Source organism: Drosophila suzukii, chromosome 3 (assembly GCF_043229965.1).
Source record: "Drosophila suzukii chromosome 3, CBGP_Dsuzu_IsoJpt1.0, whole genome shotgun sequence".
In the NCBI taxonomy this organism is placed as follows: domain Eukaryota; kingdom Metazoa; phylum Arthropoda; class Insecta; order Diptera; family Drosophilidae; genus Drosophila; species Drosophila suzukii.
In genome coordinates, this window is record NC_092082.1 from 26,863,969 (window position 1) to 27,008,147 (window position 144,179).

Sequence of the window (144,179 nt, forward strand, 5' to 3'; positions counted from 1 at the left end):
GATCTCAGCGTTCATCCGGACAGACAGACAGACGGGCAGACGGACATGGTTAGATCGACTCGGCTAGTGATCCTGATCAAGAATATATATACTTCCTTCTGCCTGTTACATAATTTCCGACGAATCTAGTATACCCTTTTACTCTACGAGTAACGGGTATAAAAATATGAAAAAGCTAGCGTCACTTTTGATTATTTTCTTTTATACTCTGTTATATAGGATTATTTTGGATTTCATAGTTATACCCGTTACTCGTAGAGTAAAAGGGTATACTAGATTCGTCGGAAAGTATGTAACAGGCAGAAGGAAGCGTTTCCGACCCCATAAAGTATATATATTCTTGATCAGGATCACTAGCCGAGTCGATCTAGCCATGTCCGTCTGTCCGTCTGTCCGTCTGTCCGTCTGTCCGTCTGTCCGTCTGTCTGTCCGGATGAACGCTGAGATCTCGGAAACTATGAGAGCTAGGCTATTGAGATTTGGCGTACAGATTCCTGAGCTTCTTACGCAGCGCAAGTTTGTTTCAGTAGACTGCCACGCCCACTCTAACGCCCACAAACCGCCCAAAACTGTAACTCCTACAGTTTTGATGCTAGATAGAAAATTTTAACTGAAATGTATTGTTCTTAACAATACCTATCGATTGACCTAAAAAAAAGTTTGCCACGCCCACTAAAACGCCCACAAACCGCGAAAACCTGTGACGCCCACAATTTGCATGCTAGATAAGAAATTTTAACTGAAATGTATTGGTGTCGTCAATACCTATCGATTGATCCAAAAATAAATTTTCCACGCCCACTCTAACGCCCATAACGCTTAAATCTGTCTACCGCCGGTAGGTGGCGCATTTTAATCTCGCTTTGCTGCTTGCATATCTCCATTTCCCTTTGAGTAACGGGTATCTGATAGTCGAGGTACTCGACTATAGCGTTCTTCCTTGTTTTGAATTATTATGTAAGAGGCGGACGACTATATCATATAGCTGTTATAGGAACATTCGGCTTACAATACAAATACAAATCTTCCAAGTATGCAGTTTCAGTAACCTACGTATAATTGCATTTGCATGATATGGTTTAAGCTACAAGAATATATAAATTTAGGATTTAGGATATTGGGAGACAAGTTTGCGTAGAAACGGACAGATCAATGGGAATAGGGACGGTCATGGCTAGATGTACTCATCAAAGTTCGGAAACTTCTTTATCATTGCGATGGCAACTTCTGCTTGAAATCATAATACCATCTAGATGGTATCTAAAAAATGACGAATTAGAGTTATAATTTTTCGGTCAATCGATAGGTATTGACGAGACTAATACATTTCAGTTAAAATTGTTTTCTAGCATGGAAATTGTGGGCGCCACTGGATTAGACGCCTTGTGGGCGTTAGAGTGGGAGTGGCATATTCGTGTAACAAACTTGCGCTGCGTACAAGGCTACGGAATCTAAATTTAAAATGCCAATTCTCTATTTTCGATAGTTTCTGAGATTTACGTTTTTTTTTAAGTTTGTGGGCGTTACAGAGGGCGTGGCAAATTAGTGTTTGGGTCAATCGGTAGGTATGGATGAGAACAATACATTTCAGTTTCAGTTTCAACTTTTATTCTAGCATCAAAACTGTAGGAACCACAGTTTTGGGCGGTTTCTTGGCGTTAGAGTGCGCGTGGCACACTGCTAAAACAAACTTGCGCTGCGCAATAAGCTCAGGAATCTGCATGCCAAATCCCAATAGCCTAGCTTTTATGGTTTCCGAGAACTCAGCGTTAATACGGACAGACGGACATGGCTAGATCGAATCGGCTTGTGATCCTGATCGAGAATATATATACTTTATGGGGTCGGATGCGTTTCCATCTGCCTGTTACATACTTTCCGACAAATCTAGTATACCGTTTTACTCTACGAGTAACGGGTATAATAACATATTCGTGAACCTGAGAGATAAATATTGAAGGAATTTGCCACCGACTTAAAAGTATTTTATTGATTTTATTTTGGTAGCCAATTAATTAGTTTAACTATTTAACACCTTTTAAATTGAAAAACGTTATTAAAATTGTGGCTGGTTAAGCCACGACGCTATTGACTTTTGGCCAATACAGAGAAACATTATTTATCGTAATATTTGTTTCCGTCTGTGTTTCATTTGTGTGTATACGTAAAGAATACAAGCAACCACATTGATTGGCTGTTGTCTGGTTAGTGCTGATGGTGATTCTCATTAGTACATTTTATAAAACTGAAATAACGATGTGTGAAATCTGGGCGGAGCTCAAGTATTTAACATCTTAATCCATTAAAGGGCCATATGACACTTGCTTAAATTTCGACTGACTAATTGGATTTATTTGAAAATGACATGGTAACCTAGAGAAAAGGGGTTAAAATAAAAAAATGTATACTATATATTAAATCAAAACCTAAACGCTTAGGTTTCAATAACTTTTAAAATGAGTCAAATTACTAAATCGCAATATAAACACGTGTCATATGGCCATAAGGCATATGTATTTTTAGAGACAACATTTAAACTCCAGTTGTAGTCTTACGTAAAAGAGAGATGAATCGGGAGCTCGAAGAAAACTTTAATACACGTTTTTTTAACATTAAATCTAGTCCTATAAATGCAAGTGATAGAAATGACAATAATAACAAAATTACCAAAACGGGTAAATTTGGATTATTTAGTATCGACAATATTCTAAGCACTTTAGAACCTCATCCTAAACTTAATTACCAAACTAAACAAAATATAACTACTGCAATAAAGCCGTCAAGTAAGAAAATTTTTAAATTAAAAACGTATTTGGGACAAATTTTTTGATCCATAATAGATCAGTAATCAGTGACCAAATTTGTTCTGGCGGAAGCCCATGACACATAACGCCGGTGTAAAAAAAAACTAAATTTTACTTCAGCAATCCGATGTTTTAACACCCTTGTGACTGAAATATTATACAGAAAAATACAAATACCAAAAGAAAAATGATAAAAACTTAGGATATTTCATCCTCTAGTCACCCGACTAACAATAAGGGTGACGAATAGTACCGGAAAAATGCGCGAAAAATTAATTAGTAAAATACGCGTCGAACAGTACCATCCAATTCGGGCCATCCATTGAACAGTTAAGCAGTTTTTTAAAGTGTAAGAAAAGTGTTTGCACTTTTTTATTTTCGAACTCGAGTTCTGATAAACCGAATCAAAGACTCATTTTACAGGTAAAAGAATACCCTTTAACTTTCTTATACACAGCATTGAAGTCCATTTATTAGTTTAGAAGCTACACTTCGTCAAAGTTGAAAAAGTTGGAAAAAATTCAATAACTGTGGCATAAATGACTTCTTTAAAAATACACGCCGAAAAACCGAAATTACTTTTATGCTTTTATCTTGAAGGCTGAACCTTAACGAAGAATATGAGCCATAGATCACGACAATACGTCGCTAAATAGTTTTTTTACAGGTATCCAAGTTCAGTATTCGGGAGCAGCGGGTGTTAAACATTATTTTAAATTTTCAGTGATGGTTTATCAGAACTCGAGTTAGAAAATAAAAAAGTGCCAAAAACGTTTATTACACTTTAAAAAATAATTGGTACCATACAAAAAAATTTAAGCGCCTTTTTCTAAATCATGGAGATGTACCTTACCGAAAAACCAAGGTCGCCTTCGTGGCGTATTTCGTCGATTTTTTTGTAAGCTGGTGTAATTTTTTTGTTTGAGCAGTTTGAGCTAAAAAACTTTCACTTTTTGAAAAGCCCTCTAGTTTACGGAGGAATAGCTAGAAAATACTAAATGTAAATGGCTGAAAGTACTTCCGTCTTTGAGGAAGCGCTATAATTTTTGTCAGCTCCCACCTGCATTCCTCTGTCCGTCCGTCTGTTTGTATGAATTCTAAGATCTCGGAAAATATAAGAGCTTGAATGTTGGGATTTGGTATGAAGATTCTTGGGCTTCCTGCTTCCATAACAATTAAACCCGAATAGCGCCCACATTCAATTTTTTGTAAAACTTTAAATGAGATTTTGTTTTTGCTATCAATATCTAATTACAGGCCAAAAACTGTTGAAATCGGAACATTCATTATAGATTTATAGCCAAATAATAACCAAAAATTAACAAATTCAATCAAGATTATCTCCATTCCTCTCCCATTTTTTGCTGTGTTTTTTCAAGACATTAGGAATGTTGCCATGCTATATTTTATTATAAAGGATATCAAAAGTTGTTTGATTCGGTGTGGAATTAATGCTCTGATTATATTCTTGAGCTGCTCTTATTATACCCTTGCAGAGTGTATAATGATTTCCATCAGAAGTTTGCAACGCAGTTCAGGAGAAGTTTCCGACCGGATTAAATTATATATTCTTGATCAGCATCACTAGACGAGTCGATCTAGCTATGTCCGTCTATCTGTCCGTCTGTTCCTTTCTACGCAAACTAGTCTCTCAGTTTAAATGCCATCGGGTTGAAACCTTTTAAAAGTCTTATTAGTATGACAGGAACAAGCCGGATCGGACAACTTTATTATATAGCTGCTACAGGACAATGACAAAATAATAAAAAGACAGTTATATATCTTTTATTTACGGTAGTTAATTAAAATGGAACAATATCTTTATTAGTTTTTAGTTTTCCTAAAACCGGAAAACTTTGTACATACAATGCTCCCACGGTAACGACCTACAAGGGTATAGAAACTTCGGCTTTCCGAAGTCAGATTTCTTTCTTGTTACGATTTCGAAATAGTCAGTTAGATAAAATGGTTCTCTTATGCAGCGAGCTGGTTCTGTTAATGTCGAGTGTGTTCTTTCAACATGTCCATTTGATGTACTGTGTATCGGATCTACGCAGTGTAAGGGTAAGCCTCACCTTTGTGCAAAAGATTTGGGCCGAGGTAATGCTCGGTTCGATATCGGTCATAAATACGTTGGCTTGGGAAAATTTTTGAATATTATATATTCTTTTATCTTTTAAATAAGTTTGTCCAAATTTACATTCTACTGATTTTTTTTATCATTTTCGTAGAAAAGCAAAATAATTAAGTAAACATTTTATTATTTCTCTGTCTTTTGAGTTTTCTACGGCTTTTAAAAATATTTTATTAATATGAAATTGTTAGAAAAATTTTTTTTAATGGTGTATGACAAAAGTCTTTTAAAATATAAGGAACTCCTACCGTTATGTAAGGGGAAAGATATTCTCTTAATATAGGTTCAAAATTTTACGCAGTGTCATTGTCCTGTCAAAACTTGGAGTGACTTAATAACAGTTGTTCCTTAAACTGATTTAACGGTTTTCGGGACTTTTGTATTGAGAGCTCGTAAGTAACTGTCGACACTTTCAATCTGTTTGACAAACACCATATATTTCCAGACAAATTGGGAAAATTATCAGAGCGAAACAGGTTTATTTTTGTTCTCAGCTGTTCTTCTCAGTTGTTCTTCGCTGAACAGAAATCAGTTTGTTTTGTTTCAAAAAATTGGAGCCAATTGCCGGAAAGAACGGACGTGTTTTGCACGAGTTCCGGAAAAAACACCCACAAAAAGGTAAATACAAATAACTTTAAATAGTCTAGGTTAGGTAGGTTAGCTAGGTGTGGTTGGAGATTAGATTACTAATTCCCCACTTAGGCCATACTGGGCGTCTTGTGATACCACATAATCTCATTGCAGATCCTTTTCCCTACGTCATGGGTTATTGGTTTTCACGAAACAGTTTGTCCTTTTTAGGAAACATAGGAGTTTGGGAATGCTTACGCCCTGAATGGCCGCAAAGCTCGAAAGTGAGTAGCTCCCTAGGGTTTGAAAGCGCTTGAGGTTATGTGCTGGGCAGAAGCATAGGAGGTGTTTAATGCTCTCCTCTTCGTCTATCTGCTTGCAGCTTGCGCGCGTGAGTCCCTAGAAGACAATGGGCCGTGAGGGCGTTTATGAGAGTTTTGGTTCTTTTCGGGTTGTAATTTGGCCAAGTAAGTCTGGAATTGTGGCAGGTTGTTGTCGGTTATTGGAGAGGGTGTACAGTACTGAGGTGGAGCTTGGAGGTAGCCATGGGCATACCCAGAGTGTCCTCATCGCGAAGGATGTCGGCGGTTGTCCTTTGTCTTGCTAGCTCGTCTGTTATCAGATGTCCTCAATTTTACGGTGTCCAGGCACCCAGATAAGGTTGATTTTCAGATGAGTGGCCATCTCGTTCAGAGATTTGCGGCATTCAGGGATAGTTGTTGAGTTTGTTGTGTAGGAGTCGATGGCCCAGCCCTCAGGCTGTCCGAAAAGATGAAAATGTCTGTGTCGTGATGTTCTGATGTATCCAGGTGAAACATGGCTTCCTGGATTGCCATGACTTCCGCTTGGAAAACACTACAGAGGTCTTGTAGACGGAATGAGACTTTTATGTCCAGTTCGGAAGAAAAAACTCCCTGACCTGTTTGGGAGTTAAGCTTGGAGCCGTCTATGTATATGTTTAAGGCGTTTTCGAATTGGTGTACGGGTAGGTATGGAATCTTGTATCTTTTTTCGAAGATGACTATGGGTGGAATGTAGTCTGCAATATGTGGTATGGATATCTGATTTGATAGGATACTGGAGTGACTTGTTGAGCCTGTTGTCCATGCCGCTCCTTCGCGGAGCTAAAGCGCTGTTGCAGACGCCCAGCTTTTGGGAAGTAGGTCCAGGGGATGAAGGTCGAGCATTGCACAGTGGTTCGGCTTGTATGGAGCTGCGGCCATAATTACTTTTAGTTGTTATATTGTTACAAAATTTTCTCCAAAATTAAAAAAAAACATTATAAATATATGTATGTTATAAGAAATGGCCATATCGTACGTCTATATAATATAGCTGCTATAGGAACGATCGCCGCCGTGACGACACCTTTTTTTTCCACCACCAACTTTGAAGTCTCATTACTTTTTGAACAGCCCTCGTATCGAGGCAATTTTTTTTTTATTTACTTTGAACCTTTTGTAATACAATAAATAAAAAAGTTTTCAATTATTTTTTGCGTTTTCAAATAAGAATTTTTTTAAAAAGGGTCCAAAAAACGGGTTTTGAATGAGAAGACCCCCTTAAATAGAAAATTAGTATTTATTAGCAAATTTTTTCTTATTTTTAGAGGTATGTTGTCTAAACTTCCAGACTATAAGGTTGGTGTAGTTTTTCATTTGCTGCCATAGGAAAAATCAACTATTTTGTTTATATTTCATAAATTTAAATATCTTCCCCCGTCTAATTCTCAAGCTATACACCTACTAAAATAATATCATATCAAAAAATTATAAATTAAACAATCATATTGTAAGCCAATTTATTATACTGATATTTTCAAAGCTATTAACGAATTAATATAATTATAACAAAGATTTATAATGTTCCTTCAAGTAAGTTGAAGTTCAAGTAAGTTCAAGTAACGTTGATTTGTCCTTCTTTCCATGTTTTCTTTGCCCAGTTATAAATGGGTCCGACCGTAAAATGAGTGTGTTCAATATGTCTGTGTTTGTTTCAATCCGTGACATTTTTCGGCTGTGATACAATCTACATTTTTTTAATTCCTTATTATTAGACTCGGCAGCTTCTTCCGAAAGCTCTCCGATTGACACGAGTGCATGCTCAATTACAGAAAATCCATGAACTAACACCTTGTGGACTGTAGCTGGCAAATAGTACCATGGATACTCTTTTATCAATTCCTTAGCAGTATCGATGGCATATTCATTAAATTTGTCCAAATTTATTTTGTACCCCGAGGCGATAGCTTGGAATATAGTGGCACAACGATGGATTAAGTTTTCATTAAGCCCTGTAATTTCAGAAGCCAATTTTGGATTTGAAAAAAATTTTCTATGCAATGCATTGTGTTTAGTGTTTCAGTGGCGGCGGTGCGGAGCGAAAATTACAAGGTAACAATTCTTTTCTAGGGAAGGGCAGCACACGATGTTTTCATAGAGAAGAATGGACCTGACTATTGCAGTGTATAGCCAGTTAACTATTACGGGGGAAAAACCTCTATAGCTTTCTTACAAGCGAAGAGTGCTATGGTCGCTTTACGAGTGCGGTCTAAGATGTTGTCTGTCCAGTGGAGCTTTTTGACAAGGATAACACCTAAGTACTTTGCTTGGTTGCTGAGGGTTAGGCGCGTTTGGTGTAGTTTTGGGAGAGTTAGATTTGGTATCCTATACTTCCTTGTGAATAGAACTATTGTAGTTCGGCCTTTTCTGGGTGAACTCCCAGTCCACAACCCGCTGTCCACCTAGAGAGGGTGGATAGAGCTATCTCCATCAGATTGCATAGATCTTGAGGAAATTTACCCTGTAGTATGCTTCCAGAGAGTATTCCTTATTGCGGAAACCTCTCTCTATACAAGATACTAGAGAGTGGAGAGCGGTATCTGTTGATCTGCCTTTACGGTACGCATGTTGTGCGTCGGAGAGATGGCTTGGGTTGGTAGTTAGCCTGATATGTATGTCAATTAGCCTTTCCAAGGTCTTCAACAAGAAGGAAGAGAGACTTTTCGGGCGGTGTTGGGTCGGTGAGGGAGAGTTGGCCGGTATACAAATTACTTTAGCGTCCAGCCACCTTGATGGAATGTGGTTTAGTGCTATGCATTCGTTGAAGATGGCTGTCAGCCAGGGGAGGGATGTATCTAGTGTCCGTTGTATTTGGGCCGGGAAGAGCCCGTCCGGGCCGGGGGACTTGAATGGCTTAAAAGAGATAATGACCCACTTCATGCGGTCATGGTTTGAGATTTTGGCTATGCTCTGGTCGTCAAGGGTTTCCTTTATGTAGAGGTCCTCCACTGCTTGGGGAATGAAATGGGTGTCTAACAGGAGTTCAAGGGATTCCTGACTGTTTTTCGTCCAGCTGTCAGCATTGGTTTTTATGAAGCCAGTGGTTGCTGGAGATTTTGCTAAAATTCTTTTGAGTCTGGATCCCTTCGCAGTAGATTCTGTGCAACTGCAGAAATTCGGCCACTCGCTTTGAAGGTTCGCCAGGGTTGTGTGCCACCATGGCGGCTTGTGCTTTCTTTTGACTTTTCTGCTTGGGCAAGCCCTTTTTATGGACTCACCGCAGATGTCAGTGAAAATATAAACTAGGTTTTCTAATTCTTGACCGTTGACTACGTGCGTCGGTGGAGCGTGATCGACTCGGCTAGTGATCCGGATTAAGAATATATATACTTTATGGGGTCGGAAACGCTTCCTTCTCCTTGTTACATACTTTCCGACGAATCTGGTATACCCTTTTACTCTACTAGTAACGGGTATAAAATGTCTCCAGGAGGGGACTTAATAACTAATAACAATTTGTGCAGTAGATTTTATTAATAAAACACATCAGATATTCCTACAAACAAATGGCATTTACTGACGACAAAGTAGTCCTGAGCCGCTCGAGATGCCCAAATAGAGCAACAGCTCAACTAGCGGATTATCTGGTGGTAGTTGAGAAGTGGCTATCAGACTGGCGTATTAAAATAAATGAACAAAAGTGTAAACATATAACGTTTATTCTTAACAGGCAATCGTGCCCCCCGCTAACTTTGAACAGTACGCAGATCCCCCAAGCCAACAATGTAACATATCTCGGCGTCCACCTTGACAGACGTCCAACTTGGAGGAAACACATTGAATGCAAGAAAGTACATCTCAAACTTAGAGCGAGCAGTCTACACTGTATTATAAATTCTCGATCACCCCTGTGTCTAGAGCTCAAGATTCTACTCTACAATTCCACTAAAGTCCATTTGGAATTACGGCTCAAAAACATTGCGAACAATCAGTGAAGCACCACGGTATGTTCGGATACGCAGGTTAAAAATGAAATATCTAATCAGAAAGCAGCTTCCTATTAGAAACTTACACTGCTCCGAAATAATCGCTTAAGGAATCTAACACGGGTCTCGAACAGAACCCGTCTACTTCGAAACGATCTACAACCCCCGGCAATAATTATCAGGTCAATTTATTCTAAAGTCAGTCTACATGACTGTTAGTTAGCTTATAAATATTTTTTTTTAATTTGATCCGCTTATTGTTAGTCTCATTTAAGAAAAGATTCAATAAATAAGGCGAAAACAAAAAAAAATTTTTTTGTTTTCTTTTTAACTCTGTTACTGGGGTCGCTTGTTGGACCTACAAATAAAAAAAAATAATAAACCCGACAAATTAAAAAAAAAAGTAAATATAGGAAACATGTTCAAATATTTACCCCGCTGACCCAGTCTTGGTAAGTGTAGCTAATTATATATCGATAGGCTCAGCTGACCCCAACTGACAGCCACAAATGAAAAATCAATTATGCCAAGAATAAAATTAAAGCTGTCTTGGTTCCATTTTTTTGAATACTTTCTGAATTATTATTTTTAAGTATTATAACTGAACTATCACTGTGGACGGCAGTCCACGTAGTGACGAAACGCCCCAGGGGTGTTTGCGAAGTCGACTACTATATATACACGAAGAAATAAAAACCTTCTGTAATCGTCCGATTGTATCGAGTGATACATCAATCGAAAAATATTGCAAAACTAAAAGGATTACATACCAAGACCTTAAAAGAAACAATTTCCTTGGGAAAAAGCGCGGTGAAAGTGTAAAAGTGATTTTTTTAGAAAATTTTATCTGTTGGGGATAAATACCGCTGTTATTCTGCCGAATGTAAAAAAATTAAGAAATTCTATTTCACAAAAGTTGATATCAGGCCTTTGGTTTGCTTAAGGAACGATCGAAAAATTGGTGGGAAAATAATATGAAACAAGTTATATCTTCGGTGTTTTTTAACTTGTAACCTCCTACGCTTGGAAAAACTACTTTATAACTAGTTCTGAATTTTGTATTTAATTTCATCAAAATTGGACGACTATATAATAGAGCTGCCATAGGAAGGATCGGAAAATTGGTGGAAAAATAATATCAAACAAATTATAGCTTAGGTGTTTTTTGACATATTATCTTATACTATTGGGAATATAATTTTTGGTATTTTTAAATTTAATATTAAAACTGCAAGGGTATATAAATTTCGGCTTGCCGATGTTCACTTCCTTTCTATTTTTTGGTACGTTCTTTTTTTTAAAATAAGTTTGCTTAGAATTTGCAAGTTTGGGGTCTGTTCCTCTTCAAAACCATGCGATACACCATTATCATTTTTCATTTCAATATTAATTTATATTCTTTTTGATTGAAAGTTCCTTATTGAATTGAGAGTAAATAATTTTAATTCCTTGGCTAGGAACAATAAAATAATAATAAATAGGCTTACAATAAATGGTGAGAGTTCTGAGGTAGGTCAGATTTAAAAAGTAATAATAGTCAATTATCTATCAACAACACATATACATTCATATATTTTATCAAAAAAAAACATCCATTAGGCAAATTTAAAGGAATAATTATAACATATAGTTCGATGTTCGAGTCAATGAAGAAGCAGAATGGATTAAGACCACATGTAGGCATAAATTTCATTATAGAAACAAACGCCACTTGTCCACTTTGCAGACGAGCATGTAGTAGAAGCGAGTTCGGGAATCCTGAATCGAGTGAGGTTTGACGGTTGGTCGCTATAGTGCCATCAACTGGGGTTAGTCCGCGTACAGGTACTGTTCCGCGAACACGTCCTCAGACTAGACAGGTTGCTCGTAATAATCGAGTTGCCTCAACCATTCCATGGCAAGTTCCTCAGCTGGCAACGGCGTTTCAGAAGAGTGGGTGTACTAAATAATAGCAGGGGCCTTAGAAAATCAAATGTCGAGCTTCGCAGTGTCAACCTCTAATAAAATTAGTGTCACCATGGCAAATTTAAAAGTTGGTCAAAGTCGTGGAGGATCACAAGGTTTTATGTCTAGGGGTAATCCACCTCGCGAAAATTTTCGAGATCATTTTAACGATCACTTAGTAGTTAAAACAAAGAGAGTATTCAATTTTATTTCCAACTGGAACAAAAAATTTAGCGGTTCTAATGTGTACATCCCCATCGAGGATTTTATTTATCGAGTGATTAAGATTATCGGAAATTATGATTTGTTGTTTCAGTTTGCAAACTAATTATCTTCGGTTCCGGCATTGACATTCTACTAGCGTGTATATCAGTCTCGCGATCTCACAACTTGGTTCTGTTTGTGTGATTGACTTAAGGAAAGATATCAAGATCAACGATATGATCGCGATATCAAAGAAGCTTTACGACGTCGAAAGCAGAAACCTTTGATAACTTCCTAGATTCGATGTTAGAAATAGCTGAGGCATTAAGGGGACCATTGTCTGACTTCGAAATAACGGCAGAGGTTTGACATAATCTAAGGTGGGAATTGAAACACTAGTTGTTGCATGATCCAACTCCAACCTTGGCTGCGTTACGAACCGAATGCCACAGACATGAAGAGTTTTGCAAAGGGTAAATACTCGACCTGCGGTCAACGAAAATCAATTCATCAACCAGACAGATGAAGCTTTTGAAGTCGACCAGGACACAAATGAAGTTTGTGCCATTCGCTCGATGGACAATTTAAAATGTTGGAACTGTGACAAAATAGGACATCATTATAAAGATTGTCTAAAGACACTTCGCATTTATTGTTATGGGTGTGGGTTAATTAACACTTACAAACTCAATTGTCCGAAATGTCATTCCAGGTCGAAAGACCAATCTCGGGATATTCTTCAGGTTATTAAACGAATATCCATTGCAAGTCTCGGAACCGATCTTATCAGAACCTAACCAAGACGAACTTATCATAGATCTTATAAAATTTACTCCCTGTCATAAACGTTTAGAGAAGCTGCTATCCGAATGGGAAAGTCGGGACATTGTAGCAGCCTTAAGAGCTAAAAGTCGCACACCAAGCGCATTCAAAATTATTACAGGAATTTTCGGGAGCTAAGGAAAGTTGTTATTTCATCACTCGTGCACAAGCATAACGACATTCGTCCCTTTTCACAAATATAAATGTATGGTCAATCATATTTAGCTCTGTTGACAAGACAAAACAGAGTTTGTAATAGTACCTTCAATTAATAAGGATGTCATTTGCGGTATGGATTTCTTCAATTGTCATACAACTTCAAGGCTGATACTCGCCGCTGAAAGAGTTTATAATAGTTTATAAAACTGTAGGATATTGCACGAATATTTATATATGTAAGGAACCGTGTTCCGACAAACTTACCCTCTCTTTAAATCCTGGGCGATGAGATCTCATCTTACCCTCTCTTTAAGTCCCCCTTTGGGAAAATATTATATTGGATATATATATAAATATACGTGCCCCAAAGTACTGTCCTTAAGTATACCAATTCATTTAAACACAAAATATATGTATATATTATGCCAGAGGCATGCGACTTCTTCAACGGCTGGTGGAGAGATTCGTCCTCTAATTGTTGTTCAAGATTCGCACTTTGTCTATTTATTCGGTTGGTTTAAATATATTTCAATGCATGTTTTAATGCTTCCAATGATTTTTTTTTGTTTTTCATTTGTTATCCAATTGTATTATTTGAGGATAGTGGTCTTTGGTTATGCATGAGTTCACTGTAGCTTTAGTTGGCTCGATTAACACATTTATATTGCATCACTACTTTTTCCGACGTATGCTACGCCTCTGAACGGATGGTTCCTGAACAAATTTTAGGAGCATGGAGATTACGGATAATGCGTCCACAAACATCGCAATATGTCGGATGTAGTCCTTATTGCTGATCCTCTCCACGTTCTTTGACGACAATGGCGGCGCTTATTCGACACATAAGGTTCTTTCGAACTGCAATTGTGTTCTCCTCAAGGACTGTTGGATATGGCAGAAGACTCCGTGGACGACTACCCCCTAGGAAAGTCGTCTTCCCTCTGAGCTGCCGGCTTCCGTCAGCAAGACACCCAAATGGATTCTCTCTCTTTCTCTATTTGTCTAAGGTCTTTTATACCAGACTAGAGATTTTACTTGGCTGCCGTATTGATCGGTATCTGATATCTGCTATCTTGGGAGTCAACGGCCGGCTGTTGCCCTTTGCCAGCTACCGGAGTATGGTTACCAGTAGGTCGACCGTGGCCGTTGTTCTGGCCACGCGACACCCGAGAATTGCCGAATTGCATTTTCTTCTGCCTTTACCAGTATGAGTCTGGTTAGTCACAGCACCCCTCCCCCTGGCCATAGATTCGTCGTTGTTTTTCTATGTGAATCTTTCTATGGCAGCTATATCATATAGTCGTCCGATTTTGATCAAATTTAATTCGAAATTCAAAACTAATTAAAATATGTTATTTCCAAGCGTATGTTAAAAACACCAAAGAATTAATTTTTTTTAATTTTTCGATTATTCCTATGGGAGCTATAAGATATACTCGTAGTTGTCCGATCCGTCTGGTTCCTACTTATATACTACCTGCAAAAGAAATAAGACTTTTGGGGAAGTTTCAGCCCGATAGCTCTGAAACTGGGAGACTAGATTGCGTAGAAACGGACGAACAGACAGACATGGCTAGATCGACTCGTCTAGTGATGCTAATCAAGAATATATATACTTTATGGGGTCGGAAACGTCTCCTTCACTGCGTTGCAAACTTCTGACTGAAATCATAATACCCTCTGCAAAGGTATAAAAAGTACAGCTAAGTTTTGAAAAAATGTGCACCTGCATAAATAATTGTGCTCTAGTTGCCAATTCTTTCTCGTTGTCTCTCCAAGGGTTTTTAGGGTGAGCCTAGACTGAATTTAAACCGAGTTCCAACATCTTCCCGCTATGATGCCTGTTTATTTATTTATTTATTCGCCAACTTTGGTACTTTTACTGGTTACTTGACTATTACTTAGCAAATTCTAAGGGTCGAAGGGAAATTGTAAAGGGATTTTTTTAATTAAGTCTCTGGGGGGCATGGGTCCAGCCGCATGTGAGATGGAAGTTTGTTCCAGTAAAATAAGGCGCACAGAGGCTCTATAAATGCATAACTTTCTTTATAGGCCGGAATGAAAAAAGGTTCAAATGTCCTTAAAGACCTACCAGGCATGGAAAATCTTATGTTGCTCAGCAATGCAGGGCAGTCTTTTTTGGAGGACAGCAGGTCACAAATAAAAGGGAAGAGAAAAATTGGAAAGGGGTAGGTATTTATTTGATCACGCTCAATCCGATTGATGTGTGTAGTCCCAGTCGGACTCCAGACAAACGAAGCATATTCCAATCTGGACCTAATGAACGATGAAATTAGGCTCCGTTTCCTGTAGAAATCTTTAAATTGCGTAGAATTTCGTTTTACAAACCCATAGATAGCGTATGCCTTTGGATTTATGTAATTTATGTGTTTAATGAAAGTAAATTTGGGATAAAACATAACTCATAGGTCCAGGGACTTATTTCTTATGGTAACTAATGGAATACGAGCAAAGGACATTAATAAATCGTTTGCTGTACCGAACGAAAAAATATTTTGACAGGTTCAGAGGCAACTTATTACGAGAACACTAATTTCCCACTATTAGTAGTTCATTTTGAAGAAGTTCACTATCGGAGATTGAGTTCACAGACCTAAAAATTTTTCGATCGTCCGCAAACAACAGGAATTCCGAGTTTTTTATGCAATAGCTTATATCATTAATGAAAATGATGAACAGAAACGGACCCAAGGCACTTTCCTCAGGAAGGCCAGAAGTTGCCTCATACGGGTTTGAGAAGACCGGTCTTCTAAATAAGATTTAAACCAATTTAGTATTAATGGATGAAATCCAAATTTTTGCAGTTTTGCTAATAAAGCATTATGGGAGACTTTGTCAAATGCTTTGTCGAAGTTGGTGTAGACTACATCAACTTGATGATGACTGATAAACGAATGGATGCAAAAAAGATTGAACGTAGCCAAGTTAGTGGTCGTTGACCATCCATTCATAAAACCATGCTGGTTGTAATAAAGATGATTTTAAGGGGCTTAGAAGGAACATCTGTACAGTTTTTCAAAATAAATGGAGAAAGTCTAATTTTCCTAAGTCGTTAAAACTCTCAGCCGCCATATAACAGTCAGAATCAGTGACATCTAAGCACCCAATATTTTGCATCGCGGCAATGGCACTGAGTAAATCATCGTCATTCCACAGCGAGGACCAATGCTCTTGCCTAATTTAACTAGACAAGGTTCGGGTCACTCCGTGGGACGAGGGGGGTGACTACGGGTAGCACGGTGCCGGACCACAGGCGATATAGGACTGTGTGGGGTAAGTTAACGAATGCTCGTGTAACCGGGTATCAACGGTGTGTTGGGGTCACGCCGCGGGACTGCTCGTCTACGCGGCAGTGTCACCAGTATACTGCTTGTTGGGCTGTTCCACTGAGTCTTGGCTGAATGTTCCACACTTGCAGCGTCGGCACTATATTGTGCTGCTACTGTGCGCCTGGTCGCTGTCCCGTATAAGTTGCGTTGATCGTATGTTCCGTCGTGTTGGGGGTTGCGTTTGACCTTGTACTGCCACAATGGCTGTGGCGAGTAATACGTACGTATTCGGCTGTTGTTCGAGGGCCAACGCAGACACCTTGTTGATCATTGGGGCTTGCTGATTTGGACCTGATGCATTCATCGCTTGCAATGGTTGATATCCGGTAGCAATGGCAACAACCGGCGCAGTGGATTCTGAATGTTTGTGCAGCATGGAACGATTCCGTTGACGGCAAAAACAACCGGTCATTGAAGATGGGAAACTGCTTGTCTTATGGTAGTTTGACAGGCAGTTGGCACAGCCTGCAATCTTCGTTATTGCCTGCCGACGGTTGTCCGGATCCATTCTTCAAAACATGTTGCAGGATAACGGCCGGTGTGAGCCCATGTTGCAAATTTTACAATTGTTATTTCGTGATACCAATGTGTTTGTATGTCCCATGGATTGAGCATCCATGCCGGAGCGTCGTCCTAAAAAGGCTAAAACACTTTCCAGCAACGGGACTTCTGTCGGTGAGTTGGCTGAATCTTCGAGAGCGGCGAACGAATACTGAACTAGTTTTCGACGCACTAAAAACCCTCTAATTGGATACCAGCTCTTTGTGCAGATTTCCAGGTTTCTTAAAGTATTCATTGAATTTTTGATCGTGTCATGTAAGGCCCTGAGTTGGCGTGAAGAGCCATGTATAGGCTTATGGTCAATAATTTTTGGTATGGCGGCGAATACTAGTATTTTGCCGTTCTGGTACCTGGCCTTCAATGGCAACCAGGTGTCGTCATAGCCACTATGTGAGAAGGCTGTGTCTGTCAAGACGTTCCTCGCTTCACCACGAAGCGAGCTCTGTAAAATATGTAGTTTTTGACTGGCCGAATATGGTTTATTACGTACCAATTCCACAAAAAGATCATGGAACCGTGGCCAGTCTAGATACTCGCCGTTGAACTCCGGAATGCTAGTTGGCGGAAGTGCCAAGTTTAGACTTGTGTGTGTGGAATTGGGCTAGCTCTGCTTCTGCCAGAGCTGCGGCCCCAGATGTGCTATCCAATTCGTCGTGGGCTTGCCTCAGTAACGCCCAATGGAGATCCAGGTGGCTTTGTAGGGCTGGGGTGACCGTTGGAGCATTAGAAGCTAATGTTAATGATGATTAAAATTCGTTGCTTCTTCTCTGAAACTGTCGGACCACCTTGTCAATTGCGGAGTCTCCTTTGACTTGATCTCCTGTTGTGATCTTGAAGTTGGCCGAAGTTCGTCGGGGGGCCTTCGGGAGTCCGCTTCCAGCCGGCATGCTACTAGTCGTGAAGAGTACTCACTTCCAGTGGGTAGTGCCGCTTGCTGGACTTCTTCATCTAGGTCGCAAAACTGCCGCCAGAGGTCGTTTAACTGATTTAGCTCACCGAAATAAAAGCCGTCTCGGTGGCGTCGGTCGGCAGAATCCCTGCCATAATTCTTAATGAGCTGTTGGATTTTCCCTTGCAGCTCGTTTTGAGTGTCTAGTAATCGATTGTGTAAATCGATTCTTGTGTGACTTGTTTCCTCAATGAATGAAGTAGACATATTGTGTGTCTTGGAAACAAAGAATCTTGTGAAACTGGATGAAGCTGAGTATCCTGTGAAGCTGGATGAAGCTGAATATTCTGTGAAGCTGGATGAAGCTGGGTATCCTGTGAAGCTGGATGAAGCTGAAGTTCCTGTGACGCTGGAAGAAGAAGCGAATCCTGTGAAGCTGGATGAAGCTGAAGTTCCTGTGACGCTGGACGAAGAAGCGTATCCTGTGAAGCTGGATTAAGCTGAGGTTCCTGTGACGCTGGAAGAAGAAGCGTATCCTGTGAAGCTGGATGAAGCTGAAGTTCCTGTGACGCTGGAAGAAGAAGCGTCTCCTGTGAAGCTGGATTAAGCTGAAGTTCCTTTAGTGGGAAGGGGGTTGCTTGAGTGTGATCCTTTGTTGTTAAAGGATCACGTCGGGGTCACCAATGATTGTGCCTAACCGAAGTAGACACTTCCGGGTCACACCGCGTGACAAGGGGGTAATGAGCAATTGTCGCTGGCACGGGGACGCTTTGCTGGCAGGACGATCGCGTCGCGGCAATGGGCCACAAGCGATGCTGGAGCTGCTCTGAGGGTGAGCTAACGTGGTTAGCTGCTAGTTGAGATAGTGTATTACGAGCCCTATTCCCAGATGTAGGAAGTAGAACCGCGGAGTTAAGAGGTGTGTGGATAACTGTTTTATTCTTCATTTGGAACATGTTTATATACTACTTGGAACACGGAAGCTTAGTGTAATTATTAGTGAAGTAAGCTATATTCTAAAGTAGATCAGGGAATTATGATTATGGTAGCAGTTTGCGTAGTTGGCTTTGCGTAGTTGGGTGACACTGCAAAATGTGCTGACTGCATTGGCGGGTCAGTGTGCCGTTGAGTTGGTGAGACGGTGAGTTAGTGAGACATATAATATGCTGATCAGCAATTCTCATATGCAGTGGGTGCTACTGAACGCCTGGTACTGTTCCCAACTTGGCTGCTGCTTGATTTGTTGGGTGTGGCCATGTTGAGCACCTTTGGGTACGAACAACTTTCTTATTAAATTCCCTAATCCCAAACTCGTATGTAAGAAAATATCGGTGTACCCACAATAAGATCCTGGAGTTCGAACATAGAAACGTAGTCGCAGGGTGTCCAACACGAAACGTCCACATCAGCTACTGCACCTGCGCACAACAAACAGTTTCTGGAATCATTGTGCACTGCTCTCCGCCCCCAGTCCACTCATCAACGATGCCAACGTGACCAAAAACGACGACCAAGGGAGAGAACAAAAAGCATCTGGGACCTACCTGGTAACATATTCCGATTACCTGAAGGCCAGGTGTCACGCCAGGACCAAAACGGACAAAGATGCAGAACGTGCGGATCACAGGGACGGCGACCATTTGAAAGAGGGAGAAGGTAACACACACGGTTCGCATGTAGAGAAACTGCCGAATTGCAGGCCGTATCCAGTGGCCAACACGCACAACAGTGAAGACCTCAAGCTACAGCCAGACCAGTAAGATAGTATAAAATCCGTACTCCGCAGCCTTAGCTGTGTCAATATAATTTGTAAGCCCAAGTTAATATCTTTATAATATTATTTGCCTGTGAGGGCTTAGAAGGAATAAGGTTCACTTGAGTGCAGACTTTACCTGGGGATAGGTCGGGCTTTTTACACGATTTTAGCGAGGCTCTAAGATATACAAAAAGGCATAGTCAACATATTGAACTCACATAAAGAATTATGGGCTTGTGTTAGTAAGTAAAGAAATGTGGATCTGCAGGTATCGCGACTTGAGCCGGCACTATCTAATTCATAAAATCTGAGTTTTCTTAAAAAAGTCATAAGCAAATAAAGGCTAGGTTGCAAGCGTGTGCAATTTCGGAAACAGTCGATTTGCTTATTACCTTTCTCCATATTTCTTGCACTTCATTTAGCTGATTAACGGGTAACTGAAAGCATTGTACTAATGCCTTCTCTGTAATTGTATAATAAAAGACAAAATACGGGCAGCCTAATCCACATTATTCAAATAATTTCATACGTATATTACAGAAAAAGTACATTCAAATGATTTACGATATAATCGTTAAAAATTCGAAGCTTTGAAATATCAACGTAATGCTATACCCCAGAGTAGAAGTGAGCATGATGTGGGGACTTAGGTTCCTTAATTTCATAAATTTTCTTTATTTAAAAGTGCAGTACCCGCTCTAACTTTAACAAAGCGCAAACAATTTAGACTCCTAAAATTTTAATGCTAGATCAAAAATTCCAACTGAAATATATGGCTCTCGTCAATACCTATTGATTGACACTTACTCTGATACTCAAAAACCACCCACAAATTTCAAAAAATTATATTATGAGGTGCAGGACTGTGGGCTTTAAATTATGTTAATATAGATGTATGCCAATAAATTGCCAGATGTCCTTCTACAGATTTGCATCAGCATATCCTTAATCGATGAAAACTTATGGACATTTCAGTAATCTGTTCACCTCTATTGACAAAAAATGTATGTCTTGAACAGGCTTAAAGAAATACAAGAAAAATATGAGCCCCAAAATATCTTTCACACATTTAGAGAAGTCTTTTCCCGAATGTTTAAGATACTAACCACCATTGTACGTCGAGAGATGGAATTTATAGATTTTTTTATAACCCTAAAAAGTAAACACATTTTTGACCGAATTAGCGTTAGTTTAAGGTCCTAGATGCCTGTGCTTTTTTAGCCAAGTCATACGCGTGCCGTTTGAGGGGGGCGATGAATGATCAATAAGTAATGTATAAAATAAACCAGCTTTTGATTTTCCATATAAAAAGTTCTCCTGAGGTATTGGTTTCCATATGCACTTTGTATGCTGTTAAGGTCTCTCAAGATAAATATTTACAGAATATCATCTGATTTTTATCTCGGAAAACCCCTTTACTGAGCCACTTTCTTTTTCTACTACCAAGAGTATGGATCAACATAGAGAGCGCCTGAACATGCCTTTTTTGTCATACCGATGTCGGCAATAGAAAACGGGGAAAGACCTTGTTCAATTTATATCCATTACTCGTAGAGTAATATGGTATACTGGACAATAGCAGACTGTCGCAGATCTCTCCACGAGATGGCAAATCAGTTCACTATCAGCCTAATTAGCCAGGCAGGGCACCACCAAGCCTCTCCTACCAGGAGAGGAAAATGTCGGTATGCCCATGGCTACTTGCAAGCTAAACATAAAAAACCACTTCAACACACTAGCCAACACCCATTGGCAAAACGCACCACAGTGTCGCATCTCTCACCAGACATGGCCTGTGATAAACAACAAAAAAACACTGAAACACTTAGGAAGCCCCTTCATCGACGATCTTACCGAAATATCGGAGATTAATCTCAAAAGCATAAGTGCCTTTATTAAATCTTCCGGGTGGAAGACGTGCTGATTAGCTTAGCCCAGGCTGAAACTACTAGAAATGGGATCCTAGAGAAGGAAGAAACGAGATCATGCGGTATCACAACGGACCCATTGAGGTCTAAGTGTGTCGGACTATAGTCCGACAGCCGCCCTAACCTAACTACCTACTGGATTCCTCGGAAAGTATGTAATAGGTAGAAAGAATAGGTCGCGCTTTTTATACGATTTTAGAGTCAATGGGCCACCATAGCGAGGCTCTAAGATATACAAAAACGCATAGTCAAAAAATAGTGTGGCACGCTAACTCTAAAGCCCATACTGCTTAAATCTGTCTCACGCACAGAGGTTTTTCTGCACATTGCTTTCAAGTCGCTCCATTGTCGTGCTGGTTAAAGCGTTAATTAGCGATTTAAGTGCGGGACCGATCCCTGTAAAGGGCAGAACCTTTTTTTTTTAATTTTGTATATATACCCGTGACTAGAAGAGTAAAATGGTATATTGTAAGTAACGAGTAGAAAGAATCGTCTTCGACTCCATAAAGTGTATATATTCTTGATCAGCATCACTAGCTGAGTCGATCTAGCCACGTCCGTCTGTCCATCTATCCGCCTGATTTCAGATTTAGATTCCTCATCTTGTTCCTTATACTGTTCTTTTCAACACCTATCGATTGACCTAAAAATATTTTGCCACGCCCTCTCTAACGCCCACAATCCACACACAAACTTTAATTATTGGAATCGGGGGTAGGTGGCGCTTTACAATCTCTTTGCTGCTTGCATATCTCCGTCTCCCATTTGCTCCCTTTAGTTTAATAACGGGCATCTGATGGTCGAGGCTCTCAGCTATAGCGTTTTTTCTTGTTATACCCGTTACTCGCAGAGTAAAAGGATTTGGCATGTAGATTCTTGGGCTTCCTGCACAGCGCAAGTTTTCTATAGTTTTTATACCCTTGCAGAGGATATTATGATTTCAGTCAGAAGTGTGCAACGCAGTGAATGAGACGTTTCCGACCCAATAAAGTAAAAAATCGTAAATATTCTTCATCAGCATCACTAGACGAGTCGATCTAGCCATGTCCGCCTGTCCGCCTGTTTCTACGCGAACTAGTATCTCACTTTTAAAGCTAGCGGGCTGAAACTTTCCCAAAAGTCTTCTTTCTTTTGCAGGTAGTATATAAGTAAGAACCAGCCGGATCGGACAACTATATCTTATAGCTCCCATAGGAAAAATCGGAAAAAAAACCTTTAAAAAGTATATCTCTGATGTTTTTCTACTCTTGCAGAGGGTATTATGATTTCAGTCAGATGTTTGCAACGCAGTGAAGGAGACGTTTCCGACCCCATAAAGTATATATATTCTTGATCAGCATCACTAGACGAATCGATCTAGCCATGTCCGTCTGTTTCTACGCCATCTAGTCTCTCAGTTTTAAAGCTATCGGGCTGAAACTTTCCCAAAAGTCTTACTTCTCTTGCAGGTAGTATATAAGTCGGAACCAGGTGGATCGGACAACTCTATCTTAAAGCTCCCATAAGAATAATCGGAAAAAATTTTTTTAAAAATTATATCTTTGATTTTTTTTAACATATAACCTGCTAAGCTTGGAAATAACATTTGTTAATTCGTTTTGAATTTCGAATTAAATTTTATCAAAATCGGAAGACTATATCATATAGCTGCTATAGGAACGTTGTTATTTTTCTCCCCATTCTCTATGTTCATAGTGACGTCATGACCACCGCCCCTTGCTGTCTTGATATCTGGCATATGGAAATAGGCATGCCGTTAAGTGAGACCGCATACTAACAAAATAACACATGTCCTATTTAAATGGCATTTTTGTGAACAAATCAACAAAAATTTTGCGAAGAAACCTAATCCAGGTGGAAAACTAATGAAAATAAGAATATGAAAAACAAGATATGCGCTCACTTGTGTGAATATATGTATTCATTTGTGTGTGTATATACATGTATGCCTTTGCAGCTGACAGAGGAAATGGGATTCGTTTAAACACAAATATTTTATAATACCCTCTGATATCCTTTTCCTAAAAATGCCATATTCCATTTGCAAATTTTCAACATTTTTAACACATTTCCTTCAAAGGGCAAAACTAATTTCAAACAAGGGAGAACGCTATAGTCGAGTACCTCGACTATCAGATACCCGTTACTCAGCTAAATGGAGATATGCAAGCAGCAAAGCGAGATTAAAATGCGCCACCTACCGGCGGTATACAGATTTAAGCGTTATGGGCGTTAGAGTGGGCGTGGCAAATTTTTTTTTGGATCATTCGATAAGTTTTGATGAAAACAACACATTTCAGTTCAATTTTTTATTTTAGCATCAAAACCGTAGAAGCCATAGTTTTGAGCGGCTTGTGGGCGTTAGAGTGGGCGTGGCACATTGCTGAAATAAACTTGCGCTGCGTAAGAAGCTTCGGAATCTGCATGCCAATTCTCAATAGCTTAGCTCTTATAGTTTCCGAGATCTCCGCGTTCATCCGGACAGACAGACAGGCGGACAGACGGACATGGCTAGACCGACTCGGCTAGTGATCCTGATCAAGAATATATATACTTTATGGGGCCGAAAACACTTCCTTCTGCCTGTTACATACTTTCCGACGAATCTAGTATACCCTTTTACTCTACGAGTAACTGGTATAATTACAAACAAATTTTGGTATTCCGAAATTGAATTTGCATTCCTATATTTTAGTAAATAAATATAAATGTTTAAGCAAATAGATTCACGGCATTCACCTTACCGCTAAATTATCTATACTAGCTATATATAAGAACCAAGAAAAAAATTGCAAAGTAGCTCCCTTAGCAAAAAAGGATTGACATAAAGATCAAAAGCCAGAATACGCATGCGTGTGTGTATACGTTTTTATACCCGTTACTCGTAGAGTATAAGGGTATACTAGATTCGTCGGAAAGTATGTAACAGGCAGAAGGAAGCGTTTCCGACCCCATAAAGTATATATATTCTTGATCAGGATCACTAGCCGAGTCGATCTAGCCATGTCCGTCTGTCCGTCTGTCCGTCTGTCCGGATGAACGCTGAGATCTCGGAAACTATGGGAGCTAGGCTATTGAGATTTGGCGTGCAGATTCCTGAGCTTCCTACACAGCGCAAGTTTGTTTCAGTAGACTTCCACGCCCACTCTAACGCCCACAAACCGCCCAAAACTGTGGCTCCTACAGTTTTGATGCTAGATAGAAAATTTTATCTGAAATGTAATGTTCTCATCAATACCTATCGATTGACCCAAAAAAAAGTTTGCCACGCCCACTTTAACGCCCACAAACCGCAAAACCCTGTGACGCCCACAATTTTCATGCTAGATACAAAATTTTAACTGAAATGTATTGGTCTCGTCAATACCTATCGATTGATCAAAAAAAAAATTTGCCACGCCCACTCTAACGCCCATAACGCTTAAATCTGTATACCGCCGGTAGGTGGCGCATTTTAATCTCGCTTTGCTGCTTGCATATCTCCATTTAGCTGAGTAACGGGTATCTGATAGTCGAGGTACTCGACTATAGCGTTCTCCCTTGTTTTTTTTATATTCATTTATCACATACGCGTATATACAGAGTAAAAGTAAGTACAACCGTGGTTGCGCGGTATCACCGCAAGGTATTGCTTCGCGCAATAGTAGCCGCCTAGGCTGTAGCTTCTCTCCTCTCGGTCGCGAGGAGTCTACGTCTGTCCTGCTTCGGTCCCTTGGTGTTCAGCAGGATCCTCCAGAACGATCCTGTGGTCTCACTTGCCGTCTTGTTTACGTACTCTAAGTGTTCGCGGTAGGAGTGGCGGGTGTCCAGAATGACTCCCAGTTACCTTATGGCACGCTGAGATGGTATCGTTGTCCCTCGCCCTTTGGACTTACCTCCTGGCTCGAAGGCAGGTCCTGCGCAAGCTAGCGATTTCCTCGCTCCACCAGTAATCTGGCGCGTGGTGCTTCTGAAAGGTCTTACGCTGCTGCATGCTTTGATCTCAGACTTCCTCCAGTCTAGCTGCCAATTTGTTCATCTGCCGAGTCCAACTCAGAGACAGCCAATCCTTCCAGTGCACTGGCAAAGGTCTGTGGCCTAAAGGTGTCCTGACGGTAGGCTTTTATTGGCCCGGTTATCGGCTGACTTTGGCACGGTGGCCCGCAAAGTGTCAGCAGGATGACCTCATGGTCGTTGGCAGTGAACACCTCGCCTATCCTCCAGCGTGTGCTACGGGATAAGGAACTGCTCGCGAACGATAGGTCGATGATCGAACCGGCCCCAGCTCTGTTGAAGGTGTGCTGGGAGCCCTCGTCCAACAAGACGATGTCCAGCGACGCAATAGCTTTAAGGATGCTGCGCCCCCTGGCGTTGGTACATAGGGAGCCCCATTCCTCGGCCCAGGCGTTAAAGTTGCCTTCGATCACCACGTTGCTCCGTCCTCTAAGGTCGCTGCTCAGTTCGTCCAGGATCCTGCTAAAAGACGTCAGTGATAGACTGGGGGCCAGGTAGCAGCTGTAGATCTATGTGCCGCCTACGTTCGCTCGGATAAACCCCTCTGCTGCCCTCATGTCCCGCAAGAGTGGTGCACCCACTTCGCAGAGCCACAGTGCCGCTTTGCTTGTGCGATCCGTGACCCAATCGTTAGTGCTTTCCGCTTTGTAGGGCTCACTGAGTATCGCCACCTCAGAGCCCAGTTCGCGCACCGTCTGCTTCAGGAGGTCCAGCGCGGCCCTGCAGTGGTTAAGGTTCAGCTGGGTCAACTGCATGTCGGTCCCTATCCCGCTGGTTGTGGCTGAGCAGAATCTGCTTCCTGCCTGGTGCCTGGTCTCCTTCTTTCCTGCCGCAGAGCAGATGAAGCATGAAGGCTCCTTGCTGCACTTGGCTGCCTTGTGCCCTTGTTCGCCACATCTTATGCAGCAATCTCTCCTATCCACTAGGCAATATGCCCGGGTTCCAAGCATTTGAAGCATCTTGGGGCGGCCTGTTCTTTCCCGGATCCTGCAGATGGTCCATTCAATCCGCACCTCGCCACGATGAAGTACGGCTTTCCCCAGGGCGTAGGCTAAGCTGATCACTGCCTACTGCGACTCCGCGTAGCCCCGGTGCAGACTCCGGACTCTGATGCGCTCCGCATCGATGCCATACTGGCTCGCAATCGCAGCGCAGATTTCCTGCTCCGTCGCGATGGAGTCGATGTCTCGTATCTCCAAAACGAGCAGTTTTGCCTCGTCCGTCATGGCTCGCACTGGCGCTGTGTCGCCTAGCACCCTCGCGATGCTCTCCATCATGGCTTCTGCGCTTTCTGCGCTGCCCTTGGCCACCTCGAGCAATAGGTTTCCGTTAATGGTGCGGCGTACCTTGGATACACAGCTTTCCAGGTCCGAAAACTGTTTGTCTTCCCTTCGAGTCACCATGACTAACACCTCGCTGTAAGATTTTCCGCTTGCCTGGACAACGACAGCGTCGGGTCTGGCGCGTCGCGTGGTCTTACAATCTTACTGGCGCCAGCGTGCGTCGCCTCTCTTGGAGGGTTCATTCGGGTGCTCCTGGTAGCTTTGGCTCTTTTCCGCTGCGTTGGGCGCGTGGATGGTGGGGCCAGTTGAGCTGGGGATCCTCCAGCCACAGTCGGCTGGCTTTTCCTTCGGCAAGGCTCCGTTTGCGCTGCAGCATCTCTCTTCCAGACAGGCGGTGTCTGCTGTTCCTTGTCGGCGCTCTGCAAGCTTCGAGAGCATTTCAAGCACACGATTGCAGCATCCTGGCCGTTCTCCCTGGTGGTATTAGATACCCGTCACTCAGCTTAAGGGAGTGCGAGAGGGATGGAGATATGCTTAAAGCAACTTAGCTATGTTCACTAACACACCGATTGAATTGCGAAATATTAATAATTATTTGGCTATACATTTTTAATCGTTTGTCCAATTTCAATAATATTTGGCGTGTAGATAGGAATTGACAATAAAACCAAACTGTTTATTAAATTTGTACAAAACATTAAAAAATGTGGGCGCTAGACGGGTTTTAGTGTTATAGTTGTTTGTGGGCGTTACAGTGGACGTGGCACCCTACCGAAACTTGCGCTACGCAAGAAGACCACGAATCTACATGCCAAATCCCAAGTTTCTAGCCTTATTAGTTTTCGAGATCACAGCGTTCATACAGACAGACAGACGGATAGACGGGCATGGCTAGATCGACTCGCCAAGTGATGCTGATCAAGAATATATATACTTTATGGGATCGGAAATGACTACTTCACTGCATTGCAAACTTAAGACTGAAATTATAATACCCCCTGCAAGGGTATAAAAAAGGAGCTCAAATAAATATAAAAATTGGAGTTTTGGAATATATAGGGAAGACAGAAAAGTTAATATACTATGATAATTAAGGAAAAACGAAATAAGTTTAACTGAAATAAATAATACTCTAGTATTAAAAGAATTTATTATAAAAGAAGAGAAAATACTATAGTCGAGTACCTCGACTGTCAGGTACCCGTTACTCAGCTAAAGGGACCAAAGGGATATGAAGATATGCAAGCAGCAACGCGAGATTGTAATGCGCCACCTACCCGCTGTCTCAATATATGGCTATGTGGGCGGCATACAGATTTAAGCGTCATGGGCCTGAGAGTGAGGGTGGCAAACTTTTTTTTAGGTCAATCGATAGGTATTGAAGTGACTAATCATAGCATTACAAATTTTTTTTTCTTGCAAGGAAATTGTGGGCACCACAGGCTTGGGCGGTTTGTCAATCGATAAGTTTTGATGAGACCAATACATTTCAGCTAAACATTTTGTGAACCAGATTCCTTATCAGGTTACGCGCACCAAAGATCTAGTACTTTTGACGAGCAATTACAAAATGTGCAGAACCTCCTGGATGAAGATTTGACGTATGCTCGTGCTCCAAAAGCATTATTGTGATTCGGCTCGACCTCGGGAAGCACAATAGGGTGTTTTACATCAGCTGGTAATTCTGACTTGTCCAGTCATCCACCAACTCGAAAGTAATCTGGCGATAGTTCTCGCATATGACCGACCTTAAGGTGATCACGCCTAAATTGCACGTACTGTAAATGCAGCTTGGGGTCTTCTGTAGGTGGCGTACTACACCCCTGAATCTTGTTAGTTTTATTTTGTTTTTAAATTTGCTTTAATTTTTAAATCATTTTTTGACGAGGCCAACAAAAAGTATTCAAATCTTAAAATAGTATATTGTTTTTTCAGTTAATCTGAACTTAATTTACACGTTCCTAATATTAATTGATGGATGGGAAGGCTCTGAAATCCCAATTCTCTATTTTTGATAGTTTCCGAGATATGCGCGTTCACATTTACGATTTTTTGAAGTTTGTGGGCGGCTTGTGGGCGTTAAAGTAGGCGTGGCACACTGACGAAAAAAAATATTCTCTGCGCAGAAATCTCAGGAGTCTGCCTGCCTATTCCCAGTATTGTAGCTTTTATAGTTTCCGAGATCACAGCGTTCATAGGGACACACGGACATGGCTGGATCGTATGTAAGAAAATATCGGTGTACCCACAATAAGATCCTGGAGTTCGAACATAGAAACGTAGTCGCAGGGTGTCCAACACGAAACGTCAACATCAGCTACTGCACCTGCGCACAACAAACAGTTTCTGGAATCATTGTGCACTGCTCTCCGCCCCCAGTCCACTCATCAACGATGACCAAAAACGACGACCAAGGGAGAGAAGAAAAAGCATCTGGGACCTACCTGGTAACATATTCCGATTACCTGAAGGCCAGGTGTCACGCCAGGACCAAAACGGACAAAGATGCAGAACGTGCGGATCACAGGGACGGCGACCATTTGAAAGAGGGAGAAGGTAACACACACGGTTCGCATGTAGAGAAACTGCCGAATTGCAGGCCGTATCCAGTGGCCAACACGCACAACAGTGAAGACCTCAAGCTACAGCCAGACCAGTAAGATAGTATAAAATCCGTACTCCGCAGCCTTAGCTGTGTCAATATAATTTGTAAGCCCAAGTTAATATCTTTATAATATTATTTGCCTGTGAGGGCTTAGAAGGAATAAGGTTCACTTGAGTGCAGACTTTACCTGGGGATAGGTCGGGCTTTTTACACGATTTTAGCGAGGCTCTAAGATATACAAAAAGGCATAGTCAACATATTGAACTCACATAAAGAATTATGGGCTTGTGTTAGTAAGTAAAGAAATGTGGATCTGCAGGTATCGCGACTTGAGCCGGCACTATCTAATTCATAAAATCTGAGTTTTCTTAAAAAAGTCATAAGCAAATAAAGGCTAGGTTGCAAGCGTGTGCAATTTCGGAAACAGTCGATTTGCTTATTACCTTTCTCCATATTTCTTGCACTTCATTTAGCTGATTAACGGGTAACTGAAAGCATTGTACTAATGCCTTCTCTGTAATTGTATAATAAAAGACAAAATACGGGCAGCCTAATCCACATTATGCAAATAATTTCATACGTATATTACAGAAAAAGTACATTCAAATGATTTACGATATAATCGTTGAAAATTCGAAGCTTTGAAATATCAACGTAATGCTATACCCCAGAGTAGAAGTGAGCATGATGTGGGGACTTAGGTTCCTTAATTTCATAAATTTTCTTTATTTAAAAGTGCAGTACCCGCTCTAACTTTAACAAAGCGCAAACAATTTAGACTCCTAAAATTTTAATGCTAGATCAAAAATTCCAACTGAAATATATGGCTCTCGTCAATACCTATTGATTGACACTTACTCTGATACTCAAAAACCACCCACAAATTTCAAAAAATTATATTATGAGGTGCAGGACTGTGGGCTTTAAATTATGTTAATATAGATGTATGCCAATAAATTGCCAGATGTCCTTCTACAGATTTGCATCAGCATATCCTTAATCGATGAAAACTTATGGACATTTCAGTAATCTGTTCACCTCTATTGACAAAAAATGTATGTCTTGAACAGGCTTAAAGAAATACAAGAAAAATATGAGCCCCAAAATATCTTTCACACATTTAGAGAAGTCTTTTCCCGAATGTTTAAGATACTAACCACCATTGTACGTCGAGAGATGGAATTTATAGATTTTTTTATAACCCTAAAAAGTAAACACATTTTTGACCGAATTAGCGTTAGTTTAAGGTCCTAGATGCCTGTGCTTTTTTAGCCAAGTCATACGCGTGCCGTTTGAGGGGGGCGATGAATGATCAATAAGTAATGTATAAAATAAACCAGCTTTTGATTTTCCATATAAAAAGTACTCCTGAGGTATTGGTTTCCATATGCACTTTGTATGCTGTTAAGGTCTCTCAAGATAAATATTTACAGAATATCATCTGATTTTTATCTCGGAAAACCCCTTTACTGAGCCACTTTCTTTTTCTACTACCAAGAGTATGGATCAACATAGAGAGCGCCTGAACATGCCTTTTTTGTCATACCGATGTCGGCAATAGAAAACGGGGAAAGACCTTGTTCAATTTATATCCATTACTCGTAGAGTAATATGGTATACTGGACAATAGCAGACTGTCGCAGATCTCTCCACGAGATGGCAAATCAGTTCACTATCAGCCTAATTAGCCAGGCAGGGCACCACCAAGCCTCTCCTACCAGGAGAGGAAAATGTCGGTATGCCCATGGCTACTTGCAAGCTAAACATAAAAAACCACTTCAACACACTAGCCAACACCCATTGGCAAAACGCACCACAGTGTCGCATCTCTCACCAGACATGGCCTGTGATAAACAACAAAAAAACACTGAAACACTTAGGAAGCCCCTTCATCGACGATCTTACCGAAATATCGGAGATTAATCTCAAAAGCATAAGTGCCTTTATTAAATCTTCCGGGTGGAAGACATGCTGATCAGCTTAACCCAGGCTGAAACTACTAGAAACGGGATCCTAGAGAAGGAAGAAACGAGATCATGCGGTATCACAACGGACCCATTGAGGTCTAAGTGTGTCGGACTATAGTCCGACAGCCGCCCTAACCTAACTACCTACTGGATTCCTCGGAAAGTATGTAATAGGTAGAAAGAATAGGTCGGGCTTTTTATACGATTTTAGAGTCAATGGGCCACCATAGCGAGGCTCTAAGATATACAAAAACGCATAGTCAAAAAATAGTGTGGCACGCTAACTCTAAAGCCCATACTGCTTAAATCTGTCTCACGCCCACATAACCACAAGGCCAAGAGGTTTTTCTGCACATTGCTTTCAAGTCGCTCCATTGTCGTGCTGGTTAAAGCGTTAATTAGCGATTTAAGTGCGGGACCGATCCCTGTAAAGGGCAGAACCTTTTTTTTTTAATTTTGGATATATACCCGTGACTAGAAGAGTAAAATGGTATATTGTAAGTAACGAGTAGAAAGAATCGTCTTCGACTCCATAAAGTGTATATATTCTTGATCAGCATCACTAGCTGAGTCGATCTAGCCACGTCCGTCTGTCCATCTATCCGCCTGATTTCAGATTTAGATTCCTCATCTTGTTCCTTATACTGTTCTTTTCAACACCTATCGATTGACCTAAAAATATTTTGCCACGCCCTCTCTAACGCCCACAATCCACACACAAACTTTAATTATTGGAATCGGGGGTAGGTGGCGCTTTACAATCTCTTTGCTGCTTGCATATCTCCGTCTCCCATTTGCTCCCTTTAGTTTAATAACGGGCATCTGATGGTCGAGGCTCTCAGCTATAGCGTTTTTTCTTGTTATACCCGTTACTCGCAGAGTAAAAGGATTTGGCATGTAGATTCTTGGGCTTCCTGCACAGCGCAAGTTTTCTATAGTTTTTATACCCTTGCAGAGGATATTATGATTTCAGTCAGAAGTGTGCAACGCAGTGAATGAGACGTTTCCGACCCAATAAAGTAAAAAATCGTAAATATTCTTCATCAGCATCACTAGACGAGTCGATCTAGCCATGTCCGCCTGTCCGCCTGTTTCTACGCGAACTAGTATCTCACTTTTAAAGCTAGCGGGCTGAAACTTTCCCAAAAGTCTTCTTTCTTTTGCAGGTAGTATATAAGTAAGAACCAGCCGGATCGGACAACTATATCTTATAGCTCCCATAGGAAAAATCGGAAAAAAAAACTTTAAAAAGTATATCTCTGATGTTTTTCTACCCTTGCAGAGGGTATTATGATTTCAGTCAGATGTTTGCAACGCAGTGAAGGAGACGTTTCCGACCCCATAAAGTATATATATTCTTGATCAGCATCACTAGACGAATCGATCTAGCCATGTCCGTCTGTTTCTACGCCAACTAGTCTCTCAGTTTTAAAGCTATCGGGCTGAAACTTTCCCAAAAGTCTTACTTCTCTTGCAGGTAGTATATAAGTCGGAACCAGGTGGATCGGACAACTCTATCTTAAAGCTCCCATAAGAATAATCGGAAAAAATTTTTTTAAAAATTATATCTTTGATTTTTTTAAACATATAACCTGCTAAGCTTAGAAATAACATTTGTTAATTCGTTTTGAATTTCGAATTAAATTTTATCAAAATCGGAAGACTATATCATATAGCTGCTATAGGAACGATCGGAAAACTGGTGGGAAAATGGTGTGAAACAAATTATAGCTTCGGTGTTTTCTGACATATATACTATTGGGAATATCTTTTTTTGTATTTTTAGATTTAATAAATATAACTGCAAGGGTATACAAGCTTCGGCTTGCCGAAGTTAACTTTCTTTCTTGTTTAACATATATTATTATAACTGCAAGGGTATACAAAGTTCGGCTTGCCGAAGTAAATTTCCTTTCTCGTTTCTATTGTTATTTTTCTCCCCATTCTCTATGTTCATAGTGACGTCATGACCACCGCCCCTTGCTGTCTTGATATCTGGCATATGGAAATAGGCATGCCGTTAAGTGAGACCGCATACTAACAAAATAACACATGTCCTATTTAAATGGCATTTTTGTGAACAAATCAACAAAAATTTTGCGAAGAAACCTAATCCAGGTGGAAAACTAATGAAAATAAGAATATGAAAAACAAGATATGCGCTCACTTGTGTGAATATATGTATTCATTTGTGTGTGTATATACATGTATGCCTTTGCAGCTGACAGAGGAAATGGGATTCGTTTAAACACAAATATTTTATAATACCCTCTGATATCCTTTTCCTAAAAATGCCATATTCCATTTGCAAATTTTAAACATTTTTAACACATTTCCTTCAAAGGGCAAAACTAATTTCAAACAAGAAAGAGCGCTATAGTCGAGTACCCCGACTATCAGATACCCGTTACTCAGCTAAAGGGACCAAAGTGAAATGGAGATATGCAAGCAGCAAAGCGAGATTAAAATGTGCAACCTTTATGGGCGTTAGAGTGGGCGTGGCAAATTTTTTTTTGGATCATTCGATAAGTTTTGATGAAAACAACACATTTCAGTTCAATTTTTTATTTTAGCATCAAAACCGTAGAAGCCATAGTTTTGAGCGGCTTGTGGGCGTTAGAGTGGGCGTGGCACATTGCTGAAATAAACTTATATACTTTATGGGGCCGGAAACGCTTCCTTCTGCCTGTTACATACTTTCCGACGAATCTAGTATACCCTTTTACTCTACGAGTAACGGGTATAATTACAAACTAATTTTGGTATTCCGAAATTGAATTTGCATTCCTATATTTTAATAAATAAATATAAATGTTTAAGCAAATAGATTCACGGCTTTCCCTCACACCTTACCGCTAAATTATCTATACTAGCTATATATAAGAACCAAGAAAAAAATTGCAAAGTAGCTCCCTTAGCAAAAAAGGATTGACATAAAGATCAAAAGCCAGAATACGCATGCGTGTGTGTATACGTTTTTTTTTTTATATTCATTTATCACATACGCGTATATACAGAGTAAAAGTAAGTACAACCGTGGTTGCGCGGTATCACCGCAAGGTATTGCTTCGCGCAATAGTAGCCGCCTAGGCTGTAGCTTCTCTCCTCTCGGTCGCGAGGAGTCTACGTCTGTCCTGCTTCGGTCCCTTGGTGTTCAGCAGGATCCTCCAGAACGATCCTGTGGTCTCACTTGCCGTCTTGTTTACGTACTCTAAGTGTTCGCGGTAGGAGTGGCGGGTGTCCAGAATGACTCCCAGTTACCTTATGGCACGCTGAGATGGTATCGTTGTCCCTCGCCCTTTGGACTTACCTCCTGGCTCGAAGGCAGGTCCTGCGCAAGCTAGCGATTTCCTCGCTCCACCAGTAATCTGGCGCGTGGTGCTTCTGAAAGGTCTTACGCTGCTGCATGCTTTGATCTCAGACTTCCTCCAGTCTAGCTGCCAATTTGTTCATCTGCCGAGTCCAACTCAGAGACAGCCAATCCTTCCAGTGCACTGGCAAAGGTCTGTGGCCTAAAGGTGTCCTGGCGGTAGGCTTTTATTAGCCCGGTTATCGGCTGACTTTGGCACGGTGGCCCGCAAAGTGTCAGCAGGATGACCTCATGGTCGTTGGCAGTGAACACCTCGCCTATCCTCCAGCGTGTGCTACGGGATAAGGAACTGCTCGCGAACGATAGGTCGATGATCGAACCGGCCCCAGCTCTGTTGAAGGTGTGCTGGGAGCCCTCGTCCAACAAGACGATGTCCAGCGACGCAATAGCTTTAAGGATGCTGCGCCCCCTGGCGTTGGTACATAGGGAGCCCCATTCCTCGGCCCAGGCGTTAAAGTCGCCTTCGATCACCACGTTGCTCCGTCCTCTAAGGTCGCTGCTCAGTTCGTCCAGGATCCTGCTAAAAGACGTCAGTGATAGACTGGGGGCCAGGTAGCAGCTGTAGATCTATGTGCCGCCTACGTTCGCTCGGATAAACCCCTCTGCTGCCCTCATGTCCCGCAAGAGTGGTGCACCCACTTCGCAGAGCCACAGTGCCGCTTTGCTTGTGCGATCCGTGACCCAATCGTTAGTGCTTTCCGCTATGTAGGGCTCACTGAGTATCGCCACCTCAGAGCCCAGTTCGCGCACCGTCTGCTTCAGGAGGTCCAGCGCGGCCCTGCAGTGGTTAAGGTTCAGCTGGGTCAACTGCATGTCGGTCCCTATCCCGCTGGTTGTGGCTGAGCAGAATCTGCTTCCTGCCTGGTGCCTGGTCTCCTTCTTTCCTGCCGCAGAGCAGATGAAGCATGAAGGCTCCTTGCTGCACTTGGCTGCCTTGTGCCCTTGTTCGCCACATCTTATGCAGCAATCTCTCCTATCCACTAGGCAATATGCCCGGGTTCCAAGCATTTGAAGCATCTTGGGGCGGCCTGTTCTTTCCCGGATCCTGCAGATGGTCCATTCAATCCGCACCTCGCCACGATGAAGTACGGCTTTCCCCAGGGCGTAGGCTAAGCTGATCACTGCCTACTGCGACTCCGCGTAGCCCCGGTGCAGACTCCGGACTCTGATGCGCTCCGCATCGATGCCATACTGGCTCGCAATCGCAGCGCAGATTTCCTGCTCCGTCGCGATGGAGTCGATGTCTCGTATCTCCAAAACGAGCAGTTTTGCCTCGTCCGTCATGGCTCGCACTGGCGCTGTGTCGCCTAGCACCCTCGCGATGCTCTCCATCATGGCTTCTGCGCTTTCTGCGCTGCCCTTGGCCACCTCGAGCAATAGGTTTCCGTTAATGGTGCGGCGTACCTTTGATACACAGCTTTCCAGGTCCGAAAACTGTTTGTCTTCCCTTCGAGTCACCATGACTAACACCTCGCTGTAAGATTTTCCGCTTGCCTGGACAACGACAGCGTCGGGTCTGGCGCGTCGCGTGGTCTTACAATCTTACTGGCGCCAGCGTGCGTCGCCTCTCTTGGAGGGTTCATTCGGGTGCTCCTGGTAGCTTTGGCTCTTTTCCGCTGCGTTGGGCGCGTGGATGGTGGGGCCAGTTGAGCTGGGGATCCTCCAGCCACAGTCGGCTGGCTTTTCCTTCGGCAAGGCTCCGTTTGCGCTGCAGCATCTCTCTTCCAGACAGGCGGTGTCTGCTGTTCCTTGTCGGCGCTCTGCAAGCTTCGAGAGCATTTCAAGCACACGATTGCAGCATCCTGGCCGTTCTCCCTGGTGGTATTAGATACCCGTCACTCAGCTTAAGGGAGTGCGAGAGGGATGGAGATATGCTTAAAGCAACTTAGCTATGTTCACTAACACACCGATTGAATTGCGAAATATTAATAATTATTTGGCTATACATTTTTAATCGTTTGTCCAATTTCAATAATATTTGGCGTGTAGATAGGAATTGACAATAAAACCAAACTGTTTATTAAATTTGTACAAAACATTAAAAAATGTGGGCGCTAGACGGGTTTTAGTGTTATAGTTGTTTGTGGGCGTTACAGTGGACGTGGCACCCTACCGAAACTTGCGCTACGCAAGAAGACCACGAATCTACATGCCAAATCCCAAGTTTCTAGCCTTATTAGTTTTCGAGATCACAGCGTTCATACAGACAGACAGACGGATAGACGGGCATGGCTAGATCGACTCGCCAAGTGATGCTGATCAAGAATATATATACTTTATGGGATCGGAAATGACTACTTCACTGCATTGCAAACTTAAGACTGAAATTATAATACCCCCTGCAAGGGTATAAAAAAGGAGCTCAAATAAATATAAAAATTGGAGTTTTGGAATATATAGGGAAGACAGAAAAGTTAATATACTATGATAATTAAGGAAAAACGAAATAAGTTTAACTGAAATAAATAATACTCTAGTATTAAAAGAATTTATTATAAAAGAAGAGAAAACACTATAGTCGAGTACCTCGACTGTCAGGTACCCGTTACTCAGCTAAAGGGACCAAAGGGATATGAAGATATGCAAGCAGCAACGCGAGATTGTAATGCGCCACCTACCCGCTGTCTCAATATATGGCTATGTGGGCGGCATACAGATTTAAGCGTCATGGGCCTGAGAGTGAGGGTGGCAAACTTTTTTTTAGGTCAATCGATAGGTATTGAAGTGACTAATCATAGCATTACAAATTTTTTTTTCTTGCAAGGAAATTGTGGGCACCACAGGCTTGGGCGGTTTGTCAATCGATAAGTTTTGATGAGACCAATACATTTCAGCTAAACATTTTGTGAACCAGATTCCTTATCAGGTTACGCGCACCAAAGATCTAGTACTTTTGACGAGCAATTACAAAATGTGCAGAACCTCCTGGATGAAGATTTGACGTATGCTCGTGCTCCAAAAGCATTATTGTGATTCGGCTCGACCTCGGGAAGCACAATAGGGTGTTTTACATCAGCTGGTAATTCTGACTTGTCCAGTCATCCACCAACTCGAAAGTAATCTGGCGATAGTTCTCGCATATGACCGACCTTAAGGTAATCACGCCTAAATTGCACGTACTGTAAATGCAGCTTGGGGTCTTCTGTAGGTGGCGTACTACACCCCTGAATCTTGTTAGTTTTATTTCGTTTTTAAATTTGCTTTAATTTTTAAATCATTTTTTGACGAGGCCAACAAAAAGTATTCAAATCTTAAAATAGTATATTGTTTTTTCAGTTAATCTGAACTTAATTTACACGTTCCTAATATTAATTGATGGATGGGAAGGCTCTGAAATCCCAATTCTCTATTTTTGATAGTTTCCGAGATATGCGCGTTCACATTTACGATTTTTTGAAGTTTGTGAGCGGCTTGTGGGCGTTAAAGTAGGCGTGGCACACTGACGAAAAAAAATATTCTCTGCGCAGAAATCTCAGGAGTCTGCCTGCCTATTCCCAGTATTGTAGCTTTTATAGTTTCCGAGATCACAGCGTTCATAGGGACACACGGACATGGCTGGATAGACTCGGCTAGTGAAGGGTATATATACTTTATGGGGTCGGAAACGCTTCCTTTTACCTGTTACATACTTTCCGATGAGAACAAATTTTTATGAAAAAAGTTTCGAAAACACAGATTCGATATATGTGGAAACATATTATCACATTTTTTTGGTGTCCGATGCGTTCAGATGTAGTCTTAACACTAAGTCCTAAAACATCTCTAAAGCGTGACGCAGAACCAAAACATATTAAAACAAGGAAGAACGCTGTTCGTACCCAAGGGTGCTCAACATGACCAGCCCCAAACAAGTCAAGCAGAAGCCAAGTTGGAAACAGTACTAGGCGCTCAGTAGCACCCACTCCAGATGGGAATTGTTGATCAGCATATTATATGCCTCACTAACTCACCGTCTTACCGTCTCAACGGTACACTGACCCACCAATGCAGTCAGCACATTTAGCAGTGTCAGCCGAGCCAACTACGCATCTGCTACCATAATTAAAATTCTCTGACCTACTGTAGAATATAGCTTACTTCACTAATCATTACACTAAACTTCCGTGTTCCAAGTAGTATTTAAACATGTACCAAATGAAGAATAAATCAGTTATCAACCAACTCATAGCTCCGCGGTTCTACTTCCTACCTCTGGGAATGGGCTCGTAATACACTATCTCAACTAGCAGCTAACCATGTTAGCTCAACCTCAGCGCAGCTCAGCATCGCCTGTGGTCCGGCATCGCCCTAACCACCGTAACCATTGCCGCGACGCGATCGGCTTGCATGTGTCTACTTCAGTTGGTGACCCCGATGTGATCCTTTAACAACAAAGGATCACACTCAAGCAACCCCCTTCCCACCAAAGGTTGGTAAGAAGACCCGTTGAGTTGACTACATCCACCCGCTCTTGAAACCATAGCTCATCCAGCTTCACAGGATACGCTTCGTCATCCAGCGCCACAGGATCGTCAGCTTAATCCAGCTTCACAGGTTACGCTTCGTCATCCAGCGTCACAGGATAGTCAGCTTAAACCAGCTTCACAGGATACTCAGCTTCATCCAGCTTTACAGGATTGTCAGCTTGATCCAGCTTCACAGGATACTCAGCTTCATCCAGCTTCACAGGATACGATTCATCATCCAGCGTCACAGGATCGTCAGCTTAATCCAGCTTCACAGGATTCACTGCTTCATCCAGCTTCACAGGATACTCAGCTTCATCCAGCTTCACAGGATCGTCAGCTTCATTTGGCTTTGAAACCAATTAATACAGAACCGACTTCTCATCACCTCAAAGCCTACAAGAAAAGGTCCACATACCATAGACGTGCCAAATGATCTAGTTCTACGAGGCCACAATTTCAGTCTCCACGGTAACGTCAATTTTATCGCAAAGGGAGTGTTAAGCAGCATCAAGAAGATATGAAGGACCTTAATCACAAACATGAACCTCCGCAGCTGAAGGAAAGATCCTCGACGGTTAATGATTTGTTAGGTGCTTTAGATACAATTCGGACAAGGGCTGACCGACATCACGCCTTAATTGAGGTTACCCCTCAAGGGGGGGGGGGGGAATGTTCGTACCAAAGGGTGCTCAACATGACCAGCACCCAACAAACAGTACCAGGCGCTCAGTAGCACCCACTGCAGATGAGAATTGCTGATCAGCATATTAATTAATAAGCATAAATCTGAAGTCCTAATTCTCTATCTTTCATAGTTTATATATAAGATTTTTTGAAATTTGTGGGCGTTAAAGTGGGCTTTGGAAACTTTTTTTCGGTCAATCGATAGGTATTGATGAGAACAATATATTTCAGTTAAAATTTTTATTCTAGCATCAAAACCGTAGAAGCCACAGTTTTGGGCGGTTTGTGGGCGTTAGAGTGGGCGTGGCACCCTGTTGAAACAAACTCAGCTCAGGAATCTGCATGCCAAGTCCCAATAGCCTAGCTTTTATAGTTTCCGAGATCTCAGCGTTCTTACGGACAGACGGGCATGGCTATATCGACTCGGCTAGTGATCCTGATCAAGAATATACTCGTATATATTTTATGGGGTCGGAAGCGCTTCCTTCTGCCTCTTACATACTTTCCCACGAATATAGTATACCCTATTAGTCTACGAGTAACGGATAAAACAAGGAAGAACGCTATAGTCGAGATACTCGAGTAACGGTACCCGTTACTCAGTTAAAAGGAAGATGGAGATATGCAAGCAGCAAAGCGAGATTATAATGCGCAACCTATCCGCTATCTTTTTTTATACATTTTTTTTTGTTGTTGTTATTAAAGAAAGTCTAAATATATACATGAGCAGAGAAAGGGAAATAAAAATGGTAGAAGAAGAGATAGAAGGGACGGATGGAGGGGTTGCCGCTCTTCCTTATGGTTCGTTGCGTCGACTCCGTTCTCGACGCCTTAATTCCTTTAGAATGCCAGCGGCCATGTTGACTACCGCATCCCATTTGATTGATTTGCCAGCATGCAGCTAATCACGTTATCCGCTGTCAGGTTACGCTCAGTTCTTGATTCAGCTTCGGCTCGGTTCCTAGCGGATAGGGGCAGATGATTCGATTCTTCGATTCTTCCTGTGCCGCAGTGGTCTCAGCGGGGGTGTGGCTCGTGCTTAAACCTTTTCAGGTATTCTTTGAAGCATCCGTGCCCAGAAATCATCTGCGTGAGGTAGAAGTCTACCTGTCCGTGCCTTCTCTGCAGCTAAGGGATTAGACTGGGGATTAGCCTGTGCGTCCACCGTCCTGTGATCGCATTGTTCTAACTCCTTTGCCATGCCTCAATCGTGCTACTGTGTTGGGTTCTGCTTGCTGTGCTCCCCGTCCTTTGTTCTGCCGCCAGGAGGTCAATCGGAGCGGCGTACAGAATAGTGTAGGTCACCACTGTGGCTATGAACCTTCTGCTGTGCTGCTTTCGTCCTCGAGTATTGGCCATCATCCTTGAGATGGTTTCAGTCGATCTATATGCTTTGGCTGCTGTACACACAAGGTGGGTCTTGAATGATCGGTACCCCAGGGTACTTGATTGCGGCACTTATTTCTATTGGAATTAAGCCGACTTGTATGCCTTCTCCACAGTCTTCCTGCTCCTTATGAGCGCTGCCTCCGTCTTGTGCTCGGCAATAGATAACCCGTCGTACATGGCGTTCCATAGTATCGGTCCTGAGCCTTGAGGTACTCCTCCTGTCACCTTCAATTGGGTTATCAGCCAAATGGGTAACCGCTTGGATAGCGTCGATGGTGCTTATTTATCTCCGGAAGCCATACTGGTGATCCGATTACGCTCTGAGTTCGTCGAGTTCTTTTTCGAGGTGGGTCCAGATTATGCGTTCGAATATTTTCTCCATTGTATTTAGCATACATAGGGGTCTGTATGAGGATGCGTCATCGTTCAACTTTCCCGGTATTGGGGTGAGAACCAATATTTGCCGCTTCCAACCTATGGGGAAGGTTCGTTGGGTAAGACACGTGTTATACATCTCCGTGAATATACCCGGGTAGGTTAGGTTAGGTTAGGTTAGAGCGGCTGCCAAATCATTGACACACTTAGTCCTTAAAAGGTCCATTGTGGTACCGCGTGGATCTGTATCCCCTTTCTTAAAAATCTGCTGCCATTATTGCAGCTGGCTTAGCATAATTCCCATCCGGTTGCTTTAATGAATTTTATTATTCGTTTTAGGCTTATGTTCGCCAGTTCAGATAGACTGCTCATGAAGGCATTCCCTAAGTGGTACAGTCTAGATCTGCTCAGGGCCGGGCAGGAACAGAACAGGTGTTCCACCGTTTCCTCTTCCTCCTCGTCCCTGCAGCTTCTGCAGAAATCGTTTCGGGGCGCGCCCAATCTGATTGCGTGTGTGCCAACCAACCAGTGGCCTGTTAACACTCGTATTACCATTCCGCACTCGGTACGGTTTAGTCTTAATAGTTCCGAAGTTCTCTTCGCGTTGATGATTGGCCATGTCTGGCGAGAGATGCAACAGTGCCTAACATGTATCCATGCTAGGCTCGCAAGTTTCTTATATTGGTTTCTAATGTTAAGCTTGCAGGTGGCCATCGGCATACCAATGTTCTCCTTGTCCGGAAGGAGAGGAACGGTAGTGCCATGCCTGGCCAGCTCATCTGCAATACAATTGCTTGTATTGTTCCGGTGACCCGGGACCCATATCAGGTAAATTTTAAACTGCAGAGCCATCTCATGCAGAGATTTTCGGCAGTTTGATATGGTGTAGGAGTTTGTATTGGTCGAGATAATCGACCTGATAGCCGCCTGACTATCACTATAGATGTTAATCAGTTTATTCTGACAGTTTGCATCGTTCAGAAGCATCAAAGCTTCAATTATGGCAAATACTTCCGCCTGGAAGACGCTACAGTGATCCCGAAGTCTGAAGGATTTCCTGATATTAAGTTGTTCGGAGTATATACCTCCTCCGACTTGATTATTTAATTTTGAGCCGTCAGTGTAGAAATTGACTGCCTCTGTAGGGCCCGGCTGGCCTTGTTCCCAGTCTTCTCTGGTTGGGAGCAATGCTTCAAAGGGGGTGTGGATGTATTCAATAGGTTAACATAGATCTGTACTGGGTGGGATCATTGTGTCTTGCTGGAGTATCCTGGCATGACCGTATATTTGAGGTTTCCACTGCCCTAAGTCTCTCATCCGAACCGCAGCTATCTTAGCTCGTTCCATGCCGGCTAAGTCCAGACTTGGAAGGTTCAGAATAGCATTTACCGCCTCGTTGGGGGTGGTGCGAAGGGCTCCGCTTATGCATAAGGATGCCATTCGTTGTACGTTGTTTAGGTTTGTTGTGGTTGTCTGCTTTATTAGCGCGGGCCACCATATTGACACTCCGTAGAGCAGAATAGGCTTAACTATCGCTGTGTGTATCCAGTTGACGATTTTTGGGGACATGCCCCATTTCGTTCCGATGGCCTTTGTGCAGGAGTAGTGGGCAATTGTTGCCTTCCTCTTTATCTCTTGGCTGTTTAGTCTCCATGTCAGACGCTTATCTAATACTAACCCCAAATACCTGGCGTTGTCACTGAAGGAGAGAGACAGTTATTTAATATTGGTAGGTTTAGTTGAGGAATCTTGTATCTGTTTGTAAACAGCACCAGTTCCGTTTTCGAGGGGTTTACCCCTAGACCTCTTTCTGTTGTCCAGTCAGAGAGTATTTTAAGTTTGGCAGTCATTAGATTGCATAGTGTCTGAGGATATTTTCCTGAGAAAATAATGGCTACATCGTCCGCATATGCCACAACCTTGCATCCACCCCCTTCCATGTAGCACAACAGCTTATTTACTGCGATGTTCCATAGCAGGGGGGAGAGTACACCACCCTGAGGGGTTCCCCTGTTCACGAACCTTGTTTGTGTTGAGATTCCTAGGGTGGAGGTTACCATTCTGCTCATCAGCCATTTATGGATTAACTCCACGATTTGGATCTCAACACCCAGGTCGGTGAGGGACTCGGTTATGGCTGTAGGGAGAACATTGTTGAAAGCGCCCTCTATGTCCAGAAATGCAGCAAGTGCGTATTCCTTGTGATTGAGTGACTTTTCGATTTGGCTGACTTCCGCGTGTAGAGCTGATTCGGTGGACTTGCCTTTTGAATATGCATGCTGCGCTGCTGATAACTGTTTCGAGTCCATGACTGACCTGATGTGCAGTCCAATCAGTCGCTCAAAGCTCTTAAGGAGAAAGGATGTCAGACTTATGGGCCTAAAATCTTTCGTCATCATGTGCGAGGCTTTGCCCGCTTTGGGTATAACTTCCTTTGTTTCCCTCCATGTTGTTGGCAACGTTCCTATCCTAAGAATGGTACGGAAGATTGTCTTAAGCCAGTTGATGGCAAGTTGACCTGCGTGTTGGATGTGCGCAGGTGAGAGATGATCGGGTCCTGGTGATTTGAAGGGTTTGAAGCTTTTTATGGCCCAACTTATGTTGCGTTCGGAAAGAAGCGTTTCCAAGTCAATGCTTAGACCTGCATGATTTTCTGGGAGACGTTCTACCGGGAGACTACCCGGAAAGTGGGTGTCTAGTAGTAGGCTTAGGGACTCCTCACTAGAGTCTGTCCACGAGCCATCTGGTTTTTGAAGGTACCACAAGGAGGGGGTTGTTTTGGAGAGGATCTTCCTAAGCCGAGCTACATCGGCTGTTTCCTCTATGTTTGAGCAGAAGGTCTGCCAAGCTGATCTTTTTTCTTTCCTTATGGCCTTCTTGTAGGAGGCTAGTTCTAACTTGTACTGTTGCCATTTAAGATCCTCATTTCCTGCTTTTGCCCTATTAAAAAGGGTTCTGCAACTGGATCTGAGTTCTGAAAGTTTCTGTGTCCACCAAGGAGGCTTTCTGGTTCCTCTCGGTTTGCGTTTAGGGTGGGCTGCTTCGAAAGCCGAGTTGCAGGCATTCGTGAACATCCCTACTATGTTATCGAGACTGAGTATATCACTGTTGTCATTTGGGGGTTCTATTGGAAGAATGTTTAGTAGGGCTTCCCTATAAGCGCGCCAGTTGGTACGTCTAAGGTTGACGAATTCAGCTGGAGTAGGAGGGTCTAGTAATATAGTGGTTTCTTTAATTCTATGGTCAGATAAGGAGTGTTCGTTTGAGACTTCCCAGTTTCTGACTGCTTCTAGCAGATTACCTGACACCATGGTATGGTCAATGACTGTTTGGCTATTTTTTGTGATAAAGGTGGGGGTATTACCCCTGATGCATAGAAATAGATTTGAGCCAAGGATGAAGTTAAAAAGAGACTCACCCCTGTTGTTGCTTGTTGGGCTTCCCCACTGAGTGTGGTGAGCGTTTGCGTCGCAGCCGATTACCAGTCCTATTTCGAGCGCCTCGTTATTTTTGACCAGTGTCCGGACAAGCTCGTCTGGGGGGTCTTCCTTCTCGAAGGCCATGTAAGCTGAAGCCACCCTGACTGTAGCCGCTGGAAGTTCCAGACTTTCTACGGTGTTGTCTCCGTTGCTGTAATTATGAATCAGAAATATGCTAAGGTGCCTTTTGTCTAAAATGCAGGTTCGAATTTTACCTTCTTTTGGATCAAGCAGCAGCTTGAAATCTTTGGTACCCAGTCCCAGTCCAACCTTGCCTCCTACCACCCAAGGCTCCTGTATGAGTACTAGGTGTGCCCCGCCGTCAGCCAGGCGGAGCAGGAGGGCAGCCGACGCTGCTTTACTGTGATGGAGGTTCACTTGCAGTAGTCTTAGCGACATCTGCCGAGTTCCCCTCCACCACTGTGTCGTCCGCTTCCTCGCTGCCGCTGAGGTCGCCGCCATCTTCCGGTTCATCATCTCCAGGAGCCTCTATCTCCTCGGGAAAGACCTGCTCGGCTGGGTTGCCGGTCGGGTCCTCCTTCGAGTTAGAGTCTCCCTTATAGATTTTGATGCGGATGGCACTGAATCCGAAGTTCAGCTCCCCGTGAGCGGCTGACTCCTTACTCAGTACCACGATAGCCTGGCTGATCGGCCCCTCGTGAGGTTCCACCTTTACGACTTTCCAGTCGTGCGTGGGCAAATTTGGGTTGCATCTTTGCAGCATAAAGAGGATGTCCTCCGGTGCTTTGATAGACGACGGCAGCCATATCCTCGCTCGTGGTCTGCTGGGGACGTCGCACCAATCTAGTGCAACGATTTTCGTCCCAGGATAAACCTCTCCGAGCTTCTCCGTCGCCTTCTTGTAGAGGTCAGCTGATCTCTGACTGTCGCAAGACACCACCTTGACGCTGCCCTGGAACCAGCCTGCGTCCTTGCAACATGGCGTCGGTTGGGGGAAGTCCCGGAGCAAAGCCATGCAGATGACCGCTAGCTGCTCCTCGACCGCCTTCCACTGATTTCTTGGGATCCGGCCTCCGGGGTTTCCCTTGTCAACCAGGCAATTCAGAACCTTGTCCCGCGCTATCTCCGCAAATTACAGGTTCTGTTGGACCCTAGATCTCTTTGCCGCAGGTCCAGGCAACTCTAGAGATCGTTGTCTCTTTGGCTGTGCACTTACAGTATTAGGCTTCTCTTGCCCGTAGTTGGGGAGCACCGTCTTCGCCCATTCCGCCTTCTTCAGCCATTCAGCTGACGGGTTGGCATTCTTGCTTCTGTTATGTGAGCGGAGTGTCTGAGCGGCAGTCCGCTTCTCCGCATAGGTGTATTTATTTTGCTCGGTGGTTGGAGCGACCGCCTTAGTCATACCTCCTGCAGTTTTAGGCGCTGGCGCGCACTTTGCAGAGGTGCTGGCGGCCGACTGTCTTCCACCTATCACCCCCAGTTTGGGGTGGGGCCCTTTTGGGATAGCCCCCGAGCTGGTGCCAGCACAGGCGGAGCCAACGCTCGCAGATCCTGTCGCACCCACCTTCTCCTCCGTCACGGGTTTCTTAGGAGTGCCCGGCTCCATTGTGTTTTTATTTTTATTCTTGTTGGCATTCATAATTGATTCCCACGAGTTGCGGAGAAAGGGAAGGTCCACCCGGGCAGAGATCCGCGATGCCCGGGTAAGGCGATAAATAGAGCAGGGGGCCGCCATCTCCCTGAGCCCACCGTTAGAGACTGAGCTAGTTTTTAACCCGGGCCCTCAGCCAGGCTGACTCTCGGCACGGTCCGATTTACACCTTAGTCCGGCCCGAGGTGAGATGTTGTGTGGGATAGGAAGGAGGTAGGTTGTGCGTTTGGGGAAAAAGGGTTGTGTAGAGCAACTATTTAAATGCGGCTGAACAATTCGCATCGACGGTACTGCCGCTAAACAGCGACAGATACCCGGTGGCTGTCCGGGGCTGTTTATTACTGCTATTCACAGCTGGCCTTATAGGCCGTTCGCTATCCGCAACCTGCGACCCGCTTGGTCGCCTCCAGCTAGGCGTCCTCGGAATCATCTCACAAGTTCCTCGACAAGATACGCGGGTAATCTGCCACCAATGTGTGCAGTGCAGCATTGGGAATGCCATCGGGGCCAGGGACTTTTGCAATCTCGGTTTTCCTTAGTGCAGCCAGTACTTTGGCTTCGCGGGTAAGAACGGTATCGCCTTCCCCGGTAGCTTGCCAAGTAAGGGCCGGCTGCGTGGGGAACAGGGTGGACATTATTTGGCCAAGCTGCAAGTGGCCGGTTGGGGTCGGCTGCCTGTTACTCATGACCATCCTGTATGCTGCCCCGAATGGTTCTGCATCTACCGCTTTGCACAGCTCCTGTAAGCATCTGGCCTTCCTAGCTTTGATCGCGTTCTTCAGCACCTTTCTCTTGGCTCTATAGGTTGATTCGCTAAGCTCCTGGTGTCCGCTTCCTCTGCTTACCTGACACCTGCGCCGCGCCGCTAAGCAGTCTCTCCTCGCACTGTCTATCTCGTCGTTCCACCACGGTACTGGTCTTCGCCCATTAGCACCTTTCGTGGCTTTTCCATAGATGCATCTCACGCCGCCTTTACTCTTTCGGCTATGGTCTTCGCGCAGGTGCTAGCGTCTCCTGTAACGCAGACGCCTTCCATGTGTGCTGGGAGGGCCACTGTGTTAAGGGTATGCGCTTTGTAGGTCGTTTGGCGACTGCTTGGGGCGGCCAGTCTGGGCCAGTTCGGGGTTAGAGAAGGTCAAGTCGATAATTGACTCCAGACCTGACTTGCTGAAGGTTGGTCTGTTACCTTCGTTGAGTAGGCATACGTTTATCGAAGCCACTGCCTCAAGGAGGATGGTTCCCCGCTGTGTCGTACTAGCGCTGTCCCACGTTGTGGACCATGCGTTGAAGTCACCTGCGATAAGGATAGGGGGCCCACCGCGTGCGTCGTCAGCGATCTCCTGCATAATTGCTCTGAACTCACGGATTTGTACGCTTGGGACGATGTAGCAGCTGTAGATTGTAAGTCCCTTGATCTTCGCTCTGGGGTATCCCGTCCTGGAAGCCCTTTGCGAAAGGTGTCCAGGGGGCTGCCCACAGATCCATTTCACTGCTCTACCGTCCGAGCTATGTTGCCATACGCCTTCATGCTTGACCTTGTAGGGCTCGTTGAGTAAACTCACATCAGCCTGATGCTCGATGACCGTCTGGGCTAGCAGGTCCTGCGCCGCTCTGCAGTGTTTTGGGGTAAGCTGTAGGACCTTAACCATTCTGTTTAAAATTCATAGCTTACCGGTATGCAGGGCACATCCTGCTGAGGGTGGAGTGTTCGGCCTCTTCTCCAGATTTCCCGCTTCTGCCCTGGGTACAAGTTCTATACTTATGACCATTCTTGCCACATCTGAAGCAGGATTCCTGTGTGTTTTTGGCATCTGTCTCTGACGCTGGGCATCTGGCAGACATGTGACCTACTCCCATGCATTTTTAGCATCGCCTGGGCTACATTTTCTGTCTTATGCGGCAGACGACCCATCTATGCATGTACTTCAATGTCCTTGTGTTATAGGGCAGCCTTGACTGATAAGAACAGCCGGCTCAGTAGCAAAGCGACACACAGTTCGAAACGCGGTAGAGACTGCTGCTTCAGCGGAGGAACTCTGGTTTTTCCTGCTATGAGTGAAACAGAGTGATCGCACCAATCTGCTATAGATGACTGTGGACTATAGCTTGGTGGAGGCATCTAAAAATCCATGCAGTTCGATGTGATCTTTATTTTTTTGCAAAACCGTGGCAGGCGTAGATCTCGAAGGATGTATAGATCGTTACAACACTTATTTTACCAGTCCGCAGTTTTCGAAGACAGCTCCATGTCCCAGCCGAGATCGAGTAGCCGCAATTCTTGGAACAGAATTTTAAACTGTATTACCACTGCTGACAGAATACGCAGCGGGTCAGAAATGAGTGCCACATTTGACAGCACTAGGCGGTTGGTGTTATCCGGATTTTTTGTAAGGCAAACATTGTAGGATAACATATCCTCTTTTGGATCGCAATGAATGCCAAGAACCTTTGCTGTAGAATTGAACACTTCGCCATGTACTTCGGTTGTAGCGAGAGATCTGTCAGCGACACGTGATGAATTGGAAAACCCATTGGAAACTAACTGGATCAACTCATTTTGAATGCGAATGAGCTCCTCCTCGGTATGTGCTCCCGTCAGTACGTCGTCCATAAAAAACTGCTCCTTCAAGATCATTGCAGCGATAGGTAACTCGTGTTTATAGTTGTAAGCTAACTGATCCCGGACCTTTACTGCCAAAAATTGTGCGTAGGATGTGCTGTAGTTACCATGAAGAGTTCATAGTGCTTGATAGGAGTTGTTTCATCTTCTCTTCAAACAATACGCTGATAGCCAGATCGGTTGGCAGCCACCCAGATTTGTCGATACATTTTGACAATATCTGCTCAGAAGACGAACTTGAACATTCTTAAACGCTTAAAAATCGAAAAAAGGTTTCGTAGAAGGCTGGGTCCAATGTGCAGAGCTTCGTTTAAGGACCGCCCATTCGAGTCCTTGAATGAACCGTCAATTTTGATCCATACTTTTTGGGTAATTACAGGATGATGTGGCAAGTAAAATCTCGTCCGATTGTCAATGTCTTCTTGCGTTAGTTCTCCCATATGACCGAACTGAAAATAATCACGCATAAATTGCATACAGATTGGGGTCTTTCTTTAGGTGGCGTACTACACCCCTGAATCTTGTTATTTTTATACCCGTTACTCGTAGAGTAAAAGGGTATACTAGATTCGTCGGAAAGTATGTAACAGGCAGAAGGAAGCGTTTCCCACCCCATAAAGTATATATAGCCATGTCCGTCTGTCCGTCTGTCTGTCCGTCCGGATGAACGCTGAGATCTCGGAAACTATAAGAGCTAGGCTAGTGAGATTTGGCGTGCAGATTCCTGAGAGCAATGTGCCACGCCCACTCTAACGCCCACAAACCGCCCAAAACTTTGGCTCCAACAGTTTTGATGCTAGAATAAAAATGAAATGTATTGTTCTCATCAAGACCTATCGATTGACCCTAAAATGTTTTCCACGCCCACTTTAATGGAAAGATCTTTACGACGAAGACGAGAGCGGCTGCTCACTCTGGTTTGCGCTCTTGCCAGGTGGTTTGGGTGTGTTGACAGTTTATTGTTGTATCTTTCCATAGCTTGCGCTCTTTTATCTCTGACGGGGAATATACTCAGATCTCTTTGAACGTTATCGTTCCGAACGTACCGCGGTGAACCGGTGATAGTTCTAAGGATCTTCTACTGAGCTCTCTGCATAATTCTTACGCTGCTGTTACTGGAGCTCCCCCTCAAATGAGAGCCATAAGCCCAGATCGGTTCTAGGTACAGACTAAGAGAAGAGCGGGAGTTTATAAGCCAGTACAGGCTACCAGCCTTCAGCTTTAGGTGTGTTCTCTGGGCTTCAATGTGTCTGCGCCAAGTAAATTGTCTGTCAAGATGTACGCCAAGGTACGTTACTTCGTTCGCTTGAGGCAGCACAGTATTGCTTAGTGTGAGCGAAGGGCAATCTCGTCTGCTTAACGTAAATGTAACGTGTTTAATTTTTTGCTCATTGACCTTAGGTGATCTGTTAGTTGCGCTGATAGTTTTTGTGGACAATTTGATCGACTAAGGATTGCAGTATCGTCAGGTAGCGTAGACACAGTCAGTCGCTCGTGGGTATGTCGTAAGTATAGAGAAGGTAAAGTGTTGGGCCAAGAACACTACCTTGAGGAACTCCAGCATTTTGATCAACAGATAAGGTATTGTTGCATATCACCGCGAATTTCCTATTGTAGAGAGTGCTGCTAGAGAGCATTAAAGTAATTTTTTGCATTAGGCCGTTACGCCTAATACGGTTTACCTGCTCGACGGTAGCATGTTTTTCGCGAAAGCAGAATTGATATGCTGGGATTATTTTGTGGTTTCTTAGATACGGTACAATACGGGTCAACAGGCGCTTTTTAAAGAGCTTTGATAGGCATGCTAGCAGACTTATAGGTCTATAAGAGTTGGCGGCTGTGTGGTCTTTTCCAGACTTCGGCCTCATTATGATGATCAACTTCTTCCACTTCTCAGGAAAGTAGCCGACTCTCATCATTGCATTGAAGAGCTGGCATATGGTGAAAATGACACATTGTGACAGCTCAATGATCATCTTCGGAGATATTAGAACGCAGTGTAGAGATTTTTGTGATTGCAGCTGCTTCTTCATGACCTTGGCTATATCACTCGGCGTAAATTCAATGTGATCGTGTACTTCTTGTCGTCTACTCGTGGTTGTATCGGTAGTAAGTCTGTGCCAGTGCGTGTGCTTGGCGTTATAGTCTCTTGCTGCTATGAAGTGTTTACCTAGTGTGTTGAAGTAGTCCATAAACTGTGCTTCGGTTATTGTGAAACGGGGAGGACAGTATACAGCCGCTAGAGTTATATTTTGATCATCCGTTTGTAGATTTATTTGTTGTGAGCTCATTGTGAAAGTGGTGCTTTATGCGGTTTCTGATTAAGATTCCGGTGCCTCCATGTGCTTTTCCGTCAGGATGACTTGTACTGTAAGACAAGTACCAACGGATTTTGAAATTTTATTTGTTTGTAAGTTGTGTTTCAGCAAGAAGCATGACGTCGATTTCGTTATCATTAATGAATTGAGCTACCTCAAGTTTGTCCCGTGAAACGCTGTTAGGATTCCACAGTGCTACATCATGGTCATCTCCATAAATTTCATAAACTCTTGCATACTTTGTTGCCGGTTACGTATCAATATTTCCATTTTGCTACCTTTCTGCTCAATTGGTTGGTTTGATTGGATTGAAGGTAGTGCCGGCCAGGTTGGATTTTAGAACGCTCGCAAAGCTTACGTTCTTGGAAACGTTTGAACTACCCAATGAAGATTTCCCTGCAGTTGAAAAGATATAATCAGGGGTAGGTTTCGAAGATTTCAATCAGACAGACTTAAGCGTTATGGGCGTTAGAGTGGGCGTGGGTCAATCGATAGGTATTGACGTGTCTAATACATTACAGTACAAATTTTTTGGGCGGCTTTTTGGCGTTAGAGTGGGCGTGGCAAACTTATTTTTAAGTCAATCAATATATTTCAGCTAAAAATTTTGTAAGCCAGATTCCTTATCAGGTTACGCGCACCAAAGATCTAGTACTTTTGACGAGCAATTACAAAATGTGCAGAATCTCCTGGATGAAAATTTGACGTATGCTCGTGCTCCAAAAGCATTATTGTGATGCGGCTCGGCTTCGGAAGCAGTATTGGGTGTTTTACATCAGCTGGTAATTATGAGTTGTCCACCAAATCGAAAATCACCAAATGGGAGCGGTTGTGAAGTGGCTTTTTTTCCATCGGTAGCTTGGAGTCCCCCATGAAACACCTATGTGCCTCTTGCAGGCAAAGAATGTGACCAGCCTGAATCTCCTCAAAGAGAAGCATCTTTCCATTAGCCAGCGTTACAGATTTGATGGCCTTTGTCTTTTTGATGAAGCGTAAGACGTAAGCAACAACGCGTACCAGTTTTGTCTAGGACGAGGAGCGTTGAGTCAAAGCTTCGATTGGTGAAAATGAGCACCTTTCCTGTTCGGTTAATTCGGTGGTCTTGCCGTCTTCTTTGTCATGGTTTTTTCTTTGTGTTTACACGAGGCCATGCGTTGCGCGGTAAGTCTTTAACTATTTCTGAGGTTATATTGGCTACAGATATTTTAAGCTTAGATGGTGGATGTGGAAGCCAAGCCAAGACTATGATTGAGTCACACCATGCATGTACATCAATGTCCTTGTGCTATAGGGCAGCCTTGACTGATAAGAACAGTCGGCTCAATAGCAAAGCGACACACAGTTCGAGACGCGGTAGAGACTGCTGCTTCAGCGGAAGAACTCCTGCTATGAGTGAAACAGAGTGCTCGCACCACTCTGCTACAGATGAGTGCGGACTATAGCTTGGTGGAGGCATCTAAAAATCCATGCAGTTCGATGTGATCTTTATTTTTTTTGCAAAACCGTGGCAGGCGTAGATCTCGAAGGATGTATAGATCGTTACGACACTTATTTTACCAGTCCGCAGTTTTCGAAGACAGCTCCATGTCCCAGCCGAGATCGAGTAGCCGCAATTCTTGGAACAGAATTTTAAACTGTATTACCACTGGTGACAGAATACCCAGCAAGTCAGAAATGAGTGCCATATCTGACAGCACTTGGCGGTTGGTGTTATCCGCATTTTTTGTAAGGCAAACATTGTAGGATAACATATCCTCTTTTGGATCGCAATGAATGCCAAGAACCTTTGCTGTAGAATTGAATCCTTTGCCTTGTATTTCGGTTGTAGCGAGAGATCTGTCAGCGACACGTGATGTATTGGAAACCCATTGGAAACCAACTGGATCAACTCATTTTAACTGCGAATGAGCTCCTCCTTGCTATCTGCTCCCGTCAGTACGTCGTCCATAAAAAACTGCTCCTTCAAGATCATTGCAGCGATAGGTAACTCGTGTTTATAGTTGTAAGCTAACTGATCCCGGACCTTTACTGCCAAAAATTGTGCGCAGGATGTGCTGTAGTTACCATGAAGAGTTCATAGTGCTTGATAGGAGTTGTTTCATCTTCTCTTCAAACAATACGCTGATAGCCAGATCGGTTGGCAGCCACCCAGATTTGTCGATACATTTTGACAATATCTGCTCAGAAGACGAACTTGAACATTCTGAAACGCTTACAAATTGAAAAAAGGTTTCGTAGAAGGCTGGGTCCAATGTGCAGAGCTTCGTTTAAGGACCGCCCATTCGTGTCCTTGAATGAACCGTCAATTTCGATCCATACTTTTTGGGTAATTTCAGGATGATGTGGCAAGTAAAATCTCTTCCGTTTGTCAATGTCTTCTTGCGATAGTTCTCCCATATGACCGAACTGAAAATAATCACGCATAAATTGCACGTACTGTGAATACAGATTGGGGTCTTTCTTTAGGTGGCGTACTACACCCCTGAATCTTGTTATTTTTATACCCGTTACTCGTAGAGTAAAAGGGTATACTAGATTCGTGGGAAAGTAGATAACAGGTAGAAGGAAGCGTTTCCGACCCCATGAAGTGTATATATTCTTGATCAGGATCACTAGCCGAGTCGATCTAGCCATGTCCGTCTGTCCGTCTGTCCGTATGAACGCTGAGATCTCGGAAACTATACAATCTACAATACTGGAATTAGGCATGCAGATTCCGGCGCACCGCAAGTTTGATTCAGCAGAGTGCAACGCCCACTCTTGCGCCCACAAACCACCCAAACCGGTGGCGCCCACAATTTTCACGCTAGATAAAAAATGTTAACTGAAATGTATTGGTCTCTTCAATACCTTTCGATTGATCTAAAAAAAATTTGCCACGCCCACTCTTACGGCCATAACGCTTAAATCTACCGCCGGTAGGTGGCGCATTTTAATCTCGCTTTGCTGCTTGCATATATCCATTTCCCTTTGGTCCCATTAGCTGAGTAACGGGTATCTGATAGTCGAGGTACTCGACTATAGCGTTCTTCCTTGTTTTGTTTGTTTTTAACTTTGCTTTAATTTTTTAATTTTTTTGCCGAGACTAACAAAAAGTATTCAAATCCAAAAATAGTATGTTGTTATTTCAGTTAGTCTGAACTTAATTTACACGTTCCTAATATTTATTGCTGGATATAAAGATCATTATGACAAAGACGAGAGCGGCTGCTCACTCTGGTTAGGGCTCTTGCCAGGTGGTTTGGGTGTGCTGACAGTTTATTGTAGTTTCTTTCCATAGCTTCCGCTATTTTATATCTGTCGGGGAATATACTCAGATCTCTCTGAATGTTATCTTTCCGAACGTACCGCGGTGCACCGGTGATAGTTCTGAGGATCTTCTACTGAGCTCTCTGCATAATTTTTACGTTGCTGTTACTGGAGCTCCCCCTCAAATGAGAGCCATATGCCCAGATCGGTTCTAGGTACAGACTAAGAGAAGAGCGGGAGTTTATAAGCCAGTACAGGCTACCAGCCGTCAGCTTTAGGTGTGTTCTCTGGGCTTCAATGTGTCTGCGCCAAGTAAATGGTCTGTCAAGGTGTACGCCAAGGTACGTTACTTCGTTCGCTTGAGGCAGCACAGTATTGCTTAGTGTGAGCGAAGGGCAATCTCGTCTGCTTAACGTAAATGTAACGTGTTTAATTTTTTGCTCATTGACCTTAGGTGATCTGTTAGTTGCGCTGATAGTTTTTGTGGACAATTTGATCGACTAAGGATTGCAGTATCGTCAGGTAGCGTAGACACAGTCAGTCGCTCGTGGGTATGTCGTAAGTATAGAGAAGGTAAAGTGTTGGGCCAAGAACACTACCTTGAGGAACTCCAGCATTTTGATCAACAGATAAGGTATTGTTGCATATCACCGCGAATTTCCTATTGTAGAGAGTGCTGCTAGAGAGCATTAAAGTAATTTTTTGCATTAGGCCGTTACGCCTAATACGGTTTACCTGCTCGACGGTAGCATGTTTTTCGCGAAAGCAGAATTGATATGCTGGGATTATTTTGTGGTTTCTTAGATACGGTACAATACGGGTCAACAGGCGCTTTTTAAAGAGCTTTGATAGGCATGCTAGTAGACTTATAGGTGTATAAGAGTTGGCGGCTGTGTGGTCTTTTCCAGACTTCGGCCTCATTATGATGATCAACTTCTTCCACTTCTCAGGAAAGTAGCCGACTCTCATCATTGCATTGAAGAGCTGGCATATGGTGAAAATGACACATTGTGACAGCTCAATGATCATCTTCGGAGTTATTAGATCGCAGTGTGGAGATTTTTGTGGTTGCAGCTGCTTCTTCATGACCTTGGCTATATCACTCGGCGTAAATTCAATGTGATCGTGTACTTCTTGTCGTCTACTCGTGGTTGTATCGGTAGTAAGTCTGTGCCAGTGCGTGTGCTTGGCGTTATAGTCTCTTGCTGCTATGAAGTGTTTACCTAGTGTTTTGAAGTAGTCCATAAACTGTGCTTCGGTTATTGTGAAACGGGGAGGACAGTATACAGCCGCTAGAGTTATATTTTGATCATCCGTTTGTAGATTTATTTGTTGTGAGCTCATTGTGAAAGTGGTGCTTTATGCGGTGTCTGATTAAGATTCCGGTGCCTCCATGTGCTTTTCCGTCAGGATAACCTGTACTGTAAGACAAGTACCCACGGATTTTTAAATTTTATTTGTTTGTAAGTTGTGTTTCAGCAAGAAGCATGACGTCGATTTCGTTATCATTAATGAATTGAGCTACCTCAAGTTTGTCCCGTGAAACGCTGTTAGGATTCCACAGTGCTACACGCAGGGAAGCCATTGATTATTTTGATAAGGTGTTTTGGAGCAAGTAAATAAAAATATTTTGATTTCTCATAAGACACTTCATGGTCATCTCCATAAATTTCATAAACTCTTGCATACTTTGTTGCCGGTTACGTATCAATATTTCCATTTTGGTACCTGTCTGCTCAATATGTTGGTTTGATTGGATTGAAGGTAGTGCCGGCAAGGTTGGATTTTAGAACGCTCGCAAAGCTTACGCTCTTGGAAACGTTTAAACTACCCAATGAAGATCTCCCTGCAGTTGAAAAGACGAGTCAGGGCTAGGTTTCGAAGATATCAACAGTGCTTTCTGGAACAAATATGGTGACACTTTGTGTTGGATCCGGCTTTTCAGCTCCTTGTAAACCGGACACCTTTATAGTTTGCCGTGCCACAGTTTCCACACTTTTTTTTGCTGGGGTCCTCTTTGTTTAACTTGCATTCAAATAAACACACGGGGCGAAACGTGTTGTAAGACTTCATGTGTCCAAATTCATGGCAATTTGTGCATTGCAACGGGCCATTACTCTTATGCGGCTCCTCAACAGAGACTCTGTGGTGAAGTAAGTACTGGAGCTTGTAGGTGGGATGCACCTCATTCCTTTTCAAAGCTTTAAGCGCTGTTACCAGTTACATCTTGAAATTTTGTCGGTTTTTGTTAACTATGTTGGTAACAGTTTTTACTTCGAGTCCGTTCTTTTTAAGTGCATGTGCTACTTCTGTTGGTTGTACACCTGCTTCAATGCCATTAATTACTACTTGTTGGCCTTTGCTGCTTTTAAGCTGATAAGTGTATTAGTTATTTTTTGTTGTCCTCTAGGTATATAGACAGAACTCTGACTTGGACTTCAGTTTCATGAATATTGCCTTTTTAAGTGGAAGTTATCATTCCCAATAAGTTATAATATAGAATTCAAGAAAGAGTTGGAAGTCTTGTCTCGTATAAAAGTTGGAGTTGGCTTTGGTTTTCTCTTCTCCGATTCAGTGGCTGTATCGGGCAGAACATTGGACTGGTGTCCAGAGTTGCAAATATATTCTCTCTGCTTAGATTCTCCACCGTAAGTTGTTTGGAGGCAACACCCTTAAGCTTTGCAATATTGCCTGACCTAGCACTCTGTGGGCTTAATTTCCGCTTTATTTAAATTTAGCGGTCCATTCCAGTCTGCACGGTCGAACTGATTTTTGCCGGCAGTGCGCTGGTCAGTGTTGCGCTCGTGAAAGTCGTCCATTCGGAAACTTGATCAATCGATGGTATCGTGAGCACGGCTGATACAGTTGCAGTTATTGTTGTTGCTAGTAACCCTAGCCAAGCACGTAGTCAATTGATGTGGGGGAGGGTGTGTCGCGGGGGAAGCGGATTTGTCGCTTATAATGCTTTGATTCGTATAGAGCACCGACGGGGAGAGGGAACGCGATCTGTCGTTGAGTTCAGCAAACGGGGTCGGGTTTATGCTCGCGTTCGATCTTTTTTAAAGGAATTCGATTCATCGTTAGTGTCTTTTGTTAATACATATGAAAAGAAAGCGTTGCTTCGCTCTAAAGGGAGCCGACGCTAGTCTTGCTAGCGTTGGCGCTGGGCCCGATTATCGTTTTGACTCATACTTAATGTAAGTTTGTCTTTAATTCATGTTTTTTACTTATTATTATTACGTGCAATGTCAATTACGCAAAATAAAAGCGCGATTTCACATCGCGCTAAGCGTCTTTTCTCCACCAAAACACAGCACAGTTGGCGTTTTTTACTAGTGTGATTACATTGCACTTACTTACTTTTTTGTCAATTTGTGGTTACTATGCGCGCTCAACTAAAACACGTCTACTCGCGACGACGTCTAAGTTGGAAATATGATGAATCTTGTTAGTGTTCCCTGTAATGTATCCGAAAACTGCTCCTTGGAGTTTTTAAAAGGAAGTTCGACGTTGTGGGTGTGTCTTCACAAAGTGCTGCTTAACTTCGTGGTCCTATGGTTTCCTATGGAATTACTCCAGCTCCCAAAAGCGACCTAGCGATGCGTCAATGTCAATAGCTGTGTGCATTATTGTTGTAGATAAACAACTGTAGGTAACGATAGATGTTATAACCCATCCAAATAAGGTCGAAATGGCGATGATGGTCCAAGCATAGTCGTCGCCCAGGAGTGTACATATCAACTGGCGCCAACGACTGATAGTCACTTGGAGGTAATTTTTCTAAGTACATGGGCATTGTGTGATCTGAGATCCTTGACTCCAAGTCCAGTGCGCTGCTGCCTCTAGTTGTTTCAGCCTTGATTGACGAAATTCCGGTCACCAAGATTCGTGACGGTGAGCGTGCCAGTCCAAGTGCCTATACGCACCTCTCGGAACCACTGTTCAAAAGCATTCGGCAGGTAGTGTGCGATCCTTTTGCGTTTCTAACAAACACCAGAGCTGTTGGCAATGCCCTTGTTGTAGCCACTTGATGATGGTGACCGTAGCATCTTCTGGAGCGCTTGGGATGTGCCTTGCGAACAAAGAATATCTGCTTGTGGCAGAGAGTGGTGACGATTATGTCAAAACTTGCATGTGAATTTGGGTTCACACTTCCGTGACACATGCCCAGGCATAAGGCAGTTAAAAGACAGGGACTTTGCCTTAACAAATGTGCGATTCTGCTCGATTGACAATTCATCAAACTTTGAGCAGGCGTAGATCTTATGCTCCTTGGAGTTACACTTCACACAAGTGTTTGCTTCCACCGATCCTAAGCGTGTGACGATCACTTTGCTTTGCCATGTTGTGGGTCAACCTTGGAGTCTATGTCAGACTCACTTTTGCTGAGCTCGAATTCCTCGCAACGTCGGTCTAAAAACTTGAGTAGATCATCCACAGACCGAGAGTCCAGTTCCCGGCTTCCTTCAATCCATTTGTGACGGCTTTCAGCACCGGTCAATTAAAAAAGTCCAAGCAGACTCTACGTCATTGGACTTATCTTAAATATTGTTGCTGAAACACACTCTCCATACATGACGACATTACAAAAAAATAGTGCCTATCTCGAACCATTGTCCATGTCTTTGGAATTCGACGTCAAGTGAAAACTCCACAAATTTTCACAACTCCTCTGATAGAAAACCGCCTTTAAAAAATAAATCTTATACTAATTTTTTTATTTGTTTAATTACCGGTTTAACCGATTTCATGAGGATATTATAAGGGATTTGTTATAGCAATAAAACCTTTTTTTTCGTTTTATGATCTACTACAAAATGTTGTCAAATTTTAAATATGTCATGGCAACCTACAGATTGCGAACAAACATGTATGTTTTTATACCCTTGCAGAGGGTATTCTGATTTCACTCAGAAGCTTGCAACATGTATGTTTTTATACCCTTGCAGAGGGTATTCTGATTTCACTCAGAAGCTTGCAACGCAGCGAAAGAGATTTTTCAGCATCACTAGACGAGTCGATCTAGCCATGTCCGTCTGTCCATCCGCTTCTACGCAAACTAGTCTCTCAGTTTTAAAGCTATCGGGCTGAAACTTTTCCAAAAGTCTTATTTCTATAACTTTATCTTACAGCTCCCATAGGAATTATCGGAAAAACTTTTTTTTTTAATTTGTCTTTGGTGTCTTTTAACATATTACCTCCTACGCTTCGAAGTACCATTTTTTAATTAGTTCTGATTTTCGAACTTAATTTTATAAAAATCGGAAGACTATATCATATAGCTGCCATAAGAACGATCGGAAAATTGGTTGGAAAATAATATGAAACAAATTATAGCTTCGGTGTTTTTATACCCAATACTCGTAGAGTAAAGGGGTATACTAGATTCGTCCGAAAGTATGTAAAAGACCGAAGGAAACGTTTCCGACCCCATAAAGTACATATATTCTTGATCAGGATCACTAGCCGAGTCGATCTAGCCATGTCCGTCTGTCCGTATGAACGCTGAGATCTCGGAATCTTTAAGAGCTACAAAACTGGGATGCATATGCAGATTGCGCAGTGCAAGTTTGTTTCAGCAATGTGCCACGCCCACTCTCATGCCCACATACCGCCTAAAACCAATTGTTCCGCAAGGAAACAAAAAGGCTTGAATGACCAAAATGAAAGGGTAATCCTGTAATAAGGAAAAAATAAACATGCATATTTGAGTTCTGCATAAAAATTGACTTTTATTTTTCTAAGTCTCGGCTTACGTAACTAACATGAAATTCTTATAATATACTAATCTATACCACATATGTTTTTCTTGAGCGGGACCCTAATTAACGGTCTCCCGCTAAGCAACCCTCTGTGCAGTGTGAGACATATATTTGTGGTCAGGCTTTCTTAAGATTACAATTCTTCGGCACGGCACCCTTGTAGGTTTTAAGTTACAGATCGGGCAGATAGGGCTCTAGATAGATTTACGTATTGACATGCAGAGCTCATAAAACATTAAATTTATGACAACAAGTGTTCTTGAATACACTGAAACGACATACGTAGCTATCTTTAAAAGTTAAAACTTTAAGTGAGATATTTAGATACGATTCTTCTCAGTGCTATAATAAAATAAATAAAATTAGAGTAAAGAGAGATTTTCCTCTCAGCTCAGGGCTTGAGTTTCCGCCACATCAGAATTTAATAATAATAATAAACACAGCTTAGAGCATAGCAATCAAGTGAACGTAATCACTTTTATTAAACCTAAAGAAACATATCTTTATAGGGCATCGCGGAAAAATTTTATTTAATTGTTCATGTATTAATAGACGAACGATTTCGGTTATTTCCTGTTCAATATCCACCCATCACTCTCTCCAGTTCTGGTTCATCTATTCGTTAGCGATCACGGTAAGGTCTGTATTGCCCAGAAACAGATCTTTCAACTCCTGAATCCAGATGAAAGTCAAATAGGCGTAAAACTAAACATTAGAAAAAATCAAATCCGAATCCAAATAATGGGTAAGTTTGTAGATCTTAGCATATGCTTTTTCATCAGCAGTGAGGGAGAATTTTAGAATAAGCCGGAAGTTTTGAATATCTGATACCGCTCGACCTGTAGTGTTTACTTTTAAAATGAGAAATTCCAAAATGATCTCCGGTAGTCCTGTTTTTCCATACCGTCGGATGTCCAAGTTGCTGCTCCGCAAGAGACATATGTCATCCTGGTAGCGACACATTTATACTTCAGAAGTTGTTCAAAACGTCAAGTTATAGACTTCCGTTTAAAGCTTGCTGCGATATTCTTACGCAATTGAGTGGCTGCTACCCAGTGAGCAACTAGTGCGAGATATATCAAGCTCAATTGCTCAATAAATTGTAGGAGCCACAGTTTTGGGCATTCTTCCCAATGGCAAATGCGCAAAGTTTAACGATATTTTTATAGGTGTGGAGCTTTACCTGGTTGAAAAACCGTTTTCTGTCAAATGAATCAGAGTCCTTGCAGAACGCTATGGTCAAGTGTGTAGGTATTGATGAGAACAATAAATTTCAGCTAAAATTTGTATTCCAGCATTAAAACTGTTGGAGCCACAGTTTTGGCGGCTTGGGGCGTTAGAATCGGCGTGCTGAAATAAACTTGCGCTGCGCAAGAAGCTCAGGAATCTACATGGCAAGTCCCAACTTTCTAGCTTTTGTAGTTTCCGAGATCTAAGCGTTTATACGGACGCGCAGACAGAAGGACAGATGGACATTGCTAGTTCGACTCGGCGTGATCCTGATCAAGAATATATGTACGTTATGGGGTCGAAAAGGCTTCCTTCTACCTTTTACATACTTTCCGACGAATCTAGTATACTCTTTTACTCTACGAGTAACGGGTATAAATATATGTAAAGTATGTATTTTATATTTTTTCATTATCTTTTATATTTTGTAATGGCTACGACTTTCAGTACTACAGTTAATTTAAGCCATTAGATAATTGAAACGCTAAGAAAATGCATACAGAAAAAAATTCATTAAAAAAAAAAATAAAGAATCACTTTAAAACGCTAATAATAAACAAATATTAAGAACGCAGCCCTCAAATTAAATTTCAGTTTGTGAAGTTTTTGAATAACACTACACATAGGTACATATTTGCTCACATTATTCACATTCAAAAACTTAAACTTTAGATGAATCGATAGGTATTGACGAGACTAATACATTTCAGCTAAAACTTTTTTTCTAGCATGAAAATTTTGGGCGTCACAGTCTTGGTCGATTTGTGGGCCTTAGAGTGGGCGTGGCATGTTTGCGTAATAAACTTGCGCTGCGTACATGTAAATCTGAAATCCCAATGTTCTATCTTTGATAGTTTCCGAGATATCCTCGTTCATATCTACGATTTTTGTATGTTTGTGGGCGTTAAAGTGGGCGTGGCAAACATCTTTTAGGTCAATCAATAGGTATTGAAAAGCACAATAAATTTCATTTTAAATTTTTATACCAGCATTAAAACTGTAGGAGACACAGTTTTGGGCGTTTTGGGGGCGTAAGAGTGGGCGTGGCATCGTGCTGAAAAAATTATCACTTGTGAATCAGCTTGTGAATCCCGTGGGACACGTCCTCTTGCACAAGTGAAGAGGAAGTGACACTCCATATAGACAATTGTATGGGATGCCCGCAGTTTCACAAGTGAAAATTCAAGTGAACATTTTTCGAAGTCGCAAGGGATTTCACTTGTTCCTTATACTTATTTTTCGTATGGCCTGTCACGTGCCGGTGACACGTCCCAAATGAAATTACTTGTGAAAATCAAATTTTTTCCATGAGTTTTCACTTATGAAATCACTTGCAAGTCACACGTCCCAAGTGAAATCACTTGTGAAAATCAAAATTTTCCCATGAGCTTTTACTTATAGAATTTAAAATACATAAATTTGTATATACTTTTAACAAATATATATATATTTTAATTAAATAATGTTATTTAGGTTTTCTGTTAAAGGACAATTATTGTTAGTAAGCCTAATTTTATGTTACTTTAATTTGCTTTTTACATTGGTCATCGCCTACCTTAAACCTTTGTCCGGGTCCTCCGAATCCTTGGCCAACGCTCCTGATAAAATTTATGGTCATATGTTTAAAAAATGCGTTTTATTTGTTTATTTGCATATTTACCTTTTAGAGCTATGTTTCACCCTTTGCACGATTTTTATTGGCGCAAAACATTTCATCATCCACTTTCGGCTAACGGAACCAATCGAATGCCTTAATACTTTAAACTAAGATCAATGCACAACATCTTCATCTTAATGTAACACTTACCTGACTTTATTATTTTCACTTTAAAAAACGAAAGAAGTAAATCTGCTGCGCACAATTTAAATGGCTTGCTTCCCTTTCAATAACTCAAACAGAATGAACCAAGTATTCCTCTCACCCCTTTACATGATTTCTTTTAATTTCTCTTCGCTGTTGGCGCGAAAGGGTATATACACCTATACCCTTTCTAAAGCGAAAAATATCCGACTACATAATTTTTACTTTTTGAGTTAAATACAAAATGAATTCTTTAAAAATGGTACTATTAAAATGTTTTAAATATTTAAATAAATTTTAACGAACTAAGTTTCTATAACTTAACTTAAAAATTATATTGTAATATTAATGTATAATACGTAAGCATTACATTAAAAGTAAATTCAATTTACTTAATTTTACTATAATCAAATAATTTACCTTTATAAAACAATATTAGTTGTTTTTTCGATATACAATAATGCTCCTAAAATATTAGGGCATTCACATGTCGCTGCGCCACAAAAATTTTTCCGCCGAAACATTAGTTGCTAGCCGAACATAACGGAGAGACTCAAAAGAAATAACGGACCTGCCAAAAATTTGTCTCTGAGAGCGCCGAGTGCAGGCAGATTATAAGACAAAGAAAGAGAGGGAAGCTCCGAGTATCTGCCTCTCTTTGTTGCACGATCATTTTTGTAGGCAGTCTTCTACGCTGCGCCAACTTCTCTGCTGACGTCAACAGCTGCACAGCGTTTTAGGCACAAAAAAAAAGCCAAAAAAGGTTTTTGGTTTGAGTCATGTCACCGCGTCCCTTCTGCAGAACTGAAGGGTCGACTTAAAATGGTGGCTAGTATCTTAAACATTCGGAAAAAGACTTCACTAAATGCATGAAAAATATTTTGTGGCTCATATTTTTTCTTGCATTTTTTAAAGGCTGTTCTCCACATAAAATGTTACCACATAAACTGTGAACAGATTACGTAAGTGCCTGTAATTTGTGATCGACTTAAAAAATAAGATCTTAAATGTAAATCTGTAGAAGGGCATCTAAGCAATTTATTGGCATGCATATCTATTACTGCGTTTATGCGATGGCCATTTCACGCTTTCATGTCATGAAATGGGCTGATTCGTGTGTGCATAAACACCGTTTCATGAATTCGACAACACACGAAAGTTGACTATGAATTCAACCTTAAAGCGTGAAATGGTGACAATTAAACTCCGGTAACTCTATATAATTATCGGAGTTGCCAGATCGATATAAATACACCTTACATTTAACAAATTATTTGTTCATTCAGTGCCAAGGGTTTAAATCTTTTATTTTGACGGTAAAAAAAATGTTATACTGGCTTGCACACACTTTACCTTTAATACTAGCAATATTATTTCATTCGAATCGAAAAAAAATCGGTTTTATAGTCGCTAACACCTTTTCCACCGGTCCGGCATCTCTGTCAGCTGAGATTGATAAAATACTTGAATTCGGCCGTGTCGCATAAACAGTAGCAAATTTTATTTCACGCTTTTAAGAAATCATGAAGCCATTAGCATAAACATACTGAATAGGATATCTTATCTTTAATCAAAACAGCATAAACATACTGAATAGGATATCTTATCTTTAATCAAAACATTGAATTTAGATATATTTCTCAAACCCCAATTCTACATATACATGTTATGACTAAAAACTAAACACTCAAATTTGCTTCTTTAACATGCTGCATCAGAAACACCTTTCGAGCAGTGTAAAATATAAAAAATATATTTATTTTGAAGTTGGTTCGCTGAGTAACGGGTATTTGAAAGTCGAGGCACTCTTCCTTTGTTTTTCATTCTATTTACTCAAAATTTTTCCGATCGGCTTTATGGAAAATATATAATATAAGTCGTCCGATTAAAACGCAATTTTATCTGAAACTCAGAAATTCCAAAAAAAGGTTGCACCCCAGAGCGGAGGTGCAATTGATCGCAATAATTACACCCGTTACTCGTACAGTAAAAGGGCTTATTATATAAGTCGGAAAGTGTTTAACTGGTAGAATGAAGTGTTTCCGACCCTATTAAGTATAACAAAGTCGATCTAGTCATATCTAAAGCTAGAAAGTTTGGACTAAGCATCGAGATTCTAGAGATTCTTGCGCAGCGAAAGTTTATTTCATCAAGGTGCCACGCCCACAATTTACCCAAAGTTGTGGCGCCCGCATACAATAATGTATCGCTTTCGTCAATACCTATCAATACCTATCACCAGGGCAGTCACGAGGACGTTGACGCTGGAGAAGTGCCGCGAGCGACGGAGCTGTCGAGTATGCTGAGCGCGGTGGAAGGGCGAGCTTCTCGCTAGTTGGATCTTGCCGGCGCATAAGCTCCTGAGAAGAGGCTCGTTACTGGGAACCGAACTTTTTCCGGGAAACCTGTTCATGCATATGGAATAGCGTATGGTGGTTCCGTTCGCAAGTTTTGCACCGGTCACCGCTACGGCAGATCCCTGTGCGAGCCAGTATGCGCAGTACTTATTGATAAGCACTGCACGAAGCCGCTTCTCCGCGCTCAGCATTAGGAACCTCAGACACTTCCGAAGATGATGGATTCCACGGCAGACTCTCCATCGGTAGGAATGAATACCTCGAGTACGGGGAGCCATTTTCCGGGTCAAATTGTGGATAATGAAAAAAGTACACAAATAGCGATAATAAAGATTGACGTGGATGTTGGTTACGGATTAAAGATTATGGGAAGCACGATTCTTTACTTGGAAGTTTGTCTCTCCTGGAAGAAGAACCACTTTGGTCACTGGACGTTTGACTACGCCGCGTGCCGGAATGTCGACTATGCGGACGTTGTCATCGGCTCTCGGAAAGACGGAGTCTATGAGTAGAACATGATGTCCTTGAAAACGACCATGAGGCCAACGCGAAGATTTTCTGTACGAAATTTTGCGCGGGTGGAGCTCTTTAAGGTACTCATCCTTCCATCGACCGCGGAATTGATGATGGAGAGCCTTTAAGTGTTGCCAGCGGTTTTAAAATAGATTTGGATTTTCCCTTTTCTTCGGGCTATGGACAAAAGAAGTCCACCGACAAGAAACGCTTGCAGATTGATAGGATCCTCTGATTTAGGAGATAGCTCTTCAAAAGTATACTTTCGCGTAGCTTTGAATTTATAAAACAAAATCTTGATGCTTTTGACACCAGCTTCCCAAAGTAGAGCATATCACGAATGATATGAACAGCAACGAAAGTTGCTGCTTGTTTTCGTCGGTAAAAGGACTGAGTTCAAAATTTGATCCACAGTGCTACTTGCTCGCATATGTATATAAAATATTCCTATTTAAATTCCCGTGCGAACTGACTTTGAGGTTAATGGTTGGGGGACAGAACTAAAAATGGGGTAAAGAGGGAGAGAATACCTAAAAAGAAGGGTGCTGCCTAAATGGACTGGAGGCAGCGGGTGTGTGTGTGTCGGTGTCAGCAGCGAGGATGTTATTTGCCGATGACATTGCCGACCTTACTACAACCTGACACAGGTTGGTGGTCCCTTCGACACAAGCTTAAGCCTAATTGTCATCATTGATGCAAGCTTCCATTGTACAAAATTTAGAAATTCATTTTTATAATATGTTTTGTATTAGAAAAGTAAGTTTACGCTAAGTTCATATTAGAGAAGTATATTTAAATCAAAGCAAGCTAATAAGAATTTAAACATTAATTTAAAGTATTCATTTTAATTTTATCAGTGAGCAAGTATTTATCCAATTGTCAGTGCTTTGCTTATCGCGGAATTACATCGCCTGGCTATCGCCCATACCACTGTTCTTCTTAACGCGCACGTGTGAATAGAAATATCCAATTTTTCAAAGTTAACTACCCTTAAAACATGGCCCCCAGGCCACCTTATTTAGGGGATAACCGCTTTGCCAGCCTTAGCGTTAGCCCCAAAGCCAAGAAAAAAAGACAATACCAGAAACTTCCAGTAGAATTCCCCGACCTTCCTGAAACGCAGCTTAAAAACCCGAGATTCTTAGTCGTCTCATCAAAAAACTCCCCCAAAAATATTTCAGAGTTTTCACATCGATCTCCACTCTCCGTGATGGAAACCTTCTCATGCTTGTCAATTCCAAAGAAGTCAGTGATAAATTCACCAAAGTTACCTCTTTACCCGGATTATGCGATATAGAGTGCAAACTCTAGCACACGCTTAACTTTATTAAAGGCACTATTTACGCACCCTGCTTAATTAACATCCCAGAAAATGAAATTGTTGAGGAATTAAAATCTCAAAACGTTCACAGTGTTTTTAAGTTTACAAAAATGATCGACCCAAACCATTTGGCAAAATTCTCGCAACATTTGACCGCTACACTCTCCCGACCAAACTAGACGTTTCCTGGCACACAGTTAGGGTTACGGAATATATTCCAAACCCTATGAGTGTAAGTCATGCCAATTACTGGGACACACATTAAAGCACTGCAAGAACCCAGCCGCCTGCGTATCATGCAATCTCGCTCCCCACCTTCCTGTCCCCTGCACTTTCATTTTTTGCGCAAACTGTAACGGCGACCACCCCGCTTGCTTACCCTCATGCCCACAATATCAAACACAAAAAAATCTTGTGCACATCAAAACGAGAAAGAAATGCAGCTTCCGTGAAGCTCGCATGATCTAAAAACAACAACCAACTCCATGCAGACGTACTTGACCGTCGCAAGCCAAAACCTAACAGCCGCTCCCGGCAAATCAGACAACACAAAAACAGCAAAACACGATGAGACGACCGAGCTCCTCAGTGCCACGAGTGCTGACTCGGCTTCTTGCTCGACAAAAGCCCCAACATCTCACTTACCATCGCACCTTCCTCCTCATACCAGCACTTTAAATCCCAAAGAAAAAGTTTCAACGACACCTAATTCTTCCGAACCGGAATTCACTTACTTAAACCCAGGAAATCGATTCGACAAGCATTTAGAAAAAATTCGCTCTTATAGATTAGAAGTAAATAATCTTCTTAGACAAACAAATGACGTTAACACAACCATGACTTCAAGATCAAGTAAAAAGGAATCAATCGCTTCACACGCCCCAAAACTCACAATCAGTAAACAGTCCAATAGACTGTGACACATCTATGGAAGGCCCCGATACTTAGTCCCGATCCTTTTAATTTGTACGCTCATAAAAAAAACATATACATTACAAATAAATAACAACAAAACCCAATAAAATCTTTTTATGCCTATCACTATAATACAATGGAATATCCATGGGATTTTTAACAACTATAACGAACTCACATTCCTTATAAAAGACCTCGCACCGATATTGTATTTTAGCAGGAAACACACCTGCCATATAATTTCACGAACTTTATCTGCCAACCCAAAGAATATACAGGCTATTAAAAACAACGAACGCGCGATTCGAGAAAATAATCTTATAGCTCTTAACGACGGCTCCCCCACCCACCTCTCAACACAACACCTTCACTCACATCGAGATCTCACTGATATCCCCACAGATAGCCCATAGATGTTGCTGGTTTATATCAGACAGCCTCCATGGCAGTGATCACTTCCCTATCACCATCCATATCGCCACACCAACTCACCCCGATAATACTCGACCACTTCCTAAATATAAGACTGACCAAGCCAACTGGGAACGCTTCTATGAAAACTGCGAAAAATCACCAGTAAATTGGACAGACGGTTGCCTCAATCAGCAAGTCGCGCAAATGACTAAAGCCATACGACCTGCTGCAAGCTGCAGCATACTCCCAAACAAAACGAGTGATTCACACAGCCAAAGTACCATGGTGGAACTCAGAGCTCCAACAAGTCAGGGACCAAAAGCAACAACTGTTATTCTCATATAAAGCTATCATGAGTGACCTAAACCTCATCAGGTACAAAAAAGCAAACGCTCTCTTTAAAAGAGCTGTACTCTCGGCCAAACGTAACTGCCTTGAAAAATTTCCTTCCAGGATCTCCCCGTTATCAACCTCAAAGAAAGTCTGGTCCGATATTAAACGCTTAGCTGGAGTCCCTCCCACACCTTTCAAATATATAAAATCCGACTCAGGTACCCAAACTGGATCCTTCAACATTGCCGAAGTGTTTGCCCACTCCTGGTCCAAATACTCTTCCGACACAAACTTTCCAGCAGAGTATTTACTGGAAAAAAATCGGTATCTGTCAGAATCCAATCTCCCGGATTCCTTGTCTCCATCCGCTACATGCAGATAGATACGAACTTCACACTCCTCGAAGTAGAATCCTTAATAGCAAGCGCAAAAGGAAAAATCCCTGGGGCCGACAGGGCATCATACCCTATGCTCAAAAATTTACCATCCCTCCTGAAAACCAAACTTTTGGAAATCTTCAATCAAATGCTAGACTCCGGTATATACCCACATACATGGAGATCAGCCACCATTATTCCCATACCAAAACCTAACAAACCCTCTTAGGAAAAACGCTAGAAAAAATAATAGCTCGACGTCTTATCTGGTTTATTAGCCGGCATAATCTAATTTCGCATAATCAAGTTACATTTTAAAAAAACACAGTACTATGGACGCGTTGCTGCGTATTCAACACTTCGCGTCGAACGCTCTTTCGACCAAAAATCACGTCTCTATCCTGACGACGGATTTTGAAAGAGCCGTCGATCGCGTGGGGATTCATGCCGTACTTTGTCAACTCGGGCGCTGGGGCATTGGTCCAAGACTTTACAAACTTATTAAAGCCTTTATGACCAATCTCTCTTTCAGGGTTCGAGTAAACAATGTTTCATCGAACACCCACATTTTGCACAACGGAATCCCACAGGGTTTGCCTCTTTCTGTAGTTTTATTTATGATAGAATTTGAAGAAATAAATAACATTCTATCTCGACATAAAGGAATCCATATCTCACTATATGCAGACGACTATATTATTTTCACAAAAATTAAAAACATAAATATTGTTAAAATCAAATTCCTAGAAATTCTACACGAGATTAACTCGTGGGGAGCGACCTCTGGTGCCTCGCTTGCGACTGATAAGTGCCAGCTACTTCATATATGTCGTAAACACCGATGTAACCCTTTCAACATAGACTTTAACAACAAAATAATAAAAAATGTTAATTTCTTAAAAATTCTGGGCATAACCTTCGACTCCAAACTAATCTTTCAAAAACATCGTAAGATTCTTAGACAACAGCTAGAAACTAGTTTTAATATAATCAAATTTTTATCATCAAAATACTCTTGCATACACATAAAGACGCTCATAGAAATTAGATGGTGTGCTAAGTAGCACATAAGAAAACTACAAGCACCATATCGCGGAGCAGTGCGCCGTGCCCTTCACGCCTTTCCCACCTCTCCAGTAGAATGCACATTAGGAGAATACGGCCTACCGAGTATTCAATCCCGCATAGAAGAAACTATGATGATGCTTATCCCAAAGCTATACACAACATCGAACCGCGTTCTCGCTAACGACGTCAGAGCCTCTTTCAAACAAAGACGGAATTTCAAATGCATATTCACGCTTAGGGGTTGCGCCAGATACGTCCAGCAGCTAAACCTACCTCTGCCTAAGCTAAGAAGGTCTTTTAAATCACCTGCCTATTTGGGCCCCAAAAAGCCAAACATAAACACGCAAATCTACATAGCTTCCAAAAAAGATACATGCTGTTAGAATACCAAAAACGTTTTTTGAGTGTACAAGCAGACCTTGAGGATAAAACATGAATTTACACAGATGCCTCCAAAGTCACCGACTCAACTACCTTCGCAGTGGTTGACTGCAATAAAAAATTAATTGCAGGAGGAAGGCTCCCGTCATACAACTCAATTTTCACCGCCGAAGCTTTTGCCAAATTAAAAGCATGCCATTTCGCTTCCGAAAATGCTGGAGAATTTTTTGTCTGCACAGACAGCCTCTCCTCTATTTCCGACCTACGCAACTGGGATCACAACGATCCCACAATCCAGGAAATTAGGAACATTCAAAGCTCACATCTAACAAAAACACACTTTGGGTTCCCAGTCACCAAGCAATGAGACTTACACCATGCATTCTCTTTACCCCGTGTAATACCAAAGACATACAAAACTGAATCCGGCTCTAACTTGAAGAAAATAAAATGTCCGAATGGGCACTTTTCATGCAAATTAAATTAGTCACTGGTAATATTTTTAAAAAAATAAATTTTATTTTTTAATTAAACTTGGTGTTAAACCTTTTTATTTCTTATCACTTATACAAGACACCTATTTATAACTTTCGAACCGATCGCGGTCTCGGACAAAATAGGGCTGAATCTTAATTCTAAAAAACTCTCCAATGAACCTCGGCCAGAAGCTTTCCTTTTCTTAAGCTTCCAGAACTTTAATTTTTGTTTAAAATAAAAGCTTATGCTGAAGCTGTCGCATCTCGTTGTGAAATGAAATTATGCTGACCGATGCAATTTGATTGAAAATCGGAACGCAATATGTTCTGAACTTAGAACGCAATACCGTGGGCTTTGAACGGAAAAGTTTGGGCTTCGAACGGAAGCTTGTGTTTACTTTACGATTGGTTTATTTATCTTAGCAGGACGGTCAAGCGCGGCCCTCGAAGTAAATGGCAAAGGCAAAGGCAGAGTCTTTAAACAAAGGCAATGTCGCTGAAGGCAAGGGTAACATAGCTGAGATTGAATTCAAAAATTTGTTTATAAATTCCATAAGTGGAACCGTTTCACGGGTTGGATAACTCTCCCCCTTCTAAAATGGATCGTCCCGATTCAATATGAAAATCATTTAATTGATCTCTTAATTCTGTTAAAAAATTTTCTTGGTTAATAGATTTTTCTGGTTCTGGCCGTTGTTTTTTGGTTACAAATAATATGACATTTTTGTATTTTATAATAAGTAAAAAAATCAAATATATAATGATTAAAATTAATAATATAAAGGTAAGTGATATTTTGGTATTATTAATTTTAATGAAAGGATTTAAAATGTTTATATTATCTAAAGAAAGTTCTGAGTTATTTGATAATATGTAATCGGATATTTCATAATTTTTGAAGTGGTTCGTAGTTAAGTAGTAAAGAATTTTGTTTTCCAAATTGGTATAAGAAATATTATTAATTTCGGTTGTACCATTAAATGTTATCAAAAATGAACCGTTTAAATGAGAGTTGTTCACAATATTGTTACCATTTATAAGAATGGCACCATCTTGTATGATGTCTATTTTTTTATTTTTCTCTCTTATTTTTTTACAAGTGGATTTATCGCCATTTAATAAGCGGGTAAAACAAGTTTTTTCATTATTTAAAGTGCAATAATTATTAAAAAGTTCGTTCTTAAAGTTAGACATTTCATAAAACATATTTGCGCATTTTGCGACTTGATTGCTTAATACTAGTTTCCCATCGATTTGGGAAATCGCTCTAGCGTAATATATTTCGCATCTGTTTTTTATTATTGGGTATTTTATATAAATTATTACAAGTTCTTTATGCAGTGCGATTTTAAAAACAGAGATGTCCATTAAGTCAGCGATAATTACTGGTTTTTGTTCATGTTTTAATATTTCCATAATGTCATCATTGTTTAATATTTTGGTATTAAAAACGTCAATTTTTGCTAGTGTGATTGTGTCAATTAAATTTTGCAGATCAAATGTTAATAATCGTAAGCGATGTTTTCGCAGTGGTAAATCTTGATCAATAAAAACATTTTTAAAATCATCAGAAAGAGATTCTATTTCTTTAAACAGTTTGGAATTGATAATAAATTGCTTATTATTATTTTCAATTAATTCATCGATTTTATTCTGTATTTTAATAAAATCGTCATGATCCGGAGTTCCAGCTAACCATTTCCACACAGTGCCTATCTCATTTATCCAACTTTTTTACATAGTTGATATTAATTGGGATAAAATTAATTCGATTACTTCTATGTCATATTTAATTTCCCATTGTGACCTTTTATTAGTATCCCTTTTTATATTATCTGATTCCAATTTTATTATTTCTTTATAAAAACTTAAGTTAGTTACGTGGAATAATTCTGCGTATGAATCGTACGTCAATACGTCTTTATTGTCCTTGAATAAAAGATACTCGTGACTTGTATAGTCTATTATTTCTGATTTTGTTAATAAAATAAGGTGTAGTATGAGCACCTGATAAAACATTTTCTGGAAAAGTAAAAAAAAGTAACATATAAATTTTTAGAATTTTATATTATCTTTGTGAATAATTCTATTTCTATTGTTGACTATTATTTTGTTAGGTAAATTTTCTTTAACTACTTGTTTTTTATATCTAGTTTTAAGTTTATTTCTTTCCCCGTGTTTCTTTTCATAAATTACCTGTCCTACATGATATACTTTTTCTTTTCTGTTTTCATTATGTGTTTCTAACATTTTCTCTTGTGTATTTTTTAAAATTTGAGGAATGTTATCGTGCTTTATTTTATTATATAGTACGTCAAAGGGTTTTTGGTTCGTTGTAGAGTGAATGCTCTGATTATATTCTTGAGCGGCTCTTATTACTATTTCGGAATAGTCGGTCAAATTAAATTCTTCTTTAATGCATCGAGCTAATTCTGTTAGTGTAGAATGTGCCCTTTCAACTTGTCCGTTTGAGGTACTGTGCCTCGGGTCTGCGTAATGTAAAGTTAAACCGCACCTTTGTGCAAAAGATTTAAATTGGGCCGAGGTAAAGCTTGGTTCATTATCGGTCATTATTACTTTGGCTTGTGGAAATTGTTGAAGAAGTTCCATTACTTTGTTTTCGATATTTAATTTATTTTGGATTTCTTTTACTACTAAAAATTTTGAGTAAGCGTCAATACAAGTTATGAAAGTAAGACTTTGCGCGTAATATATGTCGATGTGTAAATTTTCGCCTTCTTTACTCGGGATTGGGGCTTCTCCAATTGGAATTTTAGTTGGGTGTCTGTTATATTTGTTTTCATTGCAAATTTTACAATTTTTTATATATTCTTTTAATTTTGTAAGTAAGTTTGGCCAATAATACAGTCTACTGATTTGTTTATAATTTTCGTCAAGTCCCCTGTGTGCTCTGCAATGTGTTTCTTCGATTATAAGTGCTCTGTCCTCAGGAGTTTCTACATCTTGGAAAAATATTTTTGTATACAAAAATTTATTCACAAATTTATCTTTAAGTGGTTTTTGAATTCTATAAAAGTCCTCTAAAGTACAATGAATACCTACCGTTAAATTAGGAGGAATATATTCTCTTAAGATTGATATCAAATTTTCGGGAGTGTCGAGTTCTATTATATGTCTGGTATTTTCGAATATATTAATCGACTCATGTATTGTATACCTCCCCGTTGCTAATAGCGATTGTTGCTTAAACTGGTTTAAGGGTTTACGGGTTTCTTGTATAACATTCTCAAAACTACTCTCTGCTGAATGCTGAGTGTTTTGATCTGAGACCGATTCGTTACTGTCAGTTAAGTTGTTGATCTGAATTCTTGATAAGGCGTCTGCAACTACATCAGTTGTACCTGGCTTATAAATGACTTTAGGAGTGAAACTTTCTATGAAGGAGTACCAGCGTTTCATTTCAATATTAGGATTTCTATCAGAGATTGCGAAAGATAATGGTTGATGATCGGTTTGGATTTCAATTCCAATCACTCCGTATAAGTAGTTTCTTAGATTTTTAAGAGCCCATACTATGGCTAAAAGTTCCTTCTTATTAGTTGCATTAACTTATTCCGTTTTAGTCCAGGTTTTTGAAATAAATGTAATTGGTTTACCTTCTTGAGATAATACTGCACCAATTGCAATTGATTTTCATGTTTGCCTTTAATAATATATTTATAATTTTGTTTAAGTCTTTATAATGTTGTTCAATCGAGTTTGAGAATATTATAATGTCGTCCATGTAGACATGACATGTTTTCCCTATCTGTTCTCTTAGGATGTCGTCCATTGCTCTCTGAAAAATTCTTGGTGCATTTGTTAGTCCGAATGGCATTCTTAAAAATTCGTATTTTCCATTATTTATTGAAAAGGATGTTTTTTCTACATCAGATTCATTCATTAATATCTGATGAAAACCTGATTCTAAATCTATTGTTGAAATATATCTTGCTTTTCCCAAATTAGATAGAATTACTGATGGGTCTTGCATTGGGTACCTGTCAGGTATGGTATTTTCATTTAATTTTTTATAGTCAATGACGAGTCTTAATTTACGGCTTCCGTCTTGATTTTCTCCTTTCTTTGGTACTACCAGAACTGGTGAATTATAAGGGCTTCGACTGGGCCTTATAATTTCCTCTGCTAACATTCTACTGATTTCGCTGTTCACGAAGTCGGTGACAGAAAAGGCGTACGGATATTGTTTCCCGTATATTGGCCTGTCGTGAATAAGATTTATTTCCCCCTTTATGTCTGTTCTAAAAGGAATTTGCATATTTATCTTTGAATGCTCTTTTTCAATATAGAGAACTATTTTTTCCTTTAGTCCGTCTAATTGATCAGTACCTATATTGTTTATCTGTTATTTGTCGGATAACTCAACGACGGCGGGCTTGAAATTTTTATATTTCAAACAATTTTTATTTATTTGATTTTTGACGGTAATTACTTCGTCGGCACTCTCAGGATTTTGAATTCCCAAGATAATTGTATTTTTATTGACGGTATTTACTTCGTCGGCACTCTCAGGATTTTGAATTCCCAAGATATTTGTATTTTTATTGACGGTATTTACTTCGTCGGCACTCTCAGGATTTTGAATTCCCAAGATAATTGTATTTTTATTGACGGTATTTACTTCGTCGGCACTCTCAGGATTTTGTATTCCCAAGCCTTTTTCACTATTTTCCACAAATAATGAATCTGTGTTTTCGCTATTTTTTTCATCAAAATATTTTTTTATAATAAATTTTTTTAACGGAAGAATATTATTTTCTTCAATTAAACTTATTTCATTTTTTTCCTCATTATCATAATATTTTAACTTTTCTGTTTTCCCTTTATATTCCAAGACTCCCTTTTCTATATTTATTATAGCTCCGATTTTTCTTAATAAATTAAATCCAATTAGCAGATCGGATTCTAATCCTTCGATTTCATAAAATAATTGTCTTGTTTCAAATATATTTATAATATGGTAATACCTAATAATTGAATACCCATGAACTGTAGTTACCTTTTTGTATATTGATAACTCATTTTTATTTTCGAAAATTCCCTTTTTTATATAACAAGCAGTGGCTCCTGTATCTATTAAAATCTTTAACTGCTTCTTGGTTTTTCGGTCTGTCCTATTTAAATAAGGCATTCCCCTGTAGGGGTCTGGTCTAAAAAATGATCTTCGTTGATATTGTTTAATCTGGTTACTTTATTAGCTGGCTGATTTACTGTTCCTTCTGGTTCCCTTTTCTGAGCTTGAGTTTGCTCTTTATTTTGATTTGCGCGATAGTTATTTGATCGATTATTATTTTGATAATAATTATTATTGTATCTACCTCGATTATTATTTGCCTGCCAAATATTATTCGGCTGTCGATTGTAACTAGGTTTGTTCTGGAGTTGAATCGATGGATCAACATCCATTGGCTCGACGGCTTGTTGCTTTTGATTATTATTATGATTATCGTTTTGCCAAAAATTTCCCTTTTGTGGCCAATTATAATTCTGGTTATTACTCCAATAATTTCCCGTTTTATAAGTATTATTGTTCTGTCTTTTTTGATCAAATCGTAAGTTGCTTCCCTGATATTTATTTTCATTTTTAAATCCATTAAACCTGTTTGCAAATTGAGCACGGAAATTGTTTGATTCTAGTTCTTGGACCTTTGCCAAGGCATTGGGTAAATCTGGTGGATTTAATGAGAAAAGAGTTTCTGAGATAGATCCATTTAGCCCAGATATAAAAATTCGTAAAGCATTGCTCCTTATTGTTTTGTTTGTTTCTTTGGCAGTTACGCTGTCCTTTCCGTATGTCATTATGGTTTTGTTTATTAGTAGTGTCATTTTTTTATTGACTTCATTATAGTATTCTGTAACTGTCATTCGTCCCTGCCTGAGGATACTTAGTTCTGACTCGAGAATATGTATTGGGCGTTTATCGCTATATATAAAGTCCAATCTAGATAAGATTGCTCTAAAGTTTAAAACGGTGCCATGATTGGTAAGAGCATCATGGGCAGCTCCCAAAATTTTATTTCGTAAAATTGTTAAGGCGATAAAATATTGTTCACTTTGAATTTTATAGAGACTCATTACAGTTTCTGCGGCTTCCCTCCAACCTACATATTGTGTTGGTTCCCCCGTGAATTTTGGTAAAGATTTTACCCTTTCAAGTGTTGTATCGCATTTTATAGTTGGGTCGATTGTTTGAATTTTATAATCCTCCACAGTGTTTGCATTTGTGGCTAACTTTCCTTCTAAACCTTCTATTTTCCTGCTCACTTCATTTAATTGAAGATTTATCAATCTATTTATTAATTCCACTGTTAAGCCGCCTGCTGTGGCTATACTACCTGCAGAAAAATTTGGTGCTGAACCTCCGGTTGCCATGGTTAAGTTTATTTCACCAAAGCTATTTATTAAATCTTCCAGATTGTTTAATATTTTTTATTAAATCGTGAATCTATCTTACTTTCTATCAATGTTTAATTCTTATATTATATATTTTTTTTTTTTATTTCCTGATCTTAGATTATAATTTTTAATTTTTTTTTTTTATTGAAAATTAATTTCTCACGAGACTGTCCCGATGGGGTCTTCCTTCTGCGAGGTTGTAGGTTGATCTTCCTTCTTTGTTATTTTGGTCGTAGTCGTGTTGAATTTTGGCGAGGGATTGCCCTTCAGCCCTTCCTTCCTTCCTTCTTTGTTATTTATTGAAATATTCCAGTTTTTTTTTTTTTAATTATTGTTTAATTATTGATTTTTATTTTTCTTTCTTTTTTAATTTGTTTTTTTTTTGTTACTATGTTTTAAATATTACTTTTTGGTTTTCACTGAATTTATTATTTTGTTTTTGTTGTGTGTTCTTGCACTGTGAATTAATTTATTCGGTCCACCTTTATTATATTTTACCAGCTTATTTAAATGGATTATTACATTAATTGATTTCCATTTAAAGTTTTAAATCACGATCACTTGTCACAATGTTATGTGTCGTCGATTTATGGTGGATGTTTTGATTTTTCCACTAAAAATTTGAGTTTTTGGCTGCTCGAGTTCCTTTTTTAAATTTAATTTTTAATTTTCATTAAATTGTTTTTTTTAGAAATTTTGATTAAGCAGCCCCACGTTGGGCGCCAATTAAATTAGTCACTGGTAATATTTTTAAAAAATTAAATTTTATTTTTTAATTAAACTTGGTGTTAAACCTTTTTATTTCTTATCACTTATACAATACACTTATTTATAACTTTCGAACCGATCGCGGTCTCGGACAAAATAGGGCTGAATCTTAATTCTAAAAAACTCTCCAATGAACCTCGGCCAGAAGCTTTCCTTTTCTTAAGCTTCCAGAACTTTAATTTTTGTTTAAAATAAAAGCTTATGCTGAAACTGTCGCATCTCGTTGTGAAATGAAATTATGCTGACCGATGCAATTTGATTGAAAATCGGAACGCAATATGTTCTGAACTTAGAACGCAATACTGTGGGCTTTGAACGGAAAAGTTTGGGCTTCGAACGGAAGCTTGTGTTTACTTTACGATTGGTTTATTTATCTTAGCAGGACGGTCAAGCGCGGCCCTCGAAGTAAATGGCAAAGGCAAAGGCAGAGTCTTTAAACAAAGGCAATGTCGCTGAAGGCAAGGGTAACAGAGCTGAGATTGAATTCAAAAATTTGTTTATAAATTCCATAAGTGGAACCGTTTCACGGGTTGGATAACTTGCACAGATACCAATCACTAAACCCTAATTGCATCAACATCAGGCTACCGCCCAACGTCGGTAGTCGAGCATGCAGGACGTTCTTCCGCCTACGCATCGGGCACACACAATCCACACACCAACACATACTGACGGGAACAACGCGGTCAACATGCCAACTATGCGGAGACTATCTTACCGTAGATCACCTCTTGGACACCTGCAGCCGATTACAGAGCATTAGATTGTCAATATTTGGTACAAGTCGCACAACAGATTTTTTGAAGAGCCCCTCTCCAGAGAATATCTTAAATATTAACAAATTTGTAAAACTAGCTCACCTTATCATATAAAGTAAAATCATACAAGTTTCGAGTCGAAGGCCCCACTAGCTAGCACTCATTAAAAAAATTCATTAGGTTTAGTATTGTATACTATATTTAATATTGTTAAATAAATAAATAAAAAATAAATTGGGAAAAACATTAAAAGGGCTTAAAGACTTGCTCGCATGGCGAGATTTCCTCATTGCGTAATACTTTCTATGATTACACTAGGATTTCGATACTTTAACTTCTAATTAGATATTTATATGTTAATTAATTATCCGATAACGGAATTTAATTTAAATTAGGTATATAAATATGTGCCTGTCCACTTTGTTTTTTTAATAACGAGTACACACTGTATACTGCGTCAACACTGATTGAAATTTTCACTGCTTTACATTCATTTTCTTGATGAAATTTGTAGATTGATGATTTAGGGTGTATGTTGAAAAGCTGATGCAAATGTTACGATAACATGGGCAGAAATTTCCCTGACTAGGAAGGAGTATACTCGACTTCCAAAAATTTCTCTGTAAAGCGCAATACTTTGTTAGAATCTGGGTTTTTCCACGAAATATAAGTACAACTTACCTTCTTTAATCAACAGCAACCTACTGGTAACAGAAAACACTAACAAAGGCTGTGAATATCTGGTATTTATACCGATCTAATTTGGGTAGATCACTAAGTTTGGGTTTAATCACTAACAAAACGATTTTCAGGAGAGAACGATTCTCATAAAATAGTCGGTAAGCGCCAGCCAGCACGACATGTTTTTCGAAAAATTGTAGGACCAGAGTTATTAGGAAGCTTTATAGATCTCGTCTTTTTAGTGTTGTAAGGACGAAACTTGGTTGAATTTGGATCGAATGCGGGCGGAAATTTTAAATTGTAGTGAACATTTTGTCTACAAGCGCCTTACAAATAGCTTCCCATATGGGGTGCACCAGGAGGAACGAATTGGCAGTTGAGCTGCTGATAAAGATTTGCATCAGTCACAGACTCTCTCAGACGGCTTGCAAAAAGTCTCGGTAAAACAAGGTGGCAGCGCTGTTGTCGGACTGAACTTGGCGAAAGCACCTTCTTCTGGATACAAACCGAGAGAAGGCGGCAACAAATTTCTCAGTCGTTAAGTCCGATGTAGGATCTAGATGGATGGCGTCCGTAGAAAAACAGACGAAAAACCGAAAAAAAATACCTATTATCAAAAGGCCAAGCAACCTCTTTTTGGAGATAACGCAGAACTTGCTTAGTTAATGACTGCCCTTCACCAAGTTCTTGATTTTTGGAACCCACTATCTGGATTGGATGAATCGTACCATAAACTGGTTACCGTCATGTAACGTTATGAGATGCGCAAGTTTTACCAGTAGCCGAGAGAGTGAACATTCGTACGGGAGGATTATGGGATATCGTTCATCATAACGCAAATTTTGGAGGCCGATACAAGGCCACATGCCCTAATTAGCCCTTGCTGATCTAGAAAGCGGTTTAAGGAGATAATTAAACTTGACGCGGACACAGGACGCCTTTGATTGAAGCAGCGGTATTCAACAGCAAAATATCTGCGCTGATTGCAAACGGCCATGAGTCGTTCAACGGCGGTAACGTCCTGGGCTTCTAGACGGACCTCTGAAGGCGGCGATTGCTTTCGACATCGCTGAACAAATCTATGGATTCAATATCTTCTGTGGGCATAGACGCCACGTGGGCCTTGACGGCACGCCTATTCTACCTCGGACGCCGGGAAGTCGGTGCCCCAGGCCGGGCCATTGATTACGTGGACGTTGCAACCAAGAGGGTACATGCTACCAAAGTGGGTTATCCTCGCTATCCAAATCAGAAGGTTTATGTTCAGATTTAACAGCAATGGAGTTTCGAGGTCACTCTCGGCATACTAGGAAGGATGGCTTCTGCCATCTCGGACAGCAGTAGAGCTCCACTTAGCTCCAGCCCAGGAAGTGACTCCGCTTTGACCGGCACCAAACGCGTCTTCGCCATGAGTAAGTGCACTATTGTCATGTGCTCCATCTCTACGCGCACATAGATCGCAGCTCCGTATGCTTTCTGCGAAGCGTCACAGGATTCGTGTTGCTCTTGGCGGAACTCTGGACGGAAGGAATCTGGTTTTGGAATTCGGACCTGATCTAGGACCGAATACCTCTGGAAAAGGCTGCTCCACCTTTGACACAGTTCAGTCGGAAGTTCATCGTCCCAACCTAGATCCTGAAGCCAAATCTCTTGCATAAAGATTTTGGCACATACAACCAATAAGGGGAGCCAGCCTGCTGGGTCAAACAGCTTGGCAATTCAAGAAAGGACCTGGGGTATCGTGGGGGAGATTTCAGTTGCTATATCTGGTAGGACGAAGAAAAATCGTCGTAATTTGCCTTCCAACGTACTCCGAGAGTCATGGCAGTACTCTCAGTGTCGATCTCGAGGATGTGTGAGTTCAGAAAATGATCGCTTTGGATATGACCTAAGATTTCTTTGTGGTTAAGGGTCAATTTTCTTAATGGAAAACCCGTGGATTCCAGGCACTTTGTAGTTTCCGAACAACGAGCTGAGCATCTTCTCCGGAGTCAGCTCGCGAAAGAACATCGTCGATATTATACTATATTATATTATTGCGAATGACGTTACTCGCTCTTGGATGGTTGAGCTGCAAGTTAGTCGCCAGCTTTTGCAGAGCTCGAATCGCCAGAATTGGCACTAGCTTATTACCCCTTGCAGTTGCAGAATAAGATCGGAAATACCTTCCGGAGAAAATTTTTCTCACAAGTCAAATCGGATGCCTTTGCCACTTTTCTGGCAGAACCTCCACCTCCTGAAATTTGGAAATAAGTTTGTCCAGGGAAGTATCAAAAAAGTGGGAAACTCGCGTGCAAAAGGCGGAAGTCGGATTTTGCCTTAATGAAGGCGCTGGTGCTGTTAGGAACCCTTGAAAAGTGGTTTCTTGACCGAGTAGGGAGTCACAAGCGATCGGCCGAGTACCGCTTAGGAAATCTCGGAATCTCGGCTTTATTATGCAGGGATTGTTCCCAGAAGGATAGAGTGAGCTTAAGGAGTTGGAAAAGCATATGTAAGTTATATGACACATTATTTAGGGGCTCTTACCCAATTTATAAACAACTTTGAGCCGAGAGCTAATTTCCAAAGAACTCTGACAGACCCGAGATAAATCCGTGGTCAGCTATTTCTGCCAAGCAGGCCTCCAAATCATTCCCACCCAGATCAATTTCACGCAGTCCGAATCAAACGGATGCTGTAAACATCCAAACCGATATTGTAAACAATCGGAGACCCAAGCGAGCCCTGAGTCCGCTAACGTAAACAAAAGATCCCCAAAGCGAGTCCCGAGTCCGCTAACGTAAACAAAAAGATCCCCAAAGCGGTCCCTAAACTCCGCTAATGTAAACACCAATTTCCGGCCAAGATTGGACTTCGAATTTAATTGGCAAATTGCATCATCCTATTTTCCGACTCTCTTGAGTCATTCTCTTTATCAATTTTTGGGGATAAAATCTCTTAAGCCGAGGTTTGATTATTGATCATTGAACTAGAGAGCAGGCAGTCCGTTTTTGAGATCCGAATCGAGCAGAACAAATATTCGAGAATAAATACAAGAGCAGTGAATTAAATAAGTTCGACCTATTGTAAAATTGTAATAGTGAATAAGTGATTGTTAAAAATAAAAATAAATTTTTTTAATCAATTCACTAGTGAGAAACTTAATTGGCGCCCAACGTGGGGCCGTGTGATTAAAAAATTCTAAAGCAAAGCTTTTAAATAAACCCCAAAAAAGTTTAAAAGTGAAAAAGGAATTTTGCGCGGCCAACAACCCGATACAACCGACGAAAATATAAAGCCTGTGTTGAAAAAAATAAGGTGGAAATTAATAAATGCAATAATCCCCTTAAACTCTATACAACCGGCAAAAAAATAAAAAGTTTGTGTTGATCAAAAAATAATAAGGTGGAAAATAATTAATGGAATAATCCCCTTAAAATCTCACATTACAAAATAGTGTTCGTAACATAAATTCACTGCTCGGACAAAATAAAAAATTTAAAAAGTGACAACAAAATTCATCGAAATAAATAACCATTGTGAAAAACAATTTAATTAAAAAAATATCTAAAAACAAAAATCTACAAACAAATCTTCGAAAAGACATTTAAAGACAAAAAGGCTGAAGGGCAATCCCTCGCCAAGAAATAAACACTGAAGAAAGAAGGAAGACATCAATTTAAAAACCCGAAGAAGGAAGGAAGACCCCAAGATACAAAAAAGGAAGGACGACCCCAAGCAGGATCATCATCTAAGAAAAACGACAACCCCAAAAAACAACGACAAGAAAAATAAGGAGGACGATTCGTGAGCGATATAATCCTTTTTTTTATTATTATTATTATTTAATAAGAAATTTGTAAAAAAAATATAATTATACAAAGTGGAAGAATTAATTTCTGATTTCGAAAATATTCTCAAAATGTCAGAACCTTCTACAAGCCAGAACGGAGCAAATAAAAGACTCCACGTAAGCTCGCCTCAAGAACATCATCAGGCGATTACAAACAATACCATGTTAAATGTAGGCGATTTAATTAAACAAATTGTAAATTTTGAATTGAATCCATTAAAGGAAGAGATCGTTAACTTAAGATCGCAGCTTTCTCATAAAATTAAAACGGTTGAAGATTATCAGATAGAGATTATAGATCCCAATATAAAGTGCGACACATCTTATGAGATCATCAAATCTGTTAGGGAATATAAAGGAGAAGAAGATAAATATGTAAGCTGGAGAGAATCGGCTGAAATAGCCATGGGGCAATATGCCAGAGGGAGTGAAAGATTTTATTCCGCCCTATCGATATTAAGAAACAAAATAACGGGAATGGCAAACGATGCCTTAACCCATAACGGAACGGTATTAAATTTCGATGCCATAATGGCCAGACTTCACTTTGTCTTTAGCGACAAACGTCCTATTCATATTATTGAACAGGAACTAAGTGTTTTGAGTCAGGGAAAATTATCAATTATGGATTATTATGGTACAGTTAATAGAAAGTTAACTCTACTTATTAATAAAACAATTATGACCTACGGGAGAAACAAACCGATAACAGCAGAAATGAATGAAAAACATAGGAAGACTGCTCTTAGAGTTTTCATTACCGGCCTAAACGGCCAAATTTCAGACACAATTTTCTCAATGAATCCACCTGACCTACCGAATGCAATGGTCATAGTTCAGGAATTGGAAAGCAACAACATGAGGGCGCATTTCGCAAATAGTTTCTCAACCACTCAGTGAGCCAAACTCTGGTGGAAATGGCCAAACACATTTCAACCAAAAGCAAAGACAACAAAACAACAATTACAATAACCATCGAAATAGTAATAATTTAAGGTTTAATCATGACAACAACCAGAACAAAAATAATTATGGTTATTATAATCAGAACAAAAATAATTCCTGGAACCAGGGTAGATTTAATAATAACCAACAAAATCAGTGGAACACCTATAGGCAGCCACAAAATAAGCCAGAACCAATGGAAGTAGACGAGTCTATCCAGGTTCAGAATAGGGCTAACAACGGCTATAATCAAAACTATAATAAATATCAAAATAATAATTATAGCCAAAACAAGTGGGATCAAACAAAAAAGTTTGAGACCCAGAATACTCAGCAAGAACAAGCCCAAAATAAAAGGGTACCAACTGGAACTGTTAACCAACCGGCTAACAAGACAATGAGACTAAACAACATTGAGGAGAACCATTTTTTAGACAAAAGTCAGGAGTAGGCTTACCCTACTTATTTAGAAATGACCCGAAAATAAATAAAAAATTAAAAATATTAATTGACACTGGGGCAACCTCGTGTTATATTAGAACTGGAGTTTACAAAAATAAGAATGAGCTTCCAATATACAAAAGAGTATCCACAGTGAATGGATATTCAATAATTAAATATTATCATATAATAACTATTTTGGATACACGGTATACTTTTTATGAAATAGAAGGGCTAGACTCAGATCTACTGATCGGCTATAACCTATTGAAAAAAATAGGAGCTGTGATTGATACAGCTAAGGGAGTTATTAAATATAACGGAATAGAAGAGAAATTAAATTATGACAACGGAAATAATTTAAACCAACATTCTTTAACAGAAGAAAACACCATTCTTCCATTAAAAGAATTTATATTAAAAAAATACTTTGATGAAAAGGCTCAAATCAGATCCGAATCTGAAATGGGTAATCAAAGCGAATTTAGTTTGGGATATACAAATCCTGAACACGCCGTCGTTGAAATATCCGACAAAAATAAAAGTTTGGAATTTAAAAATTCCGAACACGCCGTCGTTGAAATATCCGACAAAAATAAAAGTTTGGAATTGAAAAATTCTGAACACGCCGTCGTTGAAATATCCGACAAAAATAAAAGTTTGGAATTGAAAAATTCTGAACACGCCGTCGTTGAACTATCCGACAATTAAAAAATAAACAACATAAAAATATCATCTGCAGATCAAAGAAAAGATCTGGAGAATGAAATATTAAATATTATAAATGAAGAGCATTCAAAAATAAATATGCAGATTCCTTTTAGGACAGATATACGCGGTGAAATAAACACCGTAAATGATAGGGCCATTTACAGCAAACAATACCCTTATGCTTTATCAGCTTCAGATTTTGTAAATTCTGAAATAAGTCGAATGCTAAAAGAAGAAATTATAAGGCCAAGTAGAAGTCCTTATAATTCCCCAGTACTAGTGGTACCAAAAAAGGGTTTCAATGAAGATGGAACTCCGAAACTAAGACTCGTAATTGACTATAAAAAACTAAATGAAAATACTATACCTGATAGGTATCCAATGCAGGACCCTTCAGTGATTTTATCAAATCTCGGAAAAGCCAAATACTTTTCAACAATTGACTTGGAATCTGGATTTCATCAGATTCTCATGAACGAACCTGACATACAAAAAACCTCATTTTCAATAAATAATGGGAAATACGAATTCCTAAGAATGCCTTTCGGTTTGACAAACGCTCCTAGAATATTCCAACGAGCGATGGACGATATTTTGAGAGAACAAGTGGGTAAAACATGTCATGTTTATATGGATGACATAATCATATTTTCAAAAACAATTGAGCAACATTACAAAGACCTAATTGTCATTATTAAAATTTTGCTGAACGCAAACATGAAAATTTCGATTGAAAAATCAAAGTTCTTTAAATTAGAAACAAACTTTCTCGGTTACGTTGTTTCTCACAATGTGATCAAAACCGATCCCGAAAAAATTTCAACAATTGTAAAATATCCGATCCCTAAAAATATTCGAGAGCTTAGAAGCTTCCTAGGCCTTACAGGATATTACAGAAAATTTGTGCAAAATTACGCAAAGATAGCTAAACCATTAACAAAATATTTAGAAGGCCAAAACGGCAAAGTATCTAAAAAAGCATCACGTAAAACTTTAATACAGTTTGACGATTCAGCTGTAAGAGCTTTTAACGAGCTCAAAGAAAATTTAATTGCACAAGTAGAACTAGTACAACCGGACTATAATAAAAAATTTACCCTAACAACTGACGCGTCTGACTTAGCAATTGGTGCGGTTCTTTCTCAGGAAGGAAAACCAATCACATTTATTTCAAAAACTCTAACCAAAACTGAACAATTATACGCGACAAATAAAAAGGAACTTTTAGCCATAGTATGGGCTTTTAAAAACCTTCGTAATTACTTATATGGGGTTAACAACATCGAGATCTATACCGATCACCAACCTCTTTCATTTTCCATTTCTCAAAAAAATCCAAATATCGAAATGAAAAGATGGTATTCTTTTATTGAAAGCTATTCACCCAAAATAATTTATAAGCCAGGAGCAACAAATGTTGTTGCGGACGCTTTATCAAGGATACAAATTAATAACTTAACGGAAAGTAATGAATCGGTCTCAGATCAAAATACTCAGCATTCAGCAGAGAGTAGTTTTGAGAATGTTATACAAGAAACCCGAAAACCCTTAAACCAATTTAAGCAACAATTGCTAATAGCAACGGGGAGGTATACAATACATGAGTCGATTAATGTATTCGGAAATACTAGACATATAATAGAGTATGATACTCCAGAAAATTTAATATCAATATTAAGAGAATATATTCCACCCAATATAACAATAGGAGTTCACTGTACTCTAGAAGATTTTTATAGAATTCAAAAACCACTTAAAGACAATTTTATAAATACATTTTTATACACTAAGACATTTGTCCAGGATGTCGAAGACGCTGAAGACAGATCCGCGATTATCACAGAAACTCATTGTAGAGCTCATAGAGGGCTTGATGAAAATTATAAGCAAATAACTAGACTCTATTATTGGCCTAATTTATACAAAAAGCTTAAGGAATTTATAAAGAATTGCACAATCTGCAATCAAAACAAATACAACAGACACCCAGTACAGATTCCTATCGGTCAAGCGCCTATTCCAGAAAGAGAAGGTGAAAATTTGCATCTTGACATATATTACGCCCAAAATCTTATATTCATTACTTGTATAGATTCCTATTCGAAATATTTGGTCGTAAAAGAAATCCCTAACAAACTAAATATAGAAAATAAAGTTTCAGAAATTTTACAACAATTTCCATTAGCCAAATCTTTGATGATAGATAACGAACCAAGTTTCTCTTCATCCCAATTCAAATCCTTTGCTCAAAGAAATGGGATATCTCTATTCTTTGCAGATCCTCGACATAGTACGTCCAACGGACAAATAGAAAGGGCACACTCTACTTTAACAGAAATTGCTCGCTGCATTAAAGAGGAGCTTAATTTAGTTGATTATTCCGAAATTATTATTAAAGCAGCACAAAAATATAATCTAACAATTCACTCATAACCAACCAACGACCTTTTGACATACTATTTAATAAAATCAAACACGAAGATATGCCCAAATTATTGCAACAAGCTCAAGAGAAAATGTTGCATTCCCACAATAAAGATAGACAAAATAAGAATTATCACGTAGGAGAGGTAATTTACGAAAAGAAACACGGGGAAAGAAACAAGCTAAATTCTAGATACAAAAAACAAGTAGTTAAGGAAAATCTCCCTAATAAAGTTATTATAAATAACAGAAACCGTACGATTCATAAAGATAATATAAAATAATTTGTTTCAAATTACAGATAATGATTTCAATAATGTACTTATTACTGCTGGTAGCTACAGCCAAATCCGAAATTATGGATTACACGAACCATGATTTCCTTCTTTACAAGGATACCAAAGATGTTCTTATTTATGAATCATACGCAGATTTATTTCATATAACTAATATAAGTCTTTATAGAGATATAATTAATCTTGAAACAGAATTTCTGAAGAGTCACGACAGCAACAATTTTCTTTGGGAAATATCCCACGATTTAAAAATTATCCAAATACTTATCTCCCAAATTATACCCAGTAGATCGAAAAGAGGCATTAATGAAATAGGCACTATTTGGAAATGGATAGCGGGAACACCAGATCATGATGATTTCATAACTGTTCAAAATAAAATCGATGATTTAATACAAAATAATAACGATCAATACGTTATTAATTCTAAAATATTTAAGGAGATAAAATCTTTATCTGAAGAATTCAAAACAGCCTTTAAAGATCAAGAAATTCCGCTTAGAAAATATCGTCTGCGTTTGCTTACTTACGATCTTATGAATTTAATGGACACAATTACACTCGCCAAAATCGATGTATTTAATACTAAAATTCTAAACAACGACGATATACAAGAAATTTATAAACACGAAAATAGACCTGTAGTTATAACAGACCTTTTAGATATATCTGAATTTAAAATCGCTTTGCATCAAGATCTTATTATAATTTACATAAAATACCCTATTATTACCGATCGCTGTGACGTTTACAATTCAAGATCCATTTCACATGATGATGGAAAATTATTAATTGATAATCACGTCGCAAAATGTAGAAATAAGTACTATGTAATGTCTAATTTTAAGACAGAAATATTTAACAATTATTGCACACTTAACCCAGAAGGTTCTTGTTTCACCAGATTACTAAATGGAGAAAAATCTTTTTGTAACAAAATCAGAGAAAAAAATAAAAAAGTAGATGTAATCCAAGATGGAGCCATTTTTGTAAATGGAGAAAATACAGTTAATGACACTCATTTAAATGGGTCATATTTAATTACATTTAATGGCACCTCTAAAATTAATAATATTTCCTACACCAATGTAGACAATAAGATATTGGAATACATCACAGCTCGAAAATATACAGATTTTTTAATATCCGAATATATTATATCTAATGATTCGGAACTCTCATTTGATAATATTAACGTACTAAATCCATTTATTCAAATTAAACAAACTCAAATACCAGTTAAGTTAATATTAATCATATTAGCATTAATATATTTAATTATTATGATTATAATCAAATTCAGAAAATTTTTAATATTCAAACCATGGCAAATTCGTATAGAAATCGAACCAGAAAGCAATATTTCCGATATTGAGATAAATAATACACCCGACAATGAAAATACCCTAGAAGAAAATATCATTGTCGAATTAACCAATCAATTACATTCAATATACCCAACAGTTCCAATGAATCGGGACGATTCAATTTAGAATGGGGGGAGTTATATGACACATTATTTAGGGGCTCTTACCCAATTTATAAACAACTTTGAGCCGAGAGCTAATTTCCAAAGAACTCTGACAGACCCGAGATAAATCCGTGGTCAGCTATTTCTGCCAAGCAGGCCTCCAAATCATTCCCACCCAGATCAATTTCACGCAGTCCGAATCAAACGGATGCTGTAAACATCCAAACCGATATTGTAAACAATCGGAGACCCAAGCGAGCCCTGAGTCCGCTAACGTAAACAAAAGATCCCCAAAGCGAGTCCCGAGTCCGCTAACGTAAACAAAAAGATCCCCAAAGCGGTCCCTAAACTCCGCTAATGTAAACACCAATTTCCGGCCAAGATTGGACTTCGAATTTAATTGGCAAATTGCATCATCCTATTTTCCGACTCTCTTGAGTCATTCTCTTTATCAATTTTTGGGGATAAAATCTCTTAAGCCGAGGTTTGATTATTGATCATTGAACTAGAGAGCAGGCAGTCCGTTTTTGAGATCCGAATCGAGCAGAACAAATATTCGAGAATAAATACAAGAGCAGTGAATTAAATAAGTTCGACCTATTGTAAAATTGTAATAGTGAATAAGTGATTGTTAAAAATAAAAATAAATTTTTTTAATCAATTCACTAGTGAGAAACTTAATTTGTACACCAGGAGGCATTCCTAAACTGACAGACAAGACTGAACGTTAGATAAAATCCTGCCTTCAGCGTGTTTTACCAAGCCGCAAGCTTGGGCAAAAAAGAAGGAGGGTTCAATCTATTGCCCAAAAAATGGAGTCAATTCAAACATTCCACATCGATTTTTTGGGGCCTCTCGAATAAACTCACAAATATACGAGCACATTCTTGCTGTGATTTTCTTGGCTGTGTCCTACGAAATTAACATTATTAACATCAGAGCGCAATATTTGGCAATCGTGTTGAATAAATATCCGACCGAGGCGTTCACTTTAGACGAGATCATAAAGTATTGTTAAAACGAGGTTATTGATCTTCATGCGGTAACAAGTGAAGTTTTGACAGCAAACGAGCAAGCCTCAACGCTACAATTGTATCCGTACTGTCCAAACTCTTTGTAGATGACCCCAGCAAGTGGTACAAGTTTGTAAACCATGCTCAGCAGGTAATCAAACGCACTAAAATTGGTGGTGGGTTAAGTTAAAGCCTTAAAACTTGGGTAACATCGAGTTACAAAAGTCAAACCCAGGGACATTTATGATGTTGTAAAGTAATCGCTATCTTCCGACGGACCAGGATACACCACCTCTTGCGCCGAATACATGAAACCACGGATACAAATATCCTTGGGGGACGACGGGGATACATTTGCGAAACGATTAAAGTATCAAAAAACGCTGTTTAATCTGATTTATCTTAATTCAAATAGCTAAAATGATTGCCCAAATTACTTATTAAAACTATACTAAATAAAACTAACAAGGAAGAACGCTATAGTCGAGTTCCTCGACTATCAGATGGAAATGGAGATATGCAAGCAGCAAAGCGAGATTGAAATGCGCCACCTACCCGCGATCTTAATATAAGGTTATGTGGGCGGTAGACAGATTTAAGCGTTATGGGCGTTAGAGTGGGCGTTGCAAACTTTTGTTTGCGTCAATCAATAGGTAATGAAAATTGTGGGCGCCATAAACTTGGGCGGTTTGTGGGCATTAGAGTGGGCGTTGCATATTCGCGTAACACGCTTGCGCCGCGTACAAGGCCATGGAATCTAAATCTGAATTCTCAATTCTCTATTTTTGATAGTTTTCGAGATATCCGCGTTTATATTTACGTTTTTTTGATGTTTGTGGGCGGTTTGTGGGCGGTTTGTGGGCGTGGCAAACTTTTATTAGGTATTGATGAGAACAATGCATTTCAGTTAAAATTTTTATTCTAGCATTAAAACTGTAGGAGCCGCAATCTTGGGCGGTTTGTGGGCTTGGCACGCAGGTGAAACAAACTTGCGCTGCGTAAGAAGCTCAGGAATCTGCATGCCAAATCCCAATAGCCTAGCTCTTAGTTACCGAGATCTCAGCGTTCAGCCGGACGGACAGACAGACGGACAGTCGGACAGACGGACAGACGGACATGGCTAGATCGACTCAGCAAGTGATCCTGATCAAGAATATATATACTTGATGGGGTCGGAAACGCTTCCTTCTGCCTGTTACATACTCTACGACGAATCTAGTATACCCTTTTACTCTACGAGTAACGGGTATAAAAATAGTGGGACTTTCTATTTAAATAGGAAAAACCAATCCCACACATACATTAGACACAAATAATGCTTTAACCACATTAAAGAAAAGAGAAACATGCTAAGACGGCGCCTCCAACCTCAACTCCTACATTTTATCAAACACCTGCCATTCCAGTGATTTCTCCAAGCAATGAATTATTTGATGTCCTGAAGAGAAAAATGGACAATCATTTCAGTAAGCAAAATTTAACATACGAAAATTCGAAGAAAGCAACGCCTTTGAAATGAATGTTATGCACAGTCCCTAGTCGCCTGTACAAACATAGTTCACAAAAATTTGTAGATCCTTATCAGGACAATGACACAACAAGCGCTTGATTTTCGATAGGTGGTAGTGGAACTTTTGTAGAGTGGTATGCGCAATTAAGGCGGTTGACGCTGAATTGTAAGTCTGGCAGTTTTTAGAAGCATTTGTTGTAAACCAATTTATTTACCTAGTCCAATATTTGAGCGTTTGTAAATAAAAACAAGGAAGAACGCTATAGTCGAGTACCTCGAGTACCGTTACTCAGCTAAATGGAGATATGCAAGCAGCAAAGCGAGATTAAAATGCGCCACCTACCGGCGCTATACAGATTTAAGCGTTATGGGCCTTAGAGTGGGCGTGGCACATTGCTGAAACAAACTTGCGCTGTGTAAGAAGCTCAGGAATCTGCACACCAAATCTCAATAGCCTAGCTCTTATAGTTTCCGAGATCTCAGCGTTCATCAGGACAGACGGACATGGCTAGATCGACTCGGCTAGTGATCCTGATCAACGAGTAACGGGTATAATCAACAAGAAACTGTATCTTACGTAATAAATTTTCAATCTTATAAAAACGATGATAGTGTGCCTTCTGGTGGAGTGTATTTTCTCTCCGTGAATACTGACGGTGTTAATATAAATGTTGCTTGCGTAGCGTGTAACAGTTGGATGCTGTGGATAAAATCGGGAGTCTGCAGTTGCGGGGCACGCTATTAGGGTCCGGCACTCGCTCGTCGGCTTTGGGGGTGGATGTCTATAGCCTACTGGCTACACATTATTATTATTTAGATCAGAAATAAGCGTGCTAGCGACAAGAGAGAATGGTAAACTGAAACCGGAAGAGATCGATAAGTAAATTCAAGGATAAGTATTATAGGGACAGAAAAGTTTTGGAGAAAGTTAGCTATGCGAATCCACGGATGGTATTGTGGTCGCGTATGGCCCTCCCAACCTATGATCACCACCTTAAAGCATGGCTTCGGTGACCCCTTTGATACCCTACGATCGAGAAATCATCAGCTAGTTCAGTTCAAAGTTATTTATAGATCCATGGTTTTATTTCTGTTCGAAAAGCTTATTAATTTTCCGTAGATAGCGATACAAGTCATATTTAATTTTTATAAAAAGAACATAGGGTATTTGGACAATGAGGCATAGGAAGATAATATTCGTGTTATAACAATGTGTATTTACAGGATATAAATTTTAACTTAAAGAAATAGTTTGCGACAGTTTTAGCTTGCCTGTATTATTTTTCTCTCTAAAAACTTCTTCAAGGGAATCTCTAAATTTATCAGTTCATGTTTTCAGGCCATTAGGGACTTTAAGAGTTAATAATAGGCGATCGTAATTTATATGTAACTTCATATGAAAATTGCAAATTGTTCAAAGAGAATGCAAATAACGCATAGGATTTTAATTAATTAATTTTTTTTGATCGGGGTTTATGTTTAAATAAGTTTCGTTTACTTTACTATATATGTGTTAGTTAGCGTGACTCACAGCATTTCCACCAACGTTGAAGATCGATCTCCGGACGGGATGGGTTGGCTGTAATCTAAATGTAATCAAATTTTTCATATAAACTTAAAAAAAATCTTGCTCTTCTTAAATTAAGTAACAGCTTTTCGGCATGCATTTTCTCTTTTAACCCGATTGACTGGTTTTTTTCTTTCAATTTGTCAAATATAACTATCGCTTTACATGGCGTTGCCACTTGAGGCTTTACGAAAAATTATTGTTTGTTTTATGCTTTACATATCTTTGATTTCATTGATTTTCTTTTCACATTAATTCTTAAATTCGGTTTCTCAAAGCGCTTTGGTTATATAACAGGGCTAGGACTGATCCAATACGAAAGAGAGTTTTTATCTCCGTTAAGGTTAAACCCGGTTGGCTAGTGTGCCATGCTAGGTTAAGGCCGTTCACACACGCGGCGCTTTTACAAAATAAACGGGTATAAATCTCTAAATCTGCGGCAGCGATATTCCACTCGGAAACCTCCCAGACGGATACGCGCACCCCTTAAAACTCGGCATCGGGACAGGTTATATAATTGAATTAAACTGCCATCGGATCCGCTCTAAGTAAAACTGCACTTCTTGAAAGGCACTACATGACCCGTAGATAGGTAGATAGTAGATAGGGGTACTTCAGGGCACTAATCTCTCCAAATCATTCCTCGCGGGCCAACCTGACGATTGGGCCCCGAGATTTGATTTGGCCTTCTTGAGGTGGTAAATCCTCCAGTAAATTGGCCGAATCAATAAGATGCGCCTTTGGTGGCAACTTGTGGCAGCACTGGCTGGGTTTTTCAACCGGAATTTTAAAAAATACTTTAAGCTTTATTCGCTGGCTAGCTTTTATAGCTGGCAGCCACACTGAGTGCTAAACACCACTTTGAATACTGGATGCCTCTCAAAAATACTCGATGCCACTCAAAAAATATATATTTCGGACTTTTAGTCTTTTAATTGAAATTAAAATTTTGAGCTGCTTGCACGTACGTTTCTCTTGCAGGTTAAAATAAGGAGAACTTAACCGAAATCGGCTGGATACCAGCGAGGCTTTTGGCTAAAATATATATCATATGACGACCGACAGGTGTCAAAACTAGAACTTTCCAAGACCACCCTGGCTCAGCTGTTCAAAAATATCGAAATATCGAATAGACGACACAGGTGGCCACACTAGGTCAAGCTTTGGTTAAGCGGGTACTATATAAGTAGGCTTTCAGGCTGAGCTTAGGTTCGTCAGTCGCTGCAGGCGCCGTTACGCTTGTGATACAGGTGCTTTACGCCCTTTAATTCCGAAAACGATGTATGATAGACCACTCTCCAAGAAACCATTACGGAATTGTTATACTTCGTATGTAGATTTCAACGGAGGTAATAATGAAGTTGTTTGTGAGTAGTCCGAACTGTAGAGTTACAAACACGTTGAGTCCACCTTTACTTTTAATTTCGAATTATGGCAAATAAATAATATCAATGTGCAAGATCCGCTATTAATCATCGAAGAGAAAATTAAAAATGAATATTTCGATGTATTGAAATAAGAGTTACGATCTTATTTATAGGATAGGCCTATATTGAGCAAGGATTGAGCAAGAACTACGTTTGTTTGTTGAGCAGGGTGTTTTAGAAAATGTAAACAGTTCTGCTTGAGGAACGCTATTAGGATCTATCTGGATCTATCTAACGGCTATAACCAGTTGCCCTTGGATGAACGTCCCAGCTCTTGATACCTTGATCAAATATATAGGATTACGAAATTTCAAACAAATACCTTTTTGGTATCAAAACTTTTTTTTAAAGGGTTATGGAAAGTTTGTTTCAGGGCTTGAAAGGAGGAGCTGTAAATCAAGACGATATAACTTCAATAGTGGAAAAACGTTCTAGATAATTTATAATTGGCCAAACTGCGTCTAAATACACAAAAAAGTATAAAAAAGTTTTTAAGTATAACATTATAAAAATTATGGTCAAATAATACGGAGCTTCGTGCCATTACTTATTCTATATAATATTTATTAATTCGTAAAATAGTTGAATTCGGCACAAAAAGTTTAACTTAAAGGTCAAGGGCACGGGTACAGAAGTGGGCAGTCATTTTAGCATGTTTTAAAGCTTTTTGAGTGTGTAAAAGGTCACATATGAAGAAGGCCAAAGACTAGACAATACCTATTGTATTAATTGAAATCATATCATATTATTATTACCTGTCGAGCACAGATAAATAATTAAATTGGTTTGAGTGGCCATCGGCCGAGGCAAGAGCTTTATTCATTGACTTTCCGAATTAGAGTGTCTTACAACTAGCTATTCGCGGCAGCCCTGCCTGCAAGCATTGGCAGCGGCCGTCATGTCTTTATCAATGTATGTATGCATACATGTATGTATCACAAATGTATTTGGCTGATAGCAACGAGAGCGCGAGAAAAGTTGTATATGCATGCGTTGTATGTGTCTGCACTCAGGCTATTGTAATACGCTGACACTAGCACTTCCAATAAGTTGGGCTCTGAGGAGCGATCATATTTCGGTTGGCCACACGAGTTTAACGGCCGGGACTTTTGCATTTGCTTAAGTACACTGTAACACAATGTTGGCATTGGTACAGTGGGTACTCGCTACAATGATACATGCATACTACACAATGTTCAATTTCTTCAATCTGATAACGTCGTCAAAAATTTTTTTTGGATTTTTTCACAGAAAAAATCTGTTATTATTGATAGTTTCGGATGCAATCAAGGATGGGTCCCTATACAAAAAACCCAGTAAGGACTTTTCTAGTTTCAGGAGCAGGGCAAGTGAACTTTTATTTGAATTCGATACATTTTTTGGGAAAATCAAATATAAACTTTCACCGAAATAAGAATGCAAGTGTTACTTGAGATTTTGATGCCTGGAGATGACTTAATCTTTTACGATAAGAATGTTGAGAGATTTATTTTGCAGATACGTCTTACAAGCAGTTTTGGTGAACGACAACGGTCTCCAGTTCACGTCAGATGAATTCAAACCCTTCACGTTGAATAATGGCGTACGGCATAGTTTAACAGCTCCTGGACATCCTTCAACAAAGGGACAAGCTGAAAATTTCGTAAAGCGACTGTAAAACATCAGGCTCCCGATCAAACAGCTGTATCTTATTCAACGATGACCGGGAAATAAAGCGTTACATGGATCGTACTTGAAATAATAAAAATTGTCCGCCAAAGGAATATAATAAAACCGGTAAGACTGTGAAAATATTTCCAAACAGAAGAGAGTTAAGACCTCGAAAAACTGCGTTGCTGTTCCCTCTGTAATAAAACGGACCTCCTTGCATGAGTCTAGTAGTGGTCAAACAAGATGAAGTTGTTTTCACTTGTCTTTAATTGGAATCAGAGCCGTTGAAATAACACCTAAACCGACAGCACGCTTAAGCTTTTGCAGTAATGCCCACTTGAGTGGCAGTATATACACGAAATTGCAGTGCTTTGCAATTAAAGCTTGCGATTAAGAATATAACAACAACTGTTTGTTACAAATGTTACTTAACATGACCAGCACCAAATAAACCAAGCTATAGCCAAGATGGGAACAGTACCAGACGCCCACTTGCACCCATTGCTTATGAGAGGTGCTGATCAGCACATTATATTTATTCTCTACCCATGACTGGACGTCTCACGTACCCACCGTGCGACTGGACGGTACCTTTACCTACCAAGCGGTCTACATATTCTACAGTGTCAGCGGAGCATACTACGCAAACTGTTAACATAACCAAAATTCACTGACCATATTTAGTGTACACTAAACTTCCGTGTTCCAAGAAGTCTATAACGAATTGATCTTTTTAAGAATAAGTCAGCTATCAACGCAACTTATAGCTCCGCAATTCTTCTTTCTACCTCGGGAATAGGGCTCGTATTACTACACTATCTCAACTAGCAGCTAACCTTCGCTAGCATAGTTCCCCCCTCGCCCGTGGTCCGGCGTCGTAGTATCCATCGTTAACAATGCCGCGACGCGATCATCGCCTTGTCATCAAAGCGTCCCCGTGCCTGCGGAAAGTGCTCATTACCCCGTTGTCCCGCTGCTTGACCCAGTAGTGTCTACTTCGGTTAGGCACAAACATTGGTGACCCCGACGTGATCCTTTACCAACAAAGGATCACACTTTATTAAGCCCCTTCCAGCTCGAAACTGAACCTCTAACTGGTGAGATGTACAGTTTAGCCCACACTATATCCACCCGCCCTGGGAATCATAGCTTATCCAGCATCAGAGGATACACAACTCCACAGAATAATCAGTTGCATTCAGCTTCACAGTACCGACCACTCAAGTTAGGAACCAAAGCTTATCGAGCTTCAACGGATACCGAACACCGTTCAGCCTTACAGGAAAACCACTTCATTTGGCCTCACAGGAATCTTCGTCTCCCAAACATGAGTTTTAACTTCCCACATGTCAAGTTCATTCATAGAGGAAGGAAGTCACACAATAGTCGGCTTACACAATCGACTATTAGACAATGAAGTAGTCCAGCAATAAAATAAAAATATGCCTGAAGACTAACAGGATTAAAGGAGCTAGTAAAGAAATATCAGTATTGGGTCACCAAAAAAGTTACGACGAATCCAGAACAACCCAAAGGTCCCGTTAGTCAATCAGAGAATTCATTGATCGACATCGTTTTTCGTTAACCACAGAGGCGATGCCACAAATTGGAATCATCTCTAAATCTGTCGTCAAATGCGCAAGCTATCACCCCCGATCTACAACGACACATAGAGGCCCAATAGGAACTATTGAGGCAGGCCCATGATGATCTCGATAACACGCCTGGGGCAGGGGCCAACGCCGAAAAGAAGTAAGTCGATTTCAGACTGTTCTAAGCTGCCGAGCTTCTTCGTCAACAATTAATTAATAAACTAACACACTCTATTTAAATGTCTTCTTTCTTTTCGTTAGTTTTAAAAATTGTATTTGTGATGAACCGTAGAATATCCTTTATCGCGCGATAGCAGCTTCTGCGATAGCTGGAGTTCGAATTGCAACTGCTCTGTGAGAGAACTTTAGACAGTCAGAAGGAGAGAGAGAGAGACTTAACAGACGCTTTCGGTTGAGTGATAGAAAGAAGGTGTTGATGCGCTATTTACAGATAGCTGTATCAGCTGCAGCTCCGAACATCCTCCACTGAAAGGTCTGGGTTTTCAACATTGCATTGAACGGGAAGGACGCAAGTCTTGGTAACCGCTCTTTTTGTTGAGCCGGATGAAGCAAGTAGAATAGCAACTCTAACGACATCATCGGCTCCGGAAATCACTTCGACGACTCTTGCTAGACTCCATTTTAATGAAGATAGTCTTCATCCTTGTGCTGTCCACCTTTGTGGTGTCTTGCTACGAACTCAAGACTGTATCGCGTGCACTTCGAAAATGGCGCACGCGATACAGTCTTGAGGCTTTGTTGTAAATGTCCACCTCGTCTTATTAAACATATCATGGCTGATCTGCTGAAAGACCGTGTGCAGGCAGCATTTTTAGTTACTGGTGTAGATTATTGCGGTCCTTTCTACGCGTGCACCTCGAAAATGGCGCACGCGATACAGTCTTGAGGCCGCCAATCAGCCAATACTGCCACCGAACAAGTGCAAGCAATGACTGAGGTCGCTAATTTGTAGCGAATCTCAGGAAGCATTTTTTCTGGAAGCTAGACTTGGGCCACTTGATCTTCTCCTCTTGCAGAAAAGAGAGCTTATGCATGTCTGCCGGATTCAAGAATGTGGGCACATATTTCGCCAGATTTCGCCTTTCTTAACTGATCGTCGCATAAATGCAGGTGACGCCCAAGCAGACTGGCGTCACAGAAGGCATGTACCTCTACGATTGCTCCTAACTGCATAGCATAGCGAGCAAATTCACCGTATCCAACCTCAGAGACTTCCTTGCAAAACCCAGACCACGCTGTCTCCAACGATTGCGGCAAACTTTCATCCCATTGCAACTTGGCTCTCCACATCCTTTGTAAGATTAATTTTGCCTTTGTTATAGTGGAACCGACAAAACCAAGGGGATCGTAGCACCATACTATTGCTGACAAAACTGAGCGTTTTTTATGCCTTCCAGATCCAATGCGACTGGCAAACGTGAACAAAAACCTTGTTCGATGTTGCTCCCTAACTAGTCCAAGAGTTTTTTTACGTTCGTTCCATCATCAAATTTCAAAATCTGTTCCTTTTCGATTCGGGAATATGTCGCAAAACATCACATGAATTGGTGCACCACTTTCATATTAAAAAATTTCCAAGCTTAAGAAGACTAGTAGTATTATGCATGGCCTCTAAGACTTCTGGCACAGAATTGCCCCCGAAAAAATATCGTCTACATAAAAATCTCGTAGAACCACGGTGGAGCATAAAGGGTTGGAATCAGCTTCGTCAACTGCTAGCTGGCGCATCGCTCGTATAGCTAAAAACGATGCTGGTTAATCCCTTATGAATCAAAAAGACTGGCTTGGATTGTAGGTCTCGATAAAATAAGTTAATATAACAAGAGCCGAGACTTTTTGCCGATCCATCAAATGCTACCCTCACTTAGTGGACGTGCAAACTTCTTTAAGAACGGTATGTTGCGGAGGAAAATATTTACGTAAATGTACCTCCAAACTAGACACTAGCGATTCCTATTAAATTTCCACTCGAGGTTTTCCAAACGCCTTTTGGCTTGCGGATAAGTCTCAGCCGAATATTTACCAGATGGAAGACGAGTATAATTCCTATTAAAATGTTCTGCGCACTAGAGCTGCTCCTTAGACATCCCTGCAACTTGGTTAGGGACGTGTTCTATTTCCCAAACCGAGCGACGAACCCGTTGCGATGAATGACGAATGTTATGGGGCCACCAGACAAAAATCCAACCTATATGGGCTTTTTAGCAACAAAGGCAATCCAGGAGCTAACTGTATCTGACCAACACATAGCAACTTGAAGAACATATTAGCGCATATCAGTAGATCAATGCGCTGCGACACGATGAAGAAGGGATCAGCGAGCTGTACGTTCGACGGGATGTTCCACGAGTCAGTGGCAAGCGCGTGAATAGGTTGTGGATCAGTTATTCTCGAAGTTCCGAAGTCCTGAATGCTATTTGTAAAATTTTGTTATGCGAAACTATACGACGAGTTCAATCAAGTATCCTTCTGTTGAAAAGCTATTATCTCCAATGCCAGTTATTGCGGTCAACCATTTGGTTTTTCTTAGTTGAAGTTAATTGGCGAAGCGAGTTGTAATTAAATGAACTTAAGGTCTTGAGTCTAACAGCGTGCAACAGGATACATAAGTACCTGCGCGGTTCTTAATTAGGACAACGGCAGTGCCGAGAAGCACCGGCTCAACCGAATATTGAGATACAAGGCGATGGCGATGGAAATAACGAGACGACCATAATGGAACTACGTTGAGGAATCATATGACTTGAGTCTGGTATCTGATTTTCCGATAGACAAGGCTCCTGAACTGATTGTCTATAATGGAGAAGCGTGTGGTGCTTCGATTGACAGACATGACAAAGACCTGACGAACAGTCTCTCGCATGACTGACCTTTTTTGACTGTTAATGCATAATGAAAACCTTTTCGTTTCCTTGTGATGAGCATATCATATGATCTGCGCTGTGACAACATACGCGTTACGCCGTTTCAGCTGTTGCAAATGGTTTTCTTGCTTTGTACTCACGGCCCTTCCAGACCCGCTAATTTGCCACGGATTGCTTTGCATCGCGTGCATTTTCCTTTGTGCGACATCTACTTTCCAAAAAAGGTGGACAATTTCTTCCACGATGGTAGCTCCTGACTCGATGCCGGGTCCTACCACTTGGCTTGCGTGGCTTTGTCGAGTTTCTGAAGTAAGGCGTGAACCAGATCGCACCCAGAAATTTCCTCCTTAGTGTAATCTGTGCAAGCCCGCAACATTGCAACCGAAGAGTCCAGTCGCTCGAGGCCAAATATATTTCTTATATGAGCCTGTATAGTAAGACGTTTATGTCAAATCGTTTATTTAGAGTATGTAATGCATCTTGTTAATTTGCATCCTTAATTTCCAACGAACTTACCTTCTCCAATGCTGTACCAGATAAATAGGAGAGCCAGTGCTGAAACATTTCGATTGAAGTCAACTCTGCATCCTTATAAAGGACTGCTACAAACATAGAGTAGAAACTGGCCCAATCAGTGTAAACCCCGGCGAATTTAGGATGTTTCAATTGAGGCATGGAATTAAAATCCTGTTCCTCCAAGCTAGATTGAGCGATGCCAAAAAAAGGCTCCATCTTGTTGAGGGATTCCGGCTGAACCCATCGACCGCAACTGCCCTATGTAAATTTTCAAGCTTAAGGACTCAAGTCTATTGAAGATGGCAGTGATCTTGAGTTCAAGAAAATCAGCTGTAGATGGTGTCCGAGAAGTGTTAAGCACTTCTCCCGAAGCTTCTCCTTGCGTTGCTGGTGTGGCTGGGAGGATACCAGATCCGCTACCCTGAGTTGGATTATTCCCATCAGCCATTTACTAATTTCAGGCTCGATTGAGGAACACTAAAATTGAGAGTGAATTATTTTTGTGTCCATTGGTTTGCTACTAACCAGTTTATAAATTCCGTTAAATCGCTTGCGATGCCAATTCCTCTATCAATGCTAAATTCGCCAGCTGCAACGGCTCTCTCACCTAGGCAAAGAGGACTGCCCAACACCAGATAACGGAACTAGCGGAAGCGCGCAGACGAGAAAGCTGCGCGACTTCAAATTAACCAAATAGTGTTCATATGTATGTGCACGATGGGCTGTCTTTATTTGTTAAGTGCGACTGTGTATCACTTTATACGCTAAATAGCTATTCAAATAAATGCCATTTTTCGCGGAGATCCCGTCGGGAAAACGTAGTTTTTGTCGCGCGCTAGCAGCTTCTGCGATAGCTGGAGTTCGAATTGTAGTGCTCTTTGAGAGAACTTTAGACAGTCAGAAGGAGAGAGAGAGACTTATCAGACGCTTTCGGTTGAGTGGTGGAAAGAGCGAGTTGATGCCCAGTTTACACAGAGTTGTATCAGCTGCAGCCCCGAGCAAAGACCTTATATGAAGAAAACGGGCCTCACCTGCCAATCAGTATTTCTGAGTTTGATGGCGAATATCTAGATTGGCCCCGGTCTCACGACTTATTTGTGGAATTAGTACATAATGAACCACATTTAGCCATCTATAATATGTGACTGTGTAACACAGTAATCTAAGGCCCAAACAAACTTGCGCTGCGTGAAATAAGGAATCTAAATCTGAAATTTCAACTCTCTAGAGAGCTATAGTTTCCGAGACGACAGCATTCAATTTTACAATGTTACGGCAAAAAAACCACCACAGGCTACGACAATCCCAGAGAATATGTTTTGCTCGCGACCGCCAAAATATCATTCGAGGAGCCGACCGGTAAACTGGTAACATGTCGCGATGTCATAGATTCGGGATCTCAGGCGAATCTTATTTCAAGGAGAATGGAAGATTTGCGATATCATTTTGCGGTTACCGATTGAAGTACCTGGAATCGGAAGGAAAGTAACAACAGCAACTAGTGCAATACTAAAGCTCTAGTCATATTCATCTGAATTTCAAAAACTTGTAGAGGTATTATACTCCGACGTCATTAAAAATTAACCATCATTACAGGTCTTAATATTCCGGAGAAACTGCTGTAAGCAGATCGTGACTTTCGGACCCATTGATTAAAAAAAAATGTACCTTTGCTTGCGCTCCATTGATCTCTGCTACCGCAATAATGGTACTAAGGTCGAAGGCTAAACAAAATTCGGTTCCCGAATGTGCAGTTTGCGATATTTTGTCGCCTGAGATACCCGGGGAATCTGAGGCTAATAATAAAACAATGAATCCGCAGTATAAATGAATACTGTAGTACCAAAACCCGTCACATGCGTGGTACCAAAACCAATAACCTGTGTACCGCAGCAAAAACAAATATTTGTTTAACAGCTTAATTCTGACCTTTCATCTCTGGATATTTCGGCCTATATCCGTAGAAAAATGTAGGTTGGTGACGTAAAGGATTAACAATTTATATTGTAATATGCTAGGAATATGTCATCACTTGAGATTGGTATTCCTGATGCTCATTTTGAAACTGTGTGCCTGACCAAATTTTGGCCTGTAGACATTTTTGTTAAAGAGTACTAAGCTAAAAAAAAGAAAATTCGTTCAAAGGAAGTAGGAAGTTCCTCTAAAGAGCCGTCCACAGCGCCCTATTCTTTTTCTTCTGTTCCAAAAAACGATGTTCCTTCCAACTACTTTCCTATTGGAATACAAGAGGTTTACATAGAAAGCTGACTAATTTGTACACTTATAGTTTTTCCTTCTCTACCCACCTTACTGTATTTACAGAATCCTGGTTAAAGGCGGATATTCTTAATTCCGAAGTAAGTACACAACTTATAGGCTTGACAGCCCGACCCGAGGTGGAAGTGCAGTTTTGATTGCTTTTGACTCAGAATTAACATTTGATTAACTAATTATTAAGGAAAGAAATGACATCGAATTTCTGGGCTTAAAACTATCTCTTCGCGGTAGTTTTATATACATAACCTGTGCCAATATTCTGCCGTCATTTGAACTCCCTATATATGCGAATCACCTGTCCGCTATCCAGACTATCACAAATAAACTATCAGATAGGGATCAGTTAATAGTATTATGTGACTTTAATATGCCTAAAGAATATCTAGTATAACCCTCAGCGCAGCATCTTTATCTTGATGGATTGCTTGATATTCCGTTATTTCATGTAAGCCATGTTCGGAATATGCTAGGACGTTTACTCGATGTATGCTATTTTGCAGTCTAGATTGTGTTTGTATAGTCAGAACCTCTGCAATAACGTTAAATGGAAACATAAATGGAAAGTGTCGTATGTAATCCCACTTTATAAAAAGGGGAGCAAATTGAACTGAAATTGTAACTACAGAGGTATCTCAAAGCTATCAGCAATACCGATGCTGTTTGAAAAGATTATTAGACCCCATTTGCAACATAGTTGTAGGTCTCTTATTTCCGCACGCCAACCCGGACTTACAAAACGTAGGCCAACTACTACGAACCTTTTGGAGTTTACTTCATTTGTGATAAATGGATTCAAGGAAAATTTTCAGATTTACACTGATTTCAGTAAAGCTTTTGAGTCTGCAAATCAACCCCATCTAGGTCTGAAATCTGACTAATGAGCGTCCTGCGTATGATCTCCTTAAGTGGATCTCAAGTTATTTAAATGACAGGATACAAAGTGTCATTTCTAAAATCTCTTTCTTTCCTTATCCAAGTTACTTTAGGTGTACCACAAGGAGGTCACTTTGGTCCCGTCCTTTTTATATTATTCTTTAATGGTCTTCCTCTAGTCCTAACAAGGTTACATGTACTTATGTACGCTGATGATGTTAGGATGTGCCAGCAATATAATGAGCCCGCGCAATCTGATCTCGATGCATTTTAAACTTGGTGAAAAGATAATAAATTATTATTAAATGGCTCTAAGTGCAAAGTAATGACATTTTTTCGTGTAAACCCCTACTACACCGATTATACTCTTAGTGGTTATGAGTTGGACTGGATAACGCAGGTTGATGACCTTGGTGTCTGTATAGATCCCAAACTTAAATTTTTTCTCCACAAAACTACCATAGTGAATAAAGCCAGGGGTATGCTTGGATTTATAAAAATGTGGTCCAAGGAATTTTATGACCCCTACGTCACAAAAACCTTGTTAATATCATTTCTCCGACCAATTCTTGAATACTGCGGTCTCTTCTTGTGCCCGCAATACGGGGTATATATAGTCCGTATTGCGCCTGTACAAAAAACTTTCTGATATTTGCTTTATGGGGACTTAACTAAAATTCAAGCCTAATACTACCGTCTTACTCTAGCAGACTTCTTTAAATAAACTTGCCCTCATTAGCCAACCGTAGAACTATGCTAGGTACCATGTTCATTCGGATTCCTATTCATGGTGAGGTGGAGAGTCCCGAGTTACTCTGTCGCCTGCACTTTAATGTGCCAAAAAGATTCACTAGAAAACATATTCCACTAGTCTAAAATCATTGTAGTTCCAATTATGATATGCGACAACCTTTTAGAGTAGTTTGTATTGACTATATTGATTATATCACCTAATTTCTACTACAGACTTACTGCCCATTTTAAAATCAATAATATTATCCTACCTAGCAACTAATAAGAATTATTTTTTATGTCTTGAAAAATAGCATTTTATCCTGCATGTATTTTAATTATCTATGGTTCGATTGTCATTTTCTATGTCTGCGATTGCGTTTCTCACGCCCAAGAAAATGTCGATGTACGTATGTATGTTTAGTGTACATATGTATGGTGGGAATAGCGGAAAAACGTTGCGGGAATTGTGAAGACTTCGCTTATGTTTGTCGGTGCGTTTGTATGTCACCTGCACAATTTAATTACAGACGATTTGCTGGAGGAAATTTGTGGATATTGTAACTTAGTTCTAAACTTTAAAAATAATTTAGGCGTAATTGTACGTCAAGAAAAGTAGTTGGAGTGGACTGTATTAGAAATAGTAGTTAAAGTGGACTGTATTAAAATATTTTAGTAAATATAAATATAAATATTTAAATTTCTGGAACACATTAAAAAACAAGGAAGAACGCTATAGTCGAGTATCTCGACTATCAGATACCCTTTACTCAGTTACGTCGATGTACGTATGTATGTTTAGTGTACATATGTATGGTGGGAATAGCGGAAAAACGTTGCGGGAATTGTGAAGACTTCGCTTATGTTTGTCGGTGCGTTTGTATGTCACCTGCACAATTTAATTACAGACGATTTGCTGGAGGAAATTTGTGGATATTGTAACTTAGTTCTAAACTTTAAAAATAATTTAGGCGTAATTGTACGTCAAGAAAAGTAGTTGGAGTGGACTGTATTAGAAATAGTAGTTAAAGTGGACTGTATTAAAATATTTTAGTAAATATAAATATAAATATATAAATTTCTGGAACACATTAAAAAACAAGGAAGAACGCTATAGTCGAGTATCTCGACTATCAGATACCCTTTACTCAGTTAAAGGGACCAAAGGGAAATGGAGATATGCAAGCAGCAAAGCGAGATTAAAATACGCCACCTACCGGCGGTTGACAGATTTAAGCGTTATGGGCGTTAGAGTGGGCGTGGTAAATTTTTTAATCAATCGATAGGTATTGACGAGACTAATACATTTCAGTTAACATTTTTTATCTAGCATGAAAACTGTGGGCGTCACATGTTTGGGCTGTTGGTGGGCGTTAGAGTGGGCGTGACAAATTTTTTTTTGGATCAATCGATATCTATTGACGAGACCAATGCATTTTAATTTTTATCTAGCGTGAAAACTGTGGGCGTCACAGGTTTGGGCGGTTTGTGCGCGTTAGAGTGGGCGTGGCAAACTTTTTTTTGGTCAATCGATAGGTAATGATAAGAACAATACATTTCAGTTAACATTTTTATTCTAGCATCAAAACTGTAGGAGCCACAGTTTTGGGCGGTTTGTGGGCGTAGGAGTGGGCGTGGCGCATTGCTGAAACAAACTTGCGCTGCGTAAGAAGCCTAGCTCTTATAGTTTCCGAGATCTCAGCGTTCATCCGGACATGGCTAGACCGACTCGGCTAGTGATCCTGATCAAGAATATATATACTTTATGGGCTCGGAAACGCTTCCTTCTGTCTGTTACATACTTTCCGACTCTACGAGTACCGGGTATAATAAAGAGTGCAATTCCTAAGGAAAATTTTTGAATCGGCTATGGCTGAGTTATATTTTACACACAATTGGAATTAAAATATGTTTGCAGAATATATGACTTGAATAGTAGCACTGGAATATCTACTGGAATTGTTTAAAGTGCACAACTGTGTGTGTGTGTTTGTGGAATATTGTCACGCACAAATAACGGAATTAAAATACATATATTAAATGCCGTTGCATTTAACTATAGAGAAAGTTAGTCGAAATAGGCTTCGACTGGACCAAAATGTTGGGGCGGGGTGGCTCGATCGCTGAAATTAAGTGAAATCGCAAAAAAAAGGTATGAAAGACACGGGGTACTTTGGGGTCTCTTAACACGACGTGCGTGGGTGTTAGTTGTTACACTTGGAAATGTCACTGCTTAAGTCTACTTAACTTGGGCGCTCAAGAGCGGAGCGGAGACTTAGGGGAGAGATGGAGAGGGAGATGTAGATGTAGACATCTAGAAAAACTGCCGCTCGACACACCATTCATGAAAAAATTGTAGGCAAACAAAATAAATAATTTGCAATTCAATAGAGGGCGAGAGGGATGGAGATATATTCATGCAACACCGAAGCGCCACCTATGTTTCACGCTATGTGGCGTGTCGGTAAAATTTAGTAAGCAGCCCATAGGAATGAACGATAGGTGGCGCTCGTAGAGTAAAAGGGTAAATTGTTTTCGGGAAAAAGTATGTAACAGGTAGGCCGTTTGGCCGTCTGTCCGTGTGAAAGCCGTGATCTCGGAAACTATAAGAGCTAGAGAGTTTGGAAATCAGATTTGGATTGCTTAGCTTTGTACGCAAGGCAAGTTTGTAACGCTAGTGTTTTACGCCCAAGCTAACCCCCACAAACCGTCAAAAACTGTGGCTCGTACAGTTTTCGAACTAGACAAAATATTTTACCTGAAATTTATTAGTCTCGTCAATAGCCTGCAGTTCCACCACTTAACACTGGCACACAATCATCACGCATTCGACGCCAAAGCCGAACGCAACGACGGCAGAGCCATCGCAACATCGGCAGTGCCTAAAAAGGTGCTTAATGCGTGCCTGTTTTTGAGCAGTGATGAATCGTAGTTCGCTTGCTTTTAAATATATTTCAATTTTCCGCTTAACGCTCAAAAAAGAGATTTTGCCAATATTTGATTTTAGATTATTTTTTTTGTCATGCCATTGTCATGGCTTGGCGACCCAAGAACTGCGCTAGCCTAATTTTACATCGGTTGCTGTGAAATCTACAACATATGTATGATATTTCATAAAATTTTATGACCCTATGGGACGGTTGTCAGCCTCCTTTCTCCCAACTTTTTCGCTGAATTCTGGCTTTTGAGGGACCTCGAAAAATTCGGCAAATATGGCAAGGGGCCACCCATTATGGGCAATAAAGGGCCTTCAGAAAACATATTTTTCTCGGCCTTTCTCACAACACTTACCCCCTAGGGGTTGGAACTTTAACACTTAAGCGGCCTAAGCTAATTGACACAATTTTTTTTTTACTTTTTGGGCCGAAAACTATCTTAGCCAACAGACAAGCTACTTACAAAGTTACGAGCTATTTGTGGCTGATTTCCCGCTAAACTAGCGGGTCTTTCCAAAAGTGGGTACTCTAAAGTTTTTGAGACGCAGCTACTTACCACGATCTACACTTTTTGGGACGATAAAAGAACGTTTGGGGACAAGCACACAAACTATAAATTACAAACTAACAATCTGACAAACAGAACAAAATTTTCATTTTGAGTAGTCCCATAAAATCTTGATTTTGGAATAACTTTTGAACGGAGCATCGGATCTTAGCAATGGAGGTGTCATTCCAAGCGCATTTGCAATTTTTATTCGAGCCTGAAAACTGTAGGAGCCTCAGTTTTGGGCGGTTGTAGGCCATAGAGTGGGCGTGGCACCCTGCTGAAAGAAACTTGCGCTGCGCAGAAAGCCGAAGAGCCTGCATGGCAAGAGCCTACATTATAGCTCTTATGAATTCTGAGATCTAAGTGTTCATACGCACAGACGGGTAGACATATCTAGTATACCCTTTTACTCTACGAGTGACGTGTATAAGAAATCCAGATTTTGTATTTTCCAATTATAAATTATTTGAATTCTTATGTACTTTTAGGCACTGTTCAAGGAATGGAGAACTTCAAATTTATTCATAGAAATCAATATACAGAAACACCGTTTTTAAATAATATTGCTTCAAATGAGGAATACTACCATCAGTTTTCTTGTGCATTAGATGAAATGAATGACATCCCTTTTATATGCTGCGCAAGAAATATTTTTCATCCCTACATGACAAACTCCATTAACTTTCAAGGTATTAAATACAACTCCATTAATAATTCTAAGAATTCGATAAATACCTATCTTTTTTTCAAAAGAAAAACCATTTAGAAAACCGTTTACTGACAGAAAACCTCGCCAAGCCTACAATGCGTCACAGTTGGAACAACTTGAAAAAGAGTTCAATTTAAATAAATACCTCAGTGCTAGTAAGCGAGTTGAACTGTCAAAGTCGCTGTCTCTGACGGAAGTTCAAATAAAAACATGGTTTCAAAACCGTCGTACAAAATGGAAGAAACAGTTGACATCGAGGTTAAAAATAGCGCACAGACAAGGATTATGGGTGCCAACTTTACCAACTTCAACAATTTTTCCACATACATAATATGAAGGCATCAAAGCCCTATTAAGACCTTTAAAATCAAAAATAAAATAAATAAAACTACAGGCCAATACATCAAAATTAATTCATTGCTTACTTTTAGATATCTTGCAAACAACATTGCCCATCAAATAGCCATTTTCTGTGTAAGCTTTTGTCCAGGTTCATTTTGGTTTGAGCTTTTATACACAACTACAGCAGCGTGGATTCCGACCGCTTAACCCCGATGCAGTTCTGCGTATCCGTCAGTCAGCAACAACAAAAAATAACGCAGAGCAAGTCTTCTGCTGCTCAGAATTAAAACTAATCTACTACGCATGAGCTTAGGCTATTTAATTAATATATAAAGTAATAACAAGAGAGAATGCTCGACTGTCTCGATACCTGTTACTCAGCCTTTAAATTTAAAATTTATGTATATTATTAACGTTAAGATGGCCACTTTAAAATTGCAATTCGCTTGAAAAGTTCTCAAAAACTCGCCTTTACGCACACGGGTCGCGCCATACGATAATTAATCGTATACTAACGGGTAAGTATAAAGATTAACAACGCTGTTAAATTTTTGGCCGACAATTTTACGTGCATGGATTTTTGGTCCTTTTACTGCCTTCCAGTGCCTTACAAAATTGGGAAAACTTTCATTCGTCTCTTTATTCTTGGCACATCATGTCATGGAGAGAAAAAACGCAAAGAGCGATAAGACCCCACCCGCGAGTAGACATGAACGGAGGATTCCGGTTAATAAGTATATTAATGTTCCTAGCCCCCAAACTAATTAGCACATTATTCGTCCCCACCCCCTTCCTTCATATAGGTGGGTCCTGGGACAACTAGCATAATCCGTAAGCTGAATAATATTAATAGGATTAGGAGTTATAAAAATGTCACGTCATTCTTAATTGCCCCCATCCCCACACATTCCCTCACCTTTTCCTCTTTAAGAGTAATTAATATTCGACAGGTGCTGTTGTATACGTAAGGCAGATTGATAACTTGCTCCACACCCGCATGTGACAATACTGATCACATGACCTTCTCCCTCATTATGAGCAATTAATATTCAACAGGTGTTGATGTGTACGTGAGAATGGTCGCACACCCAAAATATTGCAAGACTGTCCTCTAAGAGAGGACCATGTCCGATCGCGTTAAGGATAAATGTGTCCTAAGAGTGTGAAAGCAATTGGGAATTTAAAAAATCCCAATAAAATGAATCTCAGAAGTGTTTCTGACACGTGGGAATATTTGAAAAATACAGTTGTGTTTCCGTCAACTACATCAATACCAGCTCAGGACCTGTTACTCTACCTATTTTACCAAAAAATTTAAATGTTGTGATTCGAGTTCCTGGCTAGGTTAAAAGGGCATAAGCAAGAGACAAAAGATATATTTTGTAAATATTTTGTTTATTCAAAGCAAAAGAGTATCTTTTGACTTGGAAAAATCAGTTTATAGTTGTTATTAACTACAATTGACAGTGACTTATACTCTTAAATTTGTCATCCATAAACAAAATCTCATTCAGAAAGTCACCTATGGCTACCCGTACCATAATCCCAGATTTAAGGTTCCTCCACATAGAAAGATTCATATAGAGAAACAACAACGAATCTTGACTCGGGGGGAGGAGTTCATTTGACTTACCAGACTCAGAATGGTATAGGCAGAAGAAATTGCCCTACTGCAGTTCACGGCGGACACAAATCGCAGCTTAATAGAATCTTTTGTGTCGGACAAGCGCCGCCATTGTCATCAAAGAACGTGGAGAGGAACAACAATAAGCACAATATCCGACATAATATGATGTATGTGGCCGCAGTACCCGTGATCCCCAAGCTCCTGAAAATTGTTAAGCGTTCAAAAGCGTAGTGGCCAATTCTTCGGGCAAGTAGTGACTTAATAGAAATGTGTTAATCGAGCCAATCAAATCTAAAGTGAACCTATGCATAACCAAAGACCAATATCCTTAAGTAATATAATTGGAGAACAAGTAAAAATCAAAAATACATTGGGAGCATTCAAAAATGCACTGAAATATATTTACACCAACCGAATCGATAGACAAAGTGCGAATCATGATGATCAACTAAAGAAGGCGAGTCTCTGTACCAGCAGTTGAAGAAGTCGCATGCCTCTGGCATGTGTTTAAGTGAATTCGTATACTTAAGAACAACCGTATTTTGGTGCACGTATATTTATATATATATATCCAATATAATATTTTCCAATGCCCAGAATCGGGAGCGTCGACATCTTATCGCCCAGGATTTAAAGAAGGGAGTAAGTTTGTCGGAAAACAGTTCCATTTTAATAGACTACTACAAACTTTTCAGCGGTGAGTATGTGTGAGGGGGAGGGAATATGTCCGAAACACAGTTCGATCGTTTTGCGATCAAGCGACAGCTGAACTTGTTGGGCAGAGTGGACTGAGGACTGACGAACTTTACGGACTAATATTATTTTCCAGGCACTTTAAATATTTATTCTCGTTATGTTGGAGAGGAGAGAGGCGTACCAAGATCCCGTGATCCAAATATGAAGTAGCTTATGCCGGCAAATGGCGCCTGAACATCGGACTCCTCTCGCTCGGCCCAAGTCCTTGCATGTATAGGTACTTTAGGTCAGACTCCTAAATTGTGATACATTGGCTACAGGAACATTCTGTTACACTGTGAGGAGTTGAATAACTCCCCACAAATATAAGCAGCAGCAGCAGCAGGTGGCCGGCCGCTTACCATATGCGCGGCGAATTCGCGTAGTAACGGCGCGGCCAGGAGGATTTGGAGAGTGAGAGAGTTTGGAGGCCAAGGATGGAGAGCGAGAGAGTTTGGAGACCAAGGACGGAAAACGAGAGAGCTTGGAGACCAAGGATGGAGAATGAGAGAATGAAGAACGAGAGAGCTTGGAGACCAAGGATGGAGAATAAGAGAATGGAGACTTGGCGGGCAGGGCAAGAGTGCCGTGTGCAAAAGAGGATAACGGAACTCCACCGGACTTTGGACTCGCCCGTGAACTTTGGACCAGGAGAAGAAGTGCCACATCTCGGCAGTGGAGTGGCACACAGGTGTAACACAAGCATCACGGGAATCAGCGGGACGGCAGCAGTGAGCATCGGTTGGAAGCGGTAATTGAAGGACAAGTGGGTCAACAAGGAGGGACAGACTTTGGACTCTGAGAGGAGAAATCCAGCGGGCCGTGCGCAAAAGGGAAATAACGGTTCTCGGAGGCCCTATATAAGGCCGCAGAGCGCTGGCAGCTGGATCAGTCGATCACGAGGAGTCGAACCTTCAAGATCAGTTAAAGTACCAAGTGAACAGTCAGTCAAGCAAGTAATCTACGAGTGAACCACAGCCAAGCGAGTCGTCGGAAGCAGCGCCGTGGGAAGCACATAAGGAGCAAGATCGCCACGTGGAGACGTTCGGGACTTGGACATCAGGAATCTCCGAATTGAGACACAAGTAGCTGAGTTCCGGAAGGCATCACACGGCTCAGTCAAGGCGTTTGTTTTCCAACTTTGTCACGACCACACCCTGGCGAGTCGCCCGGCGGGTCTGTCAGAGACAGGCAAAAGTTCCCGAACAGCAACCGCCCAACTCCCCGAGTGCCAGAACACCGAGCTACTAGTCAGGAGACAGCGAAGAGAACATCGGCAGCGACGCCAGCAGACACCTCCGGCAGCGACGTTACCATCGTCGCGCGGAGCTCATTGGGGAGCGTAGGAGCGTCTCTGACGTCAAGTATTAGGGTGAAGCCGGGTGGCAAAGTGAACTGCTAGGCAGCTTCCTGGCGGTAGCCATGACTGTCAGCGCTCTGAGCAAGAACCTAGCGGGACCGTCTGGGACAGAGCAAGGGACAGGTATTGCCTCGAAAGGCGTTGGCATGGAGAGCAAAGCTTGTTCACCCTAGTCTGAGAACGGTGACGCTCCCCTGAGCCCACAAGGCCGAATTCTTTGCGAGTCTAAGGCGCAACAAGCGACCCCGAGGCAGCGCGTCGGCAAGCGAGCAGAGGCAACCACTACGAGCGTCCCGAGACACAGGAGCCAGCGGACGTCGAGTCAAAACGTCGACAAGCCAGGAAGAGGAGCACTAGCAGCCGGCGAAGCCAGAGCAAGGAGATATCGAAGCCAGCCCAGCCACACACCCGCTGTACTAATACCACGAGAATCAATCCCACTGTTACCATTTGAACCCTTTGTTTTCTCACTGATCTACGGGGCAGTCACGTCATATAAATTTGGTGGGACGAGCACACAATCTTCTGAGCTAGCCGCACGAATCTCGTAGCGAGCAGACAACAAAAATCAGTTCGTTACAACACTATCGACGTTCGTGGGCAATCGAGTATCCGAAATCCAATATTCAACTTCTACTGGAGAGTGGAGATATGGAGATCCGAAGCGTCGAGATCTCATCGCCCAGGATTGAAAAAGGGGGTAAGTTTGTCGGAACACGGTTCCTTTCCTATCAAAATACATATATAAATATTCGTGCAGTATCCTAAAATTTTATAGACTACTATAAACTTTTCAGCGGCGAGTATCAGCCTTGAAGTTGTGTGTGCAATTGCAAAAGCCCTCTTAGCGACGTTCGTAGTCGTGAATATTCAGCGTTTTGCTGATGTGTGCACCTTAATAGGTGGTAAACTCGACAAACTCAATACACAAGAAGGATTGTCCCTGCATGACAAAATATCATACAAAGATGTAACTACCATTACAGACTCAAAACTAAAACAAAGGGTAAGCCATAAGTTTCTCACCGGCACAACCATAATTTAAAACCTTGGTACAGGGGTTTGGATAGTATCTATAACTAGAAAGTTATAAAAAGTTAAACAGCAAAACAATGAGCTTATCCTTAATTCCATCACCAAAACAGTTGTGTGTAGCCACACTTTATATTTATTTCTTATTAAGGAGGTCCCTTTTCTTAAACCGTACACCCAAAGTCATGACTATTACAAACAATACAAAAAGTAAGGTTTCTTTATATTTGTTTCTTATTAAGGAGGTCCCTTTTTTTAAACCGTACACCCAAAGTCATGAACAATAGTAAAAGTGCGGTTACAAAGGGTTGCTAAAAGTCGACAGCGCAGGTGGAAAATTAAAAATTAAGTAACAAATCTTTCAAAGATTATCCATAAGTAAAAAAAATTAAAAATGTTAACAGAATAACAGACTTAGAACTAATATAGGGGTGTAGACCCTTGGCAGAGGGTCAAATGCACAGTAAAACACCAAATTTGACTTGGTAAAATAATTTCTTGGTAAAATTATTGACAGCATATATATCACCCGGACAATGGAACGAACACGAAATTCTTTCGTTTTTCAATACGTCCTTCAATTCGTAGTAAAAGTGCCAAGACCTTACTCCCTTTTGTATTCTATGTTAATTGAAACAATAAAAAATGTACTTTTTTTGTTTATAAATTCTTGCTTATACTTATTGATGCATCCATCTTAAAAATATAAATTTTATTTACAACAATCATGTTTTTAAAATCTAATTAAGGTTATAAAAGTTGTATTATGCTCATTTGTATTTAAAAAACAAGGAAGAACGCTATAGTCGAGTACCTCGACTATCAGATACCCGTTACTCAAAGGAAAATGGAGATATGCAAGCAGCAAAGCGAAATTAAAATGCGCCACCTACCGGCCGTGGACAGATTTAAGCATTAGGGGCGTTAGAGTGGGCGTGGCATAATTATTTTTGGATCAATCGATAGGTATTGACGACACCAATACATTTCAGTTAAAATTTTGTATCTAGCATGCAAATTGTGGGCGTCACAGGTTTTCGCGGTTTGTGGGCGTTTAAGTGGGCGTGGCCCAGGTCAATCGATAGGTATTGATGAGAACAATACATTTCAGTTAAAATTTTCTATCTAGCATCAAAACTGTAGGAGTTACAGTTTTGGGCGGTTTGTGGGCGTTAGAGTGGGCGTGGCAGTCTACTGAAACAAACTTGCGCTGCGTAAGAAGCTCAGGAACCTGTACGCCAAATCTCAATAGCCTAGCTCTCATAGTTTCCGAGATCTCAGCGTTCATCCGGACAGACAGACGGACAGACGGACATGGCTAGATCGACTCGGCTAGTGATCCTGATCAAGAATATATATACTTTATGGGGTCGGAAACGCTTCCTTCTGCCTGTTACATACTTTTCGACGAATCTAGTATACCCTTTTACTCTACGAGTAACGGGTATAAAAAACAAAACAAAATGATATCACTTTAAAACACAAATAACAAACAAAAACAAGGGAGAACGCTATAGTCGAGTACCTCGACTATCAGATACCCGTTACTCAGCTAAATGGAGATATGCAAGCAGCAAAGCGAGATTAAAATGCGCCACCTACCGGCGGTATACAGATTTAAGCGTTATGGGCGTTAGAGTGGGCGTGGCAAATTTTTTTTTGGATCAATCGATAGGTATTGACGAGACCAATACATTTCAGTTAAAATTTTTTATCTAGCATGAAAATTGTGGGCGTCACAGGGTTTTGCGGTTTGTGGGCGTTAAAGTGGGCGTGGCAAATTTTTTTTTGGGTCAATCGATAGGTATTGATGAGAACATTACATTTCAGTTAAAATTTTCTATCTAGCATCAAAACTGTAGGAGCCACAGTTTTGGGCGGTTTGTGGGCGTTAGAGTGGGCGTGGCAGTCTACTGAAACAAACTTGCGCTGCGTAGGAAGCTCAGGAATCTGCACGCCAAATCTCAATAGCCTAGCTCCCATAGTTTCCGAGATCTCAGCGTTCATCCGGACAGACGGACAGACGGACAGACGGACAGACGGACAGACGGACATGGCTAGATCGACTCGGCTAGTGATCCTGATCAAGAATATATATACTTTATGGGGTCGGAAACGCTTCCTTCTGCCTGTTACATACTTTCCGACGAATCTAGTATACCCTTTTACTCTACGAGTATCGGGTATAACAAGAATGAACACTTTAGGCGAGTACCTCGACTATCAAATACTCTTTACTCAGCTAACGGGATTAAATTGAAATGAAGATATACAAGCAGCAAAGCGAGAATGCAATGCGCCACCTACCAGTGATCTCAATATATGGTTATATGGGCGTTAGACAGATTTAAGCGTTATGGGCGTTAGAGTGGGAGTGCCAAATTTTTGTTTTTTTTTTGGATCAATCGGTGGGTATTTACGAGACCAATACATTTCAGTTAAAATTTTGTATCTACCATAAATATTGTGGGCGCCACAGGCTTTGACGGCTTTTGGGCGTAAGAGTGGGCGTGGCATATTTGCGTAAGAAACTTGCGCTGCGTACAAGGCTATGGAATCTAAATCTGAGATCCCATTTCTCTATTTTTGATTGTTTCCGAGATATCCGCGTTCATATTTACGATTCTTTGAAGTTTGTGTGCTGTTTGTGGGCATTAAAATAGGCGTGGCATACTTTTTTTTGGATCAATCGATAGGTATTGACTTGACCAATACATTTCAGCTAAAATTTTGTATCTAGCATGCAAATTGTGGGCGCCACAGTTTTGGGCGGCTTGTGGGCGTTGGAGTGGGCGTGGCTTTCTGCTGAAACAAACTTTCGGAATCTCCTCAGGATTCTGCATGCCTAATCCCAGTATTGTAGCTCTTATAGTTTCCGAGATCTCAGCGTTCATACGGACAGACGGACATGGATAGATCGACTCGGCCAGTGATCCTGATCAAGAATATATATACTTTATGGGGTCGGAAACGCTTCCTTCTGCCCGTTACATACTTTCAGACGGGTATAAAAAAAAAATGAAATCACTTTGAAACGCAAGTAACAAATAAAAATTAAGAGCTTGCCTAATATTATGATCACATTAATTACATTCAAAAAAATATACATCAGAACTAACAATATCTTAAAAGTAGAACAGAAAAACAATTAAATGGAAAACCAAGAAAACAATGAAATAAACCATCAAAAACTAAAAATAAACTTAAAAAACTTAAAGTATAAACAAATTTAACAACATATTATCTATCCCAAATGACAAGCAGGCCCTCGGCTGACTATACTCCAACTAGAATCGGGTATTGCGGGTTAAGCTGCAGGTTCCACCGTTGCAGGTTCCACGGTAAGAATCTTACCACCAAATTTGTTGTTTGACATGTCTCCTCTATGTACTTATACTCTTTGCTACTACCTTAAATCGCACATTTCTAGTTCCCGATTTCCGACCTGTTACTTTTTACGATCTTAAAAAACCCTATAAATTCTATACTTCGACGTATAATGGTGGTAAGTATTTTAAACATTCGGGAAAATACTTCTCTTAATGGGTGAAAAATATTTTGGGGCTTATTTTTTTCCATGTATTTTTTCACCACATAAAATTTGATGTGAATAGAGGTAAACAGATTACTCAAGTGTTTATAAGTTGTGATCGACTTAAGAAATTAGATCTTAAATGCACATCTGTAGTACTCAATAAAATTGAGTACAAACTCTTGAAGATATTGTTCGGTCAAACTACGTTTTTCAGTACGATAAAGAAAGCGAAACGGACAAAATCTTTTCACTTTCACACTGCCCAGACCCTAGTGTCATGTTGCCACAAAAACGCTTGTGGATGCAACATTTTGGCGCCCAACGTGGCGCACGTGTGTTAGTTAAATTGTTTAAATAAAGTAATAAATACTTATTTAAACGTACAAAAAAAAGCCTTGCATTTCTCACTCGCTCCGACTCCAACGCAAGTGCAGTCCAGTGTCGCTAGCCAACTGGACTATTCTACGTTTTCGCTTTGGGCTCGCAATTCTTGATCTACTCTCGACTCAGAATTGGAAACGAAACGTTTCGATTTCTGCATTGCTTTTAATCCTCGATCTTTCTGTGGACCGGTGAGCTGCTTGCCATTACATTTGTCGCCCACCGTCTCCTAGTCACAAGATTCTTGACATGGAATCGAAAAAGCACATTAACAGCCATTGAAACAATAAGTTCGATTCACGAGCCAGAAGGACGATCCCAAGGCTGTTAGATTGACACCAGAAGAACTACGACACGCATCCGATTGCATAATATGGAATCTCAACAACAAGCCTTTCCGATAGAATTCCTACTTTTGCAAAAATTGCAACCGCTTAAAGGTCAATCTCAATTTACTTCAGAGTTCCAGCTCATCAAAGTCGGTGGCAGGTTCAAAAACGCCAATATCCCAGCAAGCGAGAAACCTTCGATCCCTTTGCCCAGAAGGTCACACATCTCATGGATTTATGTACGACATCTTCATCTTCGCGACTTTCATGTCGGACCAAATGGATTGGGGGCGCTAAATCGTTTGGAAATTTGATTCAGGAAATTAACGGCAAGATGTCGCGCTACACCGTCGCAGAAGTTGTTCGGTCGTTTCGCACACAACAGCTTTAACCTAAAAAGTTGAATTAACTAAAAAAAAATCATGGTACCGAATTCAAGCCCACTTAACGAGGCCAAGCGTCAAAGAACGAATGTTAAATGAAACAGTTCACGAAAAAAATCGTTAATTGATGATCATGTTGAGGAAGAATTTTGGGGGAATTTTGGAATCCTACTTTAGAAGGCACTAACCATTCAATCCAGAACTGAAACGTTGGACTCAACCGACAACGGGCCTGTTGACATCGAGGATACGTATATAACAACCAAATTGGCTATCAAACAACTCCTCGGCGAAGACCTAAGCAGCGCAAAGTTGGAGTCCAGTACCACAACAGCACCGCAGCAAAAACTTCCACGACTGCTGCTGCCTACCTTCGATGGGACTCACACGGAGTACAAAATCTTCATAACGTCTTTTACGCAGCTCACTGGATAGGTTAAATGCTCCATATGACAAGCCAGCGGTAATACTTATGGAAACAATAACATTCATCTTTAAATTGCAGTCTGTAAGCTCGTCAAATGCATATCAATTACGCAGCCTCATCGATATTGCATCCTCCTTGTTCAGCTCTCTGTCGTCGCTTGGCTCGGATGGACAAATTTCTCAATCAATGCTAAATTGATTGATCATGGACAAGTGCGATCAGCAAACTCGAAACAAATGGATCGAGTCGCTAGACCACTCGTCGTTGCCATCCTGGAATCAGTGCGTCAATGTACTTGAACGCCTCTGTCAGTACTTTGTGTTGTACTGTACTGTAGTGTTTTGTGATACAGCACTGGACACAGACTCCTGGCATGTAATCAGTTTCGTAATTTGGATTCACAGCAACGTTTAGAAGTGGAAAAAAGGATTGGCCTGTGCGTCAACTGCCTTGGCAAGGGTCATAATGTGTCGAATTGTCCGTCGCAAAATCGCTGCCGAAGCTACCATCAGCCGCATCATAAGCTATTGCATCACCACAGCTCCCTGCTGGCTGAATCTTCACATCCATCAACTAGTTCGACTCAACCGATCGCAACTACGTATAGCAGTTGCCTGTTCTCAATCACAATTCACCGGAGCACCAACTTTCCTAGTTCGCAGGCTTATCATATCGCAGCTGCAAGCCATGCTCACGCGCCATCTGATGCAAAGGAAGGATCACAGGTTATTCTAGCCATAGCAATGGTGCTTGTTCAAGACTCACTGGGTTCCTACCGACTCAGGAGAGCACTCCTTGACTCGTGCTGCCGGTTCAATTTCATGACCGAGGCCTTTGCTCAAAGTCTGAGCTTGCCGCGGGACAAGCATAAAATTAAAATTCAAAGCATTGGCGACTCGTATACACACATAAAGCATCGCACATCAATGACAATAAAGTCTCGACTTTCGCCCTTTGAACTATCTCTCGATCTCTGCATATCGCCTACCATATCAACCAAACACCCGAATTGATATCTCGGCTAAGCGACTCAAGCCCGAACATAAATTGTGTGAAGAGCACTTTAAGCAGACATCGCGTTTATAGGAAAATGTAACTTCGAGTGGTCTTCGATGCGTCATGCAAGACGACGAGTCAAGTCTCCTTGAATGATATAATACTTATACAAGATGATGGACAAGGCTCCTGAACTGATTGTCTATAATGGAGAAGCGTGTGGTGCTTCGATTGACAGACATGACAAGGACCTGACGAACAGTCTCTCGCATGACTGACCCTTTTAGACTGTTAATGCATAATGAAAACCTTTTCATTTCCTTGTGATGAGCATATTATATGATCTGCGCTGTGACAACATACGCGTTACGCCGTTTCAGCTGTTGCAAATGGTTTTCTTGCTTTGTACTCACGGCCCTTCCAGACCCGCTAATTTGCCACGGATTGCCTTGCATCGCGTGCTCAACATTTTCCTTTGTGCGACATCTACTTTCCAAAAAAGGTGGACAATTTCTTCCACGATGGTAGCTCCTGACTCGATGCCGCGTCCTACCACTTGGCTTGCGTGGCTTTGTCGAGTTTCTGAAGTAAGGCGTGAACCAGATCGCAACCAGAAATTTTCTTCTTAGTGTAATCTGTGCAAGCCCGCAACATTGCAACCGAAGAGTCCAGTCGCTCGAGGCCAAATATATTTCTTATATGAGCCTGTATAGTAAGACGTTTATGTCAAATCGTATCTTTAGAGTATCTAATGCATCTTGGTAATTTGCATCCTTAATTTTCAACGAACTTACCTTCTCCAATGCTGTACCAGATAAATAGGAGAGCCAGTGCTGAAACATTTCGATTGAAGTCAACTCTGCATCCTTATCAAGGACTGCTAAAAACATAGAGTAGAATTTAGGATGTTTCAATTGAGGCAAGCGGGATCTATTGGACAACACCTTAGTTGAAGGCGCGTCAGCAGCGTTCGATCCCATCGTTGAACAATTATGGTTTTTTGCTTGCCTGCCGAGCTCCCTCTGCAAAGTAGATCGAAGGTTTATTAAGTTGGATACAAGCTTGATTGAAAATTCGGAACCTATGGAATTAAAATCCTGTTCCTCCAAGCTAGATTGAGCGATGCCAAAAAAAAGGCTCCATCTTGTTGAGGGATTCCGGCTGAACCCATCGACCGCAACTGCCCTATGTAAATTTTCGAGCTTAAGGACTCAAGTCTATTGAAGATGGCAGTGATCTTGAATTCAAGAAAATCAGCTGTAGATGGTGTCCGAGAAGTGTTAAGCACTGCTCCCGAAGCTTCTCCTTGCGTTGCTGGTGTGGCTGGGAGGATACCAGATTCGCTACCCTGAGTTGGACTATTCCCATCAGCCATTTATTTTGAAGTTTACTAATTTCAGGCTCGATTGAGGAACACTAAAATTGAGAGTGAATTATTTTTGTGTCCATTGGTTTGCTACTAACCAGTTTATAAATTCCGTTAAATCGCTTGCGATGCCAATTCCTCTATCAATGCTAAATTCGCCAGCTGCAACGGCTCTCTCACCTAGGCAAAGAGGACTGCCCAACATCAGATAACGGAACTAGCGGAAGCGCGCAGACGAGAAAGCTGCTCGACTTCAAATTAACCAAATAGTGTTCATATGTATGTGCACGTCTTTATTTGTTAAGTCTGTCTTTATATATGTATGTGCACGTCTTTATTTGTTAAGGCTGTCTTTATTTGTTAAGTGCGACTGTGTATCACTTTATACGCTAAATAGCTATTCAAATAAATGCCATTTTTCGCGGAGATCCCGTCGGGAAAACGTAGTTTTTGTCGCGCGCTAGCAGCTTCTGCGATAGCTGGAGTTCGAATTGTAGTGCTCTTTGAGAGAACTTTAGACAGTCAGAAGGAGAGAGAGAGACTTATCAGACGCTTTCGGTTGAGTGGTGGAAAGAGCGAGTTGATGCCCAGTTTACACAGAGTTGTATCAGCTGCAGCCCCGAGCAAAGACCTTATATGAAGAAAACGACGATCCAATGGGCCTCACCTGCCAATCAGTATTTCTGAGTTTGATGGCGAATATCTAGATTGGCCCCGGTCTCACGACTTATTTGTGGAATTAGTACATAATGAACCACATTTAGCCATCTATAATATGTGACTGTGTAACACAGTAATCTAAGGCCCAAACAAACTTGCGCTGCGTGAAATGAGGAATCTAAATCTGAAATTTCAACTCTCTAGAGAGCTATAGTTTCCGAGACGACAGCATTCAATTTTACAATGTTACGGCAAAAAAACCACCACAGGCTACGACAATCCCAGAGAATATGTTTTGCTCGCGACCGCCAAAATATCATTCGAGGAGCCGACCGGTAAACTGGTAACATGTCGCGATGTCATAGATTCGGGATCTCAGGCGAATCTTATTTCAAGGAGAATGGAAGATTTGCGATATCATTTTGCGGTTACCGATTGAAGTACCTGGAATCGGAAGGAAAGTAACAACAGCAACTAGTGCAATACTAAAGCTCTAGTCATGTTCATCTGAATTTCAAAAACTTGTAGAGGTATTATACTACTCCGACGTCATTAAAAATTAACCATCATTACAGGTCTTAATATTCCGGAGAAACTGCTGTAAGCAGATCGTGACTTTCGGACCCATTGATTTAAAAAAAATGTACCTTTGCTTGCGCTCCATTGATCTCTGCTACCGCAATAATGGTACTAAGGTCGAAGGCTAAACAAAATTCGGTTCCCGAATGTGCAGTTTGCGATATTTTGTCGCCTGAGATACCCGGGGAATCTGAGGCTAATAATAAAACAATGAATCCGGAGTATAAATGAATACTGTAGTACCAAAACCCGTCACATGCGTGGTACCAAAACCAATAACCTGTGTACCGCAGCAAAAACAAATATTTGTTTAACAGCTTAATTCTGACCTTTCATCTCTGGATATTTCGGCCTATATCCGTAGAAAAATGTAGGTTGGTAACGTAAAGGATTAACAATTTATATTGTAATATGCTAGGAATATGTCATCACTTGAGATTGGTATTCCTGATGCTCATTTTGAAACTGTGTGCCTGACCAAATTTTGGCCTGTAGACATTTTTGTTAAAGAGTACTAAGCTAAAAAAAAGAAAATTCGTTCAAAGGAAGTAGGAAGTTCCTCTAAAGAGCCGTCCACAGCGCCCTATTCTTTTTCTTCTGTTCCAAAAAACGATGTTCCTTCCAACTACTTTCCTATTGGAATACAAGAGGTTTACATAGAAAGCTGACTAATTTGTACACTTATAGTTTTTCCTTCTCTACCCACCTTATTGTACTTACAGAATCCTGGTTAAAGGCGGATATTCTTAATTCCGAAGTAAGTACACAACTTATAGGCTTGACAGCCCGACCCGAGGTGGAAGTGCAGTTTTGATTGCTTTTGACTCAGAATTAACATTTGATTAACTAATTATTAAGGAAAGAAATGACATCGAATTTCTGGGCTTAAAACTATCTCTTCGCGGTAGTTTTATATACATAACCTGTGCCAATATTCCGCCGTCATTTGAACTCCCTATATATGCGAATCACCTGTCCGCTATCCAGACTATCACAAATAAACTATCAGATAGGGATCAGTTAATAGTTTTATGTGACTTTAATATACCTAAAGAATATCTAGTATAACCCTCAGCGCAGCATCTTTATCTTGATGGATTGCTTGATATTCCGTTATTTCATGTAAGCCATGTTCGAAATATGCTAGGACGTTTACTCGATGTATGCTATTTTGCAGTCTAGATTGTGTTTGTATAGTCAGAACCTCTGCAATAACGTTAAATGGAAACATAAATGGAAAGTGTCGTATGTAATCCCACTTTATAAAAAGGCGAGCAAATGGAACTGAAATTGTAACTACAGAGGTATCTCAAAGCTATCAGCAATACCGATGCTGTTTGAAAAGATTATTAGACCCCATTTGCAACATAGTTGTAGGTCTCTTATTTCCGCACGCCAATCCGGACTTACAAAACGTAGGCCAACTACTACGAACCTTTTGGAGTTTACTTCATTTGTGATAAATGGATTCAAGGAAAATTTTCAGATTTACACTGATTTCAGTAAAGCTTTTGAGTCTTTAAATCAAGCCCATCTAGGTCTGAAATCTGACTAATGAGCGTTCTGCGTATGATCTCCTTAAGTGGATCTCAAGTTATTTAAATGACAGGATACAAAGTGTCATTTCTAAAAACTCTTTCTTTCCTTATTCAAGTTACTTTAGGTGTACCACAAGGAGGTCACTTTGGTTCGGTCCTTTTTATATTATTCTTTAATGGTCTTCCTCTAGTCCTAACAAGGTTACATGTACTTATGTACGCTGATGATGTTAGGATGTGCCAGCAACATAATGAGCCCGCGCAATCTGATCTCGATGCATTTTAAACTTGGTGAAAAGATAATAAATTATTATTAAATGGCTCTAAGTGCAAAGTAATGACATTTTTTCGTGTAAACCCCTACTACACCGATTATACTCTTAGTGGTTATGAGTTGGACTGGATAACGCAGGTTGATGACCTTGGTGTCTATATAGAGCCCAAACTTAAATTTTCTCTCCACAAAACTACCATAGTGAATAAAGCCAGGGGTATGCTTGGATTTATAAAAATGTGGTCCAAGGAATTTTATGACCCCTACGTCACAAAAACCTTGTTAATTTCATTTCTCCGACCAATTCTTGAATACTGCGGTCTCTTCTTGTGCCAGCAATACGGGGTATATATAGTCCGTATAGTTTAGTTTAGTTTAATACATTAAAAAACAAGGAACGCTATAGTCGAATATCTCGACTATCAGATACCCTTTACTCAGCTAACGGGACTAAAGGGAAATGGAGATATGCAAGCAGCAAAGCGAGATTAAAATACGCCACCTACCGGCGGTAGACATATTTAAGCGTTATGAGCGTTAGAGTGGGCGTGGCAAATTTTTGGATCAATCGATAGGTATTGACGAGACCAATACATTTCAGTTAACATTTTTTATCTAGCATGGCAATTGTGGGCGCCACAGCCTTGGGCGTTTTGTGGGCGTAAGAGTGGGCGTGTCAAACTTTTTTTTGGGTCAATCGATAGGTACTGAAGAAAACAATACACTTTAGTTAAAATTTTTATTCTAGCATCAAAACTGTAGGAGCCACAGTTTTGGGCGGTTTGTGGGCGTTAGAGTGGGCGTGGTACTCTGCTGAAACAAACTTGCGCTGCGCAGGAATCTCAGGAATCTGCATGCCTAATCCCAGTATTGTAGCTTGTATAGTTTCCGAGATCTCAGCGTTCATACGGACAGACGGACAGATGGTCATGGCTAGATCGACTCGGCTAGTGATTCTGATCAAGAATATATATACTTTATGGGGTCGGAAACGCTTCCTTCTGCCTGTTACATACTTTCCGACGAATCTAGTAAACCCTTGTACTCTACGAGTAACGGGTATAAAAATATAGTTGTTCATGGACATAAATCGAATCGGCTAGTGATCCTGATCAAGAATATATATACTTTATGGGGTCGGCGACGCTGCCTTCTACCTGTTACATACTTTCAAATTTCACAATTTTTGCGAATGAATTCTATGTATCACTCATTTTATGGACATAAATCAAAGGAAATGCACGTGTCGCTGGTTAAGAACAAACTAAACTCAAAAGTCCTATCAAAGACTTAACTAAAATAAGTGTCAGAGTACAGCCGAGAACAATATAACAGCAATTTGCATTGTGAGTTTAAACGAAAAAGAAAGTTAAATGGAATTCTTGTTGGCTATACCCGCGTAGGCATGTGACCACGGGAATGCTTTGTGACTTTAAGTTTTGGTGAGCTTGGCCACTTTGGCAAATGTTTGACGATTGGTTATTCCTTTTCGTTATTTTATCGTGCTTGCCTGTCAAATTCGGGAGGAACTGTTGGCAAGTTGAGACAGAAACGAGATCGTAAAAGGGCCAAAATGAGAGAACTACGCATTTTTTTTCTATTGTAAATATCGACAGGCGGGGTTCTCGAGTACATAATGTGTATAAAAAAGGCGCAGAACGAAGCAGAACGTTCAAATCTCATCTTTTTCGGCGAGTGGAAGCAAACGAAAAAGCCTGTGCTGCGCTCGATTTTTTCACTTCATCTTCTTCGAAACAAGCATGGCAACTCACGCACACACGCTTGCAGAACATGTTTCTCGCTCGCACACACATAAGAAGAAGGGGCAGATACACATGCACGGACACGCTTGGCATTAGAAAAGGCAAAACATAAACAAAACGGCCGAGAACAGCTGATTAGCACAGCTGGGAGCGAGTGTAAGTGAGTATGAGTGAGCCAGCGCTTATCTTTCCACTCAAAACATTCGATATCGTTCTGCTCTCTCTCTTTCTCTCTTCGATTTTCTCCCTAGCTCACATGCACGTGTTGGTGGCTGCCGACAAACAGCTTTTAACTTACTTACAGTTTTTATATGTTGACAAAATGCTCAAGTGTGTGTGAGTGGAAGCGCTTTCCCAGTGGTGGTGTCTTTTCTAGGTGGTGTAAATTCTCCATTGTTATCAGTTTTCGGATTATAGTTTTCATCAGTGAAGTCATATATTTAAAAAAGTTTTTTATATCCATTAGGCTGTGTGTGTTTTATAATAAAGTAATAAATCAAATTCTTAGTTTAAGCTTTGATATGAACTAAATGCTGGATCTACAAAAGGTAAAAGGCGCATTGGAACAAAAACAAGTTGCTGCCCACTCTTTTAGTTTTCAAAATCGAATTTACCAAGTGGAACGAGCAAGCTGCTTTGCATATTTAGGAATGAACAATGAACATTGAACGCAAAGACTGTAATTAAATTTGTAGTTTTGAATTGTGCTATTTCGCTTAATCAATAGTCAGCACCACTCGTGTGATATGGCATTTGTCATTGTCTGCGAGTACCTGTCCTTAAAAATGGGGCTGAAAATCTGCCTTTGTGCATTTGAGTAGGATGATGATGTATGTTCTGGAGCACTTTTTATTGTATGTTCTGGATCAGAATTGTTGTCGCTGGTGTGGGCGCTTATCGCGAGCGGAAGTTGTTGTTGTTGCTGCTGGGCGGGGGTGTTCTGGAGTTGTGGAATGTTGTGGAACTCTCTGGGGGCCGCGCTAACTTCCCCTCCAACTCCCCCCTCCCCGCTTGTCCGCGGACTTCGCGACCGCGCTCACTTTCTCCTCCCGCTTCCCCTCGCCGCTTGTCCTCCCGTGTTATCATGCAACATTGTTGTATATATTGTTATCACTTACCCCCACGTATTTATTTTATTTAAATATGCATAAGTATTTATCGCAAACTTTCTGAGAGTAATTATTTTTATTTAAATACATTTTATCGCAAACTTTCTCAGATTTTTTCGTCTCGCAAACTAGTATAAATATGAGATGTAGAGTACTACAGTAATTCAGAAGGCAGAAGTCAAATTCACAGCAAGAAGTCACTCGTACTACTATTTGAAGAAATTCGTCATCAACATCTTCAGCAGCAGCAACATGTCGTCCAACTTCGAAAACCAATGGAACGAGCTTGGTGCCGTATCTCTACCACCGATAAAGAGTGTTAAAACTCTCCCGTTTAACACACCGATTCCCATCCAGAATGCCGAAGTAAAACGGACACGCTTCGGCGACAAAATAATGCTTACATGCGAAGAGTTTGTGGTATTTTTACCAGAACGTTTTAGTACTCTGCAACCGAAAGCTGTCGAGCATATTGCGACCTGGGGCTATAAGCTTGTCAAACTAAAATCGGAAGGCGACAATTACACTTTAAACTTTTGTAACGAAGAACAATAATAAAACGAAAAATCAATAAACTTTTTAAATTAATATTTAAAAACAAAAATGGCTGGTGTTTTACATAACAATAACAATCCTGGGTCTAGTAACAATCCTGTCGCTAGTGAAATACGATATTGTGATGTCTGTAATCTAAATGTTGCTAAACTTAGTTGGTCGCATCACTTACGCACGAACTTCGCAATCGTATTGAAACTTATATAATCACAAATGACAATAAAGAATGCTTGGATATCAAATTACTCCACTACACTACTCCAAGAAGCTCAAAAAAAACACGTCAATATCAAACTTAATTTTGAACAATTCTGTAATTATGTATTTATTATAAATCTAAAGTCATTTCAAACAAAAATGCAAATCCAACAATGAGTCAGACTGAAAGTCTAAATGAAATAATCAAAAATTTAAATGACTATATAAAAAGTGAAATGAGCGAGTTTCAAGAACGAGAGTTGGTCCCTAATTGAAATAGTTCATTTATAAGTTAATATAAATAAATATTAGCCAATAAAGGGCTCGAATTTCATTGATTTACCAAGAGAAATAGTAAACAGAAAAGCCTGCATCAACGTGCAAAATAGAGACGAATATTGTTTTAAATGGGCATTAATATCGGCTTTTGTGAAATTACCTTATAATAAGAATAGACCCAATCAATATAAACGTAAAGGCATTTACAACATTGGATCGGATATAAAAAATATAAATAATATATCCTTAAATTTTAGTGGGTTAAAATTTCCCACACCGGTCGACAGCATAAAAATATTTAAATAAAATAATCCTGAAATTAGTGTAACTGTGTTGGGTGTAGACAGCGATGAAAAGACAATCATCGGCCCATATTATTTAACTAATAATAAAACTAGCAACGTCTTACACACTATATATCTACTACTTCTCGAGAAGGATGACAAATATCACTATGCTTGGATTAAAAATATTTCCAAGTAAGTATTAAATTAGAAAATAAAAAAAAACAAAAAAAATTGTATATATTTCTTTGCTTCTCCATTAGATTACTCTGCAAACAAATAACGAAAAGTACGAGGAAGATTCTTCTGTGCAATGGCTGTTTTCTACATTTCAACGATAGCGACAAACTGGAACGACATATTATGGAGTGTAATAGAATTGTAACTGAGATGCCGTCAAATGATGGATCTGAAAACTTCGGATAATTCAAAAGCATATACCGTATGCATATAGTTATTATATAAAGTGTTCATTTGACAATGGTTTGGATATATATCGAATATATTATGGTGAAGATTGTGCAGCACATTTTGTTGACAGCATATATAACGTTTTTTTAATTTTATATCAAAATCACTTAAATGTAACGATACCGTTATATCCGCTATCAATGGAGCAACAAAAAATAAATAAATAAAAATAAATAAATTGTAGTATATGCGGTAATTTATTCACTGATCAATCTAAAAGAGTTCTTGATCATTGTCACTTAACAGGCAAATATAGAGGTGTAGCTCATAATAATTGCAATTTAAACTATAAATTAGCAAAAATTTCCCCAATATTTTTCCATAATCTCTCGGCATACGATGCTCATTTATTTGTGAAAGAATTAATTAAAATTCCTGGTGAAATTTCTATAATTCCGCTAAACAAAGAGTTTTACATTTTGATCTCAAAGGAAATTTATATAAATCCCAACGAAATGTTAGAACTTCGATTTTTAGATTCATTTAGATTTATGTCTTCCAGTTTAGACAGCTTAGCCAGTTATTTAAAAGAAGAAAATCTAACCACAATGAAGTCATTTTTTACGGACTCGAACAAATTTCAAGTGGTTAAACGTAAAAGCATATTTCCGTATAGCTATTTAAATTCAGTTGAACGCTTGTCGGATACACAATTACCGTCGCGCGAAAATTTTTATAATCAATTAACTGATAGAACTGATAGACACTGTTCTGAAGAGAGTTATCAGCACGCTCAAAACGTTTGGAATGCCTTCGAGTGTGCAAATTTATTAGATTATTTATTGTTATATTTGAAGGTAGATGTGCTGTTGCTATGCGATGTCTTTGAGAATTTTAGAAAAGTTTGTAAAAAAATCTATAATTTAGATCCTTGTCAACATTATACAACTCCTGGTCTATCATGGGATGCTATGTTGAAGACAACTAAAATTGAACTAGAACTACTCACAGATATTGATATGTAAATTTTAATAATGAAAGGTATTAGAGGCGGTCTTGTTCAATGTAGTAAACGTCATTCTATTGCAAATAACAAATATCTAAATAACGATTACGACTGTGAGAAAGAATCAAATTATATTGTATACTTAGATGTTAACAATTTATATGGGTATGCTATGTCACAAGCTATTCCCTATAAAAATTTTAAATGGCTAGAAAAAACAGAAGAGGGAAATTTTGAAAACTTTGATTTAAACACGTGCGTAGATGATCAATCAATTGGTTATATTTTAGAGGTAGATTTGGAATACACTGAAAACTTACACAGCCAGCACAATTATTAACTATTTTTTTCGCAAAACAAGAAAAATGAAAATATGCAACAATCAAAATTGATTGCAGACTTATCAAAAAAATATAATTATATAATTCACTATAGAAATTTACAGCAATGTCTTCGACATGGACTGATTTTAAAGAAAATTCCTCGAATATTACAATTTGATCAATCTGATTGGCTTAAAAAATATATTGATTGCAACAATCATCACAGAACATTGGCTGTTAATGATTTTAAAAAGAATTGTTTTAAACTGCTAAACAATGCAGTCTATGGCAAGACTATGGAGAACGTTGACAAGAGGAAATCAATTAAATTAGTCCAGGTGGGAGAGTGATGGTAACAACTTGGGAGCTAGGGCACTTATCTCGAAATTTAATTTTAAGAATATATTACAATTAGCCGATGATTTCTTTGCAAATCAAATGAAAAAAGTGCATGTTCTCTATGATAAGCCTGTCTATATTGGCTTCACCGTTCTAGAATTATCAAAATTTAAAATGTACAATTTTCACTATGACTATATGAAGCCGAAATATCAAGAAAATATCAATTTAATGTATATGGATACTGATTCTTTTATCTATGATATTAAGACTATAGATTTATATGATGACATTCGTTTTGAAATTGATCAGCATTTCGATAAGCATTTCAGAATATGATAAAGATAATGTTTTTAAATTACCATTGATAAACAAAAAAATAATTAGGTATGATGAAAGATGAATGCAAGGGGAATATAATAAAAGAATTTATTGGGCTCAGAGCTAAAATGCATTCAATACAAATCTCTAATATGAATAATGCTGAAACAACGGAGAACAAAAAAATTAAAGGAGTAACGGCGAGTGTGACGTCAAAATTAACTATTAACGATTTTCGAGATTGCTTGTATAGAAAAATAAAGCATGTTGGAACAATGTACCTATTTAAATCGAAATTACATCAAATTTAGACGCAAGAGTATGCAAAAGTCACCCTAAACTATTTAGATGATAAGCGCTATATAAAAGAGAATAATATAGACACCCTTGCATGGGGTCATAGAGACATAGCCTACTAAGTTAAGCCTAAAATTAAAAAAAAGTGAAACTTTTGTTGTTGTTATACAAATATATTACATTTTATTTTTTCGAAATAAAAATTTTAAGCATAAATGACCACAGTTATATGTATTGAATTTTTGCTCATTTCTATAGTTATATTCAATGGGTGGTTTTAAATATTTCACAATTTCAATGGGCGGTTGCAAATCACCAAAACTATCGTAGTATTCTTTATAATTTCTATTCTTGAAATATGCTACCCAATGCGTGCCACTACCGCTTTCGTTATCTAAATTTATTATCCCACATTCGTTGGTCCATGGTTTCTTGGGGAGACGATCACGCATAAAATGCTGTTTACCAAAATTAATTAAATCAATATCGGTAAGTGCTTGTTTGGGCATCATATCTATTAGTTTTTTGCTGAATATGGCTTATAAAATAGTCCATAGCCTTTCTTATATGGTTTCAGGAAAAGTCCTTTTCCCATCGCAATTGATTCCATATACCGGTTATGACGTGTCGCTTCGGCTAATTGTTCTTTACCATTTTTGACAGCGTTTATTGCTTTAGCAACACCAGATCCACCACTAGCAAGACCACCAAGTGCACCAAGTGCAGTCAATATTGGTATCAACGGTAGGAATCCACCAATTTTTGGTAATGGTATCACCCTCGGAATATTGGAGATATTGTTCGCTAGACCTAGTCGACCTCGTCGTCGTCGTTGACCTCGTTGAAAACTTGGTGGGATTGATTGTTGAGATATCTGAATTGCTTCATCGATACTCGTAGGATTTCTTCGTTTCAAAATTCGTCTCGTTTGGCTCACAGTGCTTGCGAATGATTTTTTTTTGTTTGTCGATGATTTCCTCTTACGTTGACGTCGACGAGATTTGTTCTTAGTCATACCTAGGCCGAATTTAACTTTTGTTTTCATAGCGTTTGTCACAAACCAAGCAGCAGAACGTTCTTTTAGACCGCTACCTTTTGCTTTAAAACGTTCCCACGCTCTTTTAGCTAATATATTATCGGCCTGATGGCGATTTTTCAAGTCTTTGAATTGTGAATATGTAATATCGTGCTCTCGACACGCTGCATCTAGCGCATTAATCCCTTTGTCTCCACGTTTCAAGCGCTCCGCAAGTTTTGTGCCTGGCCCACAATATATATATATATCCTGGCAAATGAAGTTCAATTGGTAGATTGTTAATCAAGTTGTTAACGAATCCACTACCAATTCGATACTGATATGAATTTAATTTATGTTTATAATATATAGGCATTATTGATATTTTGTTATTTGAATTATTACATTTATGCATTTGCATTTCTGTGTGTGTGTGTGTGTGTGTGTGTGTTCGTGTATGTTGTTTGTTTTATGACTATTCTGTTTCGATGTCAATCGTATATTAAACAAAAACGAAATATATACTCAAATATTTATAGTATTTTCATTAGTAGTTGCAAAAATTTGTTCAATAAAACAACAACAACAACAACAACAACTACAACAATAGCAACAACAAAATGCGATTTATAAAACAAACCAGACAAATTAAAGTTCGAAATGTCGATCGAATTTGTGGTGAGCGGGATAGGAGCGGAAAAATTACACATACCATTATTACCTAATTCGATACGCGCTCTAATTGTGGGACCATCTAATTGTGGAAAGACAAACGTAATGATAAGTTTAATCGAAAGTCCCAATGGACTTAAATTTCAAAATATATACATTTATTCAAAATCGCTGTATCAGCCCAAGTATCAGTATTTAATGAAATTAATTAAACCAATTAAGGGGATACACATGTTCACGTTTTCAGACAAGGAGAAAGTCGTCAGTCCAGAAAGAGCTAGACCACACTCAATTATGATATTTGATGACGTAATCTGTGATAAGCAAACAGCAATAAGGGATTATTTCTGTATGGTCCGCCACAAACACATAGACTCCTTCTATCTATCTAATTTGATTATAATTTTTAAACAAGATGAAATGAATATTAAACAAGATGAAATGAATTAAAACACACACACACACACACAGCTCTCGATCAGCTCTGGATCAGCTCGGCATCAGCTTTGGATCAGCTCTGGATCAGCTCAGCATCAGCTTTGGATCCGTATCAGCTATATATATATATATATATATATATATAATATGCGATAATATCATATATTTTACTAGTAAATAATTGTATTTTAAACAAACAACAACACAACAACAACAGCAGCAGCAATGGTGAAATCAAAAAATAAGTCTAAAGTGTTGGATGATCTGGTTCAAACCAGATTGTTGTTGACACAGAAATTGAAGAGCATGAAGTCGAATGAAATGGATCGAATTAATATGCTGGAAAATACCTTTAAACCAATTACAAAACCTTTGAATGAGATTGCGGAAAATTTTCTAAAAAAGAACAAAAAGGCGGATAAATACAACGTTGAGAATCCGACTAGCCCGAACAACAACAACAATAAGCGTGAACTGATAAAATCGAGGTCGTCGTCGAGAAGGACAACAACAGCAGCAGCAGCAGCAGCAGCAGCAACAACATGTTGAAACACAAAAGACGATACTCTCCAAAGAGGGTTATGCGAAGAAGACTAGAAACCGACGACAACGACGACCACGACGACGATTTGGGGATAAAAGTGGGGAAAAGTAAGTGAAATCCTATAATGCAAACAGAAGGAAGAGAAGACCTTATCAACGAAGAAACATCCAGCATGCTGCTGCTGCTAACAATGGCAATGGTGATAGTTAGTAGTAGTACATCTGCTGCTCTCCCTGCCCCCCCCCCAGCTCTCCCTGCTGCTGCTGCTGCTGCTGTTGATGTTGATGATGATGATTACGATTTAAAATTGAGTCTTTTTAAAAATCTCAAAAGTAATGCTAACATTGAGAGTTTATCTTTAGCAGCAGTCCAGTATAATAACAAGAGATTCAAATTACCTTTTAATCTGCTACAAAGAGATTCTATGCTTGAAAAAAGTCGTAAGGTCAATGGACCCAAATTTCGTAGACTTAAAAAAAACACATCGTTGAACACTATAAATTTTACGCCAAGACCACACACACACTCACACTCCCAAAAAAAAATCGAAGTGCTCACACAGAAAATTTATCTCTGCCTCAGTCTTCTTCTTCCTCTAATAAGAGATTAAAATTAATCGAAAAAAGAGATTCTATGCTTGAGAAAAGTTTTTTGATAAATGGACCCAGATATCCCAGATATAGCAAGACAAAACAACAACCACAACAACAGCAACAGCAACAACAACAACAAAACAACAACAATGTTATCAAAAAGGAAAAACAAATTGCAATCAAGAGAAAAAAAGTTTCGATGAAATCACCGTTTTTGCGTAATATTCAGATTTTAAAAAGTCAAAAACAATTGGACACGCTGTATGGTCTGAGTATTTAAAGGAAAATGGTGAATGGTATTTTGCTAATAGTAAATTGAAATATAATACAATAATAATTATTATTGATAAGGAAAAATGGAAATTAACTCCTGGTCTATTTCAATTGCTATTTCACACGAAGCCCGCGCATTATTCAAATCTGGACTTGAAAAATTATCGAGATATTCTGTTGAGAACAAACGCACACAAACGAGAATACCAGAACAGTTCTCAAGTTAAGGGGTCCAAATCCTTTAAATATCAGCATATTGTAAAAAATCTATTCAAACCGAAAACACAACTTATTGGCAAAGGTTTCTTGCTTACAACACAAACAGCAGCAGCAGCAGCACCAACAACAAAATCTTACTCCAAGGAGGATAGAGGATACAAGTATTGGGATGATCCGAATGAATTAATCGAGAGATTGCGATTACTATTAGCATCCGAGAGTGCTGGAAATACCAATCACAAAAACGAAATTATATACATTATAGAAGAGCTTAGAGAGGCAAATATAATAAAATGAATCAGACTAAAAAATTTGGTGAAAGCTCGAATTCCTCATCGTCCGGAGGAGGAGGAGAAGCGGTTCAAGTCTAAAAAAATATATCTGAAATCGACAAGAGAAAACGGATATTGATTTAAACAGCTTGAGACAGAGCATAAATATTATAAAAAGCAAAATAATTACATTAGAAGCAAACCTTCAATCAGATGTCGCTGAAAGTGCGAATTTTATAAAATTATCCTTAAAGGACTACTCACAAGTTATTTATACTAAGTATAAAGAGCGATTAGAAGGAAATATTCAACGGCTTGAGGACGTTCTCCTTAAATTTCTCTCTACACAGCTACCTACGGATGAGGTGAAAAGAATTAAAGTACAGTTCCCCATTATTGTTAAATATATTGACAATACAATAAAACAAAATGAGTGACAACAACAACAACAGCAACTTGAATGCGGATAAAAGGCAACACACCGAAGAGTTGCATAGACAAGGACGAACAAATTTTATCAGACGACGTGTGATAATGAAGGGGATAGATGATTTATGGCAAGACGATTTACTTGAAATGATACCCTATCAATTAGGAATACCGTTATCTCCTAACTGTTATTGTCCCTTTTTCGAAGCAAGCATGCTCTGTTGCTATTAAAAACAAAACAGGAGATAGCGTCACAAAAAGTATGAAAAGCATTTTCGATGGCGCACAAAGAAAACCGAAAAACTTACAAACAGATGATGGTAAAGAATTTTTCAATAAGACATTTCAAAATCTGATTAAATTAAATCATATTAATCATTATTCAACGTATAGTATTTTAAAAGCCAGCATCGTTCAACGAGTTAATAGAACCATCAAAAATATGATGTGGAAAGAGTTCAGCTATCAAGGTAGCTACAAATGGATTAATATCTATAAGGCGTTGATTGCTAAATATAATAACACATACCATAAAACAATTCTGATGGCGGCAAACGATGTAAGTTTTCTAAATGAAGAATTACTCCTCCAAACCGTTTACAATCATCTGAAAATCACTCATAAACCAAAATTCAAAATTGACGATTTTGTGCGAATAAGTAAATACAAACATGTGTTCGAAAAAGGTTATACTCCAAACTGGACAACTGAGATATTCCAAATCAAACGGATACAAAATACCAATCCTATTACGTATATATTGAAAGATTATCAGGGAAATGATATTAAGGGAGGATTTTACGAATATGAGCTGATGAAAACTAAATTTCCCGATACATATCTAGTGGAGAAGGTTATTAGACGTCGAAATGGTGGAGCATACGTTAAATGGTTAGGATTCTCATCAGAGCATAATTCCTGGATTGATTTGTAAACACACACACAGCATACTATATATGTGTATTACCTCCCGAACCGTTAAGATGTCGATAACATTAACACTAACAGGCAATACGTCAGTACTTGTTGCAGGTTATTTTCCTCCAATTGAACTTGATCAGAACTATCAGTGTGCGTTAATCAGTCTGGACACTTATAATTCTATTCCAAACGTTGACGTAGGCAATAATTTATTTTATATTGGCAAACATACGATAAAGATCCCTGTTTGTTCCTATGAAATCAGCGATATTAATGACCTATTGACGCGAAAATATACAAAGTTAACAAAGAATGAGCCCGACGGAAGTCCCAAATTTTATCTAGTTCCAAACTATAACACTTTGCAATCGGAAATTTTCTCTGCAACTGATGAAATATATTTCAATAAGGAAAAGTCAATCGGCTCTTTATTGGGATTCACTTCGAATACATTAAGTCCTAATATATTACATACTTCTGATAAGGCAATTGATATCACAAAAATTAATAGCATTTGTGTACAATGCAATATTATAAATGGAACATATAAAAACAACGAAACAGCACACACACTACATCAGTTTGCGCTTGTCGTTAGTCCGGGATATAAAATAACTGAGGTACCACATAATGTTATATATCTACCAGTAAACACAAAAGAAACACATTCGATAACTTTAAAAATCTGTGATCAAGACGCTAATCTGATTAATTTTCGCGGTGAAAGAATTACAATAAGATTGCATTTAAAACCAATATAAAAAAAATGATTATATACAACAACAACAACGTCTATAAAAAGGCATTATCACTTAATTCCCCCTCACTCGCTTTACCAACGTTGAACAGATTAGCTACTCGACAGCAACAACAAGAACAAAAACAACAACGACGACGGCGACGACGACGACAACAACAACAACAAGAAAAATAACGGAGTGCAATAAAAAATTTTTATTGATTTTAGGATTGAAATTAAAAAAAAAAAATAAAAAATGTCTCATATAATTAACGTGCTTGAGAAACCGACTATTGATAATTCAATAATATAGAAAGATTATCATAGTTATTCACCCTACTTGCGGTCGTATGAGAACAATGACGAAATTCGGATTGCCATACAAAATCAAGATTTGTATGTGTTGCCAAGCGAAAATTTTCTTCACATTCAAGGACATATCACAAAAGTTGATGATAAAATCGAAACCACAATAGCTCTATTGAATAATTGTATGGCGTATCTATTTAGTGAAATACGATATGAATTGAATGGTATTGAAATTGATCGAACACGACATTTGGGTGTAACAAGCGATTCAAGAACACTTGCTCGAAAATTCTGGATGGTCCATCGCAGACAATTTAAAACTTGAAAGAGGAAACTTCAATTTTTGCGTGGCGTTGAACCTGTTACTTGGATTTGCTGAAGACTACAATAAAATACTGCTCAATGGGAAACACGAGCTAGTTCTATTAAGAGGAAAAGATAACGATGATGTTTATAAGAGCACTGCTGAAGCTTTAACAATGAGTCAATTGAAAATGACGATTTCGACCATTGTTTGGAAAATGCCTCATGTACAATTGTCTGATGGTTATAAATTGTACATGCTTAATGTGATAAACAAACAAACACCATTATTGATTCCCTTCAGGAGTTGGGATATATATTATAACCCAGTAGTTCCACAGACAACTACATTTATTTGGAGTGTTAAATTAGCTGCTGAAACTGAACGCCCTCGCTATGTTATTATCGCATTTAAAAACAATAAGAAGTATGTTCATTGCGATTTAGTCGATTAGTATATCTAAATTCTGAAGTATATCCCTATGATGGATTAAATCAAAATTTTACTTATAATAGATATGCACTATTATACGATATGTATATCTATTTTCAAAAAAGTTACTACGGCTGTGTGTCACAACCGTTATTATCGCTAGAGACTTATAAAAATAAGGCTCCCATTATTGTCTTAGATGCAACGCATCAAAATGAAGCAGTAAAAAGCGGACCGATTGATATACGAATTGAGATTAAAACACAAAGTAATATCCCTCCAAAAACATCTGCATACTGTCTCATAATTCATGATAAATTATTCGAGTATACACCGCTATCAAACGAGGTTAGAAAAATATTATAAATATATACATATATATGCGAATATTTTTTCTATTTCGTTCTCTGCGAGAATGCAAGCAAGCAAGCATTAGTAGCAAGTCGAACTGCAAGCTAGAAACTACAATCAAAACGGGGGAAAAAATAAATAAATAAAAATGTTGCGAATATTAATCATTGCAATTATTTTACTATTCGGTTATAATTCGGGAGGAAACTGTAATCCTATTCCGAATTCTGAATTTGCTTCTATTCTGAATATCACCAATAATATCAATACAAATACAAAAAGTGTGGAATTTAATATAACATTATTATACAACTATAACAGCTAACGATGAGGACCATGTCTAGGATAATATTAAAGTTACTGTGGATGAAGTAATCGCATTGTTTCAAGCAAACCTAAAAGAAAAGGAGAAAAATATAGGAGGAATACTGAATGCAACAGTACCATTCTATAGGCACTTTAATCGCACATATAATGAGTCGGCTATATCAATTCGTTGTTTGTATAAAAGCAATTATGAGAAGAAAACTCTAAATATAAAATGTCGGCAATATATTGAGACAACCATAATTGAACGTTTAATGGCAAACGGTGAGATAGAACAAACATTTGTCGAAAAAAAACCCCAACACCCAGAAGAATATTATCCTCAACGTAGACATCAACAACTATGTGCAAACTGAGACGATGACAATCACTTGAGAGAGAGCCAGTACCAGTGTATATACAGAGAATAATAGCGAGCTACTTTGAAGGCCGCCTGCTCCTGTATGAAACTGATTTCGGGCAATCGACCCACAGGGTCACCGGGGGAGTTCCCCAAGGATCAGACCTAGGCCCTTTGTTATGGAATGTCATGTACGATGGGATACTTAGGATCACGATGCCCGAAGGGGCACGACTTATTGGCTTCGCGGATGACGTGGCCATAGTGGTTACGGCAAAGAAACTACCAGATGCGGAAAGAATCTGCAACGAAGCGGGGAAACGAGCAAGCGCATGGCTTGACTCCAAGGGACTCGCCTTGGCAGCGCACAAGACTGAAGCAGTCCTGATAAGTAGCAGGCAGAAAGTGGAGGCGGCTACTATCAAAATTGGAGAAGCCACAATTATATCGCTTCCAAGCCTAAAATACTTGGGCGTCATGATCGCAGAAGATGCCCGGGAAAATCGCCCCTCCGTAAAAACACAGCGGCTGGTACTCATACCAAAGGTGGAAAAACCCGCGGAGGAGCCTTCTTCGTATAGGCCACTCTGCATGCTGGACACGGTGGGTAAAATTCTCGAAAGAATAATCCACTCCCGGCTAGAAGGTGCCCTTGTCGAAACAAACTGCCTCTCAGAGATGCAGTATGGTTTTCGGAAGGGACTATCCACCATCGACGCCGTCGGTAAACTGTGTGAAATCGCAGATAAAGCCATTGAGGGGAAAAGGTAGTTGTACGGCACTAAGCAGTACTGCATAGCGGCAACGTTGGATGTAAAAAACGCTTTCAACTCCGCCAGCTGGCACCACACACTAAATGCACTGAGCAACCTAAATGTACCAGTGTATATACAGAGAATAATAGCGAGCTACTTTGAAGGCCGCCTGCTCCTGTATGAAACTGATTCCGGGCAATCGACCCACAGGGTCACCGAGGGAGTTCCCCAAGGATCAGACCTAGGCTTTTTGTTATGGAATGTCATGTACGATGGGATACTTAGGATCACGATGCCCGAAGGGGCACGACTTATTGGTTTCGCGGATGACGTGGCCATAGTGGTTACGGCAAAGAAACTACCAGATGCGGAAAGAATCTGAAGCGGGGAAACGAGCCAGTGCATGGCTCGACTCAAAGGGACTCGCCTTGTCAGCGCACAAGACTGAAGCAGGATCATGATGCCCGAAGGGGCACGACTTATTGGTTTCGCGGATGACGTGGCCCTAGTGGTTACGGCAAAGGAACTACCAGATGCGGAAAGAATCTGAAGCGGGGAAACGAGCCAGTGCATGGCTCGACTCCAAGGGACTCGCCTTGTCAGCGCACAAGACTGAAGCAGTCCTGATAAGTAGCAGGCAGAAAGTGGAGGCGGGTACTATCAAAATTGGAGAAGCCACAATTACATCGCTTCCAAGCCTAATATACTTGGGCGTCATGATCGACCACCGGCTTTCTTTCAAAGAACATCTAGCGTACGCTAGTGGCAAGGCAAGTAGGACCGCGGCCGCGATCTCGCGAATTATGGCGAACACTCGGGGACCAAGGCAACCAGGACGTAGATTACTGGTTAGTGCTGTCACATCGACGCTGATGTACGCTGCTCCCATATGGGCTCGAGCCACAAAAAATGGAAGTTATATGCAAGACGGCGACTCCGTGCAGAGATTGTGTGCCCTAAGGGTATGCAGTGCGTTCCGCACTGGACGCGGCACTGGTAATATCGGGAGGCATACCGATTGATCTGCTGGCTCTGGAATCAGCTAACATCCGCGCAGGCAGCACAGGGGTCGCAACTGCAGAATCCCTACGGAAAAGGTGGAACGTTATCCGCACTGCCCACTTTGCGAGTCGGATAATGAAAACGCAGAACATGTGTTTTTTGTCTGTCCGAGATTTGAAAATGAACGAAGAGATCTGAGCATAAGGGTTGGGAGGACGCCAGCCGCTTGTAACCTGGTGGACATTATGCTTGAATCAGAAGTAATTTGGTCTGCGGTATGCAACATGGCCACAATAGTACTCAAAAAACTGCGCATCGCAGAAAGCCTGCGAAATTCCAATAGGATAGAATCCTAGAGAGCCCTAAGGGCATTCCCCCCCCCGGCGAAGTAATACCTAACGGCAGTACCGCCGGGGAAGCGGGGAGGGGGTGGAGTTTTTACTGGGTTAGAGTCCCAGACTTCGGCAAGCTAGCTCAGCTCCGAGTTGGCTTTCGATGCTTTAAACCACCACTAACACAAAAAAAAAAAAAAAGAAAACACACACAAAAAGAAAATGCATTTTCACGTATTCCTATTACTGTTAGTATGCGCAGTCGCTGGAACCACTCCAAATCAAACAACAACAACAACACAACCCCCGACAACAACAACAACAACAGCAGCAACAACAACAACAGAAGCAGCAACAACAACAGTAACAACAACCAGCACCAAAGAACCAGCAGCAGCAGCAACTCCCTATGATGAAGCAGACGACGACGACGGCGTTTCAAAAATGACTGCGATGGCCTTTCTCCATTTATTTTGAAAAACTGTATAGGTGTTCTTTGTGAGCCCCTAAAAATGATCTTCAACAAGTTTCTTTCCACTGGGGTATTTGCGAATAGATGGAAACTTGCCACAGTTTCTCCTATATTCAAGTCTGGTTACAAAAATATTGTTTCAAATTATAGGCCAATTGCAAAGCTAAGTAATGTCTCAAAAATGTTTGAACGAATTGTAGCTAAGCAGCTAACTTTTCTTGCTGGTCGGATCATCAGTCCTAACCAACATGGTTTTATGCCTGGAAGGTCAACTACCACTAA

At 40.2% G+C, this 144,179-nt stretch overlaps 1 long non-coding RNA gene across 1 annotated transcript; it reads left to right on the forward strand.

The window, feature by feature from the left end:
• The first annotated feature begins 2,537 nt into the window (after nucleotides 1–2,537).
• On the forward strand, nucleotides 2,538–110,689 carry LOC139353065 (uncharacterized). The gene is made up of 2 exons (XR_011604195.1): nucleotides 2,538–2,783; nucleotides 110,489–110,689. It is a non-coding gene; the product is annotated as an uncharacterized lncRNA (long non-coding RNA).
• The last annotated feature ends 33,490 nt before the right edge of the window (nucleotides 110,690–144,179 follow it).